The 144,179-nt window shown below is 27.8% G+C and overlaps 13 protein-coding genes, 2 long non-coding RNA genes and 4 pseudogenes across 18 annotated transcripts; 11 read left to right on the forward strand and 8 right to left on the reverse strand.

Annotated features, from left to right (window-relative positions):
* Positions 1–5,453: 5,453 nt before the first annotated feature.
* LOC149061869 (uncharacterized) lies at positions 5,454–6,956 on the reverse strand. The gene is made up of 2 exons (XM_089215132.1): positions 6,484–6,956; positions 5,454–5,604 (listed from the first exon to the last, which is right to left on the reverse strand). The coding sequence occupies exons 1-2, from the start codon at positions 6,954–6,956 to the stop codon at positions 5,454–5,456; spliced, it is 624 nt and encodes a 207-aa protein (XP_089071258.1).
* A 9,614-nt stretch (positions 6,957–16,570) lies between these two features.
* Positions 16,571–23,533, reverse strand: LOC149061870 (uncharacterized). Its single transcript, XM_089216908.1, has 7 exons — positions 23,281–23,533; positions 22,077–22,280; positions 19,630–19,793; positions 19,249–19,481; positions 18,458–18,835; positions 18,250–18,359; positions 16,571–16,867 (listed from the first exon to the last, which is right to left on the reverse strand). The coding sequence occupies exons 1-7, from the start codon at positions 23,396–23,398 to the stop codon at positions 16,728–16,730; spliced, it is 1,347 nt and encodes a 448-aa protein (XP_089073034.1). The 5' UTR covers positions 23,399–23,533; the 3' UTR covers positions 16,571–16,727.
* A 2,625-nt stretch (positions 23,534–26,158) lies between these two features.
* LOC149061871 (uncharacterized) lies at positions 26,159–37,585 on the forward strand. 3 transcript variants are annotated; one of them, XM_089217698.1, is made up of 9 exons: positions 26,159–26,427; positions 34,500–34,722; positions 34,873–35,052; positions 35,139–35,210; positions 35,547–35,711; positions 35,992–36,150; positions 36,232–36,479; positions 36,551–36,710; positions 37,306–37,585. In XM_089217698.1, exons 2-9 carry the CDS (start codon positions 34,542–34,544, stop codon positions 37,440–37,442), a joined length of 1,302 nt encoding a protein of 433 aa, XP_089073824.1. In that variant the 5' UTR covers positions 26,159–26,427; positions 34,500–34,541; the 3' UTR covers positions 37,443–37,585. The 3 variants fall into 3 exon arrangements, with proteins under 3 accessions (XP_089073824.1, XP_089073816.1, XP_089073819.1); XM_089217690.1 differs by having other exon boundaries at positions 34,487–34,722; positions 37,306–37,584; XM_089217693.1 differs by lacking the exon at positions 26,159–26,427 and having other exon boundaries at positions 34,097–34,722; positions 37,306–37,584.
* Positions 28,246–31,484, forward strand: LOC149061872 (uncharacterized). The gene is made up of 3 exons (XM_089217682.1): positions 28,246–28,385; positions 28,654–28,766; positions 28,821–31,484. Exons 2-3 carry the CDS (start codon positions 28,664–28,666, stop codon positions 30,986–30,988), a joined length of 2,271 nt encoding a protein of 756 aa, XP_089073808.1. The 5' UTR covers positions 28,246–28,385; positions 28,654–28,663; the 3' UTR covers positions 30,989–31,484.
* Positions 31,976–32,360, forward strand: LOC149061873 (uncharacterized; the record flags this gene model as incomplete). Its single annotated transcript, XM_089215133.1, has 1 exon — positions 31,976–32,360. A coding segment is annotated over exon 1 (321 nt), but the record flags the coding sequence as incomplete, so codon positions are not given.
* On the forward strand, positions 32,336–34,225 carry LOC149061874 (uncharacterized). Its single transcript, XM_089215134.1, has 2 exons — positions 32,336–34,039; positions 34,221–34,225. The coding sequence occupies exons 1-2, from the start codon at positions 32,368–32,370 to the stop codon at positions 34,223–34,225; spliced, it is 1,677 nt and encodes a 558-aa protein (XP_089071260.1). The 5' UTR covers positions 32,336–32,367.
* A 2,835-nt stretch (positions 37,586–40,420) lies between the features above and the next one.
* Positions 40,421–43,429, forward strand: LOC149061875 (uncharacterized). Its single transcript, XM_089217728.1, has 6 exons — positions 40,421–40,831; positions 41,486–41,769; positions 42,239–42,370; positions 42,439–42,522; positions 42,590–42,682; positions 42,759–43,429. The coding sequence occupies exons 1-6, from the start codon at positions 40,710–40,712 to the stop codon at positions 43,040–43,042; spliced, it is 999 nt and encodes a 332-aa protein (XP_089073854.1). The 5' UTR covers positions 40,421–40,709; the 3' UTR covers positions 43,043–43,429.
* Positions 43,430–49,482: 6,053 nt separating this feature from the next.
* On the forward strand, positions 49,483–50,081 carry LOC149061876 (uncharacterized). Its single transcript, XR_016189858.1, has 2 exons — positions 49,483–49,562; positions 49,847–50,081. It is a non-coding gene; the product is annotated as an uncharacterized LOC149061876 (long non-coding RNA).
* Positions 50,082–50,394: 313 nt separating this feature from the next.
* Positions 50,395–51,356, forward strand: LOC149061877 (uncharacterized). The gene is made up of 2 exons (XM_089217747.1): positions 50,395–51,074; positions 51,176–51,356. Exons 1-2 carry the CDS (start codon positions 50,889–50,891, stop codon positions 51,323–51,325), a joined length of 336 nt encoding a protein of 111 aa, XP_089073873.1. The 5' UTR covers positions 50,395–50,888; the 3' UTR covers positions 51,326–51,356.
* Positions 51,357–52,043: 687 nt separating this feature from the next.
* Positions 52,044–54,141, forward strand: LOC149061878 (uncharacterized). The gene is made up of 7 exons (XM_089217708.1): positions 52,044–52,187; positions 52,279–52,482; positions 52,600–52,798; positions 52,915–53,174; positions 53,244–53,455; positions 53,534–53,883; positions 53,956–54,141. Exons 1-6 carry the CDS (start codon positions 52,078–52,080, stop codon positions 53,809–53,811), a joined length of 1,263 nt encoding a protein of 420 aa, XP_089073834.1. The 5' UTR covers positions 52,044–52,077; the 3' UTR covers positions 53,812–53,883; positions 53,956–54,141.
* Positions 54,142–55,645: 1,504 nt separating this feature from the next.
* Positions 55,646–56,796, forward strand: LOC149061879 (52 kDa repressor of the inhibitor of the protein kinase-like). Its single transcript, XM_089217740.1, has 4 exons — positions 55,646–55,925; positions 55,985–56,189; positions 56,279–56,604; positions 56,683–56,796. The coding sequence occupies exons 2-4, from the start codon at positions 55,988–55,990 to the stop codon at positions 56,794–56,796; spliced, it is 642 nt and encodes a 213-aa protein (XP_089073866.1). The 5' UTR covers positions 55,646–55,925; positions 55,985–55,987.
* Positions 56,797–58,519: 1,723 nt separating this feature from the next.
* LOC149061880 (uncharacterized) lies at positions 58,520–64,572 on the forward strand. Its single transcript, XM_089217736.1, has 6 exons — positions 58,520–58,730; positions 61,048–61,284; positions 61,915–62,250; positions 62,535–62,794; positions 63,311–63,470; positions 64,351–64,572. The coding sequence occupies exons 2-6, from the start codon at positions 61,125–61,127 to the stop codon at positions 64,422–64,424; spliced, it is 990 nt and encodes a 329-aa protein (XP_089073862.1). The 5' UTR covers positions 58,520–58,730; positions 61,048–61,124; the 3' UTR covers positions 64,425–64,572.
* A 1,222-nt stretch (positions 64,573–65,794) lies between these two features.
* LOC149061881 (uncharacterized) lies at positions 65,795–66,628 on the forward strand. Of its 2 annotated transcripts, none has more exons than XR_016189494.1 (2): positions 65,795–65,883; positions 66,239–66,628. It is a non-coding gene; the product is annotated as an uncharacterized LOC149061881 (long non-coding RNA). The 2 variants fall into 2 exon arrangements; XR_016189495.1 differs by lacking the exon at positions 65,795–65,883 and adding an exon at positions 65,894–66,127.
* A 23,140-nt stretch (positions 66,629–89,768) lies between these two features.
* LOC149061882 (uncharacterized) lies at positions 89,769–90,645 on the reverse strand. Its single transcript, XM_089215136.1, has 3 exons — positions 90,578–90,645; positions 90,440–90,469; positions 89,769–90,261 (listed from the first exon to the last, which is right to left on the reverse strand). Exons 1-3 carry the CDS (start codon positions 90,643–90,645, stop codon positions 89,769–89,771), a joined length of 591 nt encoding a protein of 196 aa, XP_089071262.1.
* A 12,586-nt stretch (positions 90,646–103,231) lies between these two features.
* On the reverse strand, positions 103,232–110,590 carry LOC149061883 (uncharacterized; annotated as a pseudogene).
* A 363-nt stretch (positions 110,591–110,953) lies between these two features.
* On the reverse strand, positions 110,954–112,701 carry LOC149061884 (uncharacterized; annotated as a pseudogene).
* Positions 112,702–121,579: 8,878 nt separating this feature from the next.
* LOC149061885 (uncharacterized) lies at positions 121,580–133,437 on the reverse strand. The gene is made up of 4 exons (XM_089216545.1): positions 133,398–133,437; positions 132,447–132,618; positions 123,919–124,098; positions 121,580–121,712 (listed from the first exon to the last, which is right to left on the reverse strand). The coding sequence occupies exons 2-4, from the start codon at positions 132,610–132,612 to the stop codon at positions 121,675–121,677; spliced, it is 384 nt and encodes a 127-aa protein (XP_089072671.1). The 5' UTR covers positions 132,613–132,618; positions 133,398–133,437; the 3' UTR covers positions 121,580–121,674.
* Positions 133,438–135,907: 2,470 nt separating this feature from the next.
* On the reverse strand, positions 135,908–140,818 carry LOC149061886 (uncharacterized; annotated as a pseudogene).
* Positions 140,819–143,177: 2,359 nt separating this feature from the next.
* Positions 143,178–144,023, reverse strand: LOC149061887 (uncharacterized; annotated as a pseudogene).
* Between the last annotated feature and the right edge of the window lie 156 nt (positions 144,024–144,179).

Raw genomic sequence — 144,179 nt, forward strand, 5'->3', positions numbered from 1 at the left:
CTTTGATGTTAAAAAAAATGTGAAATCAATCTCAAAGTTCTGTGCCAAAAAGGGCCATGGTTGAAAAAAATTGAATTTGGAGCTTAATAAAGAAGTGAAATCAATACCCAAATGATGTACCTCAACTTGAAAAAATATCTTATTTAATATAATTTCAAGATGTTCAACTGTATAAACAATGAAAAAAAAAATTAGCACAGAACGGCGTACAATAATGATGAATTAGCCATAAATCGGAGTTGTTGACTTGTTTACGAGTTAATCTGTCTGATTCGAATTTTTGTTGACAAACTGTCAGCTTACATTTTCGATGTGAGTATGTGATGCCCGAACAGCATATTAGCATTCTGGGTTCGGTCTCGGCACCTTTTATAATTTTAGCCTTCTGATTGGCTTTACCGCGCTTTTTGAAAATTTAAACTTTATTCTATTATCTAATTGCTTCAACTTCTAAATTGGTATGACGGTAAAAAACCATTATGCATCGATATTAGTATATAGTTTTATACCAGTAGTATTATACCTAATAACACTATAATCAATAGAAATTATGTCATCTCAATTAAAAACAACCAAATCTATAAACTATAAATCTACATTTGTCTTTTATTTTTAATACATTGACATTGATACATTTGTTTGATAAATTGTATTAAGTTTATAATAATATAATTGTATTTTATATAATATGTTTATTGTTTATGTACCTGACATCACTCATTTAAACAAACATAGTGTCTTAATAATGTAAGCACTGAGAGGAAAAAAAATGTAATTATTAAACAACACCTAAAGCAAGAGTCAAACTAAAACTGATAGAGACGCATAAAAAAGGGATATATTAGAGTGGGTAGATAAGTTCTCTTTAACCAATGTGCCCATTCCTTAAAAATTACAAATATAGTTATTTTTGTTTGTATTTCATGTTCACATTTAGGTTGGTACCTACCTTAAATTTAATTCTAGGATGGTTTACCACTAATTTTGTTGCATTTGGCAATATAAATAAATTCTGACTTCTGCCAGTATCATTTGTTTTTGAAACCTATCAATACAGTTAGATTGAAATTCAAAATTTGAAATATACACATAACATAGGTAGTTGAAATTTTATTACCTATGCAATAAATAATAACTAATAAATAATAATAAAGTCATATTAAATGCTAAAGTATATTTTAAATTGTAATAGTTATTTAACTGGAAGTTAATAACATAATATATTTAATAGTTGGATACAATATTTAAAAAAATACCTTAGGTCTCCAAATAAGTAATAACAATAAATTAATGAAAAATTCAAGTTAGCACAATTTTACATTCTATGTAATTATAATATTTTAGAGAAAATTTATGAATGTTTAATAATAAATTTATGTATTATTATTATTATTATTATATAATTATATAATATGTACATCATAATAATAAAAAATATGTGGTATAAGATTTGATGAAAATAGTAATTAAATAATAGTTAGATACTAGTCATTGTAGTTAATGACTTTTGGCATTTGGGACATTCTTCCTAATATTTTCGGCTAAATTTATTTTTATTTTTATTGCATTTCTTTTGTTATTGTCTGTCTTCACTGGTCGCCCTACTTATAGCTACTTATAAACGTTTACTACCTCTTGTGACACCTGGCTTTCTTCTACTTATTTTGGTAGGCTGCACATGAATAGTTGAACGAGATCGATGCCTTAGTGATATAGTACTACCAGCAGTACTCAAAAATGATTCCCAAGTAGCAACTGACTTTTAACTTTCTTCAAACGATCTAAACTTTTAGTGAGTACTGAACCTGAAGTATTCTTTTTAAATTTTTCAAAATTTGTTTTAGTTAATTCTTGAATCTGGTTAACACATTCATCAGACTGATGATCAATATTATGATTATCCAGATAATCATCAGTTTCGACTAATGTATTTGTTATTGGAGATGATAATACATTATTTTCAATAATTTCTATTTTTTCTTCACTAAACTGATTATTTGATTTTTCAATATGAAGTGTCTTATAAAATGATATTTCCGGTACATTTTCTCCAAATGCTAATTTAGCTAGCATATAGCGAGAATCAATAGTAATAGCTGGTAAATTAGGCATTGCTTCGTTATAGTAATGGTATACTGCTGCCTGATGCTTGCAAAAAGCTCCTAAATTTCCTTTGGAACACGTAAAATATCCATGAGTGACATCTACTTCATAATGACCACAATCGGACCCTGATGGTACTTTAAATGTATTGTTAGATAATTTTTCTATAGAATCTTTTTTAATATAAATAGCTCTTTTTATTTGATCTTCAAATAGTAATCGAGCTGAGTCATTTCTACCATTCACAAAAGTCCTTAAGCGTCTTAAGTAGTAATCTTCTAGGCCAGTACAAATAAAATCAACCAGTACAATGGCGTTATATGCCTTATTTCTAGAAAATACTATGTCTTTAAAAATCCGTACATTAACTTCACTAAAATTATTAGTCTGATTACCATGTACAGTAGAATCTCTAAAAGCTAAACACCATAACTCTTTTCTCGTCCAATAATTATTAATATATTTCACCCATTTTTCATACTTAAGTGGTATAATTTCATCACCTATGCTATTATTAATAGTTTTTGTCTTGCCAATAGCAGTAATATAGGCTTTGTGAGCACTATTATAATCTGGTGAAATTAAAATACTTTGAAATAAATTAAACAACAATTTTCTGTGTTCGTTTTTGATATTATGTTTAGCGTCCCATAACCATCTCCATACTGATTGTAAAACGTGGAACCTACAAAGATTATTTTTACTTTGTAATAATTTAAAAAAATAAATATGTAGGTATTAGAATTAGTGTGGAATTTCATGGTGTGATATTATGGTTAACATTATTTTTGGATTTAATTAATAGAATAGGTACTACATCATAAATTGTTATGGAGACATATCTATTAATATTATTCGATTCCTGATCCCTTTAAGTAAGACTTGTGATGGGGATCAGGGAATTTTACATTTTTAATATTAGTCTTTGTAAAAATTTAAAAATATCAGCAGATTTAAATTATGTACTAAAAATAGTATAAAAACTTATTTTTATATTCAAACAATATTAATATAAATTGATGAAGTAACAATTGAGTAAAATTACATATTTTACTTTTATGAAAATGTATACACAATAAGAATATAACTATATAAGAAAACTTAGAAAACTTATTGTTATATATAATTATATAAAAATAATTGTTATTTAATTTATTAAAACTACCTATAACAATAATTTTAATTAATTTCTTAAATTGATCAAAATTGGTGGAGACAATAATACAATTGGACGGTGTTTTGGAGAAGGGTTCAAGTCCATTTTTGGTCATTTTGATGTAAATAGTCGATTTTGTAGGAAATTCTGTGCCCCATTGATTGGTAAAACTGTAATAGACCCATAGGCGCCAGGTTTTCAAAAAGCTATTGGGTGCTCTTACCAATGTAAAACAACAGTGGCGCAAGCATTGGCGGGGAGGGAGTAATGGGTTGTACCCACCCCCAATTTTTTTTTTTCTAATTTTGACTTCCGAGGTTTTGCCACAGAATTAAAGATGAAATAGATTTTTATATCCTGTGGTTTTTCTTTGTAGCCACTGATATCATACAATGAACGTGGTGATAACGGTTTACCTATTTTAATTATATTGGGTGCTCCGCACCCAATGAATATTTTCAATGGGTGCTCGAGCACCCGAGCACCCATGTACTTGGCGCCTATGAATAGACCCATTTAAGTTCAATAAATTATAAAATTATATACATACTATGTTGACATTTGAATAATATGATACTTAAAAAAAATATCAATATTGCTTTATTCCTTAAAAGAAAATATAAATATAACATAACTTTAACCGTGGTCCTGAGGTCTCTATCATAATGGTTATGATATTATATTATATTATTTAATATATTATAACAAAGGCAAAATTTAAAAAAAAATTGTTTTAATATTTTCAATTTTACTTGATTTTTATAACTATAAGCTGAAGTTTTGACATGCTTTACCATACATTGTTATTTTTAATGTTTTTAGTATAATTAATGATTAATTTAAATCATTAATATATTAGGTTATACCTATACCTATATTTTATTTTAAGGTTAAATTAAACTAAACTGAAATTTATAGTTATTAATATGCATACCTGTAATACACCAAATTCAGTAGAAGATCCAAGGTTATTTAATGTCCAAGTGTCATGCCAATGACGAACAGTCCTATACTTAGGGTTAATTGCATCAGCTAATTCTTCAGAATTTATACCATATTCTAATTCCAATTTAGTTCCATGTATACTTATAGACTCTGATATGCCTATAGGTAATAAATACATAATTTGTATATTGAAAAAATGTAATTTATTCAATACTTTTTTTTTTTTAAGAATTTGCACACCATATTCAACATCACTACAGTTTTTTGTGTAATAGTTATCCATGTACAAAAATGTTATAACATAGGTAAACAAATTGCACCACTGTTTACCTACTTTGTTTACAACTCTAACACTCAGTTGTGAAAAATGAGTTAAAATTACAGTTTAAAACTAATTTTATATTAAATTATTTTATAATATGAGACTGAGTAATTGTACACAGCCACATAAGTACTTGTTTTTATTTTTCAAAATATTTAACTAATTAGCTCTAAAATAATATAGTATTATAACATGCAAAACGGTTAGTTTCAATTTTTATTAATTCATTGTGATTAATTATTTATTTTTATAGGTATTTAAATAGTTAAATGTTTTCAATAAACATATATCTGAGGATACGGTATCTAAATATAACTGTTAAATATTATATTATTAACTTCCAGTTAAATAAATATATTTTGATTACCTATTTTTTATCATAATTCATAGAAGAGAAAAATACTCACCTAAACCGTCATTGAAATAATTTTCAAATTTAATTCTAATTTCATTGGTTGGTCTTAAAAAATATAAAGCTTCAGCAGAACCTAAGCTATATGGTTATGTTCAATCACAAATATGATTGCTGGTAAACCATCCTATAATTGCAAATTATACTACAATTAACAAATTAAATAAATAAAAGTTGATTATGTAGTATATACTATATAGTAATAGTATTGTAATAGGCATTGTGGACCAGTAACATGATGCTTCTTTTTCAATAATTCCTCAGCTATATTTAGCCAATTATTTTTTTGAGATATCCGACCCGAATAAAAATCATCAGTTATTTTTCTGTACTCCTCAATAAAAAAAAGTATTGCCTCATGAGGCCACTTAAAAACATTATTGTCGGTTTCATTGTTTATATTTTGTTCCATTGGCAAAGTTTCATTTTGACCAACTGACTCACTTTCATTAAGTAAAGACGATTCTCCATCACTTACATCCATGAGTCTCAAATATTTAGCTTTATTCAGCATTTTATATGAATTTGTCTGCATCCAAACCACAACCAAGAATTTTGACCATATTTATGTTGGTTGGGCATCCATCAAACGTAAGAGAGACAATTGTTACTCCAGTTTTAGTTAGAAGGTCTACACAACGATTAACTAATTCTGCTTTCTGTGAACTATTAATGTGACTAAACGAGAGCCCTCATGTATACATAACAAAATTATATGGGAGTGTGAGTGTGTGGAAAAAAAGGAAAAATTTAAAGGTATTATAACAATTGATCAATTGATTTTAAATGTACGTATTGTAAAATATTAAACACGAAAACCATACACTGTCTTCGGCGCAATTTAAAAGTAACAAAAGTCATGTAGAGTACATTGAACCTATTTTGTGTAAATATTAATATTTAATGCAGTGTTACTACTACCTATTAAATGTTATATAGCCGTATAATAATAGTTGTTTTATCAAATACAAAATATTAAAAATTACCTACCTATTAACTGTTATTATATCTATATGATTTAGTGCCTCGGTGGAACTATATACTATAATATAGGTAATTGAGAATCGTTAAAAGAACGGTTTATATGGTGCAAATATGCATGGTTTAAAAATAAAAAAATATTCAATAATATCAAAAATAAAACGCATTTCAACGAAGGTGCAAAATAAAAACCTGTGCCAAATTTGTATACTATATATCATTTTTATTTTTATTGTAAACAGTATTAAATATTGATTGAGGCTCTTAAAAATAACCTCCTGGAATGACAGCTGGTCGACCAGTAAGTCTCCGTTCAACAGACAATACATTCATTGTATAATTTTGTGCCCTGTGAGCTCAATTGTGTATTTCAAATGATTGTTGTTTCCAAGAACCGGAGACCACCCAAAACGTAAGTTTTACAGCAATGCATGCCTATACGTTTTCACAACAATATATGGCCACCCGCTGTCATATTGGCCGTCTCCACGAAACTGAACGATCTTTGCCTGTATTTGGTCTTGATAATATGGCTATGTGTCGTATATATTTATATTTATATACGAAAAGTTCACATCATATTTTGCTTCATCAACAAATTCTTTTAGGAATTCATTACTATCTATGGGTTTTACTTTCCCACAATAAATCCCAACTGGAAATACTTCTGTGTTATTAGGTCGGATATACGCTAGGATAGGCCAAAATTGTTCAGGGCTACTTTTAAAAATTGGCAAACCATCAATTCCAACAACAATCTGAATCATTTCATTTTCGTTAATACAATCGGGCATATTTTGTTTAATTCCATTCAGAATACCGAAATGATAATATTTGCCAGGCTCCACGACACGACAATTTGAAGTATTTAATTTGTTTTTATTTAAAATGGTTCTTGAATCAATAGGTAATGCTTCAAAACATTTATGCTGTTTTAATAATTTTAATAATGCATTGAGTGCATTTTGAGAAATATTAAATGAAACTGCCCACTGACCAATTAAAGTACTAAAATATGATAACTGATCAACAACCATCATTAAAATAAGCTACATCTTCAATTTCTTCATCAGAAGATGAAGTTGACAATGAAGTTGACGATGAAAAATGTCTCAATTCTTCAAAATATTCTTTTTCGTTTGTGTTAACATTACATGTTAAGACAGAACCAATGCTTGTCAAGGAAGTTAACACACTAGTTGTACTAGTGGCAAGTATATTCTCTGGTTTCGGTAAATTGCTTTCAATAACTAAATGGGATGTTGAATTTCTTTTTATGTTAGCTAATTCCATAGGAAATTCTACTTCCTCTTGTACCCTTCTTCTTTTTGACCGGTCACTTAGACAATATTTTTTTTTGTAAGACATCTTAACCTAGGTAACCAAATGATAATAAAAAATACATTGATATATAAGTAGTATTATTACTGAATGAGCCTCATCAACATGAATGATATAATTATAATAGGTACACTTTTATATATATTTTGTATATGAGTAGATTAATTTATATTTAATTTTAATTTATGTTTGGTACCTAAAATGAATTTAATTGAAAATTATCTTATTTTTAAATATTACATTTACCTATATAATATTATACTTTATAATACATATTTAATTGTTAAATGTTATAACATTTTTTACAACATACTACTATAATTAATCTAAAATTGAATAAAAATAAAAGTTCCTTTCTTAACTTAGTTACCTATTTACTGTTTAGGTAATTCTGTGATAGTGTATGAGCTATATTAAACTATAACACGGGTAGACAATTTGAACGGAATGTTTAAATAAATGATGTCTATATTATTCTATTTTACCAACATGATATTATGTAGGTTAATGTATAGTTTACCTTTACTTTATTACAATAATAATAATTATATAATCACATGTACTACTTAAAATAAAATACCTATAGTTATAGTTACATATTTACATACTGATGGATAATGCAAATGATATTCAAGTAGGTAGGCATTTACGTTATTAGTTTATAACTAAATATTAAACTTAATATTTATATTTTATATTAGGTTGTTATATATAATAATCGAGCTATTCATTAAATAATACATAAAACATTTAAAAGATTACTAATCTTTACTAATTACAATAAATTGTATTTAAATATAGTCAGGGATGTATTGAAGCGTATACGGGGAATAACAATATTTACAAAGAAATGCGTATACGTGAAAAAAATATTCATTTTATAAGTATACGGTGGGTAAATGTTGAGTATACGGCAAGTAAACGGTTAGGGCTAAGCTAATAGTTTTTGAAGATTTAAAATTGGCTTTTTAAATTCTACTGTATAAGTGTATAACATAAAAAATAATATTTTATGTCTTTATGATTAAATATTAAAATATATCATTTATCACTTTATCAGCTTGTTATACGGTATACTTGTATAGTCTATAGTCTAAGACCGTGGTATAATCCATTATAATATCTAATATAATTTGTTTAAATTGTTTATACATATTTTTATAAAAATATAAGGCCAGATTAAGGGGGGTCTAGCTAAGGTGAAAGCCCTAAGGGCCAGTGCCCTCTCAAGTACCAAAGTGAAGAAACATTTTTCAGCGATTTAAAAAATAAAATATAGTTTTTCTAAATATTAAAAACATTTTTTTGTTTATCAACAAAAACAGCTAAATAGTAAATATAGGTACAAGTAAATAGGTAAATAAAAATAATAATAAATAAATAAGTAAATATCTACAAAAGCACTAAGGTAGAAAAGACACATTTTACTGTTACCTATTTAATATTTTCTTTGATATCAAATATCAATAATATCACCAATAGTTAATGATATTATTTATTTACTTATACTACAATTAGTAGTTTTATAGATATAATTTACATATACCTATTAATTTTATAATTTTATAATGCAATTGTTAATTTGTGAAAAAGTTAGGAAGATGTATCTTTCTGCGAGCGTAGCGAGCGGCTTTGTAAAGCATGTTTTGTCAAAAGTGTCATATGTAATTTCAGCCCCGGGACCCAATAGATTCTTAATCCTACCTTGAAAATATGGCGTATACTCAAGTCATTAATTACCAATACATCCCTGAATATAGTGTGTATCAAAAAATTAAAAATTGTGGATAATAACATAAAATTACTTACCGAAGAAGCAGTCAAGTATAATATTATTAAATTGCTTACTGCACAACCACAACAGATAAAACTAAAAACTGTACAACGTCAACCTCACGGGTTACGACACTACGCGTCTACGCACAACAGTACTAGCTAGACGTCTTGTATTAATATTTAATTGTAACACTATAACGTCCAATGACACTAGTATTGAGCAAGGTGGAGTGTGGAGTGTGCATGGGGCTGTCGTCTATGGCAGAGGAACAAATAACAACAAAATATGTTGACTAGCTGCCTAGCTGGTGCACAGCACACAACATGGGTTATTTCTGGGAAAATCCTAAATCGAAGTAAAACCATCATCGTTCGTTATCTTAATTCTATTTTTATTCAATGACAAACGTCGCGGCGATGCCGAAAATAATTCGCTGATAACAACTATATAAACATATTATGTGCACAGAGGACGCGGGTTGCGTGTTTCAATTTGTTTTAATTTTTACACTGTGCGATAGTGTTAGTGTGCACAACTGCACCAGCACCACTATATTATAATACTCACCGATACCGTTCCGTCGCGGATAACCACCCGATTGTTTGGCCTTCGAAAAAACCCAATCCAAATATTATATTATTTTCATAAATTCATAATATTCTGAATTTTTATTTTTATATTTTGAAAAATAATCTTAATAACACTACAGGTATTTAGTAGTATTGTTATGACTTGTTTTCAATTTTTCTTGAGTTTGGGTAGGTAGTGTACGTGCACTTGTGTACATATACACGAGCCGCCACTGATAGACGGTCACTGGCTACACGGCGGCGTTTAAGCTGGTTACACACCTAGCGTTCAAAAACCGCAGCGTACAAAACGCTCAAAATTAAACCAGCGCGTATCGATGCGTTCGGACGCGTGGTTTTTCCCCTGTTGTGAATATGGCCATAGGTAGACGCATGTTCAATTTTAAGCGTTCGAACGCCGCGTCTAAAACGCTAGGTGTGTACCTGTATCATAATTCATAGCCCATATACTAGTGGTGGTATGATAATAGCAGTAGCAGTAAATAGCACTGCTATTTTCTATTAGCAATAGCAGGTTGCTAAACAAATTAATAAGTAGCTGCTATTGCTAGTTTATATAATATATATTATTATTATTTTATCTGCTGCCAACTATTGCTATTTATTAGATAGAGCTAAAGTGCAAATATAATATATATGTTATTATATTATTAAATTACTCACTTTGTCACACTGTTAAACCGTAAATTGTTGTTATCAATTATCATGATATCGTGAGTGATTACTATTTACTATATTATACTGATGTTATCGTGTTGGTGACTTGGTGTTAGCACAGATTAAGTAAATTACTTAATCTGTATTTACTTAATCTGTGCCCTGTGGTGTTAGGTACCACAAATAAAAAAACATAATAAACATTAAAATAGTATTTAAATATTTATATTCTTGTTTAATTAAAGAGTGATTACTGATTAATATGAAGTAAACATACAATTTTCTTTTTGTATTTGAATTTGAAATTTGAATTAAAATTAAAAATAATCATAGTACCTATACCTGGTAAAATTAACATAAAACGATACAAATTGAAATACTTATTGAATAGTCTAAAAAGTAGTTAATTAATAATTATGCATTTTGGTTCAGGAATAACAACATTTCAACTTTTTTTTTACTTAGAGAACATCGACGATCAGTTATAAGCAAACCAGCCTTAGAAAAAACACGTTCACATGGCACTGAAGTACCTAAACAACAAAGTTGTTTTCTTGCCAACTGGCTCAAATATGGATAGTTGTAGCTATTTTTTGCCCACCATTGCAAAGCGTCACAAGTTCTGTTTTGAACAGGTTCTTCAAGATATCTTTGAATTTCTATTATAGATCGAGACGTAGATGTTCCTGTTGGTTGTACTTTAGCAACTTTTTCATCGATTGTTTTCCAGATTGATAACTCATTTTTAGCATTGTCTCTTAACATTTCCGTAGTTTCAGTTTCTTGAATGTTAGGTGTTATTACATTTTGAATACAAGTTGACCTTTCTTCAGATATAATTCTAGACACCTGTTCGGTAATATCATTTTTAGTCCATTGTTTAATTGAAGTGGAAAACAAAACATCTTTGAACCTAGGATCCAGGAAAGTACAACAACGTAAAGTTTTGCTCTGTTCAATATTTCCCCATCTATCTTTGTTAACCATTTCACTTACTAATTTTTTTAAAACACTCTTTACTCGAATTGAAAAATCTTTCTTCAGCATTTCATTACAAACATTTTGTAGCCCTTCTGCAATAATAATTATAATAGAAGCAGTCATATATTTTTCACCGCTAACAGCTTTGGTAGCTTCTTCAAAAGGTTTTAATATTTGAATAAGTTCTTTCACCACAGTCCATTCCTCAGGAGTTAATGATTCAGGGGGGTTATCTATAAGTCCTAAAGTGCTTCTTATGTATATTTCTAACTCAACGAATCGATCCAACATGTAATATGTAGAGTTCCATCGGGTACAAATGTCTTGTATAAGTTTTTTAGGATCTTTCATTCCACTGTTAATTTGACAAGTTAATAATTGTTGACTAGCATTAGTACTCCTTCGAAACCGTGAAACAATATTTTTTACTTTTTCTATTAAGTCTTTTTCCAATGTTAAAGCTGATTGAACTATTAGGTTCATGGTGTGGGCAAAACAACCGAAATTTTTTAGTTGCAATATAGTTAAAGCTCTTTTAATGTTGTTGGCATTATCAGGCACAGAAAAGATAATTTTATTTTCTAAATTCCAATCAATCAATATTTCTTTAATCTTTGTACTTAAATTATGACTAGTATGATGATCATTGAAATTTAAACAACCTAACAATACAGATCTTAATTTAAATGTAGTATCTATAAAATGTATTGTTATTGCGATATAACCATCATTGGATCTTGAAGTCCAACAGTCAGTAGTAAGACAAGCAGATATAAGTTCATTAGCCAATAAGTCTTTAGTTTCCTGTAAACATTTTTGGTATAAAGATGGTATATGAGTCTTAGATATCGAACGACGGTCAGGAAGTTTATATGATGGATTTAATGTCTTGACAAATTCTGAAAAACCTTTATCTTCAACTACACTGAACGGTTGAAAATCTTTGTAAAATATTTTCATGAGAGAACTGTCAATTTTTTTTTGCACATCTATTGTCATTTTTTGTGGAATGTAGCCTGCAATATTTGCTTGTTTTCGCTTACGTGTTCCAATTTGAGTTTGAGGTTCTTCATTATTTTTACTGCTTGATGATGATGGCCCTGGGTACGTTGTAGCAGTTGAAGATTCATCAATAGTGGTTTTATTTGCATTTACAGGTTCTGGTTGATCTATAATTTCTTCATTTACAATCGACTATTACAATTGAATAAAATAAGTTATTAAGTCTGTATGATTAAAATTTTAAGAGATAGATAAACTATGGTTTTTGTCATTGAAGTCTATTTAATTATTTGATTATATATTTTTAAACATAATTTACTTTTTTACAATTTATTTATTATTATTATAATATTTTAAACACATTACTGGGACTTGCTAATTGATAGAGTAAAAACTAATCATATTAAAAAATATTATTTAATATTTATACTTATAATTTATATATACATAAACGTTGGTATAGTGCCTCAACTAGGTTTTGTGGTGCCATAGTGTGTAATAATAATAATATAAACTATAATAATATAATAAACTATAATTTGGAGGCACCCCTGAAAATAGATTTGTCAATTTTTCATAACTAATAACTTACTAAAACTAGATTTAAATGTACTCTTTTTAGAGACAGAATGTTTTTTTTTAATATGCCTAATATACAATTTTCTAAACAACTAATTATTTACTTTATTGGTTTAATTTTAGATTACAAACCAAAATAGGATAAACACATCATATTATATTACAATAGAGTTTCATAAATTATTTTATATACCTATTTAGCTATTTAAAGAAACTTCAAACTAGATATATGTTTAATAATTTATAGAAAAGTTAAGCATTACAATAAACAGTAAACTTCTTGGGAGGAACTTTTAATAATCTTTCGTTTGGTCTTAAGTTTTATTGCTACTAAGCTGCTATAAAACAGACTATCTACTATCTAGCAATAATAAAAATTTAAAAATTTTAACTTTTAAGTATAATAAATAATAATACACTTTTATGTCTTAACCATCAATTTTGTTACTATTTTCAAAGTATAATAAGTATCAATTTTAAACAATAAAAATTTTTTAGATTTATAGCTACTTATTTTATGTGCAATATTTAGACTGAAAGCTTAAAAGAATATTAAAATATTATAATATGTTCTATAAAAGTTTAAACCATTTAAATTAAATATTTTTAAAACACAAAATATTAAAATGATTTTATAGACTACTATGTGCAGTAGCAAATTTTTAGTTATAAAGGTATCAAGGACTTTTATAAAAGATTGACTTAATTATAACTAATTATTAATAAATACCAAAAACAATTGTGCTATAAAGTTATATGAAGTTATATGTGACATGTGTTCTATTAAGTTTATGTTTATTATTTAAAAATATTTTGGTGTTTGGAATCAGGTTTTCAACATCTCAATCTCTTCTATTGATGTAGGTTTTCCAAAATGTTGTCCTCCCCCAGTCAATAAATTGAAAAAAATTAATCAACTTTTTAATTACTTACTTTTGATGCATTTATTTGTATCCAATGTGCACTAGCCAAGTGAGTTTTTAAATTTGTTATACTAGTTTTATATGAATACTTACGTTTGCAAATATCACATTTTGCAAACGTAGTATTTTCAATTACCGTGAAGTGAGACCACACATTACTTAATTTTTTGTTCATTTTTTTTGACTAGGAACTTTTAAATAAATAAATAATTACTTCAGCCTATAGCCCTAGAGTTACGACTAACAGCACAATTAGTAATTACAGTATACACGAGTTCCTGTGATTTCTTTGTATGTGTGCGAGGGGTATAATATGTCTATTTTTATTTATATTGAATATTTAAATTATCATTTTTATTGTTATATTTACGCTATTTACAGTATCTCGAGTCTATAATTAAACTAATATCAGTAATATCTGTTTTGATCTTCGAATATTTACTAGTTAGATTTATTTATACATAATTTATACTATGGAATATTGGAATGATGAACGCTCAACGCATACAAATAAAACTGCTATAGCAGTTAAAACGTTTATTTACTTAAAATATTGACTGCTATTTGCTGATACTTTTTCTACCCGGGTGTTTTAGCAGTAATTTCCTTCACCATGTTAAAAAATAGCAATAGCAGCTATTTTTCATTGCTATTTTTCAATAGCAATAGCAATAGCAGTTGTTAAAAATATTATTAGCAGTTTACCACCACTACCATATACCTATATAAGAGCTCAATTATTAATTTGTAATAACCACGTATTTAAAATAGTATATAATATTATATTATAATTTATAGTACTATATTATATATTATTATGTTAAAAGGATTCGATTACCATGATTTTCTGTCTTTGTCTAACACATGCGCGTGATAGGATTTTAACTGTGTTTTTTTTCAAACGTACCGATAGATATAGTGACGCGATAAGAATTATAAAAATAGATTTGAATTTGTCGTCAAATCTACTTGTAATCGACTTTTCTACATTTTTGATATTAACTTCAACAAAAATGTTAAAACAATTTTTTAATTACTATTTTTGAACAAAACATTTATTGGAATTTGGGAGACAATTCTTAAAATGTGGAAAAGTCGATCTCAAATAGTCTTGACAACAAATTTAAATCTGTATTAAGAATTATTGTGGCTTCATTATATCCAACGGGCAAAAACACGTCTAAAATCCTATGTCACGCGCATGTGTTAGACAAAGACAGACAATAACGGTATCGAATTGTCTTAATATATAATCTTAATAACATATATATATATAGCCATAAAGGTATTATTATAATATGTTGTGGACTTTTGACAGCTCGAAAACCTCAATAATTCGAAAAAACTAGTTAACTTAAAAAATACCTCTCTAAAATTCCGTGTTCCAACTTCCAAGTATAATAACATAATATATATACTACATACATAAATTCTAGGTATAATATTATTAAGTATAAATCGTTTTTACAATCAATTACTATATAATATAGGTAATAATAATATATATGTAGGTACCTCATCTATGATGACATCCCACACTATACAACTATATATATTTATATTGCTAATTACCTATCTAATTACTTTAATAATTGTGTTATAGGTATTAATTTTTTTCATACAGTTTTAGGGAGCTATCGGATGATTAATATAAAGCCGTCGTCAATTTTTATTTTAACCAATTTCATATTTAATATAATGATTAATAATATGAGTATATTATTAAATATATACAATTTAGTAAAATAGTATTATTATATTATATATAATATATAAATAATTATATTTAAATAGCATAATAATAATTTGTACAGAATATTATGGTATTATTTTGTTTATGATGTCTTATTGTTAACACATTCAAAATATTCTTAAAACAATACAACTCTTATAATACAATATTATTAAACTCGAAATTTTATTTTATCATTACATTTTTGATAACATTTTAATAATATATTCAGAATATTATTTAATTATTTGGTTAATGATATCATATAATTAATATATCCAAATTATTATTTCGTAAAACTACTATTTGATGTTGTATTATCATTTTTTTCATAATGTAACATTAATAATGAACAAATGTTATTAATTAAATATTAACATTAGGAAAATGCTATCTGGGTATGCAGCATCATATTATGAATAATGTTTCGTTTCATTTACATATTTAGCATTTTGATACATAATAATTAGCATTACAAACTCGTATAGTCACAACTCTACTATTAATTACCATATATAATAAATTTTAAATAATATAGTCATCAGAAAAGGGGCAAATATAGGCAATTTAAACTACAGATCCGTTCAATGAAAATCCATTCGTCTCATTAGCAAACTCTGACGCAGATCATAATGCGTTATTTATTTTCATTTGGTTAAATGGAATAATAATGACAGCCTTAAATTTTTAGGGGAGGAAGAAACGTATAGCTCATTGACGTTTACACATCAAAAATACTATATATTTATAGATGTTATCATGACGTGTTGAATGTCTACTACTGTACTATATGAATAATTTTTTTCAAAAGTTTACAGTTCTCCGTTATTTCTGATCCAATAGATTATGACTAGCAAAATTTAATGAAATATATTATTTAAATCATAATTTTTCTAATACCTATCAGTTTTAAAATATTCTTACAATATTATAACATCTATCTTGAAAAATATTGTAACATAGATTGCATTTTATAAGTAACATAATAGTTCTAAGAAAATAACTTTTTTATGAATCTAAAAATACTTGTTTTTATTAAATGTTAAAAATACATAGTATGCCATCGGATTAAATAATGTTTTTTAATAATAGTTACTTATTAATTATTATAATAATATTTTTATCAATAGATTTTTGACAAAAAAAAAACATGTTGTTTTAATTTCAATTTATAGTAGGTATAGTATTGTTAGAAATATTTAGTAAACTGTAAACACAGAACATCCTTATTTTGATATGTGTGGGCGACTTGCACAAAGAATTTTCTGATTCTCCAAATTGCCATCTCTGCTAGAATTCCTCTTTTCTGCACAAAGTTGCTGTGCGAAGTTTTCAATACTCTGATATTTATCTGGCATGCCTGTTCCTAAAAATTTATAAATTACATTTGTATTACATTTGTATTATACTTTTATTTATTTTTGCAACGTGTGTTTTTTATCTATATAATGTAATAAATGTATGCATGATACATAATTAAAAAAAAAGTTTTGATCTTTAATGATGGATTCTAATAGAAAAGTAGATAATTATCAGTGTAATCAAAAAAAAATTTTTCTCTTTTTGTTATAACTCAAAAATGAATATTTGTAGAATTTTGGAATCAAATTATGTTATTAGTTTGTAATATCATTTTATATATGAAAAAATGTTTTTAGTTTTTATTAATGGTTATCAAAAATTTGTCAATCCGTCTTGTGAAAATTAAAAATACTATTATGGGCGTTAAAAGATAAGACTTTGAAAAAGTTCATCAGAATTTTGAAAATTTTCAAATCATTTTGTAGTTGAATATATAAACTTTTTAATTTTCATACCTAATATTTTGAAATTTAATAAAAAGTTCCTCATCAATTACTATTGCTGGATTAAAAATCAAAAAAGATTGTAATTTCAAAAATATTTTATTTAAGGGAATAAAGTTTAGATGTTGATGATATAAGATTATAGAATATTCATTCATAAAGTAATGAATTTTATCATGTTATATTTCAAAAGCGAATAAACATACGAGTAGATACATGAAAAAAAAAGCACAATATGTGTTATTATTATTTCTTATACATGGTTTTTAAAAAAAAAAAAATTAAACCATTTTTAACCTATTTATAAACATTATTGACATCTTTTTAGGTACATTACTTTTTCCTATTATTTTTTTCTTTATAAATATAAAATAAAGATATACATTTTGTTGCTTAGTTATAAAGCTTGAACATATAATACAAGGTTGCTCGTAAGTTGTTATTATAACCATTTAAAAATTCAAAAGATACCTAAGCATATTTTTTTTAAGAAGCATTTAATAGCTCTATGAGGCATGGCAGTTTTTCTTGTAAGAAATGTTTTCAAGCAAAAAAAAAAGTCGTCAAGCCCCTTAAGACTTGGAAATTGAATACAATATTTCTCATAAGTAGGTAGGTAGTTCATACTGAAACTTAAATATCTAAAACTAAATAATTAGGTATATCATCACCAACTTTTTTTTTAATTTGAAGATAAAATTTGCATGGAATTTTATATTTCTACAAAGAATGAAAATTTTAGTTATTTTATTATAATTCAATCATATTTTTTTGTTAGGTTTTGAAACTTTTACGCGCCTAAGTACCTATATTGTACATTATTATATTCTATATACACAATAACAATATTTTCATTTAGATTAATTTTTCACTATTTCTTATTAATAGTATATACTCCATAATGCTAAAATTAAAATAAATAGCTAAGATAACTAATATTTACTTATGATGGAATAAAAAATGTTTCGGCCTCTAGTTTCTAACCACAAGCATCCGTACGGCATCGTAGTGTTTTCCATAACGTCAACTAACGTATCTGAGTTTTGTTCGTTACTATTAAAACAATTTAGGTGTAGACATTAAATACATAGTATTCATTAAAAACATTTATGATTTGTACCTCCAGAATAAGTTGTAAAACGTTAACTCACTTTTTATCATTGCTATTTAGTACATTTTTTCCCATAATACGGCCACCGTAAGTAAGGAACTTTGCTCCAGTTTTGTGCGGTTGTTTTTCATCATTATAAACAGACGTAATACAACGCCATTTGAATTTCGTAATTTCACGTTGTTGTTGCTGTGTGGAACCACGTGTCACACATTGGATATTTTCCTGATTTTTATTGTAATTATAAGAGTTATTAGCCTGGGCATCTTGATGGTGACTCTCTATCGTGGTCGACTCTGAAGATTCATTTTGCTGATTACCATAAACGATGTCTTCCTCGGTGATGATGTCTGCATAGTACGCCACATTTCCATATACTTGTAAGTTTGACCATAGACCTTGAGACCAATTTGGAAACCTAAACAATGCATTTAAATTTACTATTCTCATTTTTGTAATATTATAAGGAAAATCGCATTTCATCGTTATGATACATAAGTAAAATGGGTCTCCGTACAGGAATATGGCAGTTATAAAATTGTCTAGTAATAGACGTTAAACACATGGCTACTAATAATAAATGGTTCTAACTGTCCCTTAAAAAACTATTTCATTTTAGATAATTTACGCTTTATTAAATTGTTCGTGTTTTATAATTAATCTAGCGATTGTTTACTCAGCCCGGTAATATCAGATAGTAAATAAGGTCATTAAAAAGCTTGGGACTTTTTTTTAAATGTCCTATAAATTATAAGTCCTATCAGACTAACAAATAGTGTGCTAATTAAACATAATCATAACGATATGCGTAGTCGCTTAAATGTATCTAACCTGCAGCTGCCGTCATGTAACACTGACCGCTTCCTCGACGGAACTTCGATCTCTTCTTTATCCAAAAGAAGAATCATCGATCCATCGGGCCATTGTGGTAGCCACTCAGGAACATTGGGCCCATATTCCAGACTTTTAAATAGATCGGCGCACTTCGCGTGTTGATCTACATTCGTGTTATGGCCTATGACCATCAATATCACACCCGGAGTGTCGGGAACTGTATTGTACAACTGTATTTCGAACGGAAATAGAAACAGTTTCACATAAAGAAAATTAATCAAAATTGAAAATACAATAGGTTATTTTAGGAATAATTGTCTACTGCGATAATGTAGGAAATTAAATAACATGTGAACATATACTACATAGAATACTCACGGCACATCTGTAGCCTAATCTGGATTCATTCAGTACGGCTCGCGTATAATGTTCGAATAGTGAATGTTGATATAGCGATGCATACTGCCAGCCCTTGCCAGTCATCTCTTCATTAATCTCCAAGTGTTTTTTTGATAAACACTCGAATATGAAGTGATCCATATCTGACAACAACAATAGGTACTATTTTAATATTTTTCAAAACTTATCAAGATTATTGCGGTGATTTAGAAACAATCTGTACTTAATCAGACATTAGTTATAAAAACATAAATCATTCAACTTTTAGGTTCCTACTAAGATTATCATTTTATATAGGTATAAAATAATTTTTTTTTTTAATTTATACTAATAATTGGTAACTACAAACCACTTTTTAAGTCGTTTATAAGAATTTTAAGCTTGTACCATGGCTTTATTAATTTACGGTTCTAAAAATCTAAAACAAATTAAAGCTGTTTAATTGTAATTGGATTTTATTTTAATTAAATATAAAATAGGTATATCCTATTTCTGACTATGATTGTGTTTAATAATAACACACACTGCATACAGTTTACATACCAATAGACCACACATATATTATGATTCGTATTTATGTAGAAATGAAGATTTTAAGTGAGTGTTTAGCATAGGTACATTTGGAATTGGACGCGATTGTCTATATTGTGTTTCTGAAGTGAATGAGGACACTAATCTACGCAAACGCATTTTGATGGCTAAATAAAGATTTTTTTGAAATTAGTTTTCGATCTTCAAAATACGAATTTATTCAAGTTATTTTTAGAATATTATCTTGAATGTAAAAGTATCTTTAAATGTATTTTTCGCAAATTTATCATACGAGTAGGAATCAATACGTCACGTAATATTTGCGTTTATTAAGCACTCTTGCTTTTTTATATTCTAGTCAATAACTAATAAAAAATGGTTTGTATGAGAGCACTACAAAATAAACAGTGGTGGTAGTTATTTATTTTCTCTATGAGACTAATTACTTCAGTTTTACTAATAAAAACAATGAAATAATAACAAATTTAGAGTTAACTGTTTTTAAATGATCCATTTATTGCTATCATACATTTAAGTTTTTTGTTTTAGGTGTAACAGGTCTTACGTTAACTGAAAAATCATTTTAAATAAGTATATTCTGTATCTAAATTTAAAATGTTTTCTTTTTCAGGAAACGTAAGGACTGCTACACCTAAAAATTATAATCATATTACATGTACCTATGGCAATAAATTCAAACATTTAAAACTCTGTTAACCATAGTTTATTTTTATACTCTATTTTTATCACTATTATAAAGTCCATTGTCCATAAATGGTACAAAACACATTGTCAGTACAATTTAGTAGTTGTCTAAACATATTATTTAATATTATTAAATAATTTTTATTATTACAAAACAAAATATATTTTAAATCCATAAGGCATATAATACAGTTTTACATGGAAAAAAATTTAATTAACTTTACAATTAATTTACTTATAAGTTACTATAGGTATGTAATGCCGGGTCCACACATAGACGACACAGAAACAAAACAAAAACCAAACTCAAACCCTTCTTTTTGAAGTTTGAAAAAAATAAAACTCAAACAAAACATGTGTCCATACTGAGTTGAGTAAAAATAAAACAAAACATGAACAAAATTCAAACATTTGTTCGTGTTTTGTTTTTGTTTTCAACTATCCATACAGAAATATAAACTCGTCGTTTTATTTCGTTCATCCGTGGTCATTCAGTCTGTCTTAAGAGTTTTAGCTTTCTAAACTCTTCGTACTTACAAGTTTTTTTTACATTTTTTTACTCCGAGTGAAAATGTGGAAATTGAAAAGAGATATTGAAAATGATGAAGATTTATTAATGTTGGGTGCTGGGTATATTCACCTACAGTTACAAAGTAAAAAAATAAATGATACGATTAAAAGATGTTTTAGTTATATAATGAATATATATATATTTATTAATAACCAAATTGGTACTGCCCGCGAAATCCCGATAAAAAATATTGCCTGTTGGTTGTTTTGAAAACATGTCCACACACGTTCGACAGTGTTCGCAAAAACAACAACAAAACCAAAACCTTTTGATGTTTACCGACACCGCTCGGAACACGACTTTGTTTTTCAAAATACGAACAATTTGTTGGAAAAAACAAAATTGTTTTGATTTTGTCGAAAAACACAGTTTTTGTTTTGTTTTACTTTCGTCGTCTCTGTGTGGACCCGGCATAAGACAGGAAAAAATATAAAACGTGAAATTAGAAACTACTTCTAAAAATAGTTGTTCGTTATGTACCTAACTAAACTTAACTTTTCAACTCGTTAAGTCCAGCCTTAAAGCCGACAGTGATCCACTCTCTCTCTCTCCCCCTCCCCCCCCATCAAACTGTATTGTATATTATACTATTATAGAAATAATTGTTCACGATTATTACCCGTCAGGTTGGCGCAATTTCCGACGTTACCGTTTTGAGAACGCCGCAGCCACAAATGAAATAATTGTGAAGGGCTTACGGAAGGATAAGGTTGAATATAAGCACATCCACTTATCCGTGACCACTCTCCATCAATTATCGTTACATTAAACTTATCTGTTAGCCCAAGTGGTGGACAATATACGCCGTTTATTCTTTCCAAATCTGCAACACACACAAGACAAGACTTATTACATTTCTAAGCGTATTATAATCTACTATCTACTGACTACTGATTGTCTATATTATTATGTTAGTTACTAATGAACGTATTTATACATGTAGGTACATATATTAGCACATCTGGAGTTTCAGGCTTACCCGTCTCGCGCACAATGAAATGCGCTAAGAGCGACCTGTTATTAGTCGATACTTTCGAAAGGGATCCACGTAAAGTAATTGCGCTCACAATACTGATACTAATTTAATACCGGTTGTTGTAGATTTTATAGTTAAGTAAACAAAAACATATTTTATTTTTGTGAAGTTTTAGCGTGTGCGTGACAAGTGAATGTGCATCTGGCGTCGGTTGCCCGACGCAGTGTAACAACGATTCTCGAAAACACACACTAATGTCCATTTACGTATACGAATTCCAAATGTATATATCATATGATTTGCCTAAATTTTAGTGATGCACAATGATATGTTTTCATTTATCGATATCGGTTCATTCATTTCAATATCATATCGCGATTAAATAAAAACAACTAAAATTAAATTAAAAACGTCTATTAATAGCTAAGAAAAAAGAGCCAAAATATTTTAAACATTTTATCGTGTATGATAAATTATTATATAAAGATTTGTGAAAATTGTCTACAGTAATTAATTTTTTAATTACAATTTACGATTCTAAAATTAAATCGATACCGCCAAAAATTAGTTTTATCTATTTTTTTTTTTTGGGGGGGGGGGGGGGAGTGTTAAGGTTATCGTCACTTGTGAAAACTACAAGAATTTTTTTATTTTAGAGCAAATATTCAATCAATATAAGTTTAATTTTCATACTAGAAAAGTTATTAAAGTAAAAAGTCCATGCATTTTTGACACCTCAAAAAGAGATGATAAAAAAAAAAAAAATATATATATATATAAACAATACTTTCATTGCACCATTGAAATTGTTTGAAAATATTATGTTTATACATTTATGTATACTTACATTCCGCATGTTTTTGAGGTGTCATATCTGTTATCTTGTTTCCTCTTTCGTCCCGGAAAGCTGCCACTTCGAGAGAAGTTATGGTAAGTAATACCAATATACACACCAAAAACGCCATCGTTTTGTTGGTCTGTGGATGGTTTCGATTCACATCTGTTTATGTGAATAATAAGTCAAAAAATACTAATTTAGACGAACAGAATAAAATCAAAACGACTACGACGAGCACGTGAGGAGCCTACAACAGGCGAGGGACACGTCTACCCAAGGAATGAGGCAAAAATGTGAACTAGAAAACGAAAGGAACTGCTACCACAATGAAGATGAGCTGCACTCTGTGTGCCTTTTCTAGACCACGTGGTGGGTGGGATGTGTAGCATTGTACTATAACCGGTTGTGCGTCACGGGATATTATTGTATGTAAACGCTGGAAGTAGCGTCGATACGTGTTGTATTAAATATTATTATAATGTATGGATGGACCGCAATTCCTCGTAAGTAATAACAAGGGCTCGATTTTACAGCAAAATACTTAAATTTTTATGCATGAGATAACATAGGTACATATATTTTTCATCCACACATTCGTTTCATGTCGTTCTAATTTCAAATAAACCAATTAATTTTTTTATTGCTTTGTTACAATTATTCTAGTTGTTGCATTTTAATGTGTTTATTATAATTTTATAATAGAGTAATAATTTCCCAGATAGCATTTTCCTAATGTTAATATTTAATTAATAACATTTGTTCATTATTAATGTTACATTATGAAAAAAATGATAATACAACATCAAATAGTAGTTTTACGAAATAATAATTTGGATATATTAATTATATGATATCATTAACCAAATAATTAAATAATATTCTGAATATATTATTAAAATGTTATCAAAAATGTAATGATAAAATAAAATTTCGAGTTTAATAATATTGTATTATAAGAGTTGTATTGTTTTAAGAATATTTTGAATGTGTTAACAATAAGACATCATAAACAAAATAATACCATAATATTCTGTACAAATTATTATTATGCTATTTAAATATAATTATTTATATATTATATATAATATAATAATACTATTTTACTAAATTGTATATATTTAATAATATACTCATATTATTAATCATTATATTAAATATGAAATTGGTTAAAATAAAAATTGACGACGGCTTTATATTAATCATCCGATAGCTCCCTAAAACTGTATGAAAAAAATTAATACCTATAACACAATTATTAAAGTAATTAGATAGGTAATTAGCAATATAAATATATATAGTTGTGTAGTGTGGGATGTCATCATAGATGAGGTACCTACATATATATTATTATTACCTATATTATATAGTAATTGATTGTAAAAACGATTTATACTTAATAATATTATACCTAGAATTTATGTATGTAGTATATATATTATGTTATTATACTTGGAAGTTGGAACACGGAATTTTAGAGAGGTATTTTTTAAGTTAACTAGTTTTTTCGAATTATTGAGGTTTTCGAGCTGTCAAAAGTCCACAACATATTATTATAATACCTTTATGGCTATATATATAATATATATATATATATATATATATATATGTTATTAAGATTATATATTAAGACAATTCGATACCGTTATTGTCTGTCTTTGTCTAACACATGCGCGTGACATAGGATTTTAGACGTGTTTTTGCCCGTTGGATATAATGAAGCCACAATAATTCTTAATACAGATTTAAATTTGTTGTCAAGACTATTTGAGATCGACTTTTCCACATTTTATGAATTGTCTCCCAAATTCCAATAAATGTTTTGTTCAAAAATAGTAATTAAAAAATTGTTTTAACATTTTTGTTGAAGTTAATATCAAAAATGTAGAAAAGTCGATTACAAGTAGATTTGACGACAAATTCAAATCTATTTTTATAATTCTTATCGCTTCACTATATCTATCGGTACGTTTGAAAAAAAACACAGTTAAAATCCTATCACGCGCATGTGTTAGACAAAGACAGAAAATCATGGTAATCGAATCCTTTTAACATAATAATATATAATATAGTACTATAAATTATAATATAATATTATATACTATTTTAAATACGTGGTTATTACAAATTAATAATTGAGCTCTTATATAGGTATATGGGCTATGAATTATGATACAGGTACACACCTAGCGTTTTAGACGCGGCGTTCGAACGCTTAAAATTGAACATGCGTCTACCTATGGCCATATTCACACCAGGGGAAAAACCACGCGTCCGAACGCATCGATACGCGCTGGTTTAATTTTGAGCGTTTTGTACGCTGCGGTTTTTGAACGCTAGGTGTGTAACCAGCTTAAACGCCGCCGTGTAGCCAGTGACCGTTTATCAGTGGCGGCTCGTGTATATGTACACAAGTGCACGTACACTACCTACCCAAACTCAAGAAAAATTGAAAACAAGTCATAACAATACTACTAAATACCTGTAGTGTTATTAAGATTATTTTTCAAAATATAAAAATAAAAATTCAGAATATTATGAATTTATGAAAATAATATAATATTTGGATTGGGTTTTTTCGAAGGCCAAACAATCGGGTGGTTATCCGCGACGGAACGGTATCGGTGAGTATTATAATATAGTGGTGCTGGTGCAGTTGTGCACACTAACACTATCGCACAGTGTAAAAATTAAAACAAATTGAAACACGCAACCCGCGTCCTCTGTGCACATAATATGTTTATATAGTTGTTATCAGCGAATTATTTTCGGCATCGCCGCGACGTTTGTCATTGAATAAAAATAGAATTAAGATAACGAACGATGATGGTTTTACTTCGATTTAGGATTTTCCCAGAAATAACCCATGTTGTGTGCTGTGCACCAGCTAGGCAGCTAGTCAACATATTTTGTTGTTATTTGTTCCTCTGCCATAGACGACAGCCCCATGCACACTCCACACTCCACCTTGCTCAATACTCGTGTCATTGGACGTTATAGTGTTACAATTAAATATTAATACAAGACGTCTAGCTAGTACTGTTGTGCGTAGACGCGTAGTGTCGTAACCCGTGAGGTTGACGTTGTACAGTTTTTAGTTTTATCTGTTGTGGTTGTGCAGTAAGCAGTTTAATAATATTATACTTGACTGCTTCTTCGGTAAGTAATTTTATGTTATTATCCACAATTTTTAATTTTTTGATACACACTATATTCAGGGATGTATTGGTAATTAATGACTTGAGTATACGCCATATTTTCAAGGTAGGATTAAGAATCTATTGGGTCCCGGGGCTGAAATTACATATGGCACTTTTGACAAAACATGCTTTACAAAGCCGCTCGCTACGCTCGCAGAAAGATACATCTTCCTAACTTTTTCACAAATTAACAATTGCATTATAAAATTATAAAATTAATAGGTATATGTAAATTATATCTATAAAACTACTAATTGTAGTATAAGTAAATAAATAATATCATTAACTATTGGTGATATTATTGATATTTGATATCAAAGAAAATATTAAATAGGTAACAGTAAAATGTGTCTTTTCTACCTTAGTGCTTTTGTAGATATTTACTTATTTATTTATTATTATTTTTATTTACCTATTTACTTGTACCTATATTTACTATTTAGCTGTTTTTGTTGATAAACAAAAAAATGTTTTTAATATTTAGAAAAACTATATTTTATTTTTTAAATCGCTGAAAAATGTTTCTTCACTTTGGTACTTGAGAGGGCCCTGGCCCTTAGGGCTTTCACCTTAGCTAGACCTCCCTTAATCTGGCCTTATATTTTTATAAAAATATGTATAAACAATTTAAACAAATTATATTAGATATTATAATGGATTATACCACGGTCTTAGACTATAGACTATACAAGTATACCGTATAACAAGCTGATAAAGTGATAAATGATATATTTTAATATTTAATCATAAAGACATAAAATATTATTTTTTATGTTATACACTTATACAGTAGAATTTAAAAAGCCAATTTTAAATCTTCAAAAACTATTAGCTTAGCCCTAACCGTTTACTTGCCGTATACTCAACATTTACCCACCGTATACTTATAAAATGAATATTTTTTTCACGTATACGCATTTCTTTGTAAATATTGTTATTCGCCGTATACGCTTCAATAAATCCCTGACTATATTTAAATACAATTTATTGTAATTAGTAAAGATTAGTAATCTTTTAAATGTTTTATGTATTATTTAATGAATAGCTCGATTATTATATATAACAACCTAATATAAAATATAAATATTAAGTTTAATATTTAGTTATAAACTAATAACGTAAATGCCTACCTACTTGAATATCATTTGCATTATCCATCAGTATGTAAATATGTAACTATAACTATAGGTATTTTATTTTAAGTAGTACATGTGATTATATAATTATTATTATTGTAATAAAGTAAAGGTAAACTATACATTAACCTACATAATATCATGTTGGTAAAATAGAATAATATAGACATCATTTATTTAAACATTCCGTTCAAATTGTCTACCCGTGTTATAGTTTAATATAGCTCATACACTATCACAGAATTACCTAAACAGTAAATAGGTAACTAAGTTAAGAAAGGAACTTTTATTTTTATTCAATTTTAGATTAATTATAGTAGTATGTTGTAAAAAATGTTATAACATTTAACAATTAAATATGTATTATAAAGTATAATATTATATAGGTAAATGTAATATTTAAAAATAAGATAATTTTCAATTAAATTCATTTTAGGTACCAAACATAAATTAAAATTAAATATAAATTAATCTAGGGTGGAGTCACCATCTATGGCCAGTATCCATCTATGGCCAGTTTAGTTTTAAACATTATTTATTAGCAGTATTTTGTATTCCACAGTTATAATCTTGTGGTTGAATATTAAGTTGGATACACTGATTCATTACACATTCAATCTTATCATTTTACAGGTTTTTTTTTTTTTTTTTAATCACAAATTCATAATGTTGATATTATTATTTGTTGTTTCTTAGCAACATTGTTAAGAAAATGTAAATTTTGTTTTATTTTTTTTGTGAAGAATATTTTATAATTTGTTGGTGTTGACTACACAATCAGGTTCGTATTATTTCATATAATATTATTACATTAATGTGCTTCAAAAAAATGTTTTGTACATTGTATTTTATATGGTGGCCATAAAGGGACCTACATTTTGTTGAAAACTCTATCTATGGACAGACGATGGCCATAAATGGATCGTTATGAGACTCTTTTAATGGCCACTTACATTTATTTTATGCTTCACTTAGAGCTACCTACCTAGTTATACCTATTTGTCTGAATTGAATTTCATTATTAGCTTGGTAATAATTGTTTTAAATAGTACATTTATAATGGCTTCAAAACCAACTACATCAAAAACCAAGAGTAACACACCAAAAAGATGTATATATTCTCCATCCAAAGTTCAGCAAGCATTGGATGCAATTCACAAAGGTAGATTGTTGTAGACATTGATTACATAAATAAAGTAAAAATAATTTTGCTTAGGAATGAATACATCAACAGCAAGCAGGATATTTAATGTACCCCGCACTACACTCAGGAACAAGCTTGAAGGCAAGTCGCCAGTTGAATCTGTAGGACACGGTGGAGTAACATCCATACTTGGAGATGAAACTGAAGCTTTATTAGTAGAATGGGTGCTAACTTGTGCCAAAATGGGGTTTCCTGTAGATCAGGAGGGGCTGTTAAGTTCAGTTAAGAAACTAGTGGATGAATCAGAAATGAAAACTCCATTTATAAATAATAGACCAGGTAAAAAATGGTTTTATGGATTTATGAACCGCCACAAGTGTTTGTCCCAAAAACATGCTGAATATGTAAACAAAGCAAGGGGATCAGTGACCGAGGAAAAAATAAGAAAATGGTTTGATGAAGTTTCTGAGCTATTGGGCGAAAATTTGTATGTGTTGAACTACCCAGAACGAGTATTTAATATGGATGAAACGTGTTTCTATTTAGCTCCAAAAGGAGAACTTATATTAGGGCCTCGTGGATGTAATGTGTATGATGAACAGACAAACAACAATAAAGAAAACATAACAACACTTTTTGCAGCCAACGCTTTGGGTAATTGGGCACCCCCTTTAACAATTTATAAGTATGAACGCATTCCAGCAAAGATTGCACAGTCTGCTCCTCCAGGATGGGGGTTAGGCAAGTCTGAAAATGGTTGGATGACTGCAGAAACTTTTTTTGAATACATGGCAAACATATTTCTTCCTCATCTAATACAGTCAAATATTTCTAGACCCGTTATTATATTCTTAGATGGCCACAGTTCGCATCTTAGCTTACATCTGAGTAAGTTTTGTAGGGAAAATGGTCTGATTTTAATAGCTCTTTATCCCAATTCAACTCATATCCTACAACCACTAGATGTAGCAGTATTTGGACCACTCAAGTCATCGTGGAAAAAAACTGTGAAGCAATGGCGAATCGACAATGATAGAGAAATAAGCAAATTTGATATGCCAACTGCGTTATCTAACATCATGAATACACCAAATATGTCGAAGAATGTTCAATCTGGTTTTAGATCTACTGGTCTATTACCATTTAATCCAAATAATGTAGATTATACCAAAGTTATAATACGTTCAGTCCCAACACAACAGAACACCTCAAAAAATAATGAAATACAATTGCATTTGAAATTCATCGAAAAAAACACTGATAGTAATCTATTAAAAGAATTTAAGAGAGCCTATATAGGAGGATATGAGTGGGATGGTGATATCAAAGCTACAATGCTGTTTAATTTGTGGTCCACATGTGTAACTCAAACTAACAATGAGAAAACAAGAACAGAGTCAACCTCACAAGCAACAACTTTTGATTCCTTTGATTCCTATATGAGTCCAACATCAGCACAATTAACAACAATTAGTTTAGAATCAACAACTATGAACAATTCCAGTACATCCTGTCAATTAGAAAACCAACCATCCACAAGTCATGATTCTCCTACTACTTTAATCTTACCAACACGACGATCATTAACATCAGTATTTGAGGATGTAATTAAATGGCCAGTACAGCAGGTATCAAAATCAAAAAGAAAAAGAGAATATACTCCAAGTGTCATAACATCAGACAGGTGGGTACAATTTCATGAACTAAAAGAAGCAGAAAAATTAAAAAAAGATGAGGAAAGAGAAAATAAAAGGAAAGCCATACAAGACAGAAAAAGGGTAGCTGAAGAAAAAAAAAGGGTAAAGACATTAAAAAAGAAAATACCAATTGATTCAGATAGTGAACACTCAGAAACTAACCAAAGTTGGAGTTCAATCAGTCACCACAGTCTAGAAGAAGCACTTGCTGTGCCCATACAATCTATGGATTTGGTTTTATCAACATCAGACTTAAAGCCCGGTGATTATATTATTGTAAAATTTGAAACGTCGAACAAAAGAAAACTCATTTACAAATATGTAGCATCAGTTCTTAAAATAGCTGATGTAAATGATATTGAAATACAATGTTTTGAATCAATAGACGAAGAAAACACTGAATTTGTTCCTATTGACAATGATGTGAGCATGATTGGCATAGAGAGTATTGTAGGGAAACTGCCTGTACCTGAACTGAAATTATCTGGTAGACAACTAAAATCTGTCTTCCCAGGTGTTGTTGACATATTCGAGAAATTTTAAGACTGTTTAATACAATATAAAATTAAAGACTGTTAGGTTTAGCAAAGAAATAATGTTCCTGACTAAGAAGTATATACCTAACTTCAATTAACTATTTTTAATAGCTAGGTTTGCTACATAATGTTTTATTTTATTGTTAATTTAATTTAGTATTTACAATATTAAATTATTCATTGTTTTTTTTTAACACAGAAAGTACTGTTTTTGTTCAAAATTTTAATTTTTATGTTTTAGTTTGTTTATTTTATAATTTTAAACTGTTATCTATATTAATATATATGGCCTAAGTAAACATGTTATACCTATTTGAAAATGTAAAGACTGTTACGTTTAACAAAGACTGTTCCTAGCAACAAAGCATATAATTATATTACTATTTTTAATTCCAAAATTTGGTGCATAATACCTATTACTCATTGTTAATATTTAAAAATTGTTAACTATATTAATACCTACTTAGATATGTATGAAATAAAGAAAGATCTTAAAAGTAAAATGTTGTACCTATTTGAAATTTTGGTTTTTAAAATATTTAACTACTTATTTGTAGGTATAATTTTAGTTGTGTATCCATAATTGAGTAATGAAGTATACAATTATTTTTATAATGATGAAATACAGTGTTATTTATCATTACATTTAAATTTTTAAGATTTTTTTAGTATTGGCCATAATTGGGTATTTTATTGGCCATAGCTGGTGATTGCCGGCCATAAATGGGAGGAAAAGGTAAATAATAATAAAAAAATTATTTCTCATTAGATACTTTACTTATGAACCCAATATTTTAGCTAAGTATTAAACTTGTTATGATGATAACATGGTAAAAATTTCAAAGCTCAAACATCAACAAGTAAAATGCAATAGTATGATTTGTCTAGAAAAATGCTTAAGGTGGCCATAGCTGGTGACTCCACCCTACTTATATACAAAATATATATAAAAGTGTACCTATTATAATTATATCATTCATGTTGATGTGGCTCATTCAGTAATAATACTACTTATATATCAATGTATTTTTTATTATCATTTGGTTACCTAGGTTAAGATGTCTTACAAAAAAAAATATTGTCTAAGTGACCGGTCAAAAAGAAGAAGGGTACAAGAGGAAGTAGAATTTCCTATGGAATTAGCTAACATAAAAAGAAATTCAACATCCCATTTAGTTATTGAAAGCAATTTACCGAAACCAGAGAATATACTTCCCACTAGTACAACTAGTGTGTTAACTTCCTTGACAAGCATTGGTTCTGTCTTAACATGTAATGTTAACACAAACGAAAAAGAATATTTTGAAGAATTGAGACATTTTTCATCGTCAACTTCATTGTCAACTTCATCTTCTGATGAAGAAATTGAAGATGTAGCTTATTTTAATGATGGTTGTTGATCAGTTATCATATTTTAGTACTTTAATTGGTCAGTGGGCAGTTTCATTTAATATTTCTCAAAATGCACTCAATGCATTATTAAAATTATTAAAACAGCATAAATGTTTTGAAGCATTACCTATTGATTCAAGAACCATTTTAAATAAAAACAAATTAAATACTTCAAATTGTCGTGTCGTGGAGCCTGGCAAATATTATCATTTCGGTATTCTGAATGGAATTAAACAAAATATGCCCGATTGTATTAACGAAAATGAAATGATTCAGATTGTTGTTGGAATTGATGGTTTGCCAATTTTTAAAAGTAGCCCTGAACAATTTTGGCCTATCCTTGCGTATATCCGACCTAATAACACAGAAGTATTTCCAGTTGGGATTTATTGTGGGAAAGTAAAACCCATAGATAGTAATGAATTCCTAAAAGAATTTGTTGATGAAGCAAAATTATTGTATGAAAGTGGTATTTATTTAAATCATAAAAAACATAATTTTTCTATAGATGTTTTTTGCTGTGATGCACCAGCAAAATCTTTTATTTTACAAACTAAAGGACATTCAGGTTTTTTTTCTTGCTCCAGGTGTGAGAGCGAAGGCCAATATTTATCAAATAGAATTTGTTTTCCGTATACCTCGCCTGCTGACTGTCCACTCAGTCGAACACATAATAATTATGTTTTGAAAACTCAAGAAGAATATCATATTGGAGATATCTCTATTTTAGCAACTTTGCCAAATTTTAATATTACAACCAGCTTCTCTTTAGATTACATGCACTTGGTTTGTCTAGGAACTGTTCGGAAACTAATATTATTATGGATGAAAGGACCCAACAAGATTCGCTATCCATCTTGGAAAATCAAAGAAATCTCCAGTTATATTCAAATAATTAAAAACAAAATTCCTTGTGAGTTTGCAAGGAAACCTAGGAACCTAGATGAAGTAAATAGATGGAAAGCAACAGAATTTCGTATGTTTTTACTATATTACGGCATAATAGTCACTAAACCATCATTGAAAGATCAACACTGGAATAATTTTTTTAATTTAAGTATATCTATGATTATTTTATTAAGTCCTGATCATATGAAATACATAAATGTCGCACGTCAATTATTAGACAGTTTTGTGAAAGATTTTGAGATTATTTATGGCCGTTATCTTATTTCTCATAACATTCATGGTTTAACGCACTTGTGTGATGATTATGACAAATTTGGGCCAGTAGATAACTGTTCAGCCTTCCCTTTTGAAAACTACATGGGTTGCTTAAAAAAAATGTTAAGGAAACCACATAAACCTTTGGAACAAGTTATCAAAAGATATAGTGAAATTTGTTCATTTAAGTCTACCACTAAAACTAGAAATTGTACACCTTATTTTTCTGGACTTCATACTCATGGTCCTACATTGTCAAATTCAATAAAAGGGAAACAGTTTACTACTTTGGTATTAAAAAGCATGACTATTAAAACACATCTGGAAAAAGATTCATACTTTTTAACTCAAGAAAAAAAAGTTGTAAAAATTGTCAACATTATTAAGAAAGAAAATTCAGAAGACGTGATTCTTATTTGTAAAATGTTTGTCAAAAAAAATGAGTTATTTATCAAACCTTTAAAATCTAGTGAATTAGATATTTATGTTGTTAAAAAATTAAGTAATAATCTTTATGAGTTTAATATTAAAGATATTAAAAAAAAAATGATTCTATTACCATCTAATAATGACTTGATTGTAATGCCTATTATCCATTCTACTATTAATATTTAGGAACCTTGTAATAATGTTTTATGCTCACTGTTATAATGTTGTATTAAATTATTTAAATTATTATTCAGAGTAGTAATTATGCCAATTACCTATTATAACATATTTAAAATCGAGCCCATTTATATAAATGTTATCAATGTATCTTATAATTAATTATCATTTATATTTACATAATATATGTTTATTAAGTTTTGTTGTCTGATTATAATAAAGAATAATATGTTTAAATAATAAATAGGGACCTACTTAATTTATTATTTTCATCTTAAATAAACCATTTTTATTTTTTATAAGTGCTTAATATATAATTAATCATAACTGTATTTAAATCTAGGTTTTATCTTCAGTTTTAGTTTTAATCATATTTTTGAATATATTTGCCATTTGAAATGTGGTCTGTAGTAGAGTTTATTGATGATAACTCGGTTGAAGTGGTACCGGCATACTGGGTAAACAAAAACACTAGTGCTTGGCCGAAAAAAAATTCAAAAAAATTCATTCAGAAAAAGGCCAAACCAAATGAGATTGAGTTTGATTTTTTAAAGGCTCGTAAATTGGGAAAAGATAGAGGTATGTACTACATTATATAACTTAATTATAACTACTGAACATTATTGAAATGATTCATTATATGATCTACATTTTTTGTGGTCCAGATGATTATTATATACTTATATACCTAACATATTTATCTATAGAAATATATTTATTATTATCTAGATAGTTATACTTTAGCTAGGGAAAAAGCTAAAAAAGCAGAGTATACATCTGACTTATCAACATCACCGACCAAGCACGAATCCAAAAATATGAAACCTACATTAAAATCTAAAAAAAAAAATAAATGTCAGCAAAATAAAAATAGTGTTTTATGGAATCTATCTTCAAGTGATTATATTGGTTAGTTTATTTATGATATTGGTAAAATTAATAAATTTCATTTTTATCCAGTTTTATTATAAAGATATATAAAAACATATTTTTAGTTGATGATAATTATAATACCAACCAAGAATCAAATTTAAGTCCTATGGCAGAAAGTATTCTAGTATTATCTGGTAAGTTGTAATTGATAAAGAAAGCGATATGGTTAGTAAATAAATAAAATAATATTAATCACTGTTCATAATACTTAGAAAATTGAATTAAATACAATCAAAAAAATGATTGTTCATTTTTTCTTATTTTTATTTTAAATAAATGAAGACAACTATAACAGCATATTCAATTAATAAATATTAAATGGTATTAATGTATTATATTACATATTTTAAAAAATTGTGTTTTATAGGTTTAAGGAAATATGAACTTAATCGTAAGGGGACAAACCTTTAACACTATAATGTTGAATAGTATTTTAGAAGAAGTATAGTTTTAAAAATTATTTTCAATAGGTACTCCAAGTTCTCCGGCTATACAGCTATTCCCAACAAGTTTACCTTCAAATATATCTAACAGCTGTCAAAGTACTGCTGTAAAAAAAAAATTAAATTTCAATCAAAAAAGTCATTCTCCAAGTCCAATTTCTACACCTAACAAGACAACAACAGAAATAACGGGTAATGCATACACTAAGAATTGCCATAATAAATTGATAGTCTGTTGTATATTTGTCTGCAGTATAATGTTTATTTATATTATATTATGTAAAATTTTATTTGACTTATGTTATCTACTCATTTTGTAAATTTTAGTTTTAATTCTACGTTTATCATATTTATATATAAAAGTTGCTTGAAATAAAAAAAAAAATTGTATTAATGTTTGAATCAAATATCTCAAGTGCAATAAATAATTCCTTCAAATTAACATATTTTTTATTTAATTTATTGTTGCTAGGTCTAGAGGGGATTACACATGTTATTGATGAATCTTACATTGGTGTAGTTAACACATCATCATCACCGTTTAAAATTTCTCATGCATCTTATATAGATACGCAGCAGTCAGCATCATTTTCCAATAAACCACAAATATCTGCACCCAATGGAATACTTGGTAAGTAGTATATTAATAAATTAAACTATAATGTTAAATATATAAGTGTATAAATATAATTTATTTTTAATCTCTGTATAGAACTTCTTCAAAAAATGAATCGGACCATATGTAATATTAAATATGATATTAATTCATTAAATGAGAAGGTTGATAAAATGTATGATATTATATTAATGGAACCAAGTCGCTTTGAACATTCATCAACAGAAAAAAATAGTGAAGATATATTCCAAATGGAACTGTCAAATCTGCCATTGGAAACAGAAGATGAGCTGGAGGAATTTGAAAAAAAACTTACATCCAATAAAGAATTTAGAATGAAACTAGTAAAAATTAAATTTTGGATAAACTATGTACTGATGTTAATACTTATATATCAATTATTAATTTTGTACAGGTTGCAGAACTCAAACGTTTTTCACGAAGCACATTGCCCAGTACTGTGCGTATTATTATGAGAACCATGTTTAAAGATACATTGCTTGAAAAGTTTAGCTACAAGGGTTTGAAAAAAAAGAAAGTTTTCTATACCTTGGCTACATGTACAGTCATTTTTGGTAAGAGTTTCTTAAATTAAATATAAGATAATTAGCTATAATTACCATTACATTTTAAACTGATTTCATTTTTATAAGCAATAATAAATAATTAAAGTTCAATAGTGTGGTAATAGGAAGACTGTTTTTATTAACATGTATGAAAAAAGTCTTAAAGCTAAAGAAACAATTAAAATATATTATGGCAGTGGTGGTTCTTAAAATCAGATGGTATTGAACATAAATGTGATATGGACAATGTTTCTTTAATAAATTTGTTTAAAAATAAATACTAATGAATATTTCAAACTATCCCAATAAAAAGTCAAGGTATAATAAAACTATAAATATAACTTAATTATGTTTTATGCTCTCCTGTAAAAAATATGTGTACTTATTCAGTATAAGTCCTCTGTTCCACTGTATTGCCACGTGTATTACTTTTGTTAATTTTTTACTTGGTGATGATATATTAATTATATAGTTGATAAAATTTGTTTTGTAGCAAATAAATAAAATTAATAAAACAATGTAATGATGCGATAAATTAATTAATATATATTTAAAAAGTTAATATTGTTCATTTAGTTTTTAAATCAAATTTTATGATTTTCAGATGCTATAAAACAAATGAAAAAATTCAAATTGAGCGATGCTGTGGATATTGAGACTCCCATCAGAACATTTATTTCTGGAGCTAAATTCCGGGAACCAAAGAAAAATTTACTTATCTCTAATGAACTATCATCTTAATATAATTATTTATTATTATTGTAATGAATATTGAAGTATGTTCTTTTGTTTAAATACTATGTTTTAATATTCATGGTCAAGTGTACCAGTATAAATATTTATATATATTTTAAATTATTAATTTAAAATAATATATTCTGTTAAAACAAGAAAATAAAAATAAAAATGGAATTCCAATTCTTGTTGTTATTTAAGTTTTCACTATTTCCTTTCAATATATCATAACATAAAATTGTTGTAAATTCATTTAAATACAATAATAATTAATTAATTAAATAAATTATGCACAGGGGCGCAATTCCAATGACAAAATTATATATAGTAGTAACAAAATAAAAGTATTGTTAATTAATATAACAAACTTCAGTAGTTATATACGAGGGTGCCCCCTCCAACTGCGCCAATATGTGTTAATATATATAAATATATAAACATACTATAAATATATATATATATATATATATATATATATTAAAGATTATAAATTATAAAAATGTTTATAAAAAAACTGAATATTAATACAATCTTAATCTAGTAGAAAACTGATATTTGATAATTGTTTAATATATATAATCAATAGTATGTTAGGGAAAAAATATTTTTAAAATAATAAAATTGTATGGTTATATTATAATTTTTAAAATAACAATATATTGATGTTATGTTTTTGATGCTCATTTGACTTTAAACCGGTGGCCAAACAACAATATATAAACATTAATAACATGTTATTTAATCAAAATATGATGAAATCCAAATGATTAAATAATGTCATCATTAAAAAAGTAATAACATATAAACAATCAAAAAATGTTATCTTGCTATCTGGGTTGTTCATTTCTGATAAAAAAAACAATTTAATTTGATTAATAAGATATTTAAAACCTGGAACAGTAAAATACATACTAATTGATTTCGTTTATCGCCTAGATTAAGATTATCAACTGAAAATCTAGCAAAATACATGATAGTTAATTTTTTTAATCTGTTTTTAATTTAATTTTATGCCTAGTTTAAGCTAATTTTTGGTCATGACTTTAAAAAGAAAAAATATACATATATTATATATATTTACTTTTTTATTGTTTTTTTTAAAAAACTGTATGCTTTTTGTTATTAATTGTGCTTTAAAAATCCTATCCCTAGTAACATCTAAAAATTAATAAGTATAGTCGTTTAAAAACATATAGCTTATAGATATCTGTCTAGTAACCTACCATATTTAAAATAATCTATACTTTAGAAAAAAATAATATTGTTTGATATTCCGTAACATAAAAAAATTTGAGAAACACTGATCTAAAGCCGCGATTCCCAAGTTTCCATCTCATGGGACGGGGCCCATTCATGGGCCGCGAGAAATGTGATACTGGGTCGCAGACGCTGGTCGATGTCAAGGGTAAGAAAATTTTAATCGGAAGTAACATAGAGATTTTTATATGATTTTATACACGTCTATATTTCTATCATTTTATTTGTACGTATTTATATGTTATAACAGTATATCAGGTAACTGAGTCTCAACTTTTCTTTATATATATTATTGGCCGCCAAACCAAAAATTTTGGAAACCACTGATCTACAGAAAAACAGCATGTGCTATAGCCTATAGGTACATTTTTTTTTTCGCGTTAGCACCACTAAACGTGTACCTACTGGTTTCACATACCTTCGTTCCCGTAAAGTATCATTCATTGGAATACGAATAACATACTACAGTAATAATATTATTGTGTATATGATACGCTGAAAAGGAAGGTAGACTGCGCCGAGCATCGCCATAGGTACCAACCCTCACAACAATAGATGTACACAATAACTGGTGCCGTTTCAAGGTCTTCTTGGACTGACCATAGACGTTACGGTAAATTACCTGTCATCTTAACGAAATGGTCTTAATTTCGACAATGTTGTAGGTATGTCAAGGCCAACGTACAAGGGTGTTTACAAGTGATGACGACGATATTATATTAGCCATAGATTCCATCTGTTCGTTCCTCCAGCAATACTGTTTATCGTTTCTATACATCGATTTCCTCGTATACAGTTTATACTTATTGACCTTATACCAAAATTCTTATTTGGCAACAGGTGTTTTTTTGTTTAATTTGGAAAAAATGTATGAATTAAGACCCAGTATAAGAATTAATAATTAAGCATTTAATATGAAAAGTATCCGATGGAATTAGTAGCCAGTAGACTTTATATAAACCTTAAACGTATGTGAAAAAGCATTGTTTCTATAGCGTTGCTAATCCTCTTACGAGTCTTCCGTACGAATGAAGTGTAACGTCATGAAAAAGACAACATCACTTAAAAAATATGTCCACAAATGAGGTCTATAATACCTAATTATTGCAAAATGTTAATTATCATTTATTTTGGGCACAACTTATTTTAATTAATAAGTAATTTCTATAAAGAACAAAGAACATAATATAGAAGCTTATAAATTCAATCATAATTTCGAAATTAAAATCAGACTTCCAAAAGTATGTTTAATTTACTGCCGATTTTAGAAGTTTTAATATTTTATTTTTGTGATGTTTTGGCATATACTGCGAGTGCGTGAGTTGCATCCGGCGGCGGTTGCCCGGTGTGATATGACAGCGATCCTCGGAAGCAACACTCACTATCATTTACTACTCACACATAAACGAAATCGAAATGTTCGTGTCATATGAATTGCCTAAATATTACTCCTTGAAACATGATAGGTTATAGAGTCTCTATAATTTAGTAATAATAATTATTAAATTGAAATTGATAAGGTTAACGTCGTTCGCGTATTTATAATATATAAATAGAGTTTATAGATTTAATTTTGTTCAAAATAAATTTATGTAGTTAAACATTTTGATTAACAAACACTATTATTTAATACAATTTTATTTAATGGGTCTAAGGCCCGGTATTACAATCATCGGTTACGTCTTCGGTAACGTGACGGTCTGTTAAAACATTTACGATCCGTTAAACTGATTATAGTATTACAATCTTCCGTAAATGTTATATTACATAACCAACTGATAACGTAAAGTTTTAAGTGATAAAACCACTAAGTTGATAAGCAGCGCGAAAATTGTTAAAATTCTGATTGTCTAATGTCTATCAGTAATCAGTGTTAATTTACTAAATAGTAAATTGTCTATTACTTATTACTTATTAGCACGATTTAACTATCTATATTTTACGATCTTAAATCGTGCTCATTAGTTAACTGTTAAATTATAATAATTATATACAATTGTTTTTTTTTAAATTGAAATGGAGGATAAAAGGTTGAAAAGTAAAAACTTTACCCTTCAAGAAGAGGAACTGCTCGTAACATTAGTAATTAAATATTGGTCAATTGTTCAATGCAAAGTAACTGATCATTCCAACAACTTGTAAGTACTTTGGATAATAAATCATAATACCTAGTATATACCAAATTACATAATAGAATACAGATATAGATCACCATAGGCGTGCGCAGACTTTGTCCGCAGGAGAGGCCCTTTAAAAGGTCTCAACAAAAGATTCTTGTACTTATGACTATTAGTATTACTAAATGTTATAGATTAATTATAGATCAATATGTCTCTCAAATTATATCCCCCCTGGCCTATGGTAGTGGTGTATCCTTATTTTTATAAACATTAAACGTGGTACTTGTTAGTTCTAAACAAGGTGCCCCTAAATCCACATTTAAATATGTTGATGTAAATAATAACTTGTAACCCAATGGGCTAATTGTTGTAAATGAAAAATACAGTAAAGTAACATATATCAGTATAAATCAGTAGGTAACATAAATCATTTGATCGATGATAACTGATTGATAAATAATTTTAATACAGATGATATTTACACTATTTAAAACTGGCTTCACTTTTTTCATGTCAAATGTAAAAATGTTCACTATCTAATATAGTACAGATATATATGCATTTATTAAAGAAAAAGCCAGAGGCCGCAGGGGGGGCATGCCCCCCCTGTGCGCACACCTATGTAGATCACATTAAAATAAAAAAATTGTTCTTGTCCTGCACAATCCACAGGAAGAAGAAAGAATATTGGAAAATAATAGAAAATGAATTTAATAATAATGCAGTATCTGGATCTACTGAGTGCTTCAGACCATCCACTGTTCTGAAATGCAAATTTGAGAATATGATGAGAAGAGCTCAGAAGAAACAAAGTTCTAATAAAGCTTCATTGAGTAGTACAGGTGGTGGAGCTTCAAAAATTGTTGAAATGACTGCAATTGATGAGAGAATTTTATCTCAAATTGGTAGACGAGGCACTGGATTCATTCAAGATAAAAGTTGGTGTAGTGATATAGGTTAGTAGTATAGGGTAGAAATCATAGGCAGTCCTAAGGGTGTTAAAGTATAATGTATTAAGTAAATTAAATGTGCTGCATCTGAAGTAAAATGTTGGGACTGCCTATGATAGTAACTAGTAATAACTAGGGAAAGAGATGTTTTTCTTGACCTTTTTAAATTAATTAACTCCATTACTTCACTAGTAAAAGAATTTATCGTAATTACTAATTATTAGTAAGTTTTTTTCATTTGATTTTTAAAGTAATAGGTATCTAGGTTGAGTTAAAATCATGTTTGTATGTTGGTATTATTTAGTATCAACAATTTTGCTTAAAACAAATTAATTAATTAAAGTATTAACAATTAATTAACAAGAAAGAACAAGATACAGTTTTTACACAGTATATAAATACATTTTTTTGTTTTATGTGTTAAAACACCATCCTTTTTGTAATAAATGAATTGATGAAGATTTGATTTTTTTAGTTGGAAGTTGTAATATGGTAGGAATAGAAGAACTTGAAGATGTCCCGATAGAAAAAACTATTAATATGGCAGAGTCAGATGTCCTAGTAGTAGGCCCGGAAGACTATTACCAAGAGTATTACACTGAAAATGGTATATTATTTTTATTTCATTAGTATAATATTTTAATCATATATTAATTATAACAAATTAAACTTTAGAGGACCGAGATACAGATAAGTGTATGGGCAGTAAAACTGAAAATCAAAGTTTGATTGATGATAATAATTTATCTGCAGCATCTGGTACTACTAAGTATATGATTTTAATGATATCTTAATTAAATTTTTGATTTTCCCATGTTTTTTTTAGTATCTTGGGCTAAGTATACACCTTCAATGTTGAAGCAACCCAAAGCAAATGCTTTATGTGCAACCACTCAAAATGAGATTACTAATAATGAAGGTTTGTTATTGTATTACTATACTAGTAATTTGAATTCAATGTACTTTCTTAATGTAATTGATTGTAATATCTATAGGTCACACCAAAAAACGTAAACAATTACAAGACAAATTGACATTATGGGCTAAGGATAAGGTGACTTTAACAAACCAGCGTAGTGAATTTGAAAAATATCAATTGGAATTTCATCAAGAATCTTGGAAGAAGAAATTGCTAAGAGAAGATTTGCTAAATAAAGAAGTTGAAAATCGTATAAAATTTTCAGCAGAAGAACATGCTGCTAAAATGGCAAAGTTTCAGGCAGAAACAGAGTTGTTAAAAATACAGAAGACTGTTTTATTGAAAGATGCTTTGACATAATTAGGTTGCAATGAAATTCTATTATTTTTTTTTTATTTATAATAGTTTGAATACTTTTTTGTTATGTTAATGTTATATATTGTTATTAGGTACATCGTTTTATAATTACATGTTAATAATACTTAAGCTAAAGAGTAAAGACTGAACATTAGTTTAGCTTCTAATTTTTAAATTTATAATAGTTTGAATACTTTTTTGTTATGTTCTATATTGTTATTAAGTACATTGTTTTATAATTATATGTTAATACTTAGCTAAAGACTGAACATTAGTTTAGCCTCTAATTTTTTTAAATTTATAATAGTTTGAATACTTTTTTGTTATGATATATTTTGTAGTAATTATTTATTTATATATTTATAATTATAATACATTTTATAAAAACAATCGTTCTCTTTATATTTACTTAACTTATTACTATTATTAATTAATTTTGTATATATTTATTTTATTTTCATTCCATAGTAGAAAAGTAGTTTAAAAATCTTTTTCTATGTACTGATCTATTTCCCCCTTCATTGGCATTACCTAGTTGCGGATCAATTAACGTCAGATTAATTGAATGCTCCAATTCGTTTGATATCTTAGGTTCATTATCGCCAAACTGTCTAGCAATGTTATGAAGAACTGCTGTTGCCACTATAATTGCTTGAACTGTGTTTAAATTTTTTATATTTATACCGAGACTTAAAATCGGAAATCTACGTTTCCAGACACCATATGAGCGTTCTACAGGATTTCGTGTACGTATTTGTGATTCATTGAATAGAGTTTCGACATGTGTAAGTGGATTTAAAAGAGGTGTAATAACATAACGTTGGACAGCATAACCACTGTCAGCAACTAAAACGCAATCGTTAAATTCTCCATCTTCAAATCGGTTCTTAATAGTGGAATTCCGAAAAATATTTGCATCATGTGTACTTCCAGGCCATCTTACAACAATATCTTGTATACGTAGCTGGGCATCACATATTGTTTGAACATTTATAGAGAAAAATTGCTTTCTGTTGCGAAATATTTCAGCATCATTTCCACCAGGAGATCTAATTTTAATGTGTGTACAGTCTATGGCTCCAACACATGATGGAAATTTAGCTATATTATAGAAATCTTGTCGAACCTTTTGTATTTCTGAATCATTCGAAGGAAAATATATAAACTCTGGTCGAAGTTCGGCTATTGCTTCTGATACAACCTTTATTATTTTTCCAGCAGTTGTTTTGTGTATACCAGCAAAATCACCACAAGCAGCTATAAATGATCCAGTGGCATAGTACCGTAACGTCACTAATAGTTTTTGACCAGGTGTCACTGCATTATTTCTACAAATTCATTAAATATATTTCCAATCATTTTAAATCATGCATATTAATTGTTAATAATAATCAAAAAAAATAGGAATCAAATTGGTTAAACTGGTTTTCTAAAAAATCTCGTTTTTTCATTTATTAACAAATAGGTTAGGTTCAACCAAAACCAAAAGCTTTAAAACCCTATAACCTGAACCTAAGAATTTAAGACATCGATCTCAAAACCAGAAAATTTAGAAAATCATTCTCAAAACCGAAACTGTAAAATGTTGAAAGGATTTCAACAAAGGTAGGCAAGTTAGTGAATATAATTAACTGTGACAAGTTAATTTTTTTTCAAGTCTGAATATTCGTATAAACCATAAATTGCAATAGTGTTTTTTATTCACACAAACATTAATCAAAAATATTTAACAATGTGCAAAAATAAACCATTAAATTGTTATTATAGTACATTGTGACCAGAAACTAATCGGCAACATCTATAATCTACAGTCTATACATGATTAAAAATTAATAATTTAAGTTATTACTGCACAATAAATAATATGAATATTATACAAAAGTAGTGTAATGGTTAAAATCAAAAGAATTAGTTTTGTTTAAATACAAATTAACTTCATTACACGATAATGATAATTAACTATAAAAATTAAAAAGTTAAGTTTAGACAAAAACAATTTTTACTGAATAAGTTATTAAGTTGAAAACAAAATACATTAACTGCCCACCTTTACAGTTTCGATCCTTGAAAAATATACAAACCTATCAGTAGGTGATGCAATCTTTGTCTCTATGACATCAAGGATAAACTTCACGGTAGTTTTTGTCAAACGAAATCTTTGTAAAAATTCGTTATCCCTCCAAACCTGAAAATGATCTGGTCGATCACGAATAGTTTTTGCCTGTCGAGGGAAACCTACTATACAAGCAAGTTCAAATAAACTGGTATCTGTATCACTTTCATAATTATCATTGACGACTTCATCATAATCCAAATGATCCATGAAAGTGAATAAATAAAATACAATAAACTTATAATTTTATACGATAAAAATATTCAAAATATCTAATAAGAGTAAAGAACAAGATGTGAGTAGGAACAGGAAGACAGCTGAAGTAAATACAAATTACAATTTACAGGAATACAAATTATCAAATTGATAACGTAAAAATATTGATAAACCAAAAAACAAAAATCCAATCACCAATCAAAAGCTCTAACGGAATGTAGTATTATGTTTAACCGCCCGGCATCGGTCGATAAGTTAACAGAAACATAATCAACCCTTTTTTGCCTTACGGACGTTTGTAATACAGGCCGGAACAGCTAACGGAGCGTTAAATCGTAACCAACACATAACCAATGATTGTAATACCGGGCCTAAAAGCTTAAAAAATTAATCAAGGTTCTTGATAGTATATTGTTACGATAGCTGCAGTTGAAAAATATTATAAATACAAATAATTTTTTTTTATAAGCATTTTAAGTTCAAATTTTGACGAAATTAGATTTTAAATAACTAAGAATAACGAGTTTAGTCATATTGGTGTAATTTAAATATATAATTCGTGAATAGTTTAAACTTCCAAAGTATATTATTATGCATAAATAATATGATAATATAGAAATAATATTAATCCAGCGACACGGTAGTGTCGCGAGCTAAGTAAAAAAAAAAGGAAGGCGAAGCACTCGACCGTGTATATATACAGAAACCTAAACATTCCCATTTAATACGTGTTAATATTTTGGTATTCTTTATTAAAGGCTGTAGGTCTAATAAATGAACCAAATAGTTAGAATGAGATATCAATCGATCGAGAAAATCATAGGCTACGTGCTTTTATAATTTTAAATAGAATCGGTTGAATAGTATTTTAGTTATGATCAAAAAACTGTGGATATTTAAGTGATCATTTTATATTACTTTCGCCGCCGGCTGCCGTATTAAACGCGTCATGTTGACGGGACGAGTGAGAGGATTCTTGCGACGGCGGCGTGTGTCTCCCACTACTATTGCTTCCCCCCACCGCTAGACACATACAACATACTAACACGCGAACATGGTCCACAATCGCTTATCAGTTATCGGTATCGGTGCATTCTGTTTTCGTAATTTGAAATTTCGTTCTTTCTTCTTTCGTCTCGCGTCCTGCGTACGAGCTTGTTGTCGGCGTTATTGTCTCGTGTCCATAATATTATTATTCAATGCACGTGGTATCACCAAACCTAACCGTATCGACTATCTATCATTTTCCATTGAGCATTTTATTGTTAAATAATATATAGTCGTTATAATAATAATTATTATTATAACAGTCTTTATTATAATTTATAATACTTTATTGTGACTGTCTTCATATTTGTGTCGAATTGTGTCTACATTAAAAATGGTAACTTAACTCCAAAAGGCGCGAGATATGAGGAAAAAAAATATCAGGAGTCTACTCAATCTAAAATCGTAGTTGAAAGTTATAATAGTACTACTATTAAACAGTGCAGTATTAACACGGTACATGAAGTACCACTAAAAAGAAAGAATCCAAAATCCAAACAGTTATTTCCATTTTATTAAATATTGAAAAATGTACCAATAGATCAATTGGTAAATTAAAAATGCCTCTGGTTCAAGGTAGGTGTACTGCAGATAGAGTATTAAAATGGGTGCTGAAGTATAGGAAACAAAATGTACTTTTGTACAGAACGATATGTTTAAACATCTTAAAAAAATTATAAATAAGACATTACATCATAATAATGGAAAAAAAATAAAAAATATCTTGACCCTAATAAAAACTAATGATATCTCAACAAAAACACTACGTCAACTCCGTGTAAAAAAAACGCTAAGTAAAAAAAAAAATATATATAAATGCAATAAAATGTGTGATATAAGGTGGAATCTAAGTAAATAGTTTAATGAATAAAATGTATGTATAAATAATTAATTCAAATTTAATAAAAATTGGTTATTTATATTAATTTATAATATGAATTATTTTAACTCAAATTGATCCAATTTTGGTTTACTTGGCCGGAAGATTCAGTCTAAAAAATGTATAGCCAAGTACTAATAGTTTATGTAATAAATAATGAAAGCACCATTACAATAAATAAATTGTTTCCGGCTAAGTAAACCAAAATTGGATCAATTTGAGTTAAAATAATTCATATTATAAATTAATATAAATAACCAATTTTTATTAAATTTGAATTAATTATTTATACATACATTTTATTCATTAAACTATTTACTTAGATTCCACCTTATATCACACATTTTATTGCATTTATATATTTTTTTTTTTTACTTAGCGTTTTTTTACACGGAGTTGACGTAGTGTTTTTGTTGAGATTAAATCTACTGTGTGTGTACCGTATTAATAACGACAGTATAAATACCCAGATAGCATTTTCGTAATGATAATGTTTTATTGATTTCATATCTTCATTATAAAAATAATATTTTAAAATAAACGTCAATAAATTATCAAATAATTATTTTGTGAAATAATATTATGAAATAATTAATAATATAACATCAAAAACTAAATAATAAAATGATATTCAGAATAAGTTATCATTATGTTATTAAATATTAATAGTTTAAATTATGTTTTGTATTTATTAATAATATGACATCAAAAACAAAATAATAAAATAATATTCGGAATGTATTATCATTATGTTATTGAACATGAATTATATTAATTATATTTTGAATATATCAATAATATGACATCATTAATGATATAATACAATACTATTCCGAAATTATGATCATATTATTATAAAATCTAAATAATTATGTCACGTTTCAGAATAATATGTATATTATAATAACATAATAATACCTATAATAAAAAATTATTTGAATCTATTATATTTATAATTTAAATATAGGTATATATCGTTATTCGTTTGTATTGTTATAATATATTTTTAATGTATGGGAGACGAGAATGAATTGACCCATGAAAAATATTGAATTTAAGAACGCAAATTATTGTGTTTAAATGTTGGCTTTCTATACCAGTGCTTTGATTTTTATGCCAGTCGTTCTTTCCAGGGGCGTAATTAAGGGGGGGGGGGGTGAGGGGGATATATCCCCCCCAGAACCTATATAATGTGTATATTTATATATTAATTTGAAGCTTGTGGAATTATATGTCTTATCCGTTTATCGTGCTGACATCACGGCGAAATATATTTAATATAATTAATATCAAGAAATCTATAAATAGGTATGCGCATGGAAAATACTGATAATTAGAAGAAACGACTGGCGACTGCAGCTAATCGCAGACATTTATTATAGAACTATTATAGAAGTCTGTGCAGCTAATACGCCGAAACAGTTATCATTTTAATATTTTATGTAGTTATTTTTGTTGGGGTGGAACGTGGAACGTTTCAACGTTGACGTTGTGTCAGTTGTTGTGATATAAAATATCATTTGTATTTTGTACATTTGTACACGCACATAGTGTATTAGTGCTCGACAGTTTTTAGGTATTTATAAGATAATATTATTACTCTTTCTATAACAACTGTAAATTCTAACTCGTAACACTATGGAAAATAAAAGAAAAAATACAATTCTATCTTTTTTTTAAAAAAAAAACAAAACCTAACGAAGAAAAAAATACAGATAATACTGAGGTAAGAATGATACAATTCGATTATATTAAATACTTAGGACATAAATACTTAGATATATTATGTATATTTACATAATATACCTAAGTATTTAAATGTCTTAATAGGTATAGACTATAGGTACCTAATGTATATAAATTTTATAGGAAATTAAGAAGGATAACCATTTATCTAAAGACACTGAAACTACAACTACTGAATATGAAATCGAAAAAGACTACAATTTAAATCAAACACATTCAAATGAGGTAAGAACTATAGGAGTTCTAAATATTATTAAATATAATTCTTGTATTTTAAATATTAAATGTACTTATATACTAAATGTATTTTTTATTTACTAATGTACTAAATGTACATAAAAAATACATGAATATTATATTATATTATATTATTCATTAAATTAAATTAAGGCTGTTGACTTTTAAAGATTTTTATATTTTTTTTTCATAAATTAAAGATTGAAGACATAAACATGCATTCCCACAATAATGATATTAGTTCCTTTGTGAATAAAAATTTGTCTGATGCTGATAAACATCTGGTAAGCTTAGTTCTAATATTTTATAAATTGATAATATAATTTTATTTCACCTTGTAAAGATGTAAGAATAGGTATATTACTTGTATTATTACTATATTTAATTTTCAATATCATATTCCTTACCACTAATATAATAATTAAATAATTTATATCTTTACTACAGGTTGGATATTAGTTTTAATAATATTATAATTTTAAAACAAAATTGGTTACACCTATTTTTTAGTTGTACTATGACTATCTAGGTATATATAATATATTTATATATCTAATGATTTTTTTAGGTGCTTACAAATTTGTGGGTACCACCTTCCAACTATATATTTCCATTAACTACAAAAAATATGAAACGTAGGCTACGTTTCCAATACAAATGGCTTAATGAATTCCAATGGTTAGCATATTCTGAAGGAAAACATGGTGCGTTTTGCAAATATTGTGTTCTGTTTGCTAAAGTTGGGGGAAAAAATGGTCAGCCTTTGGGATATTTTGTTAAAACAGCATTTGATACATAGAAAAAAGCTAAACAAGTAATTTATTACTCTTACTTACCTATTGTTAATTATTATAAGTATAAAAAATAATAATTTACTTTTATCTTTCAAAGTACGAGTACTTATTGATAGGCAGAGCTGTAAAGTATTTGAGTAAAAGTATTTGAATATTGGTATTCAAATACTTTTTTAAGTATTGAATACTTTATTTAAATACTTTTTTTATTTCTTGTATTTAAATAGTATTTAAATACCTTTTTATGGTATTGAATACTAATGTATTTGAAATACTTTTATACTTATGAATATATTATTTTATTAAAAATCAAAATGTCACATCTCGCAAATTGTCAACGAAAAAAATATACCTATATATTATAAAACTAGATAAATTAAATGATTTATTTCATAGATAAAAGTTTAAATGAAGTGATTATGAATTTTGAGAACTAAAATATTATGTTTACGACTGCGTGTCGCCGTACAATAGTACAATAGTACTTAGTTATCGCATAATATTATCTATAAGACTATACAAATATAAGTATTGTATTGCAGCCTTTGGGTAGGTACCTATGTGGGCTATGAGTTATGACCTACCTAATAAGTAATAATATATTAAATTTGTCTGTCACCACGTAAAAACCACAGCGGATAATCCCACAACTCACAAATAAACCTATTACCTACGACTCGTTCTCGGCTTTATTGCACGTCGCACGAAACACAAGCAGTTAGCACATCAGCGTCTTTGTAGTTTGTACTGATATTCCGTATTGACCGTATTCGTTTATTAGTTTATTACCTACCTACTTTGTGCTATACGTTTAAAATGAACAATATTGTTGAAAATGTACCATTTCCATTTCCGATGTATAATGCACATTTTAAAGTTATATGTGTACTTGAAGACAAAATTTATTATAAAAAATTAAAAGTAAAATGTGTGAACTGTCCGGGAACAAAGGAACTTACAATTGACACACGCTCAAATTCAAACATTCGTAAACATTTATCAGTAAGTACAGGACAATACTCAATACTAGTTATACCTACCTATATTCTATCATTATTAGTTATTACTATTATTATTCATAATTGGCTTTTTTTAACTTATAGAACCAGCATCCAAACATTTTGGCAGATATTGATAAGTTGGACAAAAAAAGAAATGTCGATGAGGTCAAAGCAAAGAATAATAAACCGGATAATATGCTTTTGGATTTTATTTCGAACAAAAAAACTACTAGCCAAGGTATGCCTACTTAGTACGAAAATAGTACACACGAATATCACAGTAAATCGGGGGATATTTTCAATTTTATTTAAAAAAATTAAATAAAATTAAATATATATTATCATGATATTTTACTCGATGCGCCGGCCACCTTATCACATACAAACGTTATATTTGATAAAAACGATTGAAATTTGTAAACGTAATTATAACGGAAAACGAAAAACATAAATAAATAAATAACACAAAACAAAACGTAACGTTTAACAAAATATATGATATATCATTAAACAAAACAACGCAAAACAGTATAATAAATATTGTATTTCATTAAACGAAATAATTCATTTCCAATTATTTAATAATACTTAGTAGTATTTAATTATTTATTCAATCCAAGAATTTACGAACTATGTATTGTAATTTAAATATTTTATCGGAATGGTAAAAAATTTAATAAATAGGTAGCATGGGAATGCTAAACTGCAAATTGCAATTTGTTTTAAAAAATCTTTAGTATTGCGATTATTTTTGTAATACCTACTTATAATTTTTGCTTACAATCATTTTTACGATTTTTCAAACATGATAATATAATTAATAATTTAAATTAAATTAAATTACCTAAATAATTTTAAATTAAATTTTAGCTACGTTAAATCAACTTGTTCAGAGGTTTATTATAAGTGCTAATATATCTTTTGCAATTGTGGAAAACTCTGCTTTCAAAGAAATAATCGAAAGAGGATTTCCAAACAGAAAATTATTGAGTCGTCCAACTTTAATGAAGCAAATTGAGTCTGAAATTGAATCATCAGTAGCTAAACACAAATTAAAATTGTCAAAAATTGTACATGTTGCAACAACAGCAGATTGTTGGTCAATATTTAAAAAGTAAATTATATTATTGATTTGAATTATGACGTATAACATGTAATTTATACAATCATTTTATTGTATATTATGATTATTTTTTAATTTTTAGGTCATACATTGGTATAACAGCATCTTGGTACGATGAGGATTTACAAAGAAACACAAGTCTTCTTGCTATTCGCAGGTTAGAAGGAAGTCACACGTTTGAAATGTTGGCCAAGTATATGGATAATGTATATAATGAATTTGAAATATCAGATAAAATAGCATATACAACTACTGATAATGGTTCTAACTTTGTAAAAAGTTTCAAGTAAGCAATGTTGAACCTTAAATAATTTTATTTATTTAAGTATATTATTTTAAACATAATTAATTTAAGATATAACTATTTGTTATAAAATTATTAATAAATTTGAAACTTTTAAAGTGTGTATGGCTGTATTTTTGAAGATTATTATGATGAAGATATTGGTATTGAAAATGTAGATGATTGTGAAAATGATGATGGCATTGAAATGTTAGAGTTGAATGATGAATTGAATAAAAATATAAATAATGATTTACCATATTCACTACCCAGACATCATAGATGTGCAGCTCATACACTGAACTTAATAATGTCAACGGTAACTATCTACCTACTTAATAGTGTTACTAAAAGTTACACATATTCATTATTTGTAAATTGACAAATAGTATTTTAGTATAATAATATAATATTCTGTATTTAATTTTGTTTTAGGATGCAAAAGTTGCATTATTAGACCCTGTATATAAAAAACAGTCGAGGATTACATTTGGAAAATGTGTAAGTCTCTGGAATAAACAAGGACGTTCTACAAAATCAGCAGATTTGATAAAAAAGCACTGTGGTGTTTATTTGAAAACACCATGTGAAACACGTTGGAACTCGTGGTATGATTCTGTGTCATTTTTATACAAGTATCTCAACAAAAATGAATCTAAGTTCAGATTAGCTATGGACGAATTAGATATTGTCAGGTTAGAAATTAAATAATTTTAATTGTTATTTCTCATAATAATATATATTTAATATATTTTAATACCTAGGTTTAACAAAAACGATATTGAGTTTTTGGGAAATTATGAAAAAGTATTACAACCAATTTCCATAAGTCTGGACATGCTTCAAGGAGACAAACATATGAACTTTGGATTTTTACTGCCAACAATTGAAGAACTCTCTTCAAAATTTACACTTATGTCTCGAGATGATACCATTTCTAAAAGTATACAACCTCTTGTGTCTGCTTTGCTTACTGGTATGTTTAATTTTAACAGTAAAGTTAGTTTAAGTTAGTTTCTATACTAAGTTAATACCAAAATAATTTATCTTTCAGGCATTAATAAAAGATTTGGGGATTTATTACAAAATAAGTTTTTAATTATTGCATCAGTGAGTAATCCTTATTTTAAAGTGGCATGGATTAAAAATGATGTAAGAAAGCAAATGGCTATGGATGCATTTAGAAATGCTTGTTTACAAATATATGAAAAAGAGTGTGTTTCCAATACTCAAGAACCTAATATTGTAGAAAGTTATGATGAGCCATCATTGGACTTTTTTACGTGGTCTTCTTCAAACAATATGAATGGTATAGATTCGGTAGATATTTAAATTAATCAATATTTTAGGACTTCACCAACAAAAAACTTGGATTGTTTGCAATCACTTCCTATACTTAAAAAAGTACATATACATTTTTTTTGGTTCTTATGATAAATATGATAAATTTAATTAATTTTTTATTTCTGTTGACAGGTATTTATTAAATACAATACACCTCTCCCCAGCAGTGCTTCGGTTGAAAGGGTATTTAGTGTAGGAGGAGCTACGTTAACAAAAAAGAGAACATCAATTAGTGACAAGCATTTTGAACAAATAATGTTTTTAAAATGTAATAATCAATGCAATAATAAATAATAATAAAATGATGAATAAATTGTACATATTTTTTTTTTTATAAGTATTTGAAAAGTATTTCAAATACATTTTTAAAGTATTTGAGTAATACTCAAATACGTTGGATAAATAAGTATTTGAATATTACTTTAAATACTTTTTTCAACAATATATTTTTTACTTACTCAAATACTTTTTAAAAGTATTCTTTACAGCTCTGTTGATAGGTATCTAATTAGACTAATGTCTAATTGAATGATTATTTTAGGAATTTTGTGAACATTCAGAAACTATATATCACGTATCATCCACTTTAGATGCTGATCATTTTTTAAAAGTGTTTAAAAAAACCGAACCATCAATAATTAATCAATTGGATACTGATAGGTATGTTGTAAGAACTAAGAAATTATTTGTTTTATACTTTTATATTAATTAAAATTATTTGAATCAGATTAAAACAAATACAAGCTCATAGGAAACGTCTCATTCCTATAATTGAGTGTATTCTCTTATGTGGTCGCCAAGAACTTGCTCTAAGAGATCATAGGGATTTTGGAAATATTTTCAGTTAGTATTTATTATTTAAATTATTATTATTATTATTATTAAGTTTGTTTCATAAATATAAACAGTACACCTCGTAATTCAATATTATACTTTATTACAGCTCCAGAAATATCGAACCAAGGCAATTTCAGGTCAATTTTATTATATTGATGTAAAGGCGACGAATATTTAACAAATCTATTAAAATCAGAGGGTCATAATAAATATATAACTCCACAAATTCAAAATGAGATAATTTCAGCATGTGGCAATTTAATCTTACAAACAATTGTAAAAAAAGTTAACAATTCTCAGTGTTTCACTGTCTTAGCAGATGAAACTACTGACATATCTGTTACTGAACAACTTGCTCTTTGTGTAAAATTTGTTGATGAACAAAACAATGTAAATGAGTGCTTTCTTAAATTTATGGAAATACATAGTTTGACAGGAAAAAACTTGGCTGATTCGATTTTAAATGGTAAATTTTACTTAAGATTAAATCTATTTATGTTTGTTGATTAATATTGAGTTTATTATTTGTTTATGTTTTTATAGGTCTAATGAGTTGTGGAATTGATTGTGAATTTTTATATGGGCAGGGATATGATGGGGCAAGTAATATGTCGGGCCAATTTCAAGGTGTGCAAGCTCATATTAGAGTCAAATACCCTAAAGCTATTTACGTACATTGCGCAGCTCATTCGCTAAATTTAGCCGTATCTACTGCAAGCAATATAAAACCAATAAGAAATTGTTTAGGTATTATTGAAAAATTATACAACTTTTTCAATACTCCTAAACGAAATCATGTGTTATTATCTACTATCGAAAATAGTGATGTTGATCAAAAAATAAAAACATTAAAAAGGCTATGCGCAACTCGATGGGTGCAAAGATACGATGCTGTTCATGATTTTATTGAACTTTTTAAGTTTGTAGTAGAGGCTTTAGAATGTATATCAGATTGGAAGGATTCGTCTGCTATAGATGCATCATTACTTCTAAAATCAATGGACTCTGAATTCCTAATTTCAATTAATATTGTTCAGGTAAAAACAATATTTTTAATTTAAAGCAAGTATCTTAAGTCTATTGAAAATACCCTATGTATTTTTCAGCTAATGTTTTCATTTGGTTTACCGTTATGTAAACAATTACAAAAAACCAATATTGACCTAAAAGAAACCATTGATCTGGCGCAAGATACTGTCAATGAGCTTAAAAAAATTAGAGACAATTGTGAATATTAATTTGAAAATATATTTTCAAAAGCAAAGGTAAAACATAGAAAGTTTGTTGTTTATAATGTCTAACTAATAATATTTATTATCTACAGGAAATGGCTGATGAAGTAGATATTGTATTAAAAATTAAAAGAATATCAAAAACACAAACTAACCGAGCTAATCCAAATGATAATACTTCCAATCCAATTTCAAATGTTCAAGATTACTATAGAATAACTGTCTTTATCCCATATATTGATTATTTCACAAGTCAATTAATAGAAAGGTTTTTGTCACATTCTAAAGTGTTCAATGGTACGGTATTATAATTTATAATAACATATTATCTAATAAGTACATTTGGATATATTTACATTTTTTTTTGTTTAATTTTGTTCTGATAGGTTTTGAATGTTTGTTTTCAAATAATGTTGATCTAACCGAAAATGACAAAGCATATTTTAAAGAGTTAGTAGAATTCTATTCACCACAAATCGATAAAAATAATGCAATAGCTGAATTGAGGCTTTGGCGGGCTAAGCTCCAAAGAAGTGGGATTATTCCTAAAACAGGAATTGATGCTCTTAGTGAATGCAATTCAGAAATATATCCAAATATTAATCTATTATTAAAAATATTATGCACATTACCAGTTTCCACTACAACTCCCGAACGTATGTTTTCAGCTCTCAAACGAGTTAAAACATATCTCCGTAACACAATGTCTGAAGTAAGTTCATGTTCATCATTATGATTAATTATTATTGAAGTATCTAGTTTTATTTTATTTAAAAATTATTAATTTTAGGATCGATTAAATGGTTTAACTATGATGGCTGTACATAAATCAATTGCAATTAATCCTGATGATGTAATTGACGAGTTGGCTAAACAGCCAAGAAAATTAGAATTTATATTATAAACGTACAAAATTATTATGTTAATATGTTATTATATACATTATAATTATTAAAAACAAAATAAATTTAATATTTTAAAAATTATTATTTAATTTAAAAGTAAATTTTAATTCTAATATATTCAAAATTTACATTTTGAAGAAATTATTATAATATTGTATTGGTATTAAATTGTGTAGAATTTTAAAGCACATTTATTAATAGGTACATTTTGTGTAGATATATATTAGTTTAAGAATTTTTGATGAAATAGTTTTCCCAGATATTATACTTGAAAATCTAAGTATTTATAAAAATGTTTATCCCCCCCTAAGACAAATTCTTAATTACGCCACTGGTTCTTTCTAAAACGTATGTAAAATATTACAATTTCAAAATGGCCATTATACGTCACAATATATACACGTAACTATATATATAGTTATCGGCTTATCGCTAACAATAATTTTGAACATCGCATAAACTCCAACGTTCTAACTTCTAACACATTATTATAATATTATGTTACTTATAAAATGTTCTTGCGCCTTATACAATTTTGATAAAGATAATATTATATCACTGCACTACCATCACTGCAATATTATAATTTATAATAATGCTAATAAAGTAATAAAGTAATAACATACCTATGGACTTGTAGTGGCCCTGGCACGGTTACCACGAGGATGAATGTGGTGGTTGTTTGACGGAATAGAACAAAAAAAAAATTAACACAAACGTTTTTTGTCGCAGAGATGCGGTGGTTTGTCGTATATTAAAAAAAAACAAAAGCAAAGAACAACAAAAAGAATTAGTGCGGAGGGTTACGACACGTGCGAGGACGGTGGGTGTGATGTGGTGATCACTGCAAGCGAGGTCGTAGAACTAAAACTTACTATAAGCCGGTTCGCGGTACCGGCGCGGCGGTCGACATTTCCAGGCGCGCTTATCGCGTGTCGGTGTCGGCCGTCGTCGATTGGCGGTTGACAGAGAGAATAGACGGCGCGGGTTTCCGCGCAAAGGCCGTTTGAATTCAAACGACTATTACGCGGGACCGCGTCAGACTATGGATGGTCTTATACTCTTGATTTGTATGACTTATATAATACACCAGTGTCTGTGTGTGTATATTATAATAAGAGTTATAAATTTGTAAAAATAATACAATATAATATTGTAGTAAAAATATGTATAATATGATATGTGTAATAGGAAATAGAATAACAATATTTTATAACATAAAATACTATTATATTATACATAAATGTGTTAAGATTGTATCCTATAATAATATAATATACCAAGATATATATATTTAAATATTTTCTACGTTGGTATTTAGGTAAAGCAGTTTATTATACATCGGGTTTAAAATATTAAAATGTACGCCCGCACTCCGCAGGCCACAGCTGCATAAGCCATCTATTATTAATAATTAATAAGGTTTACCAAGAATTGACCCGAACGTTATTACTAAACGAGTTACGACAATAGCTAGTGCGACAGTGCGTACAACAATAATATTAAATTATTTTTAATCTTATCATTATGATTGCAATCAGAAATCTCCAAGTCGAAACGTATTAAAATAAACTTATTACAATAATTAAAACTAGACGTCGCGACGCACGCCACGACGGGATCACGGAAGCTACGATCGGACGATTGGCAATACTTATTGCTTATAGTGCTTATACATTCATGTTACCATTGATTATAAATACTAGTATTTATAATCAATGATGTTACGTACGCCGTTATTGCCAATACGAGTACGAGAGACGATGAGAGACGAGATACGATTACACGAGTCACGAATCGACTCCATCTAGTCCTTCTCCTTTTGTACCTACAAATATCGGCTATATCGTTTCATATTGTGACTTACTCTTACTGTTACTAGTGATTTTCCAATTTGAAGTTTGAAATTTGGATTTACAAAACGGTTGTGGTGGTAAGTAAATTATATATTCATTAATTTATACTTTTATTGGTTATCTTCTTCATAAATTAATTTAGATAGATATAGATAGGCAAAATGTTAATAATGCGGTGTCGTGGTTAATTATTTGCTTTAATTACACCAGTTTCTTATATTTCTTGCATGGCAGATCTTAAATTAATTAATAGGTATTATCTATTACCCATTAAATTTTAGCAGGTGCAAAACTGTTATTGGTCCAATAAATTTAATGACAAATTAAGTCATATTTAAAGCTAATTGCTTTGCTCACAAATACTATAGGTACTTTTTTATATTTGAATAACAATATAACATAAACAAAATAAATGTAAAAATCTGTAGATACCTATATATTTTAAACGCTGCATGTATCATGTATGTGCTGTATTTGTACCATAATACATATAAAAATGTAATATTTACCTATATTAAATTAATTATAATGATAATATTTTTAAATAAGTTTATAAAAAACAATTCAATGAAATATAGTAGGTATTGTATTTTAATAAGTATAAAGTTCAGTGTCTGCAGGTGCTAAAGCATATCTTAGTATCTGCTACATAATACCAGTGGGTGCAAGTGCACTGTCGTGCACCGCTGTAATTATGCCACTGACCCATGTTAATTATAAACCGTTAGGTACTAGGTACTTACAATACTTTTTATATAACAATATATTTTGCCATATTAAGCCAACCGCCCAACTCTAGTTCTTAATTTTCAATTGCATTATTATTAATATAACATAATCTGCAGTTATACAGATATATTTTATAATTTATATAATGTACCAATCTATATAACATTTTACAGAGAATTGATGGTATTTATATTTGTATCATTAATATAGGTAGGTTAAGTTTTTAACTACCTATATATAATATACCATTGTTTGTACTTTTTAATTAGCTATACATAATATGGTATCTCTCAATTTAATTATTTTTGTATTTTTTAATTTTTAAATTATTAATTAATAAAAATAAAATAACTATAATATCTATAGGTACCTACTTATTTTCATTTAATTAAATTTTTAAATATTTTTTTTAGTTTTGTGTGAAATAAAATTACCTGTAGGTATATTTAGTTATATATTATTTTAATTACAAAATACTTAATGTATTTGTTGAGCAATATTAATTATATTCGTTATCCATCTTGGAAGATAAAAGAAATATCAAACGCTCTTGAAAACCTTAAAAATAAAATGCCATGCGAGTTTGCTAGAAAGCCAAGAAGACTTGATGAAATATGTCGTTGGAAGGCCACAGAATTTCGTACTTTTTTGTGCTTTATATAGGAACATTTGTCACAAAATCGATTTAAAAAAAAGAACATTGGAAACATTTTTTTAGTTTAAACTTGGAAATGATGATACTTATTAGTCCTGATTATGGACAATATATAAATCAGGGACGATTATTATTAGATGACTTTGTTAAAAATTTTGAGTTAATGTATGGACGTCACCTAATTTCCCATAATGTTCATGGTTTAATCCATTTATGTGATGATTACAATCTGTTTGGACCATTGGACAACGTTTCAGCATTTCCTTTTGAGAATTATATGGGAACTTTAAAGAAAATGTTAAGAAAACCTGACAAGCCCTTACAACAAATCATTAAAAGGTATAACGAAAAATGTTTGCTGATGTCCAATACAAAATATAAATATATGGCACTTCATTTCACTGGTATTCATAATCGTGGACCAATTATAGAAAATAGTATGGGAGGAATACAATATTCATCTCTAAAATTAGAAAATATGACAATAAAAACCAAAGTTGATGCTGATTCTTACTTAATTACTAAAGATAAAAGATTAATTAAAGTTGTTAATATAATTTCTAATGAAAGAAATAGTGAAGGAATTTTAATTTGTAAATACTTTCAAAATAGTTATCCATTATTTCTTAACCCTATAAGATCAACAGAATTAGATATTTATGTTGTTAATAACTTATCTAATGAGCTTATTTGGTATCATATTAATGATATAAGTAAAAAAATGATTCTTATTCCTCATAATAATGAACAGATTTTACTTCCATTGTTACATTCCACTTAAAATTCCATACCAGTTTTAGATGTATATTATATAATGTATTATAATTTAATTGATAGTAAAATAAAATAAACTAATATTAATGAAAACAAATATTTTTATTATCATTTTAGGATATTAATTTAATTTAATTATTAAATTAATATAAAAGGAAGTTAATTTAAATAAAGATTTAAGATACTAAACTGAAGAGAGATAAAATACAATTATTTAAAGACTATTTTAATTATAGAAAATGTGGTCTGTTGTTGCTTTTGATGATGATGAATCAGTAGAAGCTGTACCAGCATACTGGTTTCAGGAAGATAAATGTGCTTGGCCAAAAAAAAAATCATAAAAAATTCTTTCTTTCTGGCTTTATCAAATGATAATAAACATAGTTCTAAAGTAAAAAAACAGCTCATATTTGATACGCAAAATCACAGTCAGAGTTCATTGAGCAACTATACTAAGCTACCAAAACTTACTGGTAAGTTAAAAGTTTTATATAGGTGGTATTATAATAAATATACAAGGTATAATAGAATACAGAAAGAACTGAGTATTGAAATAATAATAATTGTATTCTAATTAAATTTATAGGCACTATTCTACTACATTTATAGTATACAATTTTTATGATAAAAATTAAAGTTAGTTTGATAAAAACGTTTTTGGAAAAATATATTGTAGGAGTGACTTACTTGACAAACATTTAAATTTAACATTAGAAAAATTGTACAAAATAAACCACTTGACTAAGATAAATGTTATTACAACCCAATTAAAAATAAAAATGTTATATTATAAAATATATAGTGCAACTATGCAGGTGTCTTTACATTTTATTTAAAAAAAGTTTTAAAATATTGATTAGAAAAAAATTATTTCATCAATTAGTTATTTTGTTATACTTTTGTTTAGTGAATACTAGCTATTATATTATATAAATAATAGTTCACTACAAGATGTTAATTTTTTTTTTTAATACAATATTTTAATACGTGCTACAAATTTTTAAAACCAATATGTATAGAGTACATCTATATTCTATATAGTTATTAATATGTAATATGTACCAAATAAATAATTAAAAGTTTTGTATTATAATTTACTTTAGGATCTGAACCAGCAAAATTTCTTTTAAAATCATCTTCATCTGCAGTACCTAATACTATAACTGAAGATATAGGGAAATCGCAATCTAATTTCTGTAGACAATCAGAAATTATTTTAACGCCATCATCGCCATTTAAAATATCAAATGTTGAAAGTGATGAAGAACTTATTAACTCATCACAATCTGATTTCTATGGACAATCAAAAATCATATCAACTTCATCTTCACCATTTAAAATATCAAATATTGAAATTGAAGGATTTACTGCATCGCAATCAAATGTTTTCCATCAGTTATCATCAAATACACCTGTATTAAGTTCGTCTGATAAAAATGGTAAACAAGTTGATTATATTTATACTATTAATGCTTTAAAATTTATGCTGAACTCTAACTAGGAAACCTTTATAAATAATTTTGTATTTATGAAATATTGATATAATATTTTATATTTCATATATATTTCAAAACATTAACTTTATTAATTTAATTGATTTAAACTTTAAAGTAATTTTTCTGTTTAATTTCTTTTTGAAATTATATTGTTTTTGAAAAGTGAAATCATACTTATTTTTTATAACAATGATTACAATCTTTACATATTGTTTTTTCCTGTTTAGATATTCTTCACAAACTAAATCGTAATGTTTTAAATATGAAATATGACATAAAAACATGGATTGAAAATAATGAAAAACTTGAAGAATTGATTTTAAATATGAGTACTAGTAATAATAACTTATCAATTGGGAATACTACAAATGTTTCATCGGAAGATGATTTTCTTAGTTATTTAAATAAAATACTTCCATTAAAAACAGATGAAGCCTTACTGGAATTTGAAAGTAAACTAGTAGATAATGTTTTCAGATCAAAAGTGGTGAATATGATATAATAATTTATAATAATAATAATAATATAATAATTTATTATATACAGTGGCGTATATAGGAATTAATTTCAAGGGGGGGGGTTATAAAAAAAATGTATTTAAGTATTATTATAATAATTAACTTAATTAAAAAATTCATTTGAGTGTGCCGTGCCAACAAAAAATTTCGGGGGGGGGGGGGGTTGAACCCCTACCTCCCCTATATACGCCACTGATTAGATCAGGACTTAGATTAAAATGTTTATCTTTCTTTAGATATACAGTATAACATTGAACATTCTTATAAGATACTCTTATACCAGAATATTGATTATAATTTTAAAATGAATTTATTCATTAAAAAATGTATACATATATAAATTATACTATGAGCTTATAACTACATAATATATACGTATATTTACATCAGAATTTAAAAATGTTTTATATAATAAATTATTTAATATAATAATATATAATTAAACCTTTAGGTACATGACATTTTTAATACTTTTATTATTATAGGTCATAGAGTTAAGTCTGTATGGACGTGTGACATTACCAGCTACTATTCGCTCTATTATGCGCTATATATTTACTGACAATTTACTTAAAAATTATAGTTATAAAGGTCAAAAGAAGAAACAAAATTTTTCATTGTTGGCGGTGAACTCTGTGATATTTGGTGAGATATTTTGTATTTTGAAAGGTTCCTTATTGGGTATTATTGAAATGAATTTATCACACAATACACTTACACATATATAATATGATGATACCCGATAATAACTACAATAAAATTTAGTAAAATATTATAATGTGAACTATTATTGAAGGTGTCTTATTTATACTAAAAAAAAAGTGATGGAAAATTATAAACAATTTCAATAAACTGAAATATAATGTATTATTTAAACTAAAATAGTTAATCTGAAAATTTTAAAATTAGAATAATTTTGTTTTTATTATTTTAAGACTGGTCAATATATAATGGGCCATTGATGGGTATACAAATAATTTTTCTAAACTTAAATCTCATAAATCAATTTTAATTTTACATTCAATATATTGTGGATTTTCCCTAAAGGTTTTTCAGATTTTTGATTGAATAGTTTGTTAGTCGTTTATAAATAAATAGTAAATACCTAGCTATACTGTATATTATTAAGTATAATTATAAATGTGTTAAAATTCTAGAATTTATGATCAGTTTTATTATTGTAATATTTTTTATACATAACGATATTATTGTACCATAAATATGAATATCAGAATATATAGGTACTTTCAAAATGTGCAAATCTATAATAATAAACATACTCAGTTTAAAATTAAATTTCTAATGAAAAGCTAAGCATTAGCCACTAATACGTTTAACTTTAAATAAAAAATAAAATTGTAAATATATAACAATTATCTGTATACTTTAGTTATAACTTATAAATGAAAATTTAATTTAATACCATTGGTTGTGTAGGTTTAGGTATTGATTATGTACTCATTTAATCTCCAAAAAACTATCTTCAGACTATTTTTATGTTTTATAATACATTTTTTTGTTTAAGATGCCATTAAACGTATGAAACGATTCCAAAAATTTGACACCATTGAAGATCAAAATATTTTTAGCAGGAGCTAAATTCAGAGAAAAACTTTAAATAATAAAATTAACATACCCTATATATATAATGTATATTATGCTATAATCATATAAAAACATGTAATAATAGACATAATATACATAATATGTTAAGTACCTTATAAGTAATAATATAATGTAACATTATTCATGCAGTTCAAAATCGAATATAACGTTTAAATAATATGTATATAGTCTAAAAAAATTGTGTAAGAAACCCAATGTGTTATTCTATAATTTAATATTGTAATAATATTTAATTTGACTACCGCAATAAAAGAAATTATGTAACTACATTTTTTAATTTCTTTCAATTATATAGGTGTAACATGCTTTTCTCCAGTATATTTTCCACAGGAACAGTTTTTTTTTTTTTTAATTTGGATGTTGAACAATAATTATCATTTTTATATTTAAAAAAAAAAATGTTTGTTTGATTTTAAAAATTTTGATTGTTGGAATGAGAGGTCCGGAACCTTGGACCTCCCCTCAATCCCAAATATCATTTTGTAATGATAATATTATATTATTATAATGATAATATTTTAAAACAAAAAAAATTAAATTGCTGCCAGGGATGTTACGGCCTTCTTATTTATTAAACATTATGATTTTAATGTTAATATGATGTCAAAGATAATTGTGAGATTATTATTTTCAAAATAATATTTTATTTTGTTACATTTTTAATAATAATATAATGATATTGTTGGTGCCAAACAACATTATATAGATATCAATAAAACAATTTTTGATCACTATATGATGAGAAAAAAACAATAATTTAATCATATAATTAAAAAAAAAATATTTTCTTATTATAAATAAAATATCATCTTGCTATCTGGGATATATTATTATACATGAATAATTATATCATAAAGTATAGTAAATCAAACAGTAAATATATATATATTTATATAGAGTTAGCAGTTACACTGTAGGTAGAATATACAGGGTTGCCACAAGTCTGGAAAACCTGAAAAAGTCAGGGAATTTTTTTTGGTCCTGGAAAACCTGGAAAAGTCAGGGAATTGAGCTGCATTAAATTACATTTCTGGAATTTTTATCAATTTCCCATTTTAAAAACAACATTTTGTTAGGTACACAATATTTTGCTATCAATTTTCAAAAGTTTTAGTTCTATAATCCTAAGGTATGATTTTCAGTCATTGGCCATGGTTAGATTATATTATGAAGACTGCAATATTAATAATAATAATATTATATTATTATAGTCTTCATGGATTATATACATTTATTACTATCTATCTATTATCTTTAGTCGTGTTTTCAGCATTGAACTATATGATAACTGGAATGCTCACCCGCCATAAGACCAATGTAAACATAACCGAGATAGCCTGTTAGAAAAAGACAGCAGATAAGAATGGTGTTGCTATCTCTTTTTATCACACTATCAATACGACACTGTTTACCAATAAATAATAATAATATCGTTCGTTTAACGTTTTGTTCTTTGTTTTAAACTTTTGTGCATGTTCAATACATTTAAATTTGAATTGAGCTTGATTTATTTTATAATTAATAATTATTTTTATTGTATGCTTTTATTTCAACATTACTGCTTATTTATACTCTTATTTTTTTTTAAACTTATTTATCATAATCTAATATTGTAAATTTTTGGTGTATGGTTTTATTTTTATTATGCTTTAATGGTTGTATGAATGCTTTTAAATGTAATAAATCAATTATAATATTTTGCTATGGTTCCTTATACAATTGAATATTTTGCTAGTTTATTTTATGTAAAATATTTTTATTAATATATAGTTTTATTGTCATTACAGGAAAAATATCTAGCTGAAGTCAACTCAACATAAGTTACCAAGTTAATAACTTACACATTATATAACTTCAAGGTTATGACTATAGTTAAAGTATCTACAATTTCTTATAGTATCTTTAAATAATTATTTATTTTAGGGAATTTTGGCCAAGATGTATAACAAAAATCTATTGAAGATTCTAGTTTACCTACTGGATCTTTCCAGTAGTAATCGTAGCTAGATTATACATATACAATTTTAAATTAAGTTAGGAAATAGTAAGAACAATAATTGAGGTAAGTTGTAGGTACAGCTTCAGATAAGTAGTGTAAGTAACTTTTCTTTCAATTATGTATAATATTATAAATACTATGTTTTTATTTTAATAAAAATCAGATTTTCGTCATTTTATATGCTTATAGTTATGAATTAAAACCGTCTAACTTTAGATTTAAAACTTAATATTTTATTCCCAACATTTAACATACAATTCCCTAAAACTTCCTTTACATTTGTATGACAAATGGACACTAAGTCCACAAGAAAAGCATGCTTCTTTCAATACTTGTTATAGGTATTATAAATTATAAATTATAATTATTTATATTCTATCAATGTAATCATAAATATTTTGTGGAAGTTAAAAAATAAAATATAAAGATACCAAATTTTAAGAACCAAACTAAAGTCTAAAAAAATATCGCGGACCGTGGTAAATTAATTTAAGATATTAGCGCAATGTGTAAGACAAAGATAGTAACACCATTAGTATGTCCCATCTCGTTCTAACATTCCGTTTCGAGCAACACTGCTTGGTGAGCATTCCAGGTATCATATAGTTCAATGGTTTTCAGATACTATCTTAAATGGTGGTATATTTTCTATGGTACAGTGATAACTGATAACTGATAATCATAAGCCTATGCCACGATGTAGAGAAGATATATATATATCATAGAGTAATATAGAGGTGGCGTTCCCTATGACGACTGTTAACCGAATTGAAGCCAATACTAAATAAAATGTGTCTAGTAACTCGATATTTTCTCACTAGGTTGCGCTGAAAACTACATCAAAAAGTGATAACCATTAGCTGTTATGTTGATAGTGAATATAATAAAATTCGAATTTCGTATTGTTAAATTGTTATTACTTATTTCATATTTGTGATTTGTGACTTATTTGATATTTCAATTGCAGTTTAAGTTTGTTAAATTAAATCAAATAAAAGTGTATTTAAATTTGTTTAAAATGCCTAGCTGTTTTGTTTGTGCTAGATCCAGGACATCTTTAACAAAACTTCAAAATATTACTTTTCATAGGTCAGTATACTATTTTATTAACTTCATAGTTAATTTATATAAATATTTCTTTCTATACATTTAAGTATTATTTTTAACAGATTTCCTGCTGATCACAAGATCCTGGAAAAATGGTACAATTTTTTAAAAGAAAATGGTTTAGATTCAAGCAAAATTACAAAGCATAGCTTAATATGTTCTAGTCATTTTGATCAAAATTTATTCATTGAAAATAAAAGCTATAGAACATTATCAAAAACAGCAGTTCCTAATATTATAATTTCTAGAGTGAAGAGTGTAAGTTGATCATAATATTTTTTTGCCATTTTAATCAATTTTATATTCGCATAATATTTACTCTATAATTGTTCTAGGCAAAAGCTATATTTCCCGAAAAAAAAGTTTGCTTGGCAAGAACTTCCATGCCTATTCTTGTTGTTAAAAAGTCTTTAGTAAAAGTAATATCTTTGTAATACATATTATATTTGTAATATTAATTAATTACAGTTCAATTCATGTATTTTTAGGTATCTACCAGCAGAACTGATAGTGAAACATCAGATAAAGAATTTCCACAGTTGGATGTAAGAAAAAGTTGTTTTAATGAAAATCGTTCCATTCAAGTAATTTTAATTATTTAATAATACTAGTAGTATAATTAGTCATTATAAAATTGAATTTGTCGTTTAGGTATCTACTAAAAATATTGACTGCGAAGGAGTGTCTTTATTAGATACCAGTTTGAATACTACAGTTGAAGTAATTTTCTTTACAATTAAATTTAATCTTGAAACTTTAAATATATTTTATCATCTAACATTTAGTACTCATATTTTGTTAAGGACAATGTGGATCCTTCATTTTTGGCTGCTTCTAGTACCATTTCTGTTGACGATATGACGCGGTCCCGCGTAATAGCCGTTTGAATTCAAACGGCCTGTGCGCGGAAATCCGCGCCGTCTATTCTCTCTGTCAACCGCCAATCGACGGCGGTCGACACCGACACGCGATAACGCTATGTCCTAATTGAATCCGGGCAATGCGGTGCGTGCGTTGCGTCTATCGCCCGCACCGCAAACCGCTGCGTGTAATTTTTAATGTGGCAAAATTAAATACTACTTTATCGCTACGATAGGCGGGTAAACTTTTATTTCTTTGACAGTTGTAAATATGCCACTAACGGATACACAACGAAAGTTATTACTTTCCGAAAACTTGTGGTTAAAATATATACGTTTAAAAAAACTAAATAAAAGAAATAATGTCAATACTGTTTATAAAGATCGTTTTATTTTTGGTGAATTTTATCATCTTTATCCAAAATTACGTGAAGACGAAACGTTATTTAGATCGTACACTAGAATGATACCACAAACGTTCGACTACATTCTAAATTTAATTGAAATAGAGTGTTCACACAGTACAACTAATTTTAAGAAACCAATTTCAGTGGAGGAAAGATTACTCGTAACATTAAGGTAATTATTTTAATTTTAAATAAGTAGATATAATTGCTTATAATGATTGAATTATTTTTGTACAATTGTTTTAATTTTAAAGTTATATTATAAATAATAGTAATATATTAATACTTAGTCCTTACATTTATTTTATAATTTAAAAATAATTAATATTGTTTGAATTATTTGAATCAGACGTAGACGATGAAGATGGTGGATTTGTATAGTAATTTGTCATATTTTGATCATTAGAAAATTGTTGTGAGGATATTTCTCGTAATAATGTGTCTTGTATTGTACTCCTAAATCTTAATTTTTGCAGTGGATGTAACTGTTTCATGTACGGAATCAATGATTTAAAAAATAATAGATCTTCAACTTCAGGGGCTTGTGGTTCTAATATAGCAGCAACTTTTTTAGCTTCCAACTTTAATAGTTCATTTTCAAATGAAGATTTTGTGTCAATTTTTTGTTTTTTTTTTGTTGGACGATTTGGAGTTAAAGAACTTATATTTTCATCAACGCAAATATTTGAAATATTCTGATCGTCTGTATCAAACTCAACCTCATCATTATGAATTAAATCGTCATTTAATTCATCGCTCTCCGAAATATTACCACTTGTAGTTCTAGATTGTACAGAGTCTCTCAAAAAAAGCAATAATTGGAAATATGACCATCTTCCATTATAATGTGCTGCAAACTCTTGACCACTACCAGATGCACCTTTTGGTATTTTTTTTATTTCTTTCAGAAATTGATCTCTCAAATTTCTCCATTTTTTTTTAGCTTCTTCTTCTAAAAATTAAAAAAAAAAAATGTTTACCACTTTTTTTAAAATTTTTTATTATTTTTAGCATAAAATAAATATGTTATCCCGTCATTAGAGCGAAAGAAAAAAAGCCAGCGCCAATGCGTTTATAAATTATTATTGTCCTTACTATTTATCGTATCATAAGACGTAATGTGGCGAATCACATAAATATTACTAATATTACTCGATCTGATGTTAACACTACAGTAATAAAGATAAGTCTAGATAGTAGATAGTAATTCATTGCATTTTATCGCCATGTAGGAAATTACATATTACATATCGGTGTATTTTTGTTCGAGTAGAAACTTACATAACGGGATTACCTGCTATGCTATAATATTTTATACACATTTAAATTTAATATTAAATTTTAATTTTAAGTTTTAACTATCACAGTAGTATATGCGACTGAAAATTATTATAAGTAGTATAAATAGTATTTACTAACTATTGATCTTTTTTATGATCAAACTAAAAATAATAAAATATTAATGGCGTTTTAATTTTTTTCAGGTACTTAGCTACTGGTACTGCTTTTAGACAAATTGCGTTTTCGTTTAGAATTTCCAAGACAACTGTTTCATCAATTGTAATTGAAGTATGTCGAGCTATTTGGAAATGTTCCCAGGAAATACATATGCCTACTCCAAGTATAAATGATTTTGAAAACATCGCTCAAGATTTTTACGACAAATGGAACTTTCCCCATTGTGTTGGGAGCATTGATGGAAAGCACATACGGTTAAAGTGTCCAAAAAATTCTGGAAGCATGTTTTATAATTATAAACAATTTTTTTCCATAGTTTTAATGGCCATAGCTGATGCGAATTATAAGTTTATTATGGTTGACATAGGTGCTTATGGAAAAGACAGTGATGGTGGCGTATTTTCCAATTCTAATGTACATATTCGAATAGACAATAATTCATTAAAGTTACCTAAACCAAGATGTTTACCAAATTCAAATAATGTGGCACCATTTGTTTTCGTAGGAGATGAAGCTTTTCCTCTACGAAGTTATTTAATGCGACCTTATCCACGCAAGCAATTGGACGACGTAAATAAAGAATATTACAATTATAGATTGTCGCGGGCTCGAATGACAATTGAATGTGCCTTCGGTATTGCATCTGCAAAATTTAGGATTTTGCAAAAAAGTATAGAAACCAAAGTGGAAAACGCTGATCATATAGTGAAAGCAATATGCATTTTACATAATATTATAATAGACCGCGAAAAAGATACTGCGAGACAAACAAGTTTGAATGAAGAACAACCGAATACATTACTAATGGTGCGAAGAAATAAAGCCAATAATAGATCATCTCGATTTGCAGAAAATATTAGAAATATATTCACTTCATTTTTTGAAAAAAATAAAATATAAATATTGTCAGCAGGATGTGCTTAGGAAAAATAATTCTAAAAACACAATTTTATTACAGTATATTTCTCTCCATATTTATACTTTACATGCATTATATAGTTATTTTAATGAAATAATTGTTATGACCGTGTTTTATTAAAATATTTTAACTACTTATTATAATTAACTATGATATTTAAAATGACTAAAGTACTAGACAGTACACGCCGTAAATTTATAATAAAACATATTTTTTTACTTACTTGGCATACATAATTCTTTCCCTACAGCTTCCCACTCTCGATCAACTTTGATTCTATCTTTAAATTGCTTATGGAACTTATCCCATAAAATACGCCTTTTTTGAACTTCTGAAATAAGACTCTCCATGACTTGCGATGTGCAGTGTATAACTACAGTGTGCAGTGTACATTCAAATGCAAGTTGGTATATTGTAGATATCTTGCCCGCCGTCACCGCAACAGATAAAATCAAACTTGTTTGATTATCAAATATTGCGTGCGGTGCGGTGCGGGTAGTTTTACCGCACCGCATACTTTTGCGGTCGTATTAGGACATCCGTACTTATCATACCTGGTTTGTTTTTTCTCCGCACCGCACGCAACGCACGCACCGCATTGCCCGGATTCAATTAGGACATAGCGTAAGCGTGCCTGGAGATGTCGACCGCCGGTACCGCGAACCGGCTTGTAGCAAGTCAGTTTTACGACCGCGTTTTGAGTGACAACTACCCACCGCACCATCACCGTCCTCGCGCGTATCGTCTCTCATACCATTATATCTGTGATTTGTTCTTTTTTTTTTCTACCGACAATATCCAAAATAAAATATACACCACCGCACTTCTGCGACTTAAACAAAAAGTGTTTTTTTCTTTTCCTTCGGTGTAAAACCGATCCACCGCATACGTATTTGTGGTATCCGTCCAGGACCGCCACAGATACACCAAGGCGACGTTGTTTGAAGCTTGGATTTAATAAATTGTCAAAACAAATGGCCTCAAATAAGAAACAAGTAAAAACACTTCAACAAGCATTAAGGCGTAAAGAAAAAAAATTGCATCTCTAAAAAGTATTATTCTTCAGTTGAAAAAAGAAAATCTTATAAATGACGACGCCACAGACATCTTATTAGATTCATTTGGTAATAACAAAGATTTAATTACTAATTGGTCTAAAAAAAATAACAATGAAAAAGTTCCCAAAAAATATAGCCCAGCTATTAGACAATTTGCTTTGTCCTTGCATGTTTTTTCAGCTAAAGCTTATAATTACGTAAGAAAGCAATTTAATACTATTCTACCACATGTTCGAACTTTGTCGAAATGGTATTCGCATGTGGATGCTAAACCAGGGTTCACTGGCGAAGCTTTAAAAATGCTTACCCTAAAAGTAAAGTTTGCTAATAAACCAGTAATTTGTAGTTTAATGCTCGATGAGATGGCTATTCGTCAGCAGCTTGATTTTGATGGACAGAATTATTATGGGAGAGTAGATTTGGGAACCGGTGTAGAGTATGACAGTTTGGAAATGGCTAAAGAATGCTTAGTGTTTATGGTAGTATCTATTAATGAAAATTGGAAAATACCTGTTGGGTATTTCCAAGCGTCTTCATTAACTGGTGCTCAAAAAGCTGAGCTTACGAAACATGCATTAAACTTATTAAAAGAAACAGAAGTTTCTATAGCTAGTTTAACGTTTGATGGTTGTTCTTCGAATTTAACAATGGCACGTCTATTAGGCTGTGATTTCAATGCAAACAGACTAAATAGTATATTTGATAATATTGCTATATTTATGGATCCAGCTCATATGGTCAAGCTTGTGCGGAATGCTTTTGGCGAGAAACGGGAATTTATTGATGGTGATGGTAAGCAAATACATTTCAATTTAGTAGAACAATTATTTTTGATTCAGGAGAATGAACAAAACCTTGCGAACAAATTAAGAAAGAGTCATATATTTTTCTTCAAGCAGAAGATGAAGGTAAAGTTAGCTACACAATTGTTAAGCCAATCTGTAGCAGATGCGTTGGCATTTTGCAAGTATAATTTAAGTCTTCAAGAATTTTCTGATGTAGATGGAACAGTAAGGTTTATAGAAATGTTCAATGCGGCATTTGATATTATGAATTCTAGATCCATTAATTGTATTGGAAATAAAAAAGCTATCTGTAAAGACAATTTCCAACAAGTGTTTGAATTTACAAAGTTGATGACTGATTACATAAGAGGACTAAAAATTAAAGATAATGGCTTATTTGTACCTGTATTAGAGTCAAATAGAAAGACTGGTTTTCTAGGATTCATTGTATGTTTGAATTCTACCTTACACTTATACTCAACTTTCATTGATTCAGATATCTTAGACCACATTAGAATGTACAAAATAAGTCAAGATCATTTGGAGTTGTTTTTTGGTTCAGTAAGAGCAATGGGTGGTTACAACAATAATCCTTCAGCACGCCAATTTCAATCCGCATATAAAAAATTAGTAGTACAATCACATAATGTTGGTAATTTTAGTACTGGAAACTGTATTCCTTTGGAAAATATTGATATACTGCATTATTCCAGTACTGATCCAATTAAAACAATAAATAGTTCCACATATAACTATAATAAAGATATTATCTCTTCTGAAAAACATATTGAAGAGGTCAATTCATTTATAAATGACCATGATTATATTTGTAATCAAAGTTTATATAATTTTTCTGATTTCTCTAAGGAGGTAATAATTTATATCGCAGGATTTGTTGTACATAAATTGTTATCAACCATTAACTGTGATTCTTGTCAACAAGCATTATGTTCAAAAAACAGAGAACCATTTTGTAATTCTTTAATTGCTGTTAAAAATAAAGGAGGTGATAAAGGTGGCCTAAATTATCCCAGCGACGATGTTATTTTGATTTGTATGCAAACTGAAAAATTATTAAAATCATTCAACTATCAAAATCGACCTATAAATACATTGCATCTCCAAACTAAAGTTCTTCATCATTTTTACAACTTTAATATATTTATTTCATTAAAATCACACAGTCTAGAAAATAGTAGTCCATTAGCTGATCATTTAACACTATTAATAAAATCAATTTCATTTACCTATATTAAGCTTAAAGTAAATTATAGTTTAAAGTCAAAAAATGAAACCCCATCTTTAAGAATGTCGTATAATAAAATTACACTATTTAAAGGACAGTAAAATGTTATATTTGTATTTATTTTTCAATTAATTATGTTTTTATTTATTTATTTATTTATTTTTTTGTTATGATGTTACCAAGATGGTTTTTTTCAGTATTATAAATTTATAACAATGTATTATTATTTTTTTCAGACTTTCAGTATTATAACCATGTTGTATTTGAAAAAACCAGACAATTTTTTTTTATATTTTACATTAATGTTATGATGGGTACGTATCAGCTATTCTTAATGCAATTTATTGTAAATATATAATATATAATCTTCTATATACATAAAGGAGACCGCCCCGATTCACTCATCAACGCCCAGACCAAACCGCTGGGTATAGAGACTTCAAATTTTGTACAGAGGTCCTTTAAAGAATGCAGAGGCGCACTAAGAAAGGATTTTTCAAAATTTGCATTTTAAAAGGTTGCTCAAACGGGGATTTTGTGATTTACAATGCAATTTTTGTTTATAAATGGTTGCTATAACAACCTGATTTATGTGTTACATTTATCACTTTATTATTATTATTAAAATAAAATTACATATTATTCGGTTTGTTATTTTCGTGAGGTAAACCGCGTGAGTTGATATAAATTGGCATAAACGGAATTTATTAAAAACTTTTAATATGAAATTAGAGTTTTTAAATGTGAGCGGTGAAATGGTACCTCACATTGTTGTACATATTAAAAGAGATGGTGCATGTTTATTTAATTTGCTGTCCTATCTTATGTACGGTCAGCTAGTATATAATATAATATAATATATAAAGAAATAAGTAATGTCATTATGAGAAAACTGATTTTTGAATTATGGCGATAATTATTCTGGTTCAGTAAGTAAATTATAATTGAATAGATTGCCTATACTGTTTGAATCTGTACAATATTTTAGTCCGTATGAAATGGTTATACTGTAATTTGAGTCTACGTTTTTGGATACACTTTTTAGAATAAACGCCACCTCTATATTACTCTATGATATATATATATATATATATATATATATATATATATATATATATATATTATATATATATATATATATATTATATATATATATATATATATTATATATATATATATATATTATATATAGGGGGTAATGAATAATGATATTGTCCGGCGACCGCCACGCTCCAAGCGGAGTCTCAGTTGTAGCGAGGTAATCAAACATGAAACAACACTACTTGACGTACGGCTGTTATCAACCGCCATTTTTCGTATTTCGTATTTTCGTGGTCCGGTGTGCGGAATATAGTTGTTACTTGTTACTGTTGTTACTTGTTAGTTGTTAGTTTGTTACAATATTTTAATCTTTTTTTTTTGTTTAAAAAGTGATTTATATTAATTAATCATGCCTCCCAACAACAAAAAAACAATATTCAACAGCCAGTGGCTTAATATGGAGGAATTTAAATCTTGGCTAAGAGAAGACGTTAATGATCAGTGTTCATTTCATTGTCATATGTGCAGAAAAAGTTATTCTCTGAGCAATATGGGAATTACAGCATTATTGAGCCATATGAAGTCTAAAAAACATAATGATCGCATGAAAGCTGTTCAGTTAAATTATGAAATAAATAGTTTCTTAGAACCATCAATTAACAAGAAATTACAAACTAATCAAAGTATTGGAACTTCTACTGTGACATCAGCCTGCACAAATAAAGACATTCAGTCTGCAATATCAACTACATCTGACTGTGCCAATATTAGTATAGAAGTGTGTTTAAATCAACCAAAATTAATTCAGAAGCCTATGTCTTTACTTTTAGAACATGAGAAAGTTACTAAATCTGAAATTATTTGGGCACTCCATGTTATTTCAACACATATGTCAATGTCGTCAGGAGGCAAGTGTTGATATTATGAAAATTATGTTTCCAGACAGCAATATTGCAAGTAGCTTACAACTTCAGCGTACTAAACTGAGTTATGTTATTACTCATGGTCTAGCTAGGTATTTTAAACAAGAATTTGAAGAAACATTGTCAAAATGTGAGTTCTATACTGTCGCATTTGATGAGTCACTTAATAAAGTTTCGCAAAAGGAACAAATGGACATACATGTACGATATTGGAACAGTATAGACAATGAAGTCTCTTCATCATATTATTCTTCAGTTTTTCTTGGGCACACTACAGCTGTGGATTTAATTAGTGCTATTAAGACATCTCTGAACTCCTTGAATTTAAAAAAAGTATTACAACTTTCCATGGATGGTCCTAATGTAAACATCAGAGTGCTTCGTGATTTAAAAGAAGAGTTAAGAGATAATAATGATGTCACAGATCCAGTTATATTTGATTTAGGGACATGTGGTATCCACACTATGCATAATGCTTTTAAAACTGGAATTAAAGCCTCAAAATGGAACATCATTGAGTTTCTTAGAACGATTTATAACTTATTCAAAGATGTGCCAGCTCGTAGAGCAGATTATACTCATTACAGTGCCAGTGGGTCCTCAAAATTTCCAAAAAAATTTTGTGCTGTACGCTGGCTACAAAATATTGAAGTCTCTCAACGAGCTCTAGATATTTTACCTGACTTAGAAACATATGTAACAAATATTAAAAATACACCGAGAAAGCCATCATCATTCAGTTTTGAATTGGTTGAAAAACTGTTAAACGATAAGTTTTTGAAAGCAAAATTATCATTTTTTCAAACGATTGCATCAGAAATTGAACCATTCTTAAAAGCTTACCAGTCAGATGCTCCCCTTGGACCTTTTTTGTATACTGATTTAAATAATATTCTGAAATTACTTTTGAGCAGATTTATTAAACCTGAAATTATGGTTGGTGATATTTCAAAACTCAATATAATGGACAAAGACAATTCTATTGGTGCTAAAAAAATTAATTTAGGATATATGACTCATCAAGCGCTCAGATTAATCACTGCTACAGATAAAGAAATACTACTATTTAGAGTAGATTGCTTAGTTATTCTTCAAACTATATATTCAAAGCTTATGCTTAAGTAACTAAGTTATTTATAATTTTTCTTATTTTAATGACTGATCAACAGAAATATATTTTTAATTATGTAATTTATTTGATTAGGTCACCGTTAAAATATAAATTGGTAAAAGGAATAAGCTTCTGTGACCCCCAAATCATAGCTGCATCAATAAATATGGCCAATAATCGTTTGAAAATTACATTATCAATTTTTGTGGAAAATAATTGGTTGACAGGGTATTTAGCTGATCGAATTGAAAGCGAAATTACTGTGCTGTTTTCTAATTCATCATTTATCGAAAGAGCTAAGGCTTATGTTAAAGGAGAAATTAGATTGGACCATTTTTGGTCAAATATTGGAGTCACGTATGATTTATCTTCGGAACTTCTACGTTTTTTAAAAATGGTAAGAAGTCTCAAGAATCAACATTTGTGTATTTATTTGATATTTTGATGTATTATCAAATGACCTAACCAACATATTTCAGATTTTTATTTTGTCTCATGGCAATGCTAGTGTTGAGCGTGGCTTCTCTGTAAACAAAGACTGTCTAATTGAAAATTTACATGAAGAATCACTTATCGCTCAGAGACATGTGTGGGCAGCAATACAAAAGTATGGAGGGGTTGAAAAAGTTAATATTACAAAAAAAATGATTATGGATGTCAGAAATTCAAGATCATATTACAAGGAAGCTTTAGAAAATAAAAAACAAAAACAAAAAGAAGCAAAAGAAGCAAATGAAAAAAGAAAGAAAGCTGGGGTTCTGTTGAAAGAACTAAACCAGAAAAAGATTCGTTTATTAGAAGACACTCAAAGTCAATTAAATATGTTAGAGGAAGAAATCCAATCACTTAGAAAATAGTATTTATATAATATATATTATAACTTGTTTCATGTTATGTTTGATTATTATTATTAAATATTTATTGATATTTTATTTATATTGTTCTTAAATTGGTTACTATGTTTGATTATTATTACCTATATTATTTTAATTAATTATTAAAGTTGTTGAGTTTGTTAAACTAAAACCTATACTTAAAAGTTGTGTAGTATTATGTTTTATTTTACCAATATATATTTTATAATTATAACTATTATTATACCTAAAAGTGACTGTTTAATAAATAATAATAGTAACAACTAAAAGAAAGAAAAATATAGGTTCCTTTTATTACTATCAATTATTATTATTATTAAATATTTATTGATATTTTATTTATATTGTACTTAAATTTGTTTTAAGTTATGTTTGATTATTATTATCTATATTATTTGAATTAATTATTAAAATAAAGTTGTTGAGTTTGTTATAACATTTATTAACTAATTATTAAAAGAGATGCAATACATATTAAAAACTGTTATGTACTTCTGTGTTATATTTTACCAATGTATATTTTTATACCTAATATGAAGTGTTGTATATGTTTGATCACAAAACACATAATTTAACCTATTAAGTACTTCATTTATGTATTCGGGTAAGATTTAAAAATGCTACTCTTACTATTTTGCAAATTTGAAAGTTGCTACTTATTAAAAATTTATAATTTAAAAAAAAAATATAATATGTTGTGAAGTATTAAAAAAATATTTTGGGCATATTCTAATGAACTGATTTGAGATATTTTTTGTCTAGGCAGTGAAAGTTAATTTATATAAACTTAATTAGTCCTGGAAAATTTATAATAATGCCTGGAAAACCTGGAAAAGTCAGGGAATTTTTCAATTGAGGACCTGTGGCAACCCTGATATATTATTGTGGTCTGTGGATCCGTAAGTCGTAATACTTCCGTATTTAACATGTAAATCATTTTCAAAAATAGTTTTATTTTTATGGGTGCTATAATGCTATTATAATTTTTAAGTATTAAATGGAAATTTGCAAATAATTAAGTACCAACGAAATGTAAGTATAAGTAGTAAAGAACACTTTCAATATGTAATTGAACTACTTTTAAGAATAAAATTATACAAAGAATGCAGTGGAAAACGAACAACGCAAAATGTAAATAAACTTCGGGTTTTAAAAAATACCTAAGTAATTTATTATACCTATTTATAATACATGTTATAAGCAGTGCCGGCCCAAGATACGGGCGAACCGGGCGGTTGCCCAGGGCGCTACTTTTTTAGGGGTGCTCTTAAGATACGAATATTTTATAAATTTTAGAGTAATATTTATTAAAATTGACAATAATATAGCTAAATGACTAAATTAATAATTATCTATGACGGAATATTCTGTTATATATATATTTTTTATAGATTTTACTCCACTTTCCGGTTTTTATCATTATATTACAAATAATTAAAAAATAATATACAATGATATAATATAATCATTATCTCGGGTAAACCAAAAAATTATGTGTTACAGCCGATACGTCTATAAATTGTATCCAAATAAGTTTTGCCGTCCTTTACCTATTCATAAATATAAGAATTTCGAACAAAATATGTAGGTAAGTATAAAAAGTATTAAATCTATTATGGAGCATTTGATTAAGGGCGCCTTTCAAAAAGTTATATACTATATATTTAAAAATGTATTCATTAATATTATATTATTAGTTAGATTTTGTTTTCTTATGTTTTCAGGCTTTATTAAATATTAATAAAATTGACTTAAAATCTGAGCTTTTGGTAGCAAAAAATTGTTATGATCAATTGAAAAATATTAACAATCCTCAGGAACATTTAAAGCGGCTAAAGAGTATTGTGGAAAAATCTGTTTTCCCAAATTTTTTATAAAATGCTACACTTGGCGCTTTCAGTTCCAACGAGTTCCGCATCTTGTGAGTGAACATTCTCAGCAATGCGTCGAATAAAAATAAGGTCAACCGTGTTACCAAATAGATTTTCTAAGCTATCTATCATAGCAATTGAAAGAGATTTGTCAAACGTTCTCAACAAAGAAGATATTTTAAATAAATTTTCTAATACTGAGCGGAGGCTTAAGCTGTAAATTGGAATAATATGTTAATATATAAATATTTAACATCAATACCATTTTGTTTATCATTTGTTTTATAAATAATAATGAATAATTTGTTTGTGGGATGTGGTGGGGGGGCGGAGCCCCCCACTTAATTTACTTATTATAAAAATTCTAGGGCTGAAGCCACCCTAACTTTAAGGTCTAGTTACGCCTATTGCCTCGATGTCATCGACACAATTAAACCTTGATGGATATGAATATATATCATTTGTGTGCAAAACCTCTGGAAATGCTACTATATATAAAATTATTCTAAGGCACAATAATTTAAATGATGAGCCAAATCCAACGTTCGAGCAAAAATTTAAGGTACCTAAAATAAATTATATAAATAAATAAATTTATTGTACAACTATTTTTAATATTATCTTTTTTGCAATGATTTTAAAAGGTTAACATCGATTCAGAAATCATAGTAAAACTTCCGATTTAATAATTTAACCCATATTATAGGGGTAAAATAATAACGGATGGACCAACGATAAATGTGAAAAATATTACTAATTTTGGTATTCAAGTGGCTGGAGGCGTTTATGAACATTTTAAACAATCATGCTTATCGTCATTTGTGGTGGATCAAATTTGGGTAGAGTCCTAACTCCTAAAGAGATGCAAACTGAATCATGTTTTCAAAAAGAATCATTTTATGTCCTAAATCATAATTATACAATACAAATTTATGATTATTACCATATTTTTGATTATTATTATACAGTTCATAATATGTCTTTGAAATAAAATAACTTACTTTAAAATAAATAATGAATAACAGATCATGTATTTTTTTCCATTACAGCCACTATTCTGGCTAGAAGACCATCAAGAGTCTCTTTTTATTGTTCAACTTTTTCTTTATGTGTCTTGTCTCTATTTTCCACAGATATTTTTCTGTTCTCTTCTATAGCAAATATAACTTTATCCACTGACGGCATATGATTTAATTTTTTCTTTAGTTGATAATGACCATTGGCGTTAGTAGCGATAAGAGAAGATTCTTCTGTTGTAGAATAAACACGTTTACCAGTCGATGATGCAGTGGAAACTGGTGGAATACAGGGCTTGGAACCAATCAAACTATCCATTAAATTGTAATAGGCCCATGTTTTGGACCCCATTCCCTGACTTTCCATTATGATCCTTTATAGATGTATACGATCTTTTTAAGGTGTTAAATTTCGACTTGCATTGTGGACCAGTAACATGATGCTTCTTTTTCAATAATTCCTCAGCTATATTTTGCCAATTATTTTTTTGAGATATCCGACCCGAATAAAAATCATCAGTTCTTTTTCTGTATTCCTCAATAAAAAAAAGTATTGCCTCATGAGGCCACTTATAAACATTATTGTCGGTTTCATTGTTTATATTTTGTTCCATTGGCAAAGTTTCATTTTGACCAACTGACTCACTTTCATTAAGTAAAGACGATTCTCCATCACTTACATCCATGAGTCTCATATATTTAGCTTTATTCAGCATTTTATTTGCAAATACCATATCTAAACATAAAAATAATTACATTACAAAGCGTTCCTTTTACAATCCAAAATAATAATTATTGTAATACTATATGTATAATAGTTTGTGTTGATTTGTATATTCACTTATTAAACCTATCAAAACAAGCTTAACCATTCAAGAAAACATGATTAAAATAAAACTCATAGAAAAGTAATATTAATGTTCATCAAACATTTTTCAATCAACGATTGGTGGGGCCTGATAATTTTTATGTGGGGGAAAGGGGGCGATACCGGGCCAAATTTTACTGGTAGGGTATTTATGTAAGGCTACTCGATCACCCATTAATTTCTTTAACCCATAGTTTCAGAAAGAATTGCTAAATAAATGTTTTGGGAATAATATGCTATATACCGTGTATCCTAAACCCAAAATTGACAAAACTAGAGCTAAGAAAAATTTAAAAATTCAATTTAATTAATTGTAAATAACTAACTGTACGTTCCTATTTTTTTCTTCTAAACACCATGAAACAAACAATCAAAATTATTATTATACAATTATATATTACAATTAATTTTATATTATTAATACACACGGTATTTCTAAATAAGTTATCAAAAAATATACCTACCTACTATATTATCACAAATGTAACATACTTTTTATTTTTTAATGTATGATAATATAGAAAGTTTGTAGTAAGTATTAATTTTATTGAGTATTTTGATTTCTAAATATGCCAAAAAAGCATAGGTACTTAATTTGATTATAATTATAAAATCTTTGAAGTAATTATTACCATTGGTTAAATATTTGAATAATATTTTGAATTGAATATTCAACGATATCTATCTCAGTTTTCATGAAACATGGAGATCGAACACTTTCAAACTAGAGCCCTCGTGTATACAAAACAAAATTATATGGGAGTGTGAGTGTGTGGAAAAAAAAGGAAAAAATTAAAGGTATTATAACAATTGATCAATTGATTTTAAATGTACCTATTGTAAAATATTAAACACGAAAACCATACACTGTCTTCAGCGCAATTTAAAAGTAACAAAAGTCATGTAGAGTATGTGTCGCGTTCAGCTCTTAACCACAAGCAACAAAAATAAATGTATAGTTAAGGGTGCCTTCACGACCATAAAAATAAATAAATTGATAAATAGATAAATGCCAAATGGTATAATGTAATAGTTGTGGTGGCAGTTAGTTTATTGCATAATTAAAAATAATCCACTTGCCTGTTTGGCACAGCCATAGAAATAATACAAACCGAATAATATAATAAGTAGCCTTGTTGGCTCACCAATACAATAATTTAAAATGAAACGGTATGCCTATATGACTACCAGAATAATACAATATATAATAATAAAATACAGCAATATCAATAATAAATATGAGTAGCCCTGCTGGCTCAACAATGTTGTTATGGATTTTACACACAACACAAAATAAAATGTACGCACCAATTGAAGATTAAAATAATGAATGTATTTTTATTAAAATTGGTAGTAAAAATCTTAAGTATAGCTACAAATTGTTAATCGGACACTGGTTATTCTACGACTGTCTGACTCCCCTGTGTGTTGTCGTGACGGTGCTTCGTCTCACATAAAGAAAACCCTTATTCAGCGGTTCCCACGGTAGCAACGTCGTACGACACACACTCTGCATTATCGTTGTAAAAAAATATGTGTTAATATATGTTAATAACATATATAGATATATAAAACTAAAATATGTACCATTCAGGGGTTCTTAACAATGTAATAAACAAATGTAAGATTATAAGTTGTGAGACTGTTGGCTCAATACAACAAATATAAATAATAAAATGCAAATGTATATAAAATTGGCCTAACAATAAATGTTTAATAATAATATAATAATGCGGCTCGTCAGCCGTTTACCTGTGAGCTACCGTCCGTTAGCGGCTTCGAACTAAACGCTACCACCCCGGAATGCACACGTTTGTACAATAAAAAGAATACAATATAATATTAAATTGTGTGGCAATCCCGAGAACGTGCGATTAACCGGCCGACAGCTCGGACGAATAACTCACTGAATGACATTCACAAAACAAACAATACAAAGAACACGTGCTTCTGTAAGTATGTATCTGATCACCCTGAATGGGGAAAATAATATTAGAAGGGCACAATGTAGTGACTATGAACGATACTTACAGAAGAGACTCACGACACAATGAAGACTGATGAATAATTAAAACACATGAAAGATGAAAAAATTGAAAACAAAATATGGCACGGTTGAAAGCAATATAGCAATATTGTCTCTGGCTGGAACATCTCACAGCTCGAAAGACGGCAAAAAACAAAAAAACGAACGAATGTAATGAAAAATGAATATGACTTTTACTAAACCGACTGAAAATTAGGACCATTTCCCTGGCACCCCCAATTTTGAATTTCAAAACAAAACAAGAGCCTTTTTTTGTGCATCGTTTGTGCTCATTTGTGCTGAAAGTCTTGACATTTGTGCTTTCGAACTTTCTGAGATACAGACGTTTTTGTTAGGGGATGCTGGTGAAATGGTTGCACCCCCACTTCGGAATCACAAGAAAAAACCAAGAGCCTTCGTTTGTGCATCGTTTGTGCTCTTTTGTGCTGAAAGTCGCGACATTTGTGCTTTTGAACTTTGCGAGATATGAAGGTTTTTCTTTTTGGGGGTGCTGGGAAAATGGTTGCACCCTCACTTTAACATTTCACTATTTGAATCATGCCGTTTGATTTGTGCATCGTTTGTGCTCTTTTGTGCTGAAAGTCTCGACATTTGTGCTTGAGAAGATCTATTTTTATTTTTAATTCTGGCCAACTTCAAAAATGCTCTCTCAGCAGTACAAATAGCAACAGGAATGGTAAGATATATTCTTAAAGCAATATGAATTTTAGGGAAAATATTAATAACATTACATTCAGTCATCCATTCAAATATCTTGAGTACATCACTTCCATCAAATGTTGGTTTTAACTTTTAACTGATCCCAAAACTGCTTGAAATGTACTATTTCATACTTTATTGAATCATCAACATCATCTTTATATACACTAATGAATTTGTTAACACTTTCCTCAACATCAATAGTAGACTCAACATGTAGTCGAGTTAAGAATAAAAAATTTTCAACCACTACACTATAATATGCATCTATTCTTTTGTCCAGTTTTGAGCAAAATTTATCAACTATAACATGATGTGTTTCAACCCGAAATTTATCAATACCAATAAGCGCAGTTAAAGTTTTATTGTTACCATCAATAAAAACCAATAGAAAAATAAAAAATAAAAATATCCTTGTAGGTACTATAAAAAGTGAACATTATCACTCGATGTAATTTTAAGCCGAGAAGACTATGGGCCTTTTACACTCGTGGGCCCCGGGGACTTGGCCCCCTCTGCCCCCCCCCTTAATCCGGGCTTGTGTCTGTGTGTATTTTCTAGATAGATTACTATATATTATTATTATTATTATATCGATTGCGAAAAAAAGCTCAAAATGCAGCTCCAATGTTAATTTATTCTTCAAGTTCTGATGAACAAACAAATAATTCAAATTCGTGGATTAGTTTATCCTTGTCCAATGAAACTAATAAAAATACAAGAAACTTATCGTCTTCTGCTGAAAATTTAACTTCAGATGATTCAATAAATTTAATGATATCAGCAATATAATAGATGAATCGAGAAATATACCTGTAGAAATTAATGAAAGCCTAAATTTAAGATTAGTTTTAGCACAATGGGCTTTACGCCATAATATAACCCATGTTGCAGTTAATGATTTATTAAAAAATCTAAAACAATTTCCATTATTTTCTGAATTACCTTCAGATGCAAGGACATTATTAAAAACTAACACTACTGCTATAGTAAAAACCATTGGAGGTGGTGTTTATCATTATTTTGGCATTAAAAGAGAAGTAGAATTCTTAGTTGATTCAGGACTTAATTTGCCATCACAACTTTTATTAGTAGCAGGTATTGATGGTCTTCCTATAACATCCAATCCACCAGGCCAATTATGGTCAATTCTTGGTTATTTTTCAAATATTAATTCTGTTAGACCATCTGTTTTTATAATTGGAGTTTTTTGTGGAAAAAATAAACCTGAAAATAGCAATGAATATTTAAGGGATTTTGTTGATGAATTAAAAAAATTATCTGACAATCAAAATAATATTATAAGAGGACAGCACATAACAATTAAATTACATGCATTAACATGTGATGCACCTGCAAAGTCGTTTGTTCTATGTTGTAAAGGACATACAGGAAAGAATTCTGGTGTTAGATGTACATGCAATGGTCAATGGTTAGATGGAAGGGCATATTTTCCTGATTTAGATGCTGAATTACGAACACATAATGATTTTATATTGTACACTTGCAACAATTTTCATATAAGTAATACTATTCTTTCAGAAATGCCACACTTTAATTTGATATCATCCATTCTATATGATTACATGCATTTAGTTCTTATAGGTGCAACTAAAAAACTTTTATTATTTTGGACATAAAAAAATAAAATATTTATTCTCTACCTTCAGATACAATAAAGGCTCTAGATCAAAAACTTATTTTACTTTCACAATACATACCAGACAATTTTCAAAGAACTCCTAACAAAAATTCTAGATGTCACCCTTTTGGTGATGTTAATCGTTGGAAAGCTACTGAGTTGCGTCAATGTCTATTGTATACCGGTTTTGTGATATTTCAAGATATATTAAGTAATCAGATATATACAAATTTTAAGGAGTTGTCTTTAGAAATTTTATTGAATCATTTAGAGATATTTATGGTACATCATCCATATCTCATAATATTCATGCATTAATTCACTTGCCTGACGATTATAAAAAATATGGATCCCTATAAAACATTTCCGCTTTCCAATTCGAGAGTTTTATGCAGCATATAAACAAAAAAATTAGGTCTGGTGTTAAACCTCTTCAACAATTGGTTCGTCGTTATGAAGAACACCAAACCTTTGCTGTAAATATGATTAATGATCAAACAGTTAAACTTGGACCTATAAATACAATACGTCAAAATAAAAATTTTCCATTAATAGCTGGTGTAGGTAATCCACAATTTTCTGGATGGAGAACAGACAACTTTGTTATAAAAACTAACAAATCTGATTGTTGTGTAAAAACAAACAATGGAAGTATATTATTGATTGAAAACATAGCTACGTGTGAATCTTCTAAGATAATTATGGTGATTGGTAGATGTTATGAACAAAAAGTACCATTATTCCTACAACCATGTAATTCAACTTTATTTGGAATTTACAAAGTTTCTAAATTAGGCGCTCTTCAAACATTTTATATTGATGATATTAAAGAAAAACTGGTTCGTTTGCCTTTAAATGAAAATATTGGATTGATGATAATAATTCCATTCATTCACAATCATGAATAATATTAATATTTACTAATATTGGTTAGACATTAACCATATATATTATATTAAATATGTATTTATTTGAACAAATAATTTCAATAAATATATTTTTAGGTCTTGGATTGTTGTATTATTTGTCGATGCCAATGTTATCCAACATGTTCCTAAAATGTGGCTTAAAAAAGTACAACATAAGAAGTCAGCTGTATCTAAAAAAAACTATTATGTTGGTTTCCCTTTACTAAAACTGATTTTCCAAATATAAAAGTGCATTTCAAAAGCGATCAAATACAAAAAATGATACATAAATGTTATGTACCTAATAATACGGATGGAACATGGTTTAAATGTAAACATATTGCTGGTCCTTTTTGTGGGTATAATACTTTGTATATCTATAATGTCTTATGTTGAATTTCATTTAGATCACATTTTTATTTTATACATATTACTAATTTTTTAAATATATTCTGTTATATATAGATAGTGAAATGCGTTCTAGAATGGTTACAAAAGCCTAGTCTGATGAAAGCCAGAGTTGTGATGCATCTGAAGATTCATTTAGTGATGAAACTAGTGATGATAACAATACTGTCACTAAAAATGTAAGAAGTATTCGTCATAAGAAGAAGCTAAAACGTTTTTCACCAGATTTGTTTTCGAAGAAAGCTAAAACTTGTACTGAACATGATAAACCATCAATACTTTCAGAAATACCTAGTCCACCCAGTAGACCTTTAGCTGATCATAGCAATAAAAAAAAAGCTAAACATCAATCAAAATATGTAGAATCAGGTATATTATTATAATTAAATATTTTGTTTTGCTAAAACTATTCTCATATAAGTGGTTTTTAATATTTATTTGTAGTTACTAGTTGCAGTAATGAAATTGAACAAAATATGTCATTAACCACATCAACCAACATTGATTTGGATGAAAAATTATTAAATAACTTAATGAAAGAGAGTGATACTTTAGGTATGTTTTTTATTTGAATCCTTAATACATTCATAAAATAATATCGTAGTGTTTCACTGATATTATTTTATGCATATATAATATATATATATTATTGTAATAATATGCGATTCTTTTTAAGATATATTTTTAAATAACAATGAAACATAAAATGAAACTAACGATGTAAAAAAAAAAATAAAAATAAACCTTATGTCCTTATCTTTATTTTGCAGTATTTTTGTTGTTTGGCTGTAACTTGATCAATTTTGGACTTAGGAAGTTGGTTCAATTATTAAAATTCATTAAAAAATTAGGCAAAAAAATATCAGTGGTTAATATAGGTGGTTGTCATTTAAGAAAAAAAAGTTGTATTGCGCATGCGCAAATCTAATTAAGTTAAAAAAGTTCATAGGCCATTAAAATGTGTATTTTTATGGCATAACAGCCATTTTAACCATCTAACCATGATATTGAGTGTTCTCAATTAGCGATTACACACTGTATAAGCCATATGAGGTCTATGATGGATACTATTTTTATTTTTATTTTTTTATCAAAGTTTTTTACTTAACATGTCATTTTATTAGGCTTATTATTATTATATTAATTATTTTGTTATTAGTTAATTATTAATATTATTATTATTATTTTATATAAGCCATATAAGGTTTATGGTGGCTTAAATGCACTTTACCACCCCCCTCAAAATTTTCGATTTTTTTTTTTTGGAACATACTTATATCAACTATTTAAGAACGATGGTGCAATCAAAATTTGTCGGTCGGACTTAGTTTCGAAGTTATGGGCTTTGGAAGTTAAAAATTCTATGTTTTTTACGCATGAGCGCAACGTTGCGTTTATCACGTCTTTTACGATTTTTTTGTTTTTTTTTTCTTGAAACTTACGTATATTAATGAGTGAAAAACGATGTTGCAGTTAGATTTTTAGATAATATGGTTATATATAACGTAATAACTACTTATCTACCTAACTTATTTATACGCCTAGTCCTTAGCGCCTAGATTGTTGTTGTTAATATTACTATCGCGTTGGCCAAGCTCGGGCACAGCACAATCAAGTTTAATTTTGGATTTACAATAATTAGAACACAAAATAGATACTTTTAATAATATAACCAGTTTATTGATATCTATAATATAATATAATATAATATCTATATATATGTATCATTCTCACTTAATTCGTCCTCATTATCTTCATTATCATCATTAGTATTAATATTATTATCAATATAATATGTGGCATTAATTGGGTTGTAAAGACTACCTGCAATTCTTAAAAATTTGGTAAATGGATCAATATTTAACGCTTTACATTGTTTTAAAAATATAAATTTTGAAAGATAACCAGCTATAAAAGTTTTTTTTTAATGATATTGGGGCATTGAATATTTCGCATGTCGCCATAGTCCCTCGATTGTGTTTGTATGTTGATTGGTATCTGGATCTTTAAAATTAATGCTGTGGTTGACTTTAAAGTGCTTATATTAATTTTATACACATAATTATTATTTAAATGCATACTTTCCAGCAATCAGAAATTATTGTAGTATTTGGTAGAATCCATTCTTTAATAATTTTAAGCAACGTTTCTTTATCCCTTTTTTCAACGGGAATTAAGAAGCGCCGATTAGTGCCTCGTTCAATACCTCCAAAAACCCATTGGCCTTCCACATGATGACCTCTGTGGTATTTACGCTTGCCAAATTTACTCTCGTATATTTCCACTTCAACGCAATCACCTCCAATTTTAGTATTTTTTAAAACCATGTGGTCAAAAGTTACTTCACGACAAAAATTAACCCAATCAACCATCGTATGTCGACTGATGCTAAGTTCTTCCATAATAAATGTCTGGGTGGTTTGATTTATCCATAGATAGGTTAGCAAAATAATCTTAGCAATCGACAAGTGAGAATTCGAAAAAAATGTGTTTTTTCTTATTGACACTTCATATTCACATTTAATCAATTTTTTATGTCGATCCGTGCATTTTTCACGGCATCTAAAAGTATAATATTATATGTAATATATAATATAATTATTATAGGATTTGTTCCTACGGTAAAAAGTGTCATTAAATGTGTCATGACGTGTGCATATTTACCTCCAAGAATATGTATCTTAAACATGATTTCGTGCTAAGAGTCGTAATTTATGCCCTCTAGGACATAAATAGTTACCTTCTTTTGGAATAAGAAACGATGTTGGAGCTGCTCAATTACATTTGAATTAAGAGGATCATTCAACTCACAATAAAAATTTTGAAAATTTTGATTAGATTATATTTTTCCATATTAAATAAAAAAAATTCAGTATACAGAGTAATAGTAGAGTACAGACACGAGAAGTTAACTTCATTAGAATCCACCACTTGGTGTAATGACATTTTAATTGTATGCCAATATCAATTGCCATAATAATATAATATTATCTAAAATCGTATTTATAATTAAATGATAATTATTAGGTATGATACTATAATGAGATTACCTGGATACACCAGGTAGCCGGAGACGGTAGGGGAAGTGATTTACTAAAATATACTTATGTTTATGTTACTAAAGTCCCGGGGCCGAGCCCCCATCATCGACTTTGGCGACCGGAGCCGGTAGGCGAAGGGAGCCACTCATACTTATTTTACTTTATCTGGCCATCGAGTCCGGCGACCGGAGCCGGGGGTCTCTTGAGTTTAAAGACATGTGTCATTTGTGTTAAATCAGTTTCAAATTACTTGTTAGGTCACTCACCTCTTGAGGGTGCTTTTCCCCCCGCGACCCCGAAGGGGTCGCCTTCCCCCCTAGGTTTGCTATTTTGGCACCGGGGGGTTTGGGGGCCGAGCCCCATCCAACTACGGACCTCGAGTTTGGCGACCGGAGTCGGTAGGCGAAGGGAGCGACTATCTACTTGTAACAATTGTTAGACCCAAACTTGATCCCTATACTTTAATTATAGCGTTATGGGTAAGCGTAAAAAACACAAAATTTCAAATTTCAAAAATTGACTAGGTACTTGGAAACTAAGTCCGACCGATAAATTCTGAAACCACCATCGTTCTTAACTGATTAAGGTACGCAAGTTTCAAGAAAAAAAATTAAAAGAATCGTAAAAGACGTGAAAAACGCAAAATTGCTAACTTCTAAAGCCCATAACTTCGAAACTAAGTCCGACCGACAAATTTTGATTGCACCTTTGTTCTTAAATAGTTAATATAAGTATGTTCCAAAAAAAAAATCGAAAATTTTGAGGGGGGTGGTAAAGTGCATTTGTTCCTTTATGGTTACTATAATTTTTATTTTTATGTAATTTATCACATATCAGGGTGTGTATACAGGGTGATTGATTAAGCGTAAAACACTCATTATCTCAAAAAGTATTCACTTTTTTCAATTTTTTTTTTTTTCAAAATTTTAGATTTACGCTGTTCTAGAATTATATAATTATTTAATATTTTTCACCCTTATATTTATTAGGTAAACCACCATCAACTTTTGATTTTCAAATGGCAACCCATACTGAAAATTTAATAATTTAGTAAGGCTTTTTTTCTTATGAATTATCACGTTTAAATTTTCATTTTTCGTTTATCTGTTGACGAGATACAACTCCTCAAAGTTGGGGTGTTTTGGGAGGTGTTTGTGTGTAAATGCGTTATACCTAGTCAGCACTGTAGACTGCAGTTATTAGGATTTTTGTGCTCCAGCGTAAAAAATAATTAACTATTCAAATCAATTCAGTAAGTACGATAGTTAAGCCTAAGTTGTGCCCCAAAATACCCCATTATGTTGCACAAGTTCTCCCCCACGCTAATAGTACGACTGATCATGATATTATTGATATACTTATCGCTTATAAAGACCAGAAGTTACAAGTAATAAATTCGATACCGAAGATATGGTGATAAATGATTATCAGTGTATAGGTATACTTCCGACAATAACATTTATTGTTATACATACATATTATAAGTAATTGGATTATTGGACTATCACGTCTTGTCACATGTAATCCCACGAGAGGATCAAGAGCAAAATTCAGCGACCAATCAGAAAGTAAGGATTATTATCATATTATCATATAATCATATCATAAAATACATTACCCGCTCATTTTTAAAAATAAATATTTAAAAACAAAGTAAGTAAAAACAAGTAAGGATTATTACCATATATTCATATAATAATTAAGGAATATACTATTTACTCAAATACTTTACTATACTGGACTACAGTGTAATTTAAACTGAGAATAAAATATAATAATAATAAAATAATAATTAATATGTATGGTCATTTGAATTATGGATGTGTAATATTTTTCGTTCAGCATAGAGCCTTCCAATAAAAAAATTGATAAACAGCTTCGACTTATAACAAAAAAAAATAATTATAAATCTCAACTTCAAAGTATTACCACTGAACGTGAAAAAATTGAAATTAAACAAAGTTTTAAAAATACTCCAGCAGTAGGAGCTGAACGAAAAATATTACACATCCATAATTCAAATGACCATACATATTAATTATTATATTATATTTTATTCTCAGTTTAAATTACACTGTAGTCATTTAATATATTTCTATTTAATATACCAATAATAACATTAATTATAAGAAAGCGCATATTACATACATTATACCTACTTAGCATAATCATTAGACTCCACAGAGCCCTATGAATTATGATTACCTGTCAATGTATCTTAGATACTATATTTACACTACCTACCTAGACAATTAAACAGCAGCTTAATTAAATAATGGTTTTCACACTATACAGTATACATTATTAGTAAGTATTAGGTATAATATAAAATCTCCATTAACCATTATCAATATTATAATAAAAGAGAGAACTTTTATTTAAAAGATTTATTCAATATATTGTTTAATATATCTTCTAATGATTTTAAATAAAGAATTGATTCATTCATATCCCTTAGTGGTATATACATTTTTAAATGTTCTGCAATTAATAGATACTTGCAATATTTAAATATAAGACCAACATCATAATGAATAATAAAAATAAAAGGTGATATAATCATGACTCTAAAAGATCTATTCGATAAATAAGATATTATTACTACCTATTTTACCTACCATTTAGAGCTTTAAAACATGTTCTTTTGTTAAAACGATTTTGTGGTACTCTTCAACATGTTTTCGTAGCAATGCATATCCGCTGAATAATTGTCCACATTTATTGTCTGGGCATTTTATTGATATTTTCTACAAAGATTCCACTGCCGCACTTCTTTCTGTGTGCTACTAAATTCCGATGGTAACCAAAAACATTTTTACATATATTGCACGTAAGTGAAGACGTAGGCGACATTATATAAACTGTACTTAGGCGACACTTAAATTGATTTTAAGTAACACTTATATGGTTGTGCATACGAGTACCTAACAATATAATAAAGTTGCAGTGTATGCATATGAAATAATAAATAATAATTTACAAGATGTTATGAACAAGCGTCAAGCTGTACAAAGGAAATTAATAATATTTAATATATATAACAACACTAATAACATTCATAAACTTAATGATCAACCATCAATTTTTTATACTAATACTATAAAAATACTAGTTAGTTCATATTTATTTAATCGTTGTACACTCAATTTACAATTCTGAATAAACTATACTAACAAATTTAAATAAGATTTTAAACAGGTAAATTTTACATTACCTAAGATAAATAAATTGGCTTTTAACTAATTTTATTCATGACCAATTGTCCCTCATTTTATAACAATTTTCAGTGACGCTGAACCCTATGATAAATATTCAAATAGCTATTTTAACTTAAATGGGTGATTGGTTAGTGCGTAAAAATAATGATTTATATTTTGTGCATATTAATGATCTTAATCCTGCCTCAAAAAAGATAAGTTTCTGTATTAATAATTGAGAAAAACTCGTCTTTTGGATGTCTTGGTTTGTATGAAGAGTACATAAAATGTGTAGTTATAATTCAAAATTACATAAAATTAAACATCAATATTTTGTTTTGTAGTAAGAGTAAATTATACTCCCCCCCTTACAAGTACAATATTAAGGCTGATATTTAGATATTGTTGCCTTTAAAAATATTTTTCGCTTAACCAAGTTTTAGGACTTCAGCGTCACTGTTAATATTATGAACCATTAAAAAATTTTACTTTCATTTATAAGCCCAGGACTATGAAAAATCTATTCCAAAATGATGATACAGTTAAATCAAAATTGTCGTTTTGCAGTTTTGCAAAATATGAGTAAAGATATAACATGTATTCAAAAAATTGAAACCAACTTTCCAATAACCCCAGACTTAAAACAAAAGTAAAATTTTTAAAATGCTGTTAATAATATTTTAACTCGAATTTAGTACAAATTACTATTTAATGACAACACCAATCATTGACAGAAAGAATTTATATTGAGCCATTACTTAGTATATTAATTTATATACATGTATATACATATTATATGTATGTATAATAATAATTAATCTCATACCTAATAACTATTATTTTTTTTTTTTTTTTTATTTGCTTTACACAATTTATATGTGTAAGTATGTGTGTTAAACACAAGATACATTTATCTTTTAAGTTGTAATGATTGATGTTGTCACCTCACTTAAATTAATTATAAAATAACATACAAATTATAAAACATAAAGTGTTAATTAACACTAGCAAAATTTTTAGTTTTCAATAAATATCATTGGTTATGTGAAGTTAGTAGCACCAAATAGATTTTTTTCCACTTCTTGCAATTATTAACTTGATTACACCTAAACAATTTATTTGTCATTATAATAATTAAATAATATTACAGTTAAACAAATTTATACTTACTTAATTTATTTTGTAGTCATATTTAAATCCAATACATGAGACAATATTTATTTTTTTCACTGTTACCAAAATATTGGTATTTTTAAATGTAATTAGAAATAGCAGTATGAATATCATTTTAACATGGAGAATATTCCAACTTGTATGTGAATATGTGATAGTAGATTTAATTATGGTATATTCAAATTGCGATTTGAAATCATAATATATTATGTGTATGAAATACATTTAAACAACAATAATTGTAGATGTATAAATGATTAAACTGAAATCAAAATGTTTTAACTTAATGATATATGCATTGTATTATTTATTTAATTGTAGAAACTACTAACTAGTAAAACTTACCAACAAATTGTACATAATATTATTTATATTATGTACCTACTCGTCAAGTATCCAATTTTCATGTGATTAACCAATTTAGGTAATTTCTTATTTAATTAAATTATTAAATAAAATACAATATGTGGTAGATAAGAAAAGATATATTCAAGAACTTTGTATAATGTTTATATTAAACTTGAACTTTATTATAACCTAATAAGTGCATTATTAAAATTTAAACACTTAAAAATGATAAATATTAAAAAGTAAAACTTTATTAACATTAACGACTCGATTCGAGGCAATTCAATAATTATTCAATCTTATAATCACATCGTGCTTATAATCTTAAAAGTTTATAATATAACCGTTTATCAGAATATACTCAACGTATTGCCATGTGCTTCACGATAACCAAGTATTGGGTATAATTTCATATCATGTAACCATGAACTATGATATCTGTAATCGTGCACAGAATAATACAAATAACAGCTAATGTGAAAATACGTAATACGGCTGTTATTAATGGTCTGATAATACATTATGTATGATATTGTGGTGCTCGTGGGGCGTGATCGGACTGTCACACCTAACGACCACTATTTTTTAGAACGGAAATCAGAAGGTTTTAATTAAAAAGTATATGAACAACGACAAGTTTTAAATATTTCGAATAAATAGTTTTATTGATCGACACGATACGTACACTAGTTTTATATAATCTAAATTGCAACACGCGCGTTATGATCGGGTAGCTTCACAAGTCGTGAGGGTAAAGGCGATGTGCAATTTAGGTAGAACGCGGACGTGTTTGCGTTTCGGTGGCAAAAAACGGAGAGCCTCGTTACGGCGAGCGATGGTGGCTTCGAGCCCGTAACGGCGAAAAAGTTATCGCGCCTTGCGCGCGGTGGGAGGAACGCGTATGAAAAATCGTCGCGGACGACGTTACAAAGAGCATAAATATACAAATAAAATAAGTTAAAATAATTCACGCAGTGAATAATACAAGGAACATAGACAAAAAATACAAGTACAAATAATTCAATGTTAGGAACAAAATGGTAACGACAATAATAAACGGACGCGCTAGCGTAAGTGGTGATAACACGTCGTAATCACCACAATATGAAAATACGTCATTGTAGTGAGTAGGTACAAAGATTATCATAGATAATACCGATATACCTTGTGGTTGAACACTATCGAATTTATTACTTATAGCTTCTGGTCTTTGTAACTGATAAGTATTATTATGACCAGTGCCGCAAACACCTTCGATGGGGTGATCTACAAATGCGAACCCTACTAAATTGGCATTATAAAATAAATTTATGGGCCCAACTTACGTTTACATTAGGTACTTATTGAATTGATCTGAAAAATGTAATATTTTTTACCTTAGGGCATACAAATTCTAATTTTCGCGGTAGATATAACACATTTACACACAAACACCTTCCAAAACACCCCAACTTTGAGGAGTTGTATCTCGTCAACGGATAAACGAAAAAAGAAAATTTAAACGTGATAATTCATAAGAAAAAAAGCCTTACTAAATTATGAAATTTTCAGTATGGGTTGCCATTTGAAAATCAAAAGTTGATGGTGGTTTACCTAATAAATATAAGGGTGAAAAATATTAAATAGTTATATAATTCTAGAACAGCGTAAATCTAAAATTTTGAAAAAAAAAAAATTTGAAAAAAGTGCATACTTTTTGAGATAATGAGTGTTTTACGCTAAATCATTCACCCTGTATAATACTATACTATTAATAAAAAGATTATTATTCTGCAATATTATGTTAATCATTTTGTTATTCATAATAGATAAACTATATTATTTAACTTAATATACAACATTTGTCTTGTTTCATTTACCTTTATATTTCAAATATAAATATCATGATATGAAAATATCAAGTGTCTACAGTCGTTTGGTTTTTAGTTGCAGGTTACATAAAAAAAAATCGATTCTTTTAAAAATCATATATGCGTTAAAATTACCAATTTTTTCACTTTATTTACTATTCAAGATGCTTTCAAAATTTACAAAGAATTTTCAATTTTGATCTCTTAAAAATATCAAATAAATTAACTATTTCTAACAGAAGATATGCTGAACTTAAAAATCAAAACTTTTTTCATACCGTAAATGTGAAAGACAGATAGAAGAAAAACATAATTATAAATATAATGCATTGTTTCACTCCACTCGGAATTTAAAAATGATAAATTAAAATAATTCTCCGGCATGATCGAAACAAGATAATAATCTCAACGCGCTGACCGTCACCTACCGCTCAACGTCCAAGACAACGTTTTTGACTTCCCATTTTATCAAAGATCGCTTACCGGTGAATGTCATAATGGGAAATTTTCTGCCGGAACCTTTTTTTAAGTACGAGTATGTAACTAATTTCGGACTAATTTCTAACTGTACTAAAATTTGGTCGTCTGTTTCTAAAATGTTTACCCCCTTACTGATCTTAAAAAACAAAATCCATTCCCTAGTTTCTCATAAATCTGGTTGCTAAAGTAAAATCTAGTGAAAATCAATTATTGCAGTTTCAAGTGTTTCAACTTTTAAAAAGTTATTTAATTTTTAAATTTCTCATTTTGTATTTAATTTGAATTACATTTCCAAAAGGAAAATTATGAACGTCAAAATATTATGTGAACTTTTCGTATATAAATATAAATATATACGGCATATAGCCATATTATCAAGACCAAATACAGGCAAAGATCGTTCAGTTTCGTGGAGACGGCCAATATGACAGCGGGTGGCCATTGTTGTGAAAACGTATAGGCATGCATTGCTGTAAAACTTAGTTTTGGGTGGTCTCCGGTTCTTGGAAACAACAATCATTTGAAATACACAATTGAGCTCACAGGTCATAAAATTATGCAATGAATGTATTGTCTGTTGAACGGAGACTTACTGGTCGACCAGCTGTCATTCCAGGAGGTTATTTTTAAGAGCCTCAATCAATATTTAATACTGTTTACAATAAAAATAAAAATGATATATAGTATACAAATTTGGCACAGGTTTTTATTTTGCACCTTCGTTGAAATGCGTTTTATTTTTGATATTATTGAATATTTTTTTATTTTTAAACCATGCATATTTGCACCATATTTAGCATAGTATTATTTTTTTTTTAGTGCATATAGTTCTTGTACTAATTAAACAACCGTTCTTTTAACGATTCTCAATTACCTATATTATAGTATATAGTTCCACCGAGGCACTAAATCATATAGATATAATAACAGTTAATAGGTAGGTAATTTTTAATATTTAATATTTGATAAAACAACTATTATTATACGGATATATAGCATTTAATAGGTAGTACTGGTAGTAGTAACACTGCATTTTAATATAAGGTAGATAAAGTTAATTACCTTGGACATACATTTTCAAATGAAGGCATGAAACCAGATACTGATCGTATTAAATCTATTTTCGAGTATTAGGTACCAAAAACTATAAAAGATTTGCAAAGGTTTTTAGGTATGGTTAATTAGGTACGTCGGAAATTTTATTCCTAACCTGGCAATGTTGACTAAGCCACTAAGAGATCTTCTTACAAAGAATAATGAGTTTGTATGGACATCAATACATAATGAGTGTGTAAATAAACTTAAAACATTAATTGCTAGTCCCTCCGTACTTGGAAACTATGATAACACAAAATTCGTGATCATACAGACAGATAGTAGTAAATTTGCCATTGAATGTGTTTTGTTACAAGAAGGCAGACCAGTTTGTTTTAAATCGAAAAGCTTATCTGAAACCGAAATTAACTACGGACAGGTTGATAAGGAATTTCTGTCAGTCTTATTTGCGTGCAAGGTATTTCATCATTATATTTATATATTAGGCGCGTGACAGTTCAAACCGATCACCTTCCTTCCTTTAATTTCGCTAATGAAAAAGAACATAAATGACATTCCGTCTAAAAGGCTTCAATGCATTAAGGTCAAATTATCACGATATGATATTAATCTTATACATGTACCGGAAAAAAAATGTGTATCGCAGATGCATTAAGTCGAGCGTGTATATCGTCTCGAGATAATGACGTCGATGTTTCCGATGTAGTTCATTCAATTAATATGTCTAAAAATATTCGAAATGAGTTTGTACAAGAAACAATTAAAGATGATTTATTAAATCAATTAGTATACGTGTGCAAGAATGGCTGGCCTAAGCATAACAATAAAGTCTCGCGCGAGCTTATACCATATTTTAATATGCGTTACCAAATATTATATGATAACAATTTACTTTTTCTTAATAATCGTGTGTTTGTCCCTATGAAGTTACAGAATAAAATTTTATTTAAACTACACGAAATTCATCTTGGAATTTGTAAGACTAAAATGAGAGCACGTTCCTTGTTTTATTGGAAAGGTTTAGATAAAGATATCGAGGAATATATTGGTAATTGTGCAGTATGTAATAAATTTAGAAGTGAGAATATTAAAGACCCTATGATATGTCAAGAAGTTTCTAATCTACCTTATGAGAAAGTTGCGTGTGATCTTTTGGATCATGGGAAAGATACTTAAGTTAATTATAATAATAATAATAAGTTGATTACTATTCTGGTTGGTTTGAGTTAAATTATTTATCTTCTAAAACCTCAAGTCATATAATTAAAATACTAAAAGTTATTTTTTCGATACGTAGGATTCCAAAGCAACTTGTGGCAAATAATATGCCATTTTATTCTAATGAATTTCAGAATTTTGCGACTGACTAGGAATTTGTTATAACTACGTCAAGCCTTAGATACCCAAAATCTAACGGACTTGCGGTCTGCGGAGAAAGGTTTAAGTATTGCGAAATCAATACTAAAAATATCGGATGAAGGTAAATCTATAATTTGTATCATTATGTATTATTTCACATTTGTAAGCTTAATTTATAATTTGTATTATGTATTATTTCACTTTTGTAAACTTAATCTATAGGTAATCTGTTTTGTTTAGATATAAAAAGGGGGGAGATGTTACAGGGCGTATATCGATTCCGCCGATTTTACATCGATTCCGCCGGCTATTGACTCCGCCGGCTACCGTTTATAATATCTGCATATCGATTCCGCCGGCTATTAATTCCGCCGGCTACCGTTTACAATATTTACACATCGATTCCGCCGGACACTGTTCATCCCCCCTTTGTATATGTATTTTAAAATTTATAGTCTATTTAGTATAATTATGTTAATATATTATTATACAACTATAAATTAAAATATTAGTATTTAATTAATATGTACATTTGAATATATCATATTGTTAATTGTATATAGTATAAATTGTATAAAAATATTACAATTGTACCTATATAGTTCAAAATTAAAGTGTATAACTACTTTTGGTAATATTTGGAAACAGTTAATAAGTGAATTTATAAATTTTATAAATCTATAAATCTATTTTTGATATCGTGCAAAATTAATGTTTTTACAACCATCGGGTTTCTTATAATATTATGCGTGTTGAAAACATTTTATTTCAAACCGTACGTATTGCTATTCAATTTAGACATGTGACCAAATATTATCAAAATTATTTACATTTATACATTTTTATTTTATACCTTCAAAACGTATCAGTAACCTAACCTATCAGTAGCCGGCGGAATCAATATGTAGATTTTATAAACAGTAGCCGGCGGAATTAATAGCCGGCGGAATCAATATGTAGATTTTATAATCAGTAGCCGGCGGAATTAATAGCCGGCGGAATCAATATAAACCTTTTTCCTAAGCAGGTAGTTTCGGCGGAATCGATAATTCCCCGATGTTACATAGCTAATAGCTATGATACCTACCTGCTATACACAATAACTCCGACAATAACTGTTATGCAATTATGATGTATTAACGCGTGTACTGCTATCAGTACTTTATACACAATAATATCGGTATGCTTCTAGCACTCGAGTTTAGAACATGTATTTTTAACCTACACTCCTTATGAGATGCAACACATCATGCTAACAGTGTCGCATTGCACACTATTTTAGGCCGTGGACCAATGCATTGGTCGGCAACTATGGACAGGGATGTTCCAGATATAATCATTGAGCTGGAACAGGAACTCCTCTCTGATTACACCTCGAGAAGACAGCGGACAACGATTGTAACGGAACCATTGAATAATATAATAGTTGCGTCCCGAAAAAATCGGTAGGTAAATAATAATAATAGCGGGAAATCAGTAAATTCCATTGTCTAAATGTTATTTTGTGTATACTTATGTAGATAACTACAACACTAAAAAAATGTGGTTAATGTTTTATTATATTAGGTGTCATTAATATAATGTCGTTAGTATGTCCAAGGTTGATAGACGTATTAAAATAGGTATGTGATTTACGAACATTGGTAATTAATGACGAAATATTTTGATTGAAAACATACTGAGCTAATTAAACCCATATGAGTAACTACCACTTAAAATAGTTAAGCTCTATAGTAGATAATATTCTCTGTACTTCTGTAATTAAATAGATAGAAGTATAAAATAATGAAACCAATAATTACAAACATATTTAGGTGTAGAAAATCAGACACAATTAAAACATAGTAGGTACCTGGTATAAGAAATATTTATCTACCAACATTCCTAAACAATTACATCACAACAAATATACAAAAAGGACACATCACCGCAGTAAGCTATTAACATTCTTCACTGTCTACGTTCTAAATTATGACCATGTTTGGGCATAAAGAAACAACACGATATGGGAAAGACTACACAACACCATTACAATATGACGCAATCGAAAATAATTTCCAAAAAAAAAAAAAAAATAATGTCATATAATTTATCCTCCATAATGTATGACTAAATATTATAATGCACTCCCAAAATGCATATCCCACTCATTTCCAACAAATAACTTTTATTCAAGCAATGAAAATATCATAGATAAAAAAATTATACAAAGAGAGAATTATAATATATTATATGAGCAATAAAGTATTTTAAAAGTGTTTTTAAAAATATAAAAAAAGGTTTTTAAAACATATAATATAGCAATGTTTTGATGGCCGCTTTTCCATAGAAATAAATATGTTTAATTAACATTTTTTTAATGTATTTAAATTATTTTTTGGTCGTTTTTAAATAAACAAAAAAGGTTTTTAATATATTTTTTAAAAACTTTCTAAATGTTTTTTAAACATATGCAGTTTAAAAATGCAGTGTTTTCAGCTTATTATAGGTAGGTACATTATGTTATTTTTTTTTTATACACACCCTATGTGTATAGAATTGCAAGAAATTGTTTACTAAAAAAAAAAAAAATTATTAATTTATAATTTAATAGTATGAAACACACAAAAAAAATTAATTTTAAATAAAATGATAAAGAACCTTTATGGTTATATGCATAATATCAATATGTATACAATTAATACAAAATAAAATAATAATATATATACTTAATAAAATATATATAATGTATACATAGGTAATAGGTATACTATAATAGGGTATACTTTAGTACTACTAAAAGAAAATAACAACTTTTAAGTATAATTATATAATAAAAACTGCAATAACCAAACTTGGATGTAACAAATAACAATAAAAGTATATAATAAAATTTGTATCTATAATGTATACATAGGTATAATTATTTATATAAAAAAACAATTTTTAAGTATGAAATAAAAATAATAATAACTGAACTTGGATGTAACGAATAGGTAACAATTAAACAATTGTAAATAAGACTATACATTAAAAAATGCTGGTTAGGTCAGATAGGCTGGTCAGATGTGGCAAGATCATCATCTATTGCTGCAGTAGTCTAAAGATAATTTAATGGCATTTCTATAATTAATAAATACAATCATATTAAAAAATGTATATTTAATTTAAATCTTATAATAATGTAAATAAAATAACTGAAAATGTATACCTTTTAATTCTGGTTTCGCTCTGAGCCATCCATGGGCTTATGATTTCTATAATACCAGCTTTTGTAGTGGTAGGAAATTTGTGTTATATCGCACCTAATAAAAAAGTATAAAACAATATAATATGACATAAAATAATGTACCTAATACAAAATATGAGATATACACATTTAATTTGGAAACAAGCTTCTTTACAATTTTGAACATTACATTATAAAAGTGTGTGATTTACTACGAGATTTATGAAACATTAATAACTCTATTCAAAATTATTCTTTATTACTGTTAGGGTCGTTCTTACAATATACGGTAGTGTCAGTTAAATCAGTTAATGCTAATAACAGACTGATAACAGATTTTATTACCGGCAGAATTCCGGAGCTTATAAGAGTCCGACAACTTTAACTGGATATTGTAAGAATCAGCCTTAGAAACAGTAGCGGACTAACCCGGTGTGCCACTATTCTATAGCACAGTGGGCCGGTACCTGCTTATACGTTTTGGGCCACAAGCAAAGATATCTATAATTTGATATTTGCACTTTTTTTTATTATCTTTCTATAATATAATATAAATTATTATTATATTGGACGCTTTAAACGGCGGCGGCCGTTTCCCGTTAACACATAGTACAAAATATTAAAATATTAATATAGACTAAATAATAATGTTATTATGACTTATGAGTAGTATACTGTTCGACGTACGTTTACCGCAAAGTAATATAGGTACATTAATTTTAGTGGATATAAATAGTTTTATTTTCAAATTTATTGATTAACCAAGTGATATCAATAATATAACCTAACCTGATTATTATATGTTTTGTGTTCATATCGGAAAAAATAAGAGAATAGTGTTGTTAAATGTTAATTGTCTATTTGTCTGGCGTTGACGTGTTGTATTGTACTGTTGTGGTTACTATTATAATATGCAGAGCCCAATTTAGGAATTTTGGGGCCCGGGTCAAATTTTTTAATGGGGCCCCAAAATTAATTATCTAAATTTTAAATAATCAACTTAAATTATAAATGTAGTCTTTATGCTATATAGATTTGTTATATTCAATTTATTTAAGATTATAAATCAATTATACCATAATAATAATATATTCCTAAATTTAAAACTGAAGATCGACATATATTTATTTATTTGCATTTTTTTATACTAGAACATAAAGTTCATACAATATAATGTATCGTGTATACTACACTTTTATCGCGATCGACCAACAGTCCAATAAAGATCGACTGATTGGTGACGCTTCTTAATTCCAGATTTTGATTTGTAAAAGTTTTTTAACAATTTAGAAAAAAAGTTGACAATACATTTGGTTTTGGTTATTTTCGATTGAATATTTGTAAAGAATTTGGAACGGTCGCGACGTTTAGACGCTGTTTGTAAAACCGTTTTGACGCAGCGTTTGAATGCCGCGTCTAGTGTCGACTAACCGCAAGGTCCGGACGCTGTAAGGAAAACGTACCTTAATTACTTAATAAATATTAATAAAAATGAAACGATGAAATTAAAAATATGAATATAAATAAAGAAATGTAATAAAGTGCTTTTGACCAACTTTATCTTAAAACTTATTAGCTTATGTTATCAATTAGAAAATAATTTATTATAAATTCCATTACGATACCTACGTGACTAACGAAACTACGTAACCAATAATACCATACAATTATTTCAAAATGCCACTTTAATAATTAAATATCAACAGAGGCTCGGGGCCCCAAATAATATCGGTGCCCGGGGCTGCAGCCCCCCTAGCCCCCCCCCCTAAGTTGGGCTCTGATAATATGTCCCCGAACTCCGAAGCGCAATAAATTGAGTAACGAGTATAATAGGTACGATTAATACTCAATACTAAAAAATAAAAATGCATAAAGTCAAAACTAATCGTAAAGGAGGAGCAGAAAAAATTAGAGCTAAACGAATTGCTGAACTAAAAGCAGCAGGAAGTCATCCAAAACAGAAGAAATTACAATTTTGTTCAATTATTACACGAAGTGGTAAGTTTATAAGTTTATTTAATTCAATTTTGTACCTCAAGTCCTTAAGTACCTATTTTAATTTATATTGCATTGGCGTTTTTAGATAATTGTAATGATGATACGTCGGAATTCGAAATAAAAACAAATAATCCTACATTTTCTAGTGTAAGTATTAAAGTATATTATATACCTACCATGTTGAAAAATATAAACTGTAAATTATGAAAAATGTACATAAAGGTATTTAAAAAAAAAAAACTAGGTTTAAACTGTTATTTCAATGTGTGTTGTAGACTATAGAATACATAAATTATATATTCTTATTCAAAATAACTTATATTTCATTTATCATTGCAGGATCCTGTATGTACCAGTACATCCACTGTGCATAGTGCCAATAACTTAAACGCCAATGACAAAAGTTTCGAATTAGTAATAGAATCTGATGGTAATGAAAAAAAAATCCTACATTTTTTACTGTAAGTATAAAGTATATAAACTGTAAATAAAGAAAAATGTACACAAAGGTATAAAAAAAAAAAAACTAGGTTTAAACTGTTATTTCAATATGTGTTGTAGACTATAGAATTCAAAAAACTTATGTTTCTAAATGTTTGATTGCATTAGGTAGAAGATAGTATTACACATTCTAATATCAATATCAATAGTATTATAGATGATGAGACAGGTATTATGAATAGTAGTATTGGAAAAACTGGTTCTGATTTTATTTTGGTTTGTCCATCGACAACTGACAATCCTGTTGTGAGTACATTTGCTTATTGCCATTTTAATTAGATACTTTATACATTAATTTTATATGAGATTTTTTTTTTGTAGAAAAATTATGGTTATACTATATAAATTGATTTAAAATTTCCGACAAATCCTAAAAGTTTAACCGTGGTTCAAAAATTGGAGTTTGTTAATACAATTCACCCTTGTCAACCTAAGTTTTTAGAAAATGTAGCATGGTCTCTTCACAGAATATATAATCGAACAGACCTAAAAGGTAATTTAATACCAAGAAAATGGTTGACTGTACAATGTAAAGGCAATAATTATGTAATCGCTGTGTATTGCACAATTTGCATGGTATTCAGTTCTTCAGCTAGTAATTTTTGTTCTGGATGTACAAATTTCAAAAATATATATGCTACCATTGAATCACATGAAAATAGTCAAGTTCATAGTTAAGCTGTGGAAGCATATATTCTAGCATCCAATAATTACAATATTGAAAATTCTGTAAATAGAAATATGATGAGCTTAAAAAAAAAACAAGCACTTGAACGTATTCATGTTTTAGAGCAAGTTTTTGAAATTGTTAAGCTTTTGGGGAAACAAAATCTCCCTTATAGAGGTTCAGGTTCATCTGAATCTTTATATAATATTAACTGTGAGAATATTAACTATAATAGAGGAAACTTTTTAGAACTCTTAAAGTTTACAGCCAAGCGAGATTCAATTTTAAATGACTATTAATTGACAGTTGCAATTGAAAGCAGTAAAAAGCGCAAAGAAAATATTTCTAATAATTCTAAAGGAAGAGGATCTTTAGTAACTATGCTCTCCAAGAATACAGTCAATAAAGTTATCTTAGCTATATTAGAGTTAATAAGAAGAAAAATTGAAGGTGAATTGGGAGATAAACAATTTAGTATACAGGTATGTTATTTGAAAATTAAATTTTTTCTCTATTTATACAATAGGTACATATTTTAAATATAAAACAAAATAAAACAAAACAAAATAAGGCGTACAAAGTGAATGTTTGACGAAATATGTAGCGATGAATCACCAATAAATCCCAAACAAAAATTTAAGGTTGAAGTGTTCCTGTGTATTATTGATCAACTAAAATCTAGCCTGTCAGAGAGATTTACAAATAATACAAGTTTAATTGCTGACATGCAATATCTTCTACCAAAACATTTTAAGGATTTGAATTCAGATGATTTTCCAGAATCAGCGTTACAAAAATTGTCTACTATGTCATCAGTAGACCATCCATTGTTAATTGCTGAATTAAAACATTTTGCAAGTATTTACAATAGTGTTATACAACCGCTAAACAAATCTAATCGTATAATATATGACAGCATTGATGACAATAGCCATGAAGAAGATGATGGGATTAAAGATAATTTATATGAACTTCCCACAGATATCAGGACTGGTAAAATAAAAAAACAATTTAGGTAGGTTGTAACATATAAACCTAGGTATATAAACAAGTATAACTGAAAACTTAATAGGAAATTCATTTTTTTTTAGGATGTCACAAGTCTATGAAAGAAAATAATAATGGACATAATCGTGATTCTTGTCTCTTGTGTGTTCACAAACTAATTTATTCACTTAATATGCATTCTCCTTTATACGCTAATCTTTTTACTGCCATAGAATTTGTATTAACACTATCTATGAGTCAAGTAAATTGCGAGCGTGTTTTTAGTAAATTGAAAATAATTAAAAATCGTTTACGTTCTTCTCTTGGAAATGAACCCTTGGAAGCATTTCTCCTTATGACAGTCGAAAAAGAAATTTTAGACGAAATTGATTTTGAAGACATACTTGAAATAGTAAAGAGTTCATCACCGTTATTGTCTAAGCTGTTATCAAAATATTAAATATTAAAATTTATATTAACTGCACCTAAGTACCTATAATGCTATAAAATATCATTACTTTTATTTTGTTTAATTATGTTTTATGTTATATCAAATTTATCACATTGATTATATTATTATGCATTTATGTTGTTTTCATTATTATGTATACAAGATTTTAGCAAGAGTTATGTTGATGACAATATTAACCATTTAGATATTGTACAACAACATATAATATAATATATTATAAAAACCATTAACATATTCATAACATTCAGTAATTATTGTTTTGTATAAAAGATAATTTGGGCGTTGGTCCACAAAATTTATATAGGCCCGTAATCACAATATGAGTAAATATTTTAATTTTTAATTTTTTTTTTTTTTTTTGGGGGGGGGGAGGGGGTGAGACTTGTAATAATAGGGATGCTAATGAACTTGGAATAGTGGGCCGGACCCTTCCCAGTCCGCCCCTGCTTAGAAAATTAACAATGTTGTGTGTAATTCAAGGATGTGAAACTTCTTAACAAATATTAAAATTGTAAATAATAAAATATAGTTGATATGAATATTGCCTACTATTATTATAACTTTGTGAATTGGACTTGCTTCAAGACTTTTTTTATTTTTTTTGCCCCATCCAACTATAATCTGCTATAAATTCATCCAAAAACATTATTCTCATTGTCGATGTTGTCATTTTAGATAAACTCTTTATCCCACCATTGGTAAATGCAATTGTGGACACCTATTAAGTTAATTGTACATTATTAATACATGGTCTAAAACATATTTTAAAATACAGAAAATATAATTTTATTAAAGGATATCACAAATTCACAACACTAACTTTTTTTTTTTGATTTTAAGTTTATTTGTGTATTATTGTAGCTAAAATAATTACAATGTTTTAGTAAAAATCCAAAGTTGAAAAAATTATTATTTATCAAGATAATGAGTTGATAGATTCAGAGATTTTGGCGCTATATATAGAGCCTATGGGTGCGAAGATAAACACAATGTTTTTTAATAACTTACAATAGTATTTAATAATTTTGTTCTTCATAAGCCTAAATATATCTATGTGCTTAAAATATTATATATATTAATTGGTATACAAATTATATAAGTACTTGTTTTTAGTATAGTGATGTTCTTCAATATAGATAGGAATAATGAAATTATATTACTTAGGAGAGAATTTTTATTTAGGAACTATATATATATATATATATATATATATAATATAAACTAACCTTGGCTTATTAATTTAAAAGAATTTAGGTATTTACTATAATATTAAATCAAAATGTGTTATATAATTTAACTAACACATAACATATTATTATGCATTAGTTAAAACTTTCATAAATAAAAAAAAAAAATATTAATTTAACTACTAGCTACCTTAAACATTTCATAATCACCAGTTTATGGAAATATTCAATATCTTCAAGTTTGTTTTCTAACATTTTAAGACCATCTTCACTTTTTATTGGAAATACTACAATGTCCATTTTATAATTAGATACTACTACAGGTTTTTTATCATCGGTTGTATCCTTATTATCAATGAGATGATGTTTAATATAAGAAACAGTATTTCTTAATTTCATAATATCGGCTTCAATAATGGTACAATTAAAATTAATAACTTTAAAAATAATCAGTAAATAATTTAAGATTTTTAACTCACCAGAAATGAAACACAGGTCTGATGAAGAGCATCGGTGTTCGTTCTTACTATAACGTGTACCTATTAAAGGATATACAGGCTTAGAAATCTTACCACTATCGACTGGAGTACTTATAAGAGCACTAGAAATTGAGCTTGAAGTAGAAGGTGACAATGTTGATATTTAATTATATGTCCTCTTTGTAGCAGATTTCAACAATATAGGTGGAGGAGTAGGAAACTGACGATCAATGTTGGTTGGTCGTAAACTGGCTTGTGGTTCTAGGACTTCAGTAGAACTGGTCAGAGGATGTAGATCATTTTTATCCAGAGCAATATCCTCATTGCTACTACTAATTTCAAAAAGTAGCCTTGAAGAAGTTGTTTTATTTCGGCAACCTTTAACTATCATTTCAAATTCTGACTCTAAATTTGACTCACTTTGTTTTTATTTGCTTTAATCATCATTTTGTATCCTCTTTCATAATCACCTATATAAGAATAAATCAATTTTGATATATGTAAGTATTTTTTTCAAATATTATATGATATAGGTTAATAATAACTTGTTGTGGCATAAAAATAGCACTATAAAAAGTTGCCAATGATAATTTGTAATTAATTGCACATTGCAGTAATAAGAAAACAATTTAATTGATTATTAACACAACAAATGTCTTACTAAATTAATTATAAAATATTAAACTCACTAATATCTCGTTCAATAATAACCATACTGAACACTTCCCAATCCTCTTTCCAATCGGTGTTCTCTTTTGCCAACTTTTTTATAGTACTTACACGAGCAACAGGGTATAAGCAGTGTCTATCATTTACAATTAATTTTATCGGTACCACATCATAGTATGTTATCTCATCAGTATTAATAATTTTGATTAATGACCACATTATTGCATAGGTATTATCTAAAACTAAGTTGGATAAAATAAGTTTTAAAAAATATATTATTTTTTACCTACAAAAGTGTCATACCCAGGGGTATATTTTTTCTATTTTATTCTCTGCCTCAATTCATAAGCAAACATAAACAACCTTAAACTTAAAATAAAAAATAGATAGGTAACTGAATACATAATCATTAAATTTACATCATTCAGCATTTAAGTTTGAAATTAAATTAACAAATATTTTACATGCTTTAGAAGTAATATTCTCCATCTTATTGTTCAGAAATCTAACACTTATAACCTAATATTAAAAGTACAAAATATACTTATCCCAATAAATAATCTTTACATTTACAATAGGTATTTAACATAGATGAACTAAAGGTAAGACAATATATGACTGATTTTTGTATGGAAAATATATATATTTTAAGCAAATTTCTGAAACTGGCCACATTTTTAAGATGGATAAATGTTGAACAACATAAATTCCAAGTGATGAGCTATTACACGGCACTGAATAGTAATCTTATTGTGATATAAATTTTTTACCAATGACAACTTCAGTTTTTAGTGACTTTGAATAAGCAAAGTTGTTCACCATTATAATATCACCATTTTTTGACCCACAGCAATTATCAGGTTTTGTTATTCTTAATTGAAAGTGTTGAAACATATGAATCTTGTACCTATTGTGGTCCACAACAATTTGCTAGAAGAGGACCATCACAGTGAATATTTGATATTTTTGATAATGATGATTGCCGAGGAGTTTCAAAATAGTTTTCCAATAAAAAACATTCACCTAATCGATTACAAATTTGTTCAGCTGATTTATTATACCCTCGCACCATTGATTTAATTTTTTGCAAATAATTTTCAAATTGAAATGCAGATATTGTTTCTAAAGTAAAATTTGATGTTATTCCTGAATAGTTATCAGAGTCATCTACTATATGAATTAAACCGTGGAAATTATGAGTGATATAGTCTTTACTATACAGATGAATAAAGTCTTCAACAAAATACCGTAGTAATGATCTGGCATAATTACATATCCACTATCTTTACACATTGTAGGTGACAATAATATAGTCACTGCAAAATTAAGAGTTGAAAAGTTCTCATATTTTTTACTAATAAAAACAGATTTTAAGACAACTAGTCCTAGATATAGCAAAAATGTTCGAAATTCAGTAGCTTTCCAACGAAGTAAATGTTTCAGTTCTCTTGGCTTCTTCTTAATTTCAATAGGTACACATGAACATTCAACTAATAATGATGATAATCTAAGACAGAGTTGGCTAGACAATTTGTGAGGAACATTTCCTGAACTCAATGTTAAAATCATAGTACGAGTTACTCCTAAATAAACAAGGTGCATTATATCTAAAACAAACGAGTTGTTAAAATGCAGTCCTGGGAATTTTGTAAGTAACGTTTCAGTTTTTCTAAATTCTGTATCTGACCAATTATGAAAATCTTCATTTGTTCTTAGTACACAATCAAGATCTGTAAATACTCTACGATTGTTACTCGATTCATCTTTAACAACACACCTTGTACATGAGTTATACCCACTAAAAGACTTTATACCAAGAATGTCTGCCTTTGCAGGGGCATCACAACAGAAAGCAACAACTAACTTTTACTGGAATTGTTTTTCCACTTTGATGTAAAATACCATTCTCTGATAAATAATTGACTTCATTAACAAATTCTTCTAGGTAACAATCGATATCATGAGGTTTACCTTTACCAAACTATAAACCAATTGGGAACACATTATTTTGTAGTTAATTTATATCTGATAATATCCCAAATAAAATTGGTATCACTTGTTTGTATGTTTGAACTTTTAACAATAATTGGAATACCATCTATAGTGATTATTAGTTTGAAACTATGAATTAAATCTTGAAAAGTTCCAGAAATAATTCTTTTAAGTTGTTTTTCAAGTCCTATATGGATATATTTTCCAGGAAAAACTATTTTTGAACAAAATTTAGTCTTGGATGTTTTCAATAATGCCCTAGAATCACTTGGTAAAGCAGAGGTTAAAGCAGGACTCTTGAATTTCAGAATCATCAACAAGGAGGGGGAATAGTTCATTTTGGGAACTCCTGGCCTATAGCCTATAACGTACCTTTTTCACCACATACAAGTGTGTGGTTTTACCAATCCCCTCCTCTTCACTACTTTTTCAATCTATAATAACTTTATATATTTAGGCGAGAGCTGCGTCAGGACTCAGGATTACACCATACTACGAATGATCACAATTCATTTTAACTGCAGTGTTCGTCCAATATTATTGTTACTCTTCTAGTCTTCTACCAGATAAATCGAACTATCTACTATATCCTACACGGACATTGTACCTCTAATAAGGTATGTTTTACTTATATACTATCAACAGACTACTTATTGGTCTTATTGTTAGGTAATTTTAATGGTAAAATTTAATATAAAATTAATCAAGATAGGTACATATTGAATAAATATTTTTATTTATTGAGTTTTATAGTTAAATATCTTATATTGTTGTATGTAAATATTTTTCACAAACAAAACATATAATATATTTATTTAGAAATAAAGATTTACATTCAATTAGTATGTACTTATGTAAATTCCGATGGAAAATTACAGTTAAATTAGTTTTCAATTTTTAAATAACGTTAAATAATTTTATCTGAAGTCTAACCTAACCTAACTTAAAATAAATAGAATGCAGTAGAAATATATTTCTTATATTCGTCGAATAAATTAACCTACCAACGGCCTAAAAATTATACAAGTATGAATAATAGGTACCTATCAACATAGGCTTTCATATATTGATACTTAACATGATATTTTTTGTTACTTACCTATTAGTTGATTTATTCTTAATTAAAAAAAAAAACTAGGTTTCAACAATTAAAATTGATATAACAAGAATCGTTCGATAATTTCATAAAAATTGCATAAGATATGTTATATTTGTGTGATAAAAAAATATTATTTTTAGTATTTAATTTATCAATAATATTAATTTACAAATGATTTAACAATAATCAAGATCAAAAACGTATTAATTTTATTCTGCAGGTTTTTAACATATTATAGTCACATCGTATAATGTTGTGTATTATTTCAGAAAATCATGAAGTTCAATTTGATTATTTTGGTACTGAGCTTGTGCATTGACTTAATTCTTGGATCTATCGCTAATAATAGTTCGTACTGGGAAGTTCCGTTCAGGTTTTGTGGATCAAATCTCGCAGTTGAGCTCTCAATCATCTGCAAAGGCCGCTACAACGAAGATCCACGTGAATATAATTTTCTATAGTACCTTATTCTTAATTATAATAGTATCGTCTATTGGTCGAAATTAACCTATAAAGTTTATATTAATTGTAAATTCAACGAACTCTAGAATACAAAATTAGATACCTATCACACACACACACAGTTAATTATCGGGGTTTGTGTTTCTTCTCATTTTTTATAAGTATGAAAAAATAAAACGAAAATTTCATAATTTAGTTAGATAATTTAAAATCTTTCTCAAAGACTGCGATGCCCCCCTCCCCCGCGGTTAAGGTTTCTAGCCACAGGAGTCATGATGGTGGTATAAGTCGCATCGATGATATCGATTATTTCAATCCAATTCACTATCGAACAAATAGCGAGCGAATTAAATAATATCGTAAAACTAAGAATATAGTAAATATTATACATTTTGTTCTCAAAATCTATCAATTAATCGAAATAATCGATTATTTTGACACTATCGACTATCGAGTGTAACGAATGACTATCGCGCAGGCCTAGAGACATTTTGATTTATCATTATGGTCATAGTGTGCTGATGTAGATTTGACGAAATAAACGTTATGTTTTCTCGTAATGCTCTAATATAATACATTAAGAACTAAAAAGCAAACTTTTTTTTTTAAGATTTAAAAAAAGACCTTATGAGGAGACCAGACTCGCATATCCCCTTTTTTATATGCAGATTATAATATGTTTGAAAACATTTTAGGGGTTCTAATCTTCCCTTTCCTTGCTACTCCTTGTATATTTTAGTTTGTAATTAAAACAATTTAAAATTGAATAAAATATAAAAGAAATATGGTAAATGGTAATCTGATGATCATGTTAACTTATTATAAGCATATTCTATTTAGTTAGATTTATTGAAAAATGTTTGTCTTTGCTAATGATTTACCTTTGTTTTCAGGTACTCACTCGTTCAAATCTAAAAGGGCTATCGCTAATGAGTGTTGTAAAATAACTCCGTGCAGCAGGAAATATTTGAAAGATCATTATTGCCTTCCGGAATCGAAATGGTATGTAATAACATAAATAAGATATCTAAAATTGTAAACTTAAATTAACCATTCAACAAAATTTATATACAAATAAACTTACGATAAATTCATAAACAAAGTTACAAACTTAATAATAAAAAAATATGTTCTAACTTAATTTAATAGAAATGTATCTATATAAGATTTTACTACATTTCAAATTACTTAGGTATGTAATTTTTTCAGTAACTAATTAATATGTATAAATTCCAGGCCTACAACTACAACTTTAACTTCAACTTCTACTTCAACTACAACTACAACTCCAAAACCAAAACCGGGATTTACGTTTAAAATCCGAAAAACGGATTACACTAATATTTTATTTTATTATTTTGATCTACGTAAGTACCTACATACTTTAAATCGGAGTGTCCGAATTGGTTCTGAAATGTCCGAATTGGTTCCCGGGTTCTTTCAAAGGGTATATCCGAATTAGTTCCCGAGTTGTTAAAATTTTGGCTTAATAAATAATATATAACAAACATTTAAAAAAAATTAAAATCTTAATTTAAAAATATAAAATAAATACCTAATAATAAATATAGGTGGTATATCGTTTTTTTTTTAATTAGTTTATTTTCTTTATAGTTATTATTTTCTATTATTGAGGTAAAAACTTATAACAAACATTTAAAAAAAATTTTAATCTACTGATTTCGTTATTTTTATATGTTCGGATGTGCGGAATAAAAGCAACTGTTGAATTTTCTGTGAAATAATTCACAGCAATTAGTAGTTCGTTCTATACTACTGGTATATTCAGCCCACATTGTTGGTGGAAGTGAGCTATCTTTTTCAATATAATTTTTAAAATATAATCGAAGAATTCATCAATTTTTTCATTCAAAATATTAATTATAATATTAAATATTTCATTTATATTATATTGTATTTTGCTTTTTCGTAAGTCTGTATCGGGAAGCAATTCGGACGTGTGCCGCCTACCTAGAATATCGGGAACCAATTCGGATGTCAATTTTCAGGTATGGGAACCAATTCGGATGCAGCCTTAAAGGGCTCATGAGTGGCCTGTAAGGGTCTTGGAGTGCATTTGAATTCGTTGGAATTTGTTGAAATAGAACTAGATACTTAGACGTTATTGTGATTTCTTACAAAACTATTTATAAACAGTTCAATATAGTTTATTTTTAATAGTAAATATAATTTAATTTTTGAAAATGACAATATTCTTATATCTTGACACCTTGTCCTAGAACTTAGGACACTTAACTACATTTTTACTTGTTCCATTTTAACTCAAATACCATTAAGTATGCTCTCGGATTCAACAAAATAAATTTTGACCTTTTTCGTTCAAATTCAAGTTTAGTTATGATACATTGAGTATATAGTTAGAATGAAAAATTTAGCTTATAAATATAAAACTCAAAACATACCTTCTAATGTTGTGTAAATATAATGCTGCCCTACTGCACTTAAAGCTTCTTGTACTGGAGGGATTTAGATGCTTATAATTACCTTAATAAAAATATAGTGTGGTGGAATTGATGATATCACATTTTTTCACACAAATAGGTTGAAATAAATTATCTACAAATGGCTCTAAGCGAGTATCATCGTATCGACATCTAATGTTCCATAATTTCAATATTACCCATCCAATGTATATAATCATAGCAATAAATACACTTAAATAGTATCCAAATCCACAAACTAAAAGTTGATTTAATAATTTGTTTCAATTTTTCAGTGATGCAAGTATTGGAATATCTTCAATTGGATAAGTAACCAGTACACCAAGCAACTATCAACATTATATTGCAATTTAATTTATAGTGAAAAATAAAATAATAATAATATAATATGTATCAAATACTTAAATTAGTATGTATAAGAAAGTAAATGTAGATTTAACAATTATAAATTAGTTTTTATTACCCAACTCAAATAATAATATAAGATTTATATTTTTATACATGATTTTCTGACTTATTATTTTTTATTTGTTTTGTTTATCATACACTAGTAATTTACATTTGATGTAAATGTTTGAGTTAGAATAATAATAATTATTAAAGAACAAAGAACTAAAATTGTACCACAAAATATAATTTTAAGAAATCATAATATGTATGATTGATTATTATTTTAATATAATAAAAAGAAAATAATTTATTCATTGGTTGGTTCAGGAAGCAATTTTACCATATTAGGTTGGTTAAATAAGATAATTTGAATAAAGCAAATTGAATTATGATTTTTAAACAACATTTTACTATCTTATGACGTATATAAAACTAAACTAGAATATTTCAATATAAAACATTATATTTATATATATCTGTTTATACAAGCGACACTCTTCGCCGGTCTAAAGTTATGACTTAAGAGTCCAAAATTTTGAATATTTTGTAACTTCATACCTTGCTGGTGTGTTTAAATATTGAACATCACGGAAATGAACGTTTTGGGTGGCCTACAATAATGTGTCTAGGGTGTTGAGTGTTTCAACTTCTTTACTTTTTATACTTTACATATGTACATCCTATGTAGTGTGCTAACATACCATAAAATGGCATTTGATGTGGTCATACCTTGTGATTTCTATTATGATAATATTATTTTAAATCTTAGTTAACATCAACCTTGGCTCACCAAGACACCAAATTATAATCCTAGAATTTATATGATAAAACTGATAACCAATATGATAATGATTAATGACGTTACTTGTGGGTGTGGCATACTCTTAAAATATAGCTCAAACAATACATTTAAAAAGTCTACATTCCTTCAATAGATTAGTTATTTATTTATACTATAGTGGACTCCCTTTAATTAAATCTTCTAACAGTCAGTTTTATCCAATTTTAGCATTGTTAAAAATTATCAATCATTATAACCGATAATATTGTATTTCCGGTTGGTACTTATATTAACCATGACATCTTGTTTAAACAATTGTTTATAAGATATTATAGTAATTTAAGCTAATAGTTTATACGAAAAAGATATTACTGTATGTGATATAGTAGGTACATTATGTATTAGGTAGTTCCTTTACTGTAAAACTAAACCATTTAATACAAACTAACTAGGTATCTATTGATAATAATATTATAATTGTAAATTTTAATTTTTGTTTAATATTATATAGATTTATATAACTATTTTAATTGTACATGGATGAACTTGGTTGGTATGTAATTAAATTAATTTGATTAAAAAAAAACCTTGGTACCTTTTTGTGTTTTCAAATTCCAAAAATCAAAGTTTGTTTTCATTCCACATTTAAAATCAGAATTTTATTTTTAATGACATGATTACAAAATTGAAAAGAGTTACCCAAAATATTTAAATTAGTACTTTCAATAAAACAACATAGGTCCTACAAAGATGAAAAAATAACATGATTGGCATTGTTAGCTATATATAAATTAAACCTTCATTTAATTTGTTATATTATATTACATTTTGTCAAGTAACTTATATATACATTTTTCATACCTACATAATAATTAATTTCAGTTTATCAATTATCAGTCTCAATAGAAAATTGATATTGTGTACCTAGTAATTATTGGTTACTATTTATCACTACCTATATGTATTTCACAGTTTTTTTGTTTTTTTAAGTGTCCAGAATTTTTATTTATCGGTTACTGACTACTGAAGGCTGTTTTAACAAATTTTTAATTGCAGTAACTTTCATGGACAAGGTATAGAAATAATTTTTTAATTTTCTTAAACTTTCAGGGTTGGGAGGGAAGGTTACAACTCCACCATCACCACCATGTCTATGACACTGGTATCTTAATTATTATGTTACATATAACAATTTAGTGATCAATTAACGGCCTCAATTTTTTTTTATCGGACATTTGAGAAAGATTTTTGAAATTTACGATGGGAATTTTTATTCATAAATAGCTTACAGATTATAATAATATTATAGCAATAAAATAAATAAATATGTATTGCCATTTACTTTATAATATATATAGTCTATATATATTATAAAAAAAATAATACAAATTAAATTTGATAACATTTTTTATCATGCATACCTTATATAGTTATATACAAATAATGTACATATACGTACATATTATATATACATTTTTATACAGGTATTTTTTATAATATTTATAATAATATAACTATGTAAGTAAAATAAAAAAAAAAAATAATTTCTATTTGATAAGATTGTTTTTCCCTGTCGTAATCTAATTGTAAATTTTAATTTTTGTTTAATATTATATAGATTTAAATAACTATTTTAATTGTACATGGATGTACTTGGTTGGTATGTAATTAAATTACAAGACATTGACAATATCACTTAATAATGTTAGAAGTTCACAATATTGGCTAGACATTTATGGTATTACCTAATTTATATAATTTACGGTGACATACTTTAAACACTATTACTATACACAAAAACCATACTACCTACCATGTACTTTAAATATAATGAAATTTAAGGTGTAGTTAACATAAAGAATAAAGATCAATTAGCTAAAGATATATAAGTTTTTGATAGAACATGCCTATTAAAGGTTAAAGAACATAAAAACAATTTCATAAACCAATTATGGTAATAATACCGAATAATATATATTTTATAATTGATCAACCAAAAAAAAATTTTATTTTATTTTAATATGTATTGTTAATGTATTCAATGATAATCAAGTTATTATTGTTTTTTTTTTATAATATAAGCCTTATACATTTATACAGTTATATTATTATTATTTTTTAATTTGAACCTTATTCAATATAAATTATTTAATTTTTTTTTTATAGATATTTTATAAAATATACAGGGTGATTCTTTTATCAAACAACACTTATATGGTGTTTGTGTGTAAATACCACCTAACATACACCTATAACACACAAACACCACCCAAAACCACCCAACTTTGGGAGGATATATCTTGTAAACGAATTGACGAAAAATGAAAATTTAAACGTGAAAATTCATTGAAAAAATAGCCTTTTTAGTTTATCAAATTTTAAGTATAGGTTGTCATTTGAAAATCAAAAGTTGATAATGGTTAACCTGATAAATATAAGGGTGAAAATATTTAAAAAATATATAGTTCTAGAACAAGATGGTTCCAAAATTTTGAAAAAAAAAAATTTGAAAAAATTCAATAGTTTTTGAAATAATGAGTGTTGTTTGATAAAAGAATCACCCTGTATACTTTTAAATTGATCTTTTAAATAAAGATAATGATATTTTATTTTCATGTAATTAAACTTCTTTATTTATATTACACTATATAAATTATTAATTGTTGATGACTGTATTGTTACAATTATGAAACTAGATCAATCAAGATTATAACTCTGCGCAAGACACACAGTACATTATTGATCTAATTGAGTATTTCTTAGATATCTAATATATTCATTTAGGTTTCTATCTCTTTTTGAATATCAACATACTGTTACAATCAAAATTGACAATAACAACAGGAATTAACTATGCATTGTTGTGAGTCATTACACAGACAAAAGTAATAAAAACCCAAAAATAATTGAGGAAGTGTGGTCATATTATAGTAAGTTATTAAAATTATTACTGTTTTTTATATTATTTTGGTGGAATCTAATACATTTACACATAAGATAATACATAATCTGGATTTGAATATTGTAGTGTCCCAGCATACAGGAGGACGAACGACTTGTGTTGAGGTAGATGGTTTGGGTGAAATAAGTATAATAACTTGACTTGTGATTAATTATTACACAATTATTTGCTTGCGATGTGGACAAAACATTATTACTGATACAAGAATGATTTAATTGAAAATATTCTAAGTCCAAATGATTAATTTGGAATGGTGACTGGCGTGAATGAGGTGCTTGCACTGACTCTGGTGGCTCACGTCTGCATTTGGTGTAATCAGGGCTCTCCAATATAGTCCTACCTACTCTCTGTGTGTATGTGCGTGTTTAGCGCATAGCCGGACATCCGTCAGTACATAGCAATATCTAAATAAATTTACTGTTATACTTAATACTTTTTTTATTAACCTGATATTAATTTAAATGACATTTAATTTCTATTGTTAAGATGTATTAGTATCATAGATGCAACTTCAATTAAAAAAAAAACTATGGATGCTCAAAAGCTATACATTTTCTAATTTTAGTTTTTTTTTGTAAGGAAAAGTTTCTGATTCTTAAACACAAACATTATTTGAGAATGCTAATTTTAAAATACCCTCTAAGCCCCCTCCCCATTTGTGCCCATGATTAGTATACAATTGTTTGTCTGAATATATTATGTTTACCTACTTAACATGATTTGGTTTATAATTTAATTGCTTAATGTAGGTACCATAGCTAATTATAGATATAAAATATATTCTTATGCCCGCCACACATTCCTTCATAGTATTTGAATACTAGTTATAAAAATACCACACCATTCCTATTTCTATTGCTTAAAATTGGTAGGAATTAGAACTATATAGAAATAAAAATTACAAAATAAATAATATTTGAACTAACATGTTATTAACTAAAAATAAGTACTTGTTTAAGTGTTTGATATATAAATATATATTATGTAATTATTTTATTTTGCAAAAATTTAATTTAATAAAATACAATACAATGTATATAATTGAAAAGTTGAATTTGGGGATAAGTACAGATAGTTGATCTTAATATATTAATAATTGATTCATTATATAAGATTGAAACATTTTGAAGCTGCTATACCAAGTTGCCAGTCGTGTTACTCATCTGTTTGTGGAAACTGTATTGCAATCCAAACTGTAAAATCGAAACAAATTATTAAATCAATTTTAAGTTGGTGAGTTTGGATACAACTCAAATGTACTCAACGCTACAGATATAATAGATGGGTAATAAGATGGAAGCTTATTAAAATTAGCGTCAAGACTCTTTTAATGCCATTTAAAGTTAATTCATTACAAGCTATCTATCTGAGTGAAAAAATCGGATACCACTGATTCAACATTTCAACCACATATTATACTTACATTCTGGGTTAATATACAGGGGATCGTTATTTCAAAAATTTGAAAAATACAATGATTTTTATTATTTAAAATAATCCATAGAATCATAAAATAGGTGAAACTAGTATAGTTTTACCTATTCTGTAATATATTTGTTTATAAATTATAAATATGTTATGAATTTCAATTTTCTATAAAAATTTCAACAACAACAACGATGTATGTAATCCAAATGCAGTTTTACACTCTTACAATCCATCAAAAATTTATTTAAATCCAGCGACACGGTAGTGTCGCGAGCTAAGTAAAAAAAAAAGGAAGGCGAAGCACTCGACCGTGTATATCTACAGAAACCTAAACATTCCCATTTAATACGTGTTAATATTTTGGTATTCTTTATTAAAGGCTGTAGGTATAATAAATGAACCAAATAGTTAGAATGAGATATCAATCGATCGAGAAAATCATAGGCTACGTGCTTTTATAATTTTAAATAGAATCGGTTGAATAGTATTTTAGTTATGATCAAAAAACTGTGGATATTTAAGTGATCATTTTATATTACTTTCGCCGCCGGCTGCCGTATTAAACGCGTCATGTTGACGGGACGAGTGAGAGGATTCTTGCGACGGCGGCGTGTGTCTCCCACTACTATTGCTTCCCCCCACCGCTAGACACATACAACATACTAACACGCGAACATGGTCCACAATCGCTTATCAGTTATCGGTATCGGTGCATTCTGTTTTCGTAATTTGAAATTTCGTTCTTTCGTCTCGCGTCCTGCGTACGAGCTTGTTGTCGGCGTTATTGTCTCGTGTCCATAATATTATTATTCAATGCACGTGGTATCACCAAACCTAACCGTATCGACTATCTATCATTTTCCATTGAGCATTTTATTGTTAAATAATATATAGTCGTTATAATAATAATAATTATTATAACAGTCTTTATTATAATTTATAATACTTTATTGTGACTGTCTTCATATTTGTGTCGAATTGTGTCTACATTAAAAATGGTAACTTAACTCCAAAAGGCGCGAGATATGAGGAAAAAAAATATCAGGAGTCTACTCAATCTAAAATCGTAGTTGAAAGTTATAATAGTACTACTATTAAACAGTGCAGTATTAACACGGTACATGAAGTACCACTAAAATGAAAGAATCCAAAATCCAAACACTTATTTCCATTTTATTAAATATTGAAAAATGTACCAATAGATCAATTGGTAAATTAAAAATGCCTCTGGTTCAAGGTAGGTGTACTGCAGATAGAGTATTAAAATGGGTGCTGAAGTATAGGAAACAAAATGTACTTTTGTACAGAACGATATGTTTAAACATCTTAAAAAAATTATAAATAAGACATTACATCATAATAATGGAAAAAAAATAAAAAATATCTTGACCCTAATAAAAACTAATGATATCTCAACAAAAACACTACGTCAACTCCGTGTAAAAAAAACGCTAAGTAAAAAAAAAAAATATATAAATGCAATAAAATGTGTGATATAAGGTGGAATCTAAGTAAATAGTTTAATGAATAAAATGTATGTATAAATAATTAATTCAAATTTAATAAAAATTGGTTATTTATATTAATTTATAATATGAATTATTTTAACTCAAATTGATCCAATTTTGGTTTACTTGGCCGGAAGATTCAGTCTAAAAAATGTATAGCCAAGTACTAATAGTTTATGTAATAAATAATGAAAGCACCATTACAATAAATAAATTGTTTCCGGCTAAGTAAACCAAAATTGGATCAATTTGAGTTAAAATAATTCATATTATAAATTAATATAAATAACCAATTTTTATTAAATTTGAATTAATTATTTATACATACATTTTATTCATTAAACTATTTACTTAGATTCCACCTTATATCACACATTTTATTGCATTTATATATTTTTTTTTTTTTACTTAGCGTTTTTTTACACGGAGTTGACGTAGTGTTTTTGTTGAGATTGGTACTTACGCAGATCTGAATAATAATATGTATAATTAACATATTTCATTTCTCTCAATTTCTGTGCTGAAGACACATACAACTCCGGTTCAGGACCACAATAATATGTTTTCAAAAATCTCCTGGTGCACGTGTCTAAACAACAATCATCAACGACAGCCCTTTTAAGTTTGGTCAGCTGTTGACTATCTGAAAATGAAGGAAATTCATAAGTCAAAATAAAAATAGTTATAAATCTAATAGACCTAACCTTATATATTATAAGTTAACTTGATTATTTGTGTTATCAATTTATTGTGATAAAGGCATAACGCATTATTGTAGATAATCATAAGAGTATCAGATAATCAGTAGCGATCTGATTGTCAGAGAAGGCGGATCCCTCTGCAGTAATTAATATGTAATATAAAATCAATGCCGTAGAAACTGTGGTGCGGGCGGTTCATTGCACCGGGGCTCCGCGTTGCAATTTCTAATATGAGGCCCATACTTAAATAAAATAATATAAGAATTAAGAATCTATACTAATAACAATTTTTTTAATAAGATCATAATATAATGATAATGCCGTCAACACTTTGTTATTTTAGTATAATATAGCACCGCCAGGCTTCATATTAGTACTCTCAGTTCCCATATAATAATATAATTATTTTTAAATGTTTTGAATACATAATATATTATGTACAGTATAGTTGTTTAATAGCTTAAATAAATAAAGAGTTGCGATTACATTTACATTTATACATTTTCAACTTTATTATTAGTTATTAATTTTTCTATACAAATAATTGAAGAAAAATTGATTACAATTTTAATCAATTATATTTGTATTATAATTAAAAATTCAGAATATAAATAAGTACAAATTTAAAAATATTGCAATGCAGTTTATTATATTATTAGCGGGGTTGTGGACTGTGGCGGGCTAAGCATCCCACGGATCTGTGTACCATCAATTATATCTGCACTCCCTACATTAACACCCGGTGTGCGCTTTTAAAGGGGCCACAGTTTAAATTTGCACTGGGGCCCATCTATTTCTAGCGGCACTGTTTAAAATAAAGTAATATTGTGTACAATCCCAATTAAAGTAGTATTTAATTATAGTTCCAAATTTCATCTATAACATTTGATTACCATTTACCAAGTAATCAATAGGTACATTAAAGCCGTGGAAGTGGTAAACTAAAATGTACTGAGAATAGCTAAGAAAGAGAAGCAGACTAATTATGTAATTATATTGCAGTATAATAGTATGAAGGTTTACTGGATAATATTGTATAATTGTTTTTATTCAAATTATTTTGGTTAATCATTATTTATTTCAGAAAGGAAAATTCGAAATTACAATTAAAATTGAACGTATGAAACTAATCTGAAAATTAAAATTCTATATATTCTTTTGTGTGTCTAATCATTCATCTATTAATGAGCAAACAAAATTTTTCATAGTCATAAAAATTCTGTCCATAAATTAAATATGTATGTATTGGCAATCAAAAGCTTATACATTTTTAGACCAGCGGGGTGGCATTTTGGCATCAAATAAATGCATAGGCATATACGCAGATATGCTTAGATCATGTACTACGGACTGAAAAGTCTTTGTTATTATTGTGCATAAATAAATGACTGATAACCAAATTAGATTGAACAATCTGAATTCTTCGCAATTCGCTGTCGCACATTGCTGTCAGAGAGTAGGGGTTCTTGGTTCATACATAAATCATGTTTTCATTATGACATCAAGAATTAGCATGAGGGTTAGGTCTATAATACACGATCCTAGTAGTTAAAATTACATCCATATAGTACCTACATTATCTAAGGTATGTAACAGACCACGTGGAAAAACAACATAATGTATAAAAAAGATAAGAGCGTGACCATTTCAGCTTATAATTTGTGATGTTTTAGTTTTCAAAAAGTGGGATCTGAATGTAAACATACTGTCTATAGCCATAGGAAAGGAAGTCATTGTCATACCAGTAAAAAAAATAAAAAAAGGAGTGCTGTCATGGGACACCCGGGAGAAACGTAGTTTCTTTGGAAGTCTTATAGGTTATAGATTAATTTCAATGGAACTATTCGAAATGAATGTAAATATTATCTTATCAGGTTTTTTTATTTAATTCATTGAAAAATACATTGAATTATTATTATTGCTCATATTCAATCACCGAAAGCAAATGATACGTTGTCATTAAATGATCGCGAAAACTGAACAGAGCAACATTGTCAACACAACACGCACCGCGGAGAAAAGGTCAATGACATCGGAGCCCGATGCGATCAAACAAAACAACGCGAAATGATGTAATCATAACGGAAAAACCCAGATTCGTCAGCACAGTTATAAAAGTGATTTTATAATATATATTTTGTTATGAACGGTTTCTATTGTAATACTATAATAATTTATTTATTATAACAATAACAATTAATAATAATAGTATCTAAGGTTTCCAGCTACCTGCAACCTGACCTTTTTTATTTTGTGTGTTTTATAGGTGGCGACGTGTAGATATATAATAACAACGTAGCCGGCCGTAGAGCGAGAGGGGCAGGAGTATAGAGAAAGCGATAAAGAGTAAGAGAGATAGCAATTAACGCTTTTATTTTCGTTACGCACACTGAAAAAAAATCCCTGGTAACATTGACAATATTGTCTTATTAAACTTGAACAATGCTTACATTTGTCATAATATATAGACAATATTTTGTTATAATGACAATATTTTTGATGAATTTATAATTATTTAACCAATTTGAATATGCATATTGTCAATAATATGAACAATAAAATAATAAAATAAATAATATATTATCAAAACAATAATATATCTATTATGAATATTATCATGTACGTTGTGTTTTATAAACATTTAATATTTATATTTAAAAGTCGGGATTCTCCAGAATTGACGGTATATTGTCTTCGTAACAACACTATTATCATATTTTTATTATAATATTATCAAAAATTAAACATAATTCGTCATTCGTATATTCGGTATTGACAATTAACATTTCACGCCAAATATCCGTTGAGAGAATTCAGTGCATACTGCATAGGTATTTATTTAACAGTTATTTAGTTGTTAACAGTGTCTTAAAAAGGTTAATGATTTAAAAACATCAGTACATCACTAATTACCTGATGGTGTATTGTAGCTTAACTTATACCAGTTATACCTACATTGGCCGTTTTGTGATTTCAAATTATTTTAAAATAGCCATGCTTTTCGTTTAAAAAGCTTGAATGCTTTAATTATTACAGTACGTTTCAAGTAAGTCGCATAATTTATTTATTTCTAATTTTTATCAATACCTACTTAATAGTACCTATATATATATTTTTATTTTTATTTAGGCAGTGTTATTCATTTAACAAATATCTTGTGGGTAGTAGTGTCTTCAAAAGTTTTATGATTGAACAACACCACTTTGCTGTATCTATCTGATGGGGTATTGTAACAAGATATTTTTGTAAGTTAATTTTTAAAAATGCTTTGTTATTTATGTAAATTTAATGCTGATAATTGGAAATCTTTAGTTTATCATTTTAAAATTTCTCATTTACTTAAAACCGATAGTAATTATATATGTTGTGAAGGGACTTCAACTTTAGATAGTAAAGTTTATGTTTTGGCTAATGAAATAATGTTAAACCATTTTAACTCTCATTAGTGTAGATTATAGAGAAGAAGTGGTTAATTATGGTTTTATTTGTAATATAGATGAATTTAGTGGACCTCCAATAAATGTTACTAAAATATTATCAGGTCAAAAAATGATCCGTCTAAAAGAATTGTATTAATTAAGTATAAATGTTGTATTTAGAGCTGTACCTTTATTATTATTATTTTTTTTTTAAACTATAGATTCTGTTGTTTTTGAAATTTTGCAATATAATTATTAGTGTGAATTTTAACCATTAACCAAGATGGAGAATATTAATAATTCTATCGCAGGTTATGACAATTTGTATGACAATTCTCCTTGTTATGTATGTGCTATTTAATTTTTGTAATAAAAAATATAGTTGGTATTGCTATGGACTAGCGTCCCGCATTGTATAGTTCACAGTCAACTAGGTACCAGCCGCACCAATCTAGCGAAGGGTGCGACGAACTTTGTAATTGTAGGATGGACAGCATTTCTGGAAATCATTAAAATTAGGGACATACTAAATCATGGGAGCTGACGACTATAAAAATGTCCTTAATAAGGGTGCACAAGACGTAGTTTTATGCATCATTACAAAAGTTCAAAGAACCAAATGTTTAAATGTAATATAATAATATATACTCTTAATGTTAATTATAATATCAATCACCAAGGCCTGCAGCTGCACGGGATGCACATTTGGCTTGTATGTGGGCGAGTAACATTTCCGTCAGTCTAGATAATTATACCACATCCGTGAGAACAGCGACAAGAACGAGTAGACTATGGGGAGTAGAGGGTAGCACTATATAAGGGACCCCGAAACGGCCTGTATTCAGACGCGACTTGACCAGACTAGCCAGAGCACCTTCACGCCAGTCTGTTGTTTAATTTAATTCATTGGACTTAGAAAATTTCTTATAAACAATATTTTGAACTTAGAAAATATTCGAGTCAAACCGAATTTATTCTATCATTCAGAATACTTAACTTACATTCAGCTTTCATGTTATAAATAAATATATGTTTTACCACAATAAATAAACAATTAATCTAATTAAGAAGAATTCTACGTTGTGTAATTAACTCAAGAGTCACCTTCCAAACATCATCCTTGACTACTGATACCTGTAGGCGACGTGGTCACTACAGTATATAGAATATAGAATTATTATTTCATTTCTTGTTTAGTTAACCGAAATTGATCAGATATCTGATTTCCCAAATAACGTTCATGTTGAGAATGATATTATGTTGGATTATATTTACCCATATGAAGATTTACCAAAACTAAAATAATTACTTGAAAAATGGGGCTTACAATGTGTATATCAAACTTGTGTTAGTAAGAAATTCAGATGTAACTAATAACTTTATGATCATTTTTAACTTTTTAAGTTGTTATTTTTTTTAAATTTAAAGTTAAAATTTAAAATATTCAATGAATTAAGATAACACTTTACTTTAAGTTAGTTGATTTACTTTTAAATTTAGTATACTTCTTACAATAAAACATTCTTAATATAAATAAACACAAGCACACCCGCAGGATAAAATTTCACCCTGGGCAAGAGTAAAATATCTTAAAAACGAATATTAGTTATAGCAATATTAATATTAAACTATAATAGTACATGCAGTTACGAATTCCCTGGGGGGGGGGGGGTCCGCCTATGCTGGTGCCTTTGAATAAACATTATGACCATTAATATATTGTTTATGAATTTATTTCAATTTTTTTGTAGATCAATTAATTGACATCACAACCCTTGCTACTATGAAATCCGAACATGTGGAGAAACTATTCTCAAAATTTCCTTGGGGAATAATTTTTAAGTTCGAACATGAACTTGCAAAATGGCAAAGTAATAATACAAGTATTGTAAATAAAAACTATAAAGCTAGTACAAATGCAAGTGAAGTTTTGTGTTCTTCAAAAAAAAAAAAAATATAAATATAAATAAAGATCATCAAATATCGCTTCTGCAATTATCTAATCATGAATTGAAAGTTGATGAAGTTTTGAATTTAACTATACAAGGTGCTCTTATATTGGATTATTATCAAAAAAATAGTAAACTAAATGATGGTATTCGATCCACACTATAGTAGACATACTTATTGGATGTGTACTGTCTAAAAAAATACAAATGTCTGTTAGCTTGGCAGAATCTATTGCCAATCAAATTGTGGCAATGTTCAAATCGGAAGTAAAAGTAATTATTTCAATTGATTATTATGTATAATCAATATTATTTAAATTGATGATTAAATATGTACCTACAGGATATATATTTTATGAAAATTGTAAATAATAAAAATCCTAAAGGCAAATTATATGCAAAATATTATAACTGTTTAAGAAATTTAAAAAATAATGGATTAGTCCCTTCCACAATAGTCCAAAACAAATTAAATGTTGACGAACACCATAAAACAACCAAATGGACTGAGAGAGAATTTGGTAAATGTTATTGAATTTACCTATCTTATTTTATATACTAATATATACATATTATATTTACTTGTTTTTATATATTAAATATTTTCAGTTTCTGAAAATGAAATAGATTCCATATTAGATGTGCTTAAACATGGTACAAGTAGTTACCCAGAATTGGAGGCAAACTGGAAAGCAACAATTAACTATCGCATATATAATATAAAATCTTCTACATCAACGACAGATATTTTAAAAAACTGGAAACAATATTTAATCCCATACGGCCTTAAACTAGTAAATAATTAACATTTTAAATAAAAATTACACATTGCCTAACACCAGTAACACCTATTATTAAACTATGTTTCAGATTGATATTGATTATAATGCTTTATTCCCAAATATTCATAATATTTATCAAGATTTTAATGACAAAGCAGACAAAATTTTCAAATTATTAGATGAAAAAGTCAAAGATAATAGTTGTTGTAAAATACTAGTAACCATAGTAAATAATAATGATGCTAATTAATATTGCTTTGTATTTACATAACACCAGTTATGAGTTATTCAGTAAATTTTATTGAAAACTTTATTGTATAGATTATGTTTAACTACATTTTACATAATTTTTATTGAGCCTTTAAAATTTTAAATATAGATGTTAAAAATGCTGCACTATTTCATTTGTTACACGCTATGTTTGCGCCCACATCAAAAAAAGCGACTAAAGATAGTAACGGAAAGAAAAATCTTATAATATACTCCATCAAAGATTCCCAAGACAGTTTTATGGTGTTCAAAGATTCTGTAGAAGCTCAGCAACAGCATCTTGAAGAACTAAGAAAACACGGGACTATATACAACCATTTATTGTGATTGTTGGAGCGATGGATGTTCAAAGAGAAATATTGGTATACTTTTTTGATTCGGTGATGTATAAAGTGCATTCGGTGCTAAGATCAATTGAAGTATGCTATAAGATATTCCATTTGTTCAATTTAGAATATCCATCTCAATCAGAAATTGTATGGTTATTTATTCAAAAATATTTCTTTGGAGTACATTCCAAATATGATAAACCTTTTCCTAAATTAATTCAAATTTTAGCCGAACTAAATCAATAAATAAATTATACTATTATATTTTGAAGAATTAAAATAAAGAAATACATTTTTACCTGTACCTATGCTGTTTTTTATTTTAATTATTATTTAGTATTTAGTATTTACATTAAAAAAATTTAATATTTAATTTATTTGTACATTAAACACTCATTAATTGTATATAATTAATTAATTTGCATATTTATATTTCTAGTTGGATAAAATATATTGTCAAACTAGTATCAAAATGATAAGACTATTGTCATTTTTACAATAATACTTTTTATAAATTGACAATTTGAGATTAATATTAACAACCAACTTCTTAATACAACAGAGTTTTTTCTTAAGATCAATCAAGCTTAATATAACTTTAACAATGGGAATGGATAAATTAGTATAGTTATTATTATTATGATAATGATATAAGATAATTGTCAATGTTACACTAGTAAATATATTTAATTGATAAATGCAAGTATCAATTTAACAATATATTTGTCAATAGTACAATACTATATTATTGGTATTATTATCTTATTAACAATTATATATTAGTTGGTTTGACAAACATCTTGTTGGCTGTACAATATTGATATTAATTTAACGATGCAAAATCGATAAAATTAGTTTTTTTTTTGTTATTACGATGATGGGTTAATTGTCAATGTTACACTGATAAGTATATTCAATTGATAATTTCAAGTAGCATTTTAACAATATTTATGTCAATAGTACAATACTATATTGTTGGTATTATTATCTTATTAACAATTATATATTAGTTGGTTTGACAAACATCTTGTTGGCTGTATAGCAACAAGATTATTGTCAATCCAAAATAGTTTTTTGTTAATATGATCGAGGATTTTTTTTCAGTGCACGATTTTTCTGGGCTAGGGTCCCTCCGCTCACATCACGCCATAAGAAACTACGTTTCAAAAAATGGTAAACCTATTGGTTTTAATAATATAATATTATGCACCTTTTAAAACGGGTATAATGTGAAAGTAGTATTTTGCCAGATATCCCATATGCCCAGTAACATTATTTTAACCAATTAAAAACAGAAATTTAATGCACTACTGGCAACACTTTTTGATCAAAATAAAATCAGATAATTTAAAAACATAAATGTTCCCGCCTTCCCGAGAATATTTCCCATGAAGGTTTTATGAAATATAAATTACAGTTTCCTAACCAATTTCTAAAAAAAAAAAACAAATTCTAACCAGCTTTATGGTCTGCTAGTTTCGATTGATGGAAGATATAGTATTGTAATTGATAATCAGATACCATATATAAATTATATTTACTTTTATCTTTATTGTAGATGCCTTTACAGATGATTGCTAGTTCAGCCGAGAGTCTTGTTCCACAAAACTGTATCGGATCAACCCAGTACGAACTATTATCAGCGATAGATCCCAGAATCAAGTCAATGCATAAGCACAGAACAAACAAAATCATATTGAACTTCATGATTATCTGAAACATTCGGTCATACAACATAAACTTTTGACTATAAGTATCGTTTATTAAATTACCTCACGATATAGAATAAAATAAATACACGTTGATCTTGATTATTAGATTATTATTGAATTTAAATGCGACTAAACACTAAAGATCAATATGACAATTGTTATATAATAAATTTATTTTTATCACACAAATATAGCATAAATCGTTGATTACTTTCTAATGTCAGAATTGTTTTTTATTATTTTTAAATACATACTTAGTGTCATTATACTAACTAAAATTGTGGAATATTTTGAAATTCTCATTAATTTTTATTCTTTTCATAATCACAATATCGTATAAAATATAAAAGTAATTGTTGGTACCAATACTTACATATATCATTTATAAGCAGTTAAGTTATTTTACGACTATTATGAAAGTAGTTTTATTACAGTTTATTGTTGGTATTTAATAATAATTTAATATTAATATTAAAATATGATAATTGACTGAACTATAATTTGCTTTCATATCTTTTATAAGTACCTATAATAAGTAAAAATCTTCATATCTAAATGTTTTTAATATTATAATTTGTTAAAATAAATTTACCACAATATGTAACTATAATTCTAAATTAAATAGTAATACGTATTTAAAATGTAATACGATTATTATTTTTGTATATCAATAAAATATAATTAATATTATCTTGAATTAATTTTATATTAAATAATATGACTGATTTATTTAACGTTAAGTTCCTAATGCATTGATAGTGGATAAGTAATTAAACATACCTTTTTCAAGAAAAATTGCTGTGTAGGATACCTGTAGTCGACTCGGTGTATCTGGTGGAAGAGTAACAATAGTTGTACTAACACTGTAGCCAAATTGAATTCTGTAACGTGATCAACTGTGGTGCAGTCTAGGGAGTAGATGAGCAGTCGGCAGATCCTACCTACTTATATATTTGATTTATATGTAGCAAATATAGAGAATAGGTGGGGGTTGTTTAAACCCTAGTGACCATTCAGGTAACAAAAGGACCTTATAAGGTGTACGGGCCGCGTACGAACAACAATAGTACGCGACGCCCGGTCACCGAAATACTTCGCGCGTTACATAGGTATACGATACACCGCTACTCACCAACCGACCTATGTGTGTGTGACGTAAAGCGACTCAAAGGAAGTGGACGTGGTCGCCGAGCAAGATCAGAGAGTACTGGTGTGTGGTGAATGTGTGAGGGTGTATTATATGTATGGGTGTGTCGTGTGTATGTGTGTGCTTATAAATAAATAATAATAAAATGGTAACACGTTTTGGGTAAATAAATTTCTGTATAATACACGATATCAATAATAAATTAACAAATATATAAAAATCACAGAAACACAATTATAATCGTATAAAAATATAATAATTAATAAATTAAAGCCCTTATGGCTGAACAAGATAAATAATATTATAGCCCTTCTGGCTCAACACAGGAAAAATATGGGCAAAAACAATAATATACAATAATGATCAGTGGTGATCAGCACATACTGTAAAAAACAATATAAATTTTAATAATATAATAAATGTCGGCGATTAGCGCGTAACAATATAAAAAAATAACGTTCGCGACGACGGTTAAAGGAAGACAAAAGTGTCACGGCGGCCGTGTTAACGAAGCTCGCCTCGCTTAGCATGTTATAATATATTAATGTCGTACGTTCGCTCGAACATAAGGAATGTTTTACCCATTCTTCACTATAACTGCAAAAAAAAAAATCATATCTAGCAAATTAATATTTATCTCTTAGTGTATTAATGATTAAGTGCTTCCATATAATTTTGTGCGCCGTAGTACATTCGCCCCATATAATGTGCTTACTGCATATAAACGGCGTTATTAAAATAAAAATTATCAATAAAAACTTTTAATGCCATAGACAACGTCTATGAAAACAAAAAATAAAAAATAATTGAAACTAATAATAACGCGATATATTAACTAATAGCAATCATCTGTAAACAAAAATGTTCATTGTAAATCTCAAAATGTCTGTTTGAGCACCTCCCGAGATGGGGCCTATCATTTTTTAACTTAGCCTAACTTCTGCCCATAGGTCTAATATTGTCTCTGTTCTGTTTCAAATTTTGTCGCAATCGGTCTAGTTTTTTAGGAATGAAAGGAATAAAGGACAGATAAATAGAAATTTATCTAATATATAAAAATGTCGTATCACAGTATCGGCAGCTGTCACGTACGAATAAAATATCTAATTATAGTTTTATTGTGATATTGTTGTGTATTAATGCAATTTTATATAATTTTGTACAGCACTGTATTTAATTTTCTTTTTCCACTTGAATCTGAGCTGAGTATGCTTTTCCCGGGCAATCAAGAACGATGCCCGTTCAATGTATGAACAATTAGAGTATTAAAATGATGATTCTCTTACATTGCCCAAAATATTTTGGAATTTTGCACAGTGCCCGGATTTTCTACTTTACCCATAACATATATATTGTATAATTATATATACTATATTACGTTAGAAGATATCAATATAATTATGAGATACTATCTTTGTACCAATATTTGTCACAATTTCAATATCACAGCCGATAACAAATCAATATTTTTCCCCCGCAAATATAAATTTAATGGACCTGTAATATCAAAAATTTGTCTAAAGGTCAATCGTAAAACCATGTCTTGCGATAAAGATTTTATTTATATTATACAAACTACTACCTAAACCTAAGTATTGGGTACAATTAAAAGTTTAATCATTAGTACAACTAACAGTATCTACTATACGGGTAGAATAATAATCTATGTATACATACACTTCATAAAATAAGTATAATAGGTATAGTATGTCTAAAATACTGATGAACAATATTATTTTCAATCATAATACTTAAATTTTCTAAACACCCGCCCACCCATTCAAAGAAGGAGGGCAACCGCCCACCTTGATACACGGGTTCGGCGCTACTGCATGTCACTACCGTGACGTACCGATTGGCCGACAAATCAATTCGCCGACACAACATTTTGCCGACACCCGATTTTCACACAATATTATTTTTTTTTTTACTGTTTTAAATTTGTAGAAATCACGTCAATTACAAACATTGTTTGTTCAAAATTAATTACATATACTTAAAACTATTCTGTTTTCTAATTGAAAATGAAACATTATTGCGTCCAAGTATTCCAAAATACAAATTTTACCATTTTGTAGCCTAAAATTATATTTTGAAACGTCATTAGAGAAAAATGTATTATTATATATATGTCATAAACGCTTTACCTTTCGTTTGCAAATGACAACCTTTCTTCTAATTTTTTATATTTAGTTTTCATCTTTTGTGGCCGATTGTAGTTTTTTGTGCTATGAGGTCAAGCTCGAAGTTTGTTTGTTGGTTTTTTAGCTCTTTGATTAAAATAAATACGTTTGGCTTTGGTCTACCGACAGCTTTGTTAAGAGCTGCAGTGCTATCCTTCAAGGTGGTTTATAGTCCTTGGCTCCATCTGTATTAAAATGATTCCACATATTTCTATTAAATAAACAAATATCTGGATCCAAGTATGTTTCGGTAACATAATTTAATAATTTCAGCACACCTAAAATAATAATAGTAAAACATTAAGTTTTACTAATATAATTCTAATAAATTACGTAAAAATTATATTTACTTTCTAACTGTGGTGCTTCACTATGAATTTCTGTCTAACAATTATCAATTTGTTCCATCGGAACTAAGGCTAATGAACAAAGACGATATCGTATATGCACCTTTCGATGATATACCTATATCGACCCCCGGACTCTCCTGTGCCTGCGCGTACGGCGGTGTTATATATAGAATATAATTGTCACCTCGGCACATTTTGCTTCCTCGGCCCGACCTATGCTAGCAATTTATAATAAAAATATTCCCACTTATATTACATATGTATTAAATAATTTTATTCCAATGACTGTCTACAATATACGACAACGACGGACAACTATTTTAATACCATCGTCATGTGTATAATCATAAGCTAATCCCAAACTTTGAACTTTACGCCAAATAGATTGCCCAAAGTGAAATAAACACCCTTTTATGGGTTTGTCAGAACCAAATCACTGTCGAATAGAGACGATCATTCCAATTTCAAAATCTAATTGGAAACTCTAATCCATTTTTTAATGCCACTTCTTTTATTATTTCAAACATTCTTGAATAATTTGATGTACTTTTATTGGGCAATAATGCGTAAGCCTAAAAAATATATTCTATTTTCAGATTTATTCGTTATTTTAAATAAAATTTTAAAATAAAATAATAATTACTAGAGGTATCATCAATCCTACAACAAAGCAGTGTAAGGTATAAATTTGTGTAGATAATTTCGGCGCTGATTTAAAGTGCCATCCATAAAAACTATATTACCAGAACAAAGACGACGTAAAAATCCTTCCGTACCAAATATAACGATTTTATTATCCGTGCCATCACATCCTGTGATAATATTATTATGTATTAGTAATAGTATATAAATAAATAATTTAAATAATTTAGTATAAATACCTAAACGAAAATCTTTTCCGTCGTTCGTTGATCGCCAGTCACCTTCAATATTTAATTCAGACAGCTTTTTGGGTAACGTTGGCATTAATTTCATACGTTTTCTGTATGCTGAACTTTTTACACTATAGTATAAATTGGTATGTCATTTACTTCGGCTTCCGTAAAACCTTCTGTCCTGAAGCCATAATTAATCTTCGGATTTCATTAAATTTCTGTGTTATAGTTTTTGTGGGATTTATTACCACTTCGTCCTATATTGTTAAGTTATAACACGTTAAAACTCGAACTTTAAATGATTATAAAAAAATGTGACTTAAATATATATTTTTAATATTTTTCAACTGTGTATAAAAATTCGTGAAAAAAATTTTATAAATTAAAACAAACTCACTTAAAACTTATTCCGAAAACCGCGTTCAGCCAATTGGATGTCGGCGAATCGGACCTGAATCGTCACTACGCCGATGTATTAAATGTTAATAACACAATATCACATTATTCTCAAGCTGCCTTGAAGATGCCAACATAGGGTTGTCGATAAGAATTCGTTTGTAAAACGGAACAATCAATTTTGAATACTTCCGGGAAAATATGTTCGGGTGTGTTTATAAAATAAAATATCGCGTCAGCTGCTATATGATACCTACTAGTTAAGATTTAACTAAATTTATTGAAATCATAAAAATAGATTTCACTTTTAAATACAACGGAAAAACTACTGGCCACTGCTCTCCCTCACCTATCTTCTGTCATAACACGTAAGTAACAAGTACCTAAATAAAATAAAATACTAATACCTAAAACTCGATGAATAGTTTAATTCCTTATTATTAGTTTATACAAATCAAAATAAAATTCAAAGTGAAAACAAAATCCAAATTGAAAAATATTTTTTATAGATTTTATGTTCCAACTGATTAAGTAAAGGTAGTGTTCAGTTTTGAAGAGAAAAAAAATAAGATTAATATCAACATTTTTATTTAGCTTTTTATGATTCGCTTTTATACCTACTGAGTGAAAAATTATTTATCCAGAATAACTTAATTTTTTTTACAAACTTCAAATAATTTATCAAGGCTATAAATAGCTCAAAAATAGTCAAAATATTTTGAAAATATCATCGGACGTCATGAGACTTAATAAAATAAATATTTGGTGAAAATATCAAGTATCTACGGTCGTTTGGTTTTTAGTTGCAGGTTACATAAAAAATATCGATTCTTTTAAAAATCGTATATGCGTAAAAATTACCATTTTTTTCACTTTTTTTATTATTCAAGATGCTTTCAAAATTTAATTTATACTTTATAATTTAATTTATTTAATTTATTATGTGGGAAATTTTCTGCCGGAACCTTTTTTTAAGTACGAGTATGTAACCGGTGGAGAACGATTCCGCAATATTTGCGGAATCGTGTTGATTTTAATAGCCACTGATATACATACACGATTCCGCAAATTTAATATATATATACACGATTCCGTATAATTTTAAATGCAACGTTGCCATTCCGAAAACAAAATCTATATTATTTTAAAGACCGAGCCACACTATTGAGTGATTTTGGCGCGCGGTACGCATACAACGGTGGCACCCGGTACGCGCGTTAAAATGACGTTTTTTTGATCAGTTTCCGCAATATAAGGAATTAAACGTATATGAGTTTGTTTCAGCTATATTATTATACGATAAGATAATGTTCATGTCATTAATATAAGATTAGATTAGATTATAATACGTTTCTTATATAAATATAATATGAATAAGAAATTTGGACTACACTTATGACAGCGTAAGCGCTATACTCGATTATAAAAAAAAAATATGTTATTATGTACATTCAGAAAACATGATTTTAGTTTAAATTTAATTTACAACTTGTATTTTCTGATTATGTTTTAAAAAATTATATTGACAAAGACTATCCTTTTCCACCACTAATTTGGGCTGAAGAACCATAAAAAAATCCAAGGTAGGTTCTATAATTATTATTTAAACTGTATAATTTTTATAATATTATTATAATGTTATCACAGAACAACAAATGCAGCCGAAAGTTTTCATCGAACATACAATGGCCAATTTTACTACTCACATCCGCCCATTTATTCAGTGCTGACAGTCTTATTAGAAACACAGTCCGAAACAGATGTAAAAATATATTCAATTATTTCTAAAAATGAAAAAAAGAAAATGACTCATCGAGAAACAGAACGCATTGAAACTATTATTAGGGCATATGATAAGTATAAATCTTGTAAATCCCAAGATCATTTATTATATTATTTATCACTAACTGGCCATACTTATCAAGATAAATCATTATAATTCATATTACATATATTTTTAAAATTATTATACTCATTATTATTTTTAACTTACATATAAAAATGTTTATAACTTTTTTTGGCTATATTAAAAAATATAGTATACTTAACTATAAAAAAAAATTACAATTTATATAACAAGAGTAATTAATTGTATATTTGGCAACGTTGCATTTAAAATTATGTGGAATCGTATACATATATATTAAATTTGCGGAGTCGTGTATGTATATCAGTGTCTATTAAAATCAACACGATTCCGCAAAATTTGCGGAATCGTGTTATAGCCTATGTAACTAATTTCGGACTAATTTCTAACTGTACAAAAATTTGGTCGTCTGTTTCTAAAATGTTTACCCCCTCACTGATCTTAAAAAACAAAATCCATTCCCTAGTTTCTCATAAATCTGGTTGCTAAAGTAAAATCTAGTGAAAATCAATTATTGCAGTTTCAAGTGTTTCAACTGTTAAAAAGTTATTTAATTTTTAAATTTCTCATTTTGTATTTAATTTGAATTACATTTCCAAAAAGAAAATTATGAACGTCAAAATATTATGTGAACTTTTCGTATATAAATATAAATATATACGACACATAGCCATATTATCAAGACCAAATACAGGCAAAGATCGTTCAGTTTCGTGGAGACGGCCAATATGACAGCGGGTGGCCATATATTGTTGTGAAAACGTATAGGCATGCATTGCTGTAAAACTTAGTTTTGGGTGGTCTCCGGTTCTTGGAAACAACAATCATTTGAAATACACAATTGAGCTCACAGGTCATAAAATTATACAATGAATGTATTGTCTGTTGAACGGAGACTTACTGGTCGACCAGCTGTCATTCCAGGAGGTTATTTTTAAGAGCCTCAATCAATATTTAATACTGTTTACAATAAAAATAAAAATGATATATAGTATACAAATTTGGCACAGGTTTTTATTTTGCACCTTCGTTGAAATGCGTTTTATTTTTGATATTATTGAATATTTTTTTATTTTTAAACCATGCATATTTGCACCATATTTAGCATAGTATTATTTTTTTTTTAGTGCATATAGTTCTTGTACTTATTAAACAACCGTTCTTTTAACGATTCTCAATTACCTATATTATAGTATATAGTTCCACCGAGGCACTAAATCATATAGATATAATAACAGTTAATAGGTAGGTAATTTTTAATATTTAATATTTGATAAAACAACTATTATTATACGGATATATAGCATTTAATAGGTAGTACTGGTAGTAGTAACACTGCATTTTAATATAAGGTAGATAAAGTTAATTACCTTGGACATACATTTTCAAATGAAGGCATGAAACCAGATACTGATCGTATTAAATCTATTTTCGAGTATTAGGTACCAAAAACTATAAAAGATTTGCAAAGGTTTTTAGGTATGGTTAATTAGGTACGTCGGAAATTTTATTCCTAACCTGGCAATGTTGACTAAGCCACTAAGAGATCTTCTTACAAAGAATAATGAGTTTGTATGGACATCAATACATAATGAGTGTGTAAATAAACTTAAAACATTAATTGCTAGTCCCTCCGTACTTAGAAACTATGATAACACAAAATTCGTGATCATACAGACAGATAGTAGTAAATTTGCCATTGAATGTGTTTTGTTACAAGAAGGCAGACCAGTTTGTTTTAAATCGAAAAGCTTATCTGAAACCGAAATTAACTACGGACAGGTTGATAAGGAATTTCTGTCAGTCTTATTTGCGTGCAAGGTATTTCATCATTATATTTATATATTAGGCGCGTGACAGTTCAAACCGATCACCTTCCTTCCTTTAATTTCGCTAATGAAAAAGAACATAAATGACATTCCGTCTAAAAGGCTTCAATGCATTAAGGTCAAATTATCACGATATGATATTAATCTTATACATGTACCGGAAAAAAAATGTGTATCGCAGATGCATTAAGTCGAGCGTGTATATCGTCTCGAGATAATGACGTCGATGTTTCCGATGTAGTTCATTCAATTAATATGTCTAAAAATATTCGAAATGAGTTTGTACAAGAAACAATTAAAGATGATTTATTAAATCAATTAGTATACGTGTGCAAGAATGGCTGGCCTAAGCATAACAATAAAGTCTCGCGCGAGCTTATACCATATTTTAATATGCGTTACCAAATATTATATGATGACAATTTACTTTTTCTTAATAATCGTGTGTTTGTCCCTATGAAGTTACAGAATAAAATTTTATTTAAACTACACGAAATTCATCTTGGAATTTGTAAGACTAAAATGAGAGCACGTTCCTTGTTTTATTGGAAAGGTTTAGATAAAGATATCGAGGAATATATTGGTAATTGTGCAGTATGTAATAAATTTAGAAGTGAGAATATTAAAGACCCTATGATATGTCAAGAAGTTTCTAATCTACCTTATGAGAAAGTTGCGTGTGATCTTTTGGATCATGGGAAAGATACTTACCTAGTATAAGTTGATTACTATTCTGGTTGGTTTGAGTTAAATTATTTATCTTCTAAAACCTCAAGTCATATAATTAAAATACTAAAAGTTATTTTTTCGATACGTAGGATTCCAAAGCAACTTGTGGCAAATAATATGCCATTTTATTCTAATGAATTTCAGAATTTTGCGACTGACTAGGAATTTGTTATAACTACGTCAAGCCTTAGATACCCAAAATCTAACGGACTTGCGGTCTGCGGAGAAAGGTTTAAGTATTGCGAAATCAATACTAAAAATATCGGATGAAGGTAAATCTATAATTTGTATCATTATGTATTATTTCACATTTGTAAGCTTAATTTATAATTTGTATTATGTATTATTTCACTTTTGTAAACTTAATCTATAGGTAATCTGTTTTGTTTAGATATAAAAAGGGGGGAGATGTTACATAGCTAATAGCTATGATACCTACCTGCTATACACAATAACTCCGACAATAACGGTTATGCAATTATGATGAATTAACGCGTGTACTGCTATCGGTACTTTATACACAATAAAATCGGTATGCTTCTAGCACTCGAGTTTGGCATGCATTGCTGTAAAACTTAGTTTTGGGTGGTCTCCGGTTCTTGGAAACAACAATCATTTGAAATACACAATTGAGCTCACGGGGCACAAAATTATACAATGAATGTATTGTCTGTTGAACGGAGACTTACTGGTCGACCAGCTGTCATTCCAGGAGGTTATTTTTAAGAGCTTCAATCAATATTTAATACTGTTTACAATAAAAATAAAAATGATATATAGTATACAAATTTGGCACAGGTTTTTATTTTGCACCTTCGTTGAAATGCGTTTTATTTTTGATATTATTGAATATTTTTTTATTTTTAAACCATGCATATTTGCAACATATAAACCGTTCTTTTAACGATTCTCAATTACCTATATAATATATTATAGCATATAGTTCCACTGAGGCACTAAATCATATAGATATAATAACAGTTAATAGGTAGGTAATTTTTAATATTTTGTATTTGATAAAACAACTATTATCATACGGCTATATAACATTTAATAGGTAATAGTAACACTGCATTAAATATTAATATTTACACAAAATAGGTTCAATGTATTCAAAAAAATATATATTATAATACATAATATATTTGGTATATATTTATGTATGAACCAATTTTAAAACTTTTTTAACATCTTGATTTTATTTGAAACTGTCTCATGTTTATAGTGATGTATGTAACAAAAATATCAGTCAACATATCTGTTTTATGTACTCCACGTGGGAATGTTAGTTTATTGACATTTATTTGAAAGAATTCTTCATACGTGTCTTCAAATGGATTAAGCGATGTTGCATGTTTTATGAAACATACTTCTAATGTTTCTTGGATTTTGTACAAAGTATTGTTTGGGTGAGTTAAAAATCCTCTCGTTTTTAAGTTAACCAAATCTGCAGCTTGATTATTTGATTTCCCATACTCTGTTTTTAAAGAATTTATGCACTTTTCACATTTTGTTTTTTTAATATATCTGTTGAATTAATACATTATAATTTTTAGATTTCAATAAACTATAAAGTCTTATAAACTACTATAAGTTGTATTTGTTATGCTTTTTTAAATAATTTCCCGGCTAAAAAGTAAACTATACATTTGAACACTGAAGAATCTATATTACTGTAACAGTGTTCAGTAAATATATCATCAAAAGTCCAGCAGTCTTCTTCAATAATATTATTTAGTTTTTGTTTGAGTTTAAAAATCTTTTCATTTCTTTAGACTATATTACTCTCATTATTAACAATATTTTTTAAATCACTTAAGGTGATTATTGGAACATTTTCTAAAGTAAAAATAGTGAGTTGAACAGAAATTAGGTAGTTTAAAATAAAACAATTTAAATTGAATATACATTTTTATACCTTCTAGAATGCTGCAATTACCAGTTTTTGGTGGTTTAATCATAGAATACACAGAAAGCATATGATACAATTGTAAGAAAGTTGGCATTGATGGATGATCATTATGTTTCATTTAAATGAATGTTATTGCGTTTACCTTATCTGAAATAACAAGCATAAAAGCATCCAATTTTCATTGTAACGTCTGTTCTTAGGATTTTTGACTTTAGATGCTGCATATAAATTTCTTTTACCATTTCACACTGACCCGGGGAAATATTTGATTTCA

Source organism: Diuraphis noxia, unplaced genomic scaffold (genome assembly GCF_037042655.1).
Source record: "Diuraphis noxia isolate RWA-SAM2 unplaced genomic scaffold, SU_Dnox_SAM2 contig0001, whole genome shotgun sequence".
In the NCBI taxonomy this organism is placed as follows: domain Eukaryota; kingdom Metazoa; phylum Arthropoda; class Insecta; order Hemiptera; family Aphididae; genus Diuraphis; species Diuraphis noxia.

Bases quoted from the DNA above. Each gene is read 5' to 3' on its own strand.
- LOC149061879 (XM_089217740.1), top strand. From the start codon at position 55,988: ATGGCTGATGAAGTAGATATTGTATTAAAAATTAAAAGAATATCAAAA. The intron at 56,190-56,278 runs GTACGGTATTAT...TTGTTCTGATAG, and splicing joins ACATTCTAAAGTGTTCAATG to GTTTTGAATGTTTGTTTTCA. The intron at 56,605-56,682 runs GTAAGTTCATGT...TATTAATTTTAG, and splicing joins TCCGTAACACAATGTCTGAA to GATCGATTAAATGGTTTAAC.
- LOC149061877 (XM_089217747.1), top strand. From the start codon at position 50,889: ATGAACAATATTGTTGAAAATGTACCATTTCCATTTCCGATGTATAAT. The intron at 51,075-51,175 runs GTAAGTACAGGA...TTTAACTTATAG, and splicing joins ACATTCGTAAACATTTATCA to AACCAGCATCCAAACATTTT.
- LOC149061882 (XM_089215136.1), bottom strand. From the start codon at position 90,645: ATGTCATTACACCAAGTGGTGGATTCTAATGAAGTTAACTTCTCGTGT. The intron at 90,470-90,577 runs GTATACTGAATT...GTAATTGAGCAG, and splicing joins CTGTACTCTACTATTACTCT to CTCCAACATCGTTTCTTATT. The intron at 90,262-90,439 runs GTAACTATTTAT...TTATACTTTTAG, and splicing joins GTTTCTTATTCCAAAAGAAG to ATGCCGTGAAAAATGCACGG.
- LOC149061878 (XM_089217708.1), top strand. From the start codon at position 52,078: ATGAAGCAAATTGAGTCTGAAATTGAATCATCAGTAGCTAAACACAAA. The intron at 52,188-52,278 runs GTAAATTATATT...TTTAATTTTTAG, and splicing joins TGTTGGTCAATATTTAAAAA to GTCATACATTGGTATAACAG. The intron at 52,799-52,914 runs GTAACTATCTAC...ATTTTGTTTTAG, and splicing joins TGAACTTAATAATGTCAACG to GATGCAAAAGTTGCATTATT.
- LOC149061870 (XM_089216908.1), bottom strand. From the start codon at position 23,398: ATGGCGTTTTTGGTGTGTATATTGGTATTACTTACCATAACTTCTCTC. The intron at 22,281-23,280 runs GTAAGTATACAT...TGTGTGTTGCAG, and splicing joins ACCTCAAAAACATGCGGAAT to ATTTGGAAAGAATAAACGGC. The intron at 19,794-22,076 runs GTAATAATCGTG...TGTTGTTGTCAG, and splicing joins AAATTGCGCCAACCTGACGG to ATATGGATCACTTCATATTC.
- LOC149061872 (XM_089217682.1), top strand. From the start codon at position 28,664: ATGGCTTCAAAACCAACTACATCAAAAACCAAGAGTAACACACCAAAA. The intron at 28,767-28,820 runs GTAGATTGTTGT...AATTTTGCTTAG, and splicing joins ATTGGATGCAATTCACAAAG to GAATGAATACATCAACAGCA.
- LOC149061874 (XM_089215134.1), top strand. From the start codon at position 32,368: ATGATGGTTGTTGATCAGTTATCATATTTTAGTACTTTAATTGGTCAG.
- LOC149061880 (XM_089217736.1), top strand. From the start codon at position 61,125: ATGTGCTTGGCCAAAAAAAAAATCATAAAAAATTCTTTCTTTCTGGCT. The intron at 62,251-62,534 runs GTAAACAAGTTG...TTTCCTGTTTAG, and splicing joins AAGTTCGTCTGATAAAAATG to ATATTCTTCACAAACTAAAT. The intron at 62,795-63,310 runs GTGAATATGATA...TTATTATTATAG, and splicing joins ATGTTTTCAGATCAAAAGTG to GTCATAGAGTTAAGTCTGTA.
- LOC149061875 (XM_089217728.1), top strand. From the start codon at position 40,710: ATGGAGGATAAAAGGTTGAAAAGTAAAAACTTTACCCTTCAAGAAGAG. The intron at 41,770-42,238 runs GTTAGTAGTATA...TGATTTTTTTAG, and splicing joins AAGTTGGTGTAGTGATATAG to TTGGAAGTTGTAATATGGTA. The intron at 42,523-42,589 runs GTACTACTAAGT...TGTTTTTTTTAG, and splicing joins TAATTTATCTGCAGCATCTG to TATCTTGGGCTAAGTATACA.
- LOC149061869 (XM_089215132.1), bottom strand. From the start codon at position 6,956: ATGGTTGTTGATCAGTTATCATATTTTAGTACTTTAATTGGTCAGTGG. The intron at 5,605-6,483 runs GTATATAAATAT...TCACATTAATAG, and splicing joins AAATATGATGTGAACTTTTC to TTCACAGAAAGCAGAATTAG.
- LOC149061885 (XM_089216545.1), bottom strand. From the start codon at position 132,612: ATGAAGTTCAATATGATTTTGTTTGTTCTGTGCTTATGCATTGACTTG. The intron at 124,099-132,446 runs GTAAATATAATT...CTTCATTTTCAG, and splicing joins CATCTACAATAAAGATAAAA to ATAGTCAACAGCTGACCAAA. The intron at 121,713-123,918 runs GTAAGTACCAAT...TCGATTTTACAG, and splicing joins ATATTATTATTCAGATCTGC to TTTGGATTGCAATACAGTTT.
- LOC149061871 (XM_089217698.1), top strand. From the start codon at position 34,542: ATGTGGTCTGTAGTAGAGTTTATTGATGATAACTCGGTTGAAGTGGTA. The intron at 35,211-35,546 runs GTAAGTTGTAAT...TATTTTCAATAG, and splicing joins AAGTATTCTAGTATTATCTG to GTACTCCAAGTTCTCCGGCT. The intron at 36,151-36,231 runs GTAAGTAGTATA...ATCTCTGTATAG, and splicing joins TGCACCCAATGGAATACTTG to AACTTCTTCAAAAAATGAAT.